The sequence below is a fragment of the Mauremys mutica genome, chromosome 9, assembly GCF_020497125.1.
Source record: "Mauremys mutica isolate MM-2020 ecotype Southern chromosome 9, ASM2049712v1, whole genome shotgun sequence".
In the NCBI taxonomy this organism is placed as follows: domain Eukaryota; kingdom Metazoa; phylum Chordata; order Testudines; family Geoemydidae; genus Mauremys; species Mauremys mutica.
Genome location: NC_059080.1, coordinates 80496127 through 80618022, shown reverse-complemented (window position 1 = coordinate 80618022; position 121896 = coordinate 80496127). Strand labels below are relative to the sequence as shown.

General features: G+C 41.7%; 2 protein-coding genes and 1 pseudogene across 3 annotated transcripts; 1 reads left to right on the top strand and 2 right to left on the bottom strand.

Annotated features, from left to right (window-relative positions):
• The first annotated feature begins 4507 nt into the window (after window positions 1-4507).
• STRIT1 (small transmembrane regulator of ion transport 1) lies at window positions 4508-9781 on the top strand. Its single transcript, XM_045029191.1, has 3 exons — window positions 4508-4587; window positions 9180-9279; window positions 9370-9781. Exons 1-2 carry the CDS (start codon window positions 4575-4577, stop codon window positions 9272-9274), a joined length of 108 nt encoding a protein of 35 aa, XP_044885126.1. The 5' UTR covers window positions 4508-4574; the 3' UTR covers window positions 9275-9279; window positions 9370-9781.
• A 25849-nt stretch (window positions 9782-35630) lies between these two features.
• Window positions 35631-97118, bottom strand: MME (membrane metalloendopeptidase). 2 transcript variants are annotated; one of them, XM_045029153.1, is made up of 23 exons: window positions 96474-97118; window positions 92271-92440; window positions 91183-91218; window positions 86089-86250; window positions 84848-84928; window positions 83746-83841; window positions 83518-83636; window positions 82300-82365; window positions 77817-77951; window positions 76441-76542; window positions 72371-72507; window positions 72176-72269; window positions 69220-69348; window positions 67935-68033; window positions 63396-63476; window positions 62155-62258; window positions 55990-56048; window positions 49572-49691; window positions 48692-48825; window positions 45573-45638; window positions 42146-42241; window positions 41692-41768; window positions 35631-37068 (listed from the first exon to the last, which is right to left on the bottom strand). In XM_045029153.1, the coding sequence occupies exons 2-23, from the start codon at window positions 92428-92430 to the stop codon at window positions 36969-36971; spliced, it is 2253 nt and encodes a 750-aa protein (XP_044885088.1). In that variant the 5' UTR covers window positions 92431-92440; window positions 96474-97118; the 3' UTR covers window positions 35631-36968. The 2 variants fall into 2 exon arrangements, with proteins under 2 accessions (XP_044885088.1, XP_044885087.1); XM_045029152.1 differs by lacking the exon at window positions 96474-97118 and adding an exon at window positions 92718-92740.
• Window positions 97119-116120: 19002 nt separating this feature from the next.
• LOC123378123 lies at window positions 116121-116221 on the bottom strand (annotated as a pseudogene).
• Window positions 116222-121896: the final 5675 nt, after the last annotated feature.

The following is a 121896-nucleotide window of genomic DNA, read 5'->3' as shown; positions in this document are numbered from 1 at the left end:
TATAATAACCAGAATAGTTAGATTTATGAGAGCAAAACCGTACAGTCAGACTGACCCACTGCCTATAAAAGCCAGTGGGGGTCTTTCCATCCTCTTCAGTGTTCATAGGATCAGACCCTTCATGTTCTTTGAGGAGACCAGAGGATCCTTCATTGAAAAGTAGATGGCACATTTCTTCAGGTGCTGGAAGTTCTGCAGAATCCTGCAGGAAATCAGCCTCATGGTTCTACTGAGCAGGAGCTTGCAGATTCTACAGGCCTTATCCTGCCCTCAGGTAAATCAGGAGTAACTTCATTGATGTCACCAGACACACTGGTGTAAAATTGATGTAGGCGATAGCAGAATCAGGCTTTCTGTCTCCATGGTACCTGTAGCAATGGAAACTCCACCACAGAACGCAATCACCCAGAGACCTGGGTGCCCCTGACATACATTTAAAAACACAAGAATGTAGGAGAGCTAAGCACAAATTGACCGAAGCAGCTGTGCTTCAGTGATGGGCTCAATTTTTCTGTAAATTTTAAAAAAATCTTTCAGGTATCCAGAGAAAATAATGTAATCTCTGATTTCTTTAGAGAATGTAGAGGACTATGGCCATTACACAGGGAATAAAACTGCTCTCCATTCTGAATACAATGCAGCTAACAGAACAGAAGGTTAGCTGTGGCACACTGAGGTTTTCTGCAGAGGTTATGAAGAAAAAAACTACTTTAACAGAAAGGGGTTGAAACAGAAGCATATACATGGAAAAGAAAATAGTTGGATGACTATCAGACAGGAATGAGAGTGTGTGTGTGTGGAATCAGGATAAGGGCCCTTTTCTCCACTCCATTGCACTGCACGGAGGAAAGCAAACCACACCACAGATTCCAGCCAAATGGGATGAGTAGAGTGAAACCTCCATGGCATCTCTGCAACCCTGCTGAGCAAGTGGCAGCCCATTTAAACATTGCACGTAATTTTGGATATTGTGGCTGAAGGGGAGCAACAGTTGAGGAGCAGCCAGTCTAGGAACATATATTCCCCAGGGAAAACCCTTATAAGTAGCAGATGTCAGTAGCAGTTTTACTTTGCAATCCGTACCTTCATCCACCATTTGAAAAGGGTGGCAAGGAATGCAGCCATGGACAGATGGGCCAATAATAGTATGACCATTGGGTTGGCCAGTCTGCTTGAAGAGAGTTATGGCCCAGGAGTTATGTGGAAGGAGTGGCAATCCACATAGAAGTCCCAAATTCCATTGGCTTGGAGATAGAATTCCATATGATTTAAAGGCTGCATTGTGTAGTACTTCCTTATGAGAGCTAACCCTTCCCCGAAGGGGAATTGTAGGGATGCTCAAAGATTTTCCATCAAAATGGCTTTTTATGGGAAAATTGGGTTTTTGACTAAATGAATATTTTTTGTGAAAAGTGCTTGCCTTTCCACAGAAATTTTTGATGTTTTGTCAAAAAACTAAACATCTGAAAACCAATGGGTTTGGGTCAATAACTGAAAACTTTCAGCTAAACCCAAAGATTTTGATTCAGAAATGCCACAGTAGTGCCTCATGAGAGTTATAGTTAAGGGGTCTCATACTTCCATTCTTCTCTGGATCCCCAGCGGGACATCTCCCATGATGAACCAGGGCCATGCAACTTCCATGATGCACTCTGGCTGATCAGCAAGAGAATAGATTGTAGTCCAATCAGCTATGGAGATGAATGGGGCTTGAGACACCCAAACAACTACTCTCATGAGGCATCCCAACAACATTTTCAAATAAAAAAATTTCATTTTGGTTTTGGCTGAAATGTTGACATTTTCTGCAGGGGAAAAAAAATTTCCCACATGTTTCATAGAATATCAGAGTTGGAAGGAACCTCAGGAGGTCATCTAGTCCAACCCTCTGCTCAAAGCAGGACCAATCCCCAAACAGATTTTTGCCCCAAATCCCTAAATGACCCCCTCAAGGATTGAACTCACAACCCAGGGTTTAGCAGGCCAATCCTCAAACCACTGCGTTTCTAGAATTTGTGGTTTTTCCCCCACACCATTAATATTGGATATAATTTTTCCACTTTTTATGGCATGCTTTGACCCAAATAATTTAAAATGAATAAAAGAGAAGTTAGGAAAAAGCAAAGTAGGAAAGCTAACAGTTGGCACCCATGGAGAATGGTTTAAGGTAAATACAGGAAAAAATACCTACCTAACCAGGACAGCATGAGCCTGATGCACCCAAGTCAGGTCCCCTTTACACTGCTCTGGCTCTTTTTAAAGTATTACTCCTGTTTTATGTCCATGTAATTTCTCCTTAAGATAATGTAAAGCAGCAGTGAATCAGTCAAACACAGAGTGGCAGAAAGAGACATCAGAAAACTAGTCAGACATTTGATACTGGAGACTGGTGGGAACTTCAGTGGGTGACGTTTGATTTCATTGTTTTTCTGTGGTCATCAACTTAGAAACCATGCTGAAGTAAACAGGCATGGAAACAAGGATTGTTGACAGCAAGATGGGAAATAGATACATAATACCTTAAATTCATCCTCTCTATTGACTTCAATAAAGTTATACTTGAGATGAGTGCAGCTAAGTCACTTTGTGTGTCCTAGTGTGGTTTCTAAGACACTGACTGTAAAAGTCGAAATCATTCCATTTCAATTATCTCATTGTCACCCACTTTTCTTGTTCATCCCAGATGAGATTATTTTGCACATAGATACCAAATATACACAGTATGGGGCCCATAGTTTCCACTGTTACAGGAAAAAGAGCTCTTACCCCGTATACAATGGTGAGCACATTTTTGACTGCCTTTTACGTGGGAATTTATTTTCTAAGTTATGGCAGTCTTTCCTGTCCCTATGGGCTGCAGTTCTGCCCAGAATCTCCATATCTGGCATGCCTCCTACACAGGGCTTGTGAGAGTCCTTGGAAAGTAGGCGTATGGTTGTCTCCCACATTGCCTGTGCCAGGGAAACCCTCACCCCGCAGGAGCCTGGCCTTTTAGGTTTCATTTACACCACTCCACCCCTTTTAAAAGAGCAAGTGCATGTGCTGTAGGTGGGTTTTAGAACCATTTAGCTCACAATGGCTTCATGAGTTGTTGCCTATCTCTGGTGGGATACCATCTTGTGCTCCAATATTTAAACTTTCAGAATCTGTGGTCAGTCTGATACAGTTGCTTTAAGAAAGGTGTGAGTGCCCCATCCATCTTAGTAAGGAGTTAATGCTGAAGCACAATGAGAACATTTTAAAGGTCAACAATGTTAATTATTTCACTGCTGATTAAAACACATATGAAAAGGGAAAATTATGTTCTGAAGATCTGCATAATATGCTGTGAGCACCATTTCGTTTTGATGTCACATGAAGGTAGAGCGAGGGCAGAGCTTTGGGACAGTACAATCAGTTCTTCTAAATTACTTCCAGTGCAAACATCTGGATCAGACAATCTGCAAAACATCCAGTAAAGCTTGTTATAGGTGATGACTTTTGAACAACACTATCATTTTGCGACATTTCAAAACCACAGGGAGGACTCTTCACTTTGTTGACATTTAGGCACAGCTCTCAAATGGGATTGCATATCAAATTAATTTTTCTGGAGGACATAATCTTGCTGAAAATTAAATAATGTCATCCGAACCCTGAAGCAAAATAGAGAAAAACATCCTGTTTAGTGTTTATTGATAATGTACAATTGAACCTGCACATATAACAATCTCCAATCTTCTGTGGAATAATCTGTATTTAATACTGGATTCCATGTAGCTAATGATCTCTAAACAGATCCCTAATGAATCAGTCAAAAAGCTATGGCCAGGAACATTTCCTAATCATCTGTATGTGGATTTCCCCCTTCATACAACTCATACAACCCATACAGTTCAGCTTTTTGGCACACAGCTGGCAACAATTCCTATATTTTCCCCCTGCATTATTAGAGATTGCAGTTTGTAACCATTTTTATTAAATTACCTATTTATATGTTATATTTATGGCCAAATACTGCTTACTTCATTCATGTGAGTGTCTCCACTGAATGTACTTACTCACATGAGTAAGAGAAACAGGATTATAGATTGTAAACTCTTAGGGTTAGGGACTATGTCTACTTTTCTCTCCTGTCCTGTGCAGTGCCAAGCTCAAAGTAACACAAATGTATAGGCAACTGTACTGTTGCTTGTCTTCTTATCAGGGAATGGAATTAAGGAGGATTGGGAATTCAAGGGCAAATTGGATCCCAGTCTTGCTCTAACTAAAGTGATGTTCATGACTCAGTAAAATGCTGAAACTAAGCTAAGACACCCTGAACTTCAGCCCTCATTTCATTGTCCATGCAAAAATTAACCTCTGTTTATCTTTCTTTAAAACAGTCCTGTAAATTAACAAGAACTGCACGTTGTAAACTTTAAGACCCTGAACTCTTTTCAAACAATTGAATGCATATAGCAGAAAATTGGCATCAGTGAAAAAGCAGCTGCAGTACATTCCAAATATTGCTCTATTTAAAGCATCCCAAAGCTCACAGTAACAACTGCAGAGGCAAACCTTAAAAGTTGTCAATAAATCTAGTGGCGGGAGGAATGGCAGAACTAGGTAAGATGCACAGATAAATAATGTATTAATGTATGTTTAAAATGCATAAGTGTGTTTAAAATGCATAAAGATAGCAGTATAGTGCAAAGATATTATGCTACTTGTAAGCTACTAATTCCTAGCTGATGTATTGTATATTTTACTTTTCAGTAAAGGAATAGAGTCAATTTGAAATCCAATCTGCTAAAAAAATATAGGGTTAAAAGAATTTTGAAGTCTCCTGCTTCTGAATCTCACTGACAGTTTTTGTGCTTTTACAATCACATTTTCCTGTTTTTTTTTAAATTCTGTCCCCATGAAAGACTAACAGTAAGGGAAAGTGACTGACTTTATAGGTTAAACACTGAAAATGACTATATGCAAAGTATTGTCAAATACACCAACACACTGAAAACTAGAGAACGCTTTTTTCTCTGATCTCTTTCAGCAGTAGTCATCTCAGTTGTTTTTTTAACAATAGTATTTAGTTGCAGTCTGTTCAGCCAGACATGTACTTTTTAAGTTGACAGGAGTCTCTAATTTACCTAAACTATTATGAATATTTTGATTTGTGTTTAACAATATATTCAGTGCATGTTTATGTATAGTGTGTGTGTGTGTGTGCGCACACATATAAATAATAATGTTTGTGTGGCTACAATCTGAGGATATGGAAAAGTAAGAAAGATAAGACCCTTTTGTTTTTATATGAGCTAGGTTGTGGTTCCGCAGTTCCCAAATAGCAGGGCAAAGTGAAATCACGATGAGTGATTTTTGCCTTGATTGCCCATAACAAATGACAATAAAAAAGTGAATTTTACACATACTGACGCTGCTGTATTTACATCATTTTCATGAGGAGTGGATGGAAAGCAACTATAGGTGTAACCGTGTTGGCGGTTGATACATATAGTTATTCAAGTTGTTTACTTGTAGAAATAATGTTCTGTTTGATTTATTATTTGTAGTATTATGTGTTTGTATGTTATAAATCTGTAGATGGTAAAAGCCAGTGAGAACAATCGGCCACCTACACTGTCACCACTGGTATCTTCTAAGTATGGGGAAAACTGTGCTAATCTCAGATTCAGCTGTGTGATAACTGTTGGTGAATGCTGACTTTTTAATTTCAACCACTATGCAAAATAAATAATATTTAGTATTTATATAGCTGTTTTATAGATAGATATCAAAGTACTTTACATCAGTAGGGTATGTCTCAGCGTTCCCATTTTACAAATAGATAAAGGCAGACACAAATGATTTGGCCTAGATTTTACAGTAAAACAGTGGTAGAGTCAGGGCTAGAACTCAGGTCTCCTGACGCTCAGCCTGGTGCCCTCTCAACTAGTGTTACTGTCTCCTATATAGCTATATCTTTAACCAAGGTCATGTGTACTCAGCTGTACACTGGATCAAAATTCTCCATTAAGGTCCCTGGATCTTGCACTACTTCAGTGCAGCAGACAGGCAATTTATGAGGCAACCTCACTTAACTGAAAAATAAAAGGATTTTTATTATTTAAATATTAAAATTGCTAAAACAATCAGTACCAGAGCTCTTCTTTTATTAATTTTGTTATTAAAATGAATTTTCAGTGTGTCAGATTCTGTGTTGACAATACATAATTGCATTGAAGTTGTCAGAGGAGTTTGGCAGGTGGGCAGTAGACATCTGGGGCTTCTAACATCTAGGAAGATGTAGTATGCAGGTTATCATCAAATACACATTTTTAAAAGGCAGGATTGACAGGTTTATTTTATCATTTCTAATCCATGCATACAAGTATACATGAATGTCTGGTTATTAACTATTTCATCATATTATTGACACTTTGGGATATTGATTCCTCAAACCAGCACCTCTTTAACCTGAGCTGACTATCCCAGGGGATGGATTGATTTGTTTAATTGGAATTATCACTTTATAAAAAGTGCTGCTCTTCTTTAGAAAAAGATTTTTTTGACTGCACATTCATTTTAGAATGTTGTAACTTTCTGCTCCAGTCAGCAATTCTCTTTGTAATATTATTTTCCTGTAAGAATGACATTCCCTTATTGCTCTTTAGAGAGATGTTACAAATAAAAAAATAATAAATTCCATATTTTATAAAAGCAGCAACATATTCCATGCTGTGTAATTGTAAACAATGTATACATCTTAGATACTGAATCTAAAATCAACAAAAGCTCCTGAGTTATTTATAGATTCTTATAACCAGATCCCATACTAGTCCTTTCTTTAGAGTTTGTTGGAATAAGTCTCCTTATCCCAGGGAAATAATAGAATCTTAGAAAAATCTTTAAACATATTTGTATGGTTTCTATTCTGTACCATAAAGCATGTGTGTCTCTAGATATGTAAATGGACACACATATGCAGCATCTGCCATATTGTGGCAAGCATTTACAAGGATACAAGGGGAATAGACATAGACAGTGGCACATAATGACCCCTCCCTCAGTGCACCCCATACGCATATAGCACACCAGAGAGGACAGCGAGGCAGAGTTATAGCCTGTCTCCATCTGTACCAGCCCTCAGAGCAGGCTCGCAGCACAGGGTGGTGCAGCATACACCGTCTCCTTTGCATGGGGTTGCAATCCCTCCACAAGCAGTGTGGCTCCACACTACTCCATATTCAGACTATTGGCTAAATGGTAGTTTAGGGTGTGTTTGTGTATGTGTGTACACACTGTATAGAATATAAAAAAAATCTATTAAGTGAAATCTGCTGAGATATTTGGGGGCTAAGTGGCATGGGAGGTGTAAGATCAAGATTTGTAAACCTGTGCAAGGAGCAAATTGGCTTGAGCACTGGCTTAAAGACCAAAGGATGTGGTTTTTACTCCCCACTGTAAACCCACTCCAGCCCTATGCCAGATCAGATATCCCAAGTGCAATAGGAGTTCATTGAGACCCTGGGCACAATCCGGTTCATGTTAGGGGGAGTTTTACCTGACTAAAGACTGAAAAGCTGAGTCCTTACACAGTTCTAAATAAAAAGGAGGAAGCTGAGTGAGGAATGGAGAGACTGGCTGCTTAGTGTCCATTTCCAATTACATAGTGATGCACTTAGCCAGTACACCCTCATTCATGCAAATATCCTATACTAGTGAAATCCTTGACTTCATAAGGATTACTCATGGGAGTGAGGGTTGCAGGATTAGGCTCTTTGCACTCGATCTTGCAAGCTACTGAAGTGCAGAGATCCAGAACACTCAGTTTGCTCCTTTCCTGTGCAGAGGAGAGTCCGTGGAGTGTGCAAAAAAGAACAGGGTGAACAGCAATCTGAACAAATCCCTTGCTCTGAGATGCACACAACTGAGGAAGAGGAAAAACTAGGGCGATGGGGAGAAAGAGAGCATGGCAGTAGCATAGGCACTGACTGGCAAATACGGGGCATTGTAGGATTTCAGTAACTCCTGCTGTCAACCAGGTCTCTGATCCAAAGTCTCTTGAAGTCAGTAGACCTTTCCATTGACTGCATTGGACTTTGGATCAGGTCCCAGGAGCAGTGGCTTGTGCTTGTGAGCAGTGCTTAGGACTGCCCCTCCACTAACATAAATGCTTCCAATGGTTCCTATGAAACAGTATGCCACAGAGCCAGCTGCTCAGTGCCTTATGATTTATGCTGGGCATAGTGTTCTTGCTGACCCATTTGTAGTGCCTGCTCCTCATATCTTACTTCATCCAATTGGCTCTCAAGTAACAAAGCACCATACTCAGCAGCCCTGCTGTTAATTTAGCAACTGTTCTGTAAAAACTGTCTGCTGCCACCCTGCAGGATACAGCCCTTCATTTGTAATGTGACCTTTAGGAAATATTACAGCCAGACTCCCAATAGAAGTATCAGCTACATAAGTGTCTCAAAAAGAAAGAGTAGTTTGGAATTTCCTTGTGGCTCCATGTCACCAGAATCCTACAATGGAGTTTATCTTTGTGTTGTGTGGTTGCTTATCTGTGCTGTATTTTAAATAAAAGTCTATGCAGTTCTTGTGTGTAGAGGTGCTGTATGTTGTTTAGTGGTATGGCATGCTCTGTGTATTTTAGCTTTTGTAATGTAGCAGGCAAAACACTGAGCTGTTGATTGCCCCACCAAGACCGCCAATGTGATCCAGTCACCTCAGTGTGGTGCATGGTCTTACGCTATCAAAACACTTCCAATATTTTTCATTGCAGGAGGACTTACTTTGAAATGTTTTTTTAAAAGGGAACTAAAGTGGACTCATCCTGACCTCAAAGTATTTCTGTGGATCCCATTCTTAGTAGTTAGCTGGTGGGCAGTACAAATTTGCTATTTGCTGGAAGCAGTTAAATTTTTTTTCTTGAAATAATGTTGTAGGACAGAAACTGATGTTCCTAAAACTTGATTTCTATTTTCTAAATCACCGTGCTAAATAAGAGTCTTTTCATGTACAAACATCATTTTACATGGTAATTAAAAATCCCTTAGGCTTTCAATATTATCTATTATTGGTTGTCTCAGTTCGCTGGTCTTTTTTTAAGATTATCAGAGTTTTCACGTTTTACTCAACAGATTTAGAGTTAGTGTAACGTGACCTATCTGTCATGCGCTTTCTGAATAAAAATCTATATTCTCTCCCTTTAGGGGATATCCCATACTCACGTCTTGTTGTACCCGCACTTCTTGTGGTTGGCTGGATTGTGGGTTGTGTGTTAATGGTTTACATAGTCTTCTCTTGATAAAGGTAAGTTATTTGTACAGTATACATATTCAGTCAATACTTACTACAATTTGCAGTGCTACCTTTTTACTAAGGGAATTTTTTGTCCTGCAGGAAAGAAGATTTCACAATGACCTTGATTGGAAGAACCCAAATGGAAATGTCTAGTCCTTAAAATAGGCACTGTACAAGTTGTGTTTTAATACCACAATGTAGGCATGATATATACTTTCTATCTACAACATAGATATGAGGTTGGTTCAGATACTTCTGAATTGAGTGGTATTTGGAGTCCAGTGGTAGGTCAGGTATTTGCCTACTCTCCAAACCATCTTGAAATTCAGCCTCCTTGGAAGTAAAATGTCCAGAATCCTTATTTTTGGTGGTGACAAACAGTGCCAAATGGAGTTGGTGACCTAGATACAGAAGTAAACTAAGTGGGATGCAAGATACCTCTAACCAGTACATGGATCATCTTTAATGTCTTGCGGTAGAAAGGAAATACTAAATTAAAAAATAAATTGTGGAAAAAAAACCCTAACTCTGGAATAATGTTTACTCTCTAAATAAATTTTCCAAAAAAATGTCTCTTTTCTCATTTAAAATGCAATCACACAAACATACCTATGTATAAATCCATAGGGCCCTTTGGAGAATGAAAGGGAGCTAGAAAAATCTGCTATATTTACGTGGCAAGAATGCTATATGTAGTTTGTAATATAAGCATGACTTAGGCTTTATAAGGCCTGAAACCTTATTGTCTAATAAACATGTAGATAGGTGTCAACTTAACTCTTGATCTTTGGTGTTTAAATCCAATTCTAGGGACAGATTCTGGTCTCCTCACTCAGAATCCAATCTAGTTCCCATCAGAGTAATTGGGACTTGACTTCAATCGAAGTTGGATTGGGCCTTACCACAAGTAATCCCATTAAATTCAATAGGACTGCCTGTATAAGGAGAGAAGAAATTGACTCCTTGATGGCAGATGAAAATCATTTTCTCATATTAGTGTCTGTAACAGGGTGCTGGCTAGGAGATCCAACCCAGGACCCTGTTAGCCCAGCTTCACTTAAAAGGGGGATTAGTTTGGAGTGGCCGGGGAGGCCACGCACTAATCACCTGAGGGGTTGCACCTCCGGGCCTGAGTGGCCAACCTGCTATATAAAGCTGTCTGGGAGGAAGCAAGGGGGGAGAGACAGGAAAGGGAGGAGCAAGAAGCTCTAGATCAGGGGTCCCCAATGTGGCGCCCGCGGGGGCATCTTAATGCGCCCACGTCCTGGACCCCGGGAGAGCACCCGCCAAAATGCCGGCGGTGACGCCTCTTGCTGACGGTGCTTGTCGCCGACAAGTGATGTCATCGAGAGGCGCTGCCGCCAAATTTCGGCAGCGGCGCCTCTCGATGACGTCACTTGTTGACGGCAAGCGGCGTCAGCGAGAGGCGTTGCCGCCGGCATTTCGGCGGGTGCTCCACCGCTGCAGCGGTCCTTCCTCTGGCGGGCGCCAGAGGAAAAGGTTGGGGACCACTGCTCTAGATCCTCCAGGAGAAGCTAGCAGTCTCCCAGAGTGTTGGTCTGTAAGCTATGTAAATAGTAGGTGGGGATAGGCACGAACAATAAAAGAGCATTGGTGCATGTACTTTGGAGCGGTCTCCGATTGAGTTTGTGGAGGGGCCGGGAGCAGGCACCGCTACAGTGTCCATTTGTGCACATTATCAAATCAATAACAAATTTGGTACAGGTGGCATGGCTGGAAAAAAAACAACCTCTGTGTGTAGAATAGCAGGGGAGATGTGGTTCAGGAGTGAGGGACATAGGGAGAGCTGTCTGGAGAAGCTTACACAATAACTACAGCAGTGATACTAATCACTGACTTTATTGGGAACTAATAATTCACTCACAGTGGAAGACAAGAATACCTATGTGATGGTTTGGTGAATGAATTAAAAACATATCACAGGATAATGGTCTCATTGCCTAGTTACGGGCACCAGCCCACAAAGGAGTGAGTGCCTCAACTCAATATTTCCTGAGAACCTTCCGGATGGCTGCTAAGCTGCTAAGGTGAGGAAGACACTGAAACCCTGCACTTGAAGCCAGCGTTTATGTGATGGATAGAAGAATCTGTGAGCAGATTTGCTAACACATCCTGGTATTCCCAGTTTATGTGCAGCAACAGGTTATACATTGCTTCCAGGGCCACATGTCACTCTTCTCCAGTCACATGGTAAGGAGAGTGACCAAGGAACGCAAGTGCATCTATGTGTTAGAGAGTGGCATGTGAGTAAAGCTGTTCGATCATTTCATTGCATCACTGTTAATATTTTGAGGGGGTCCTTTTCTGCTGTACCATTATTGGGGGCCCTGGCCTTTGTAATATCCCTATAATAGCATCCTCCCACCCTCCTCCTCAAGGGATTTTTGGCGATCTCCAACAGTTTACGGTGAATTTCTTTTTCTTCATTCTGATGAAAGGGAGCTCTTGGCCAAGCTATTCCTTTCCTCTGTCCTATTCTCCTGTCCTCTCAGGGGAGAGATTCTTGAAGACTTCCCCAGGTCAGCTCCTCTGGTCATTATGGGGAAGCCTGGCAGATCACAGGAGCACCAGCTTGGAAGCTGTTTACCTCCAAGGACCAGCTGGAGACATTCACCTTCCTGTGCCACACACTTCCAAGACAGACAGATAGATGGTTCATGGGACAAGATGCTAAACACTTGGCACTCCAATAGTGAACTGAAACTGGTGATGTTCCCTTAACTTTGGATAAAGAAATAGACATGTAAGGAGGGGGGATGGAGAGGGCACAAGTGAAGGCTGAAGGAGCAAGAATTGGGGTGAGAAGGATACCTTGTGATGGGGGAGGCACAGCAGAGGTCACAGGGTCCAAGTGTGAGTGGACACCTCAGGGGTTCCTAGGTACCCAACGAGGGAATTATCATTTGCTTTACCTAGGGTTCAGCAAGGATTGGTTAAATGTTGTTTGTTTTCTGTTACTATGGATAAGTGTTTATTTTGAACAAAGATCCCATGGAAGGCAATGGAATTACTCAAAATTTATGCAGCTGTAATTGAGAGTAGAATTTGGCCCAATGGGCTTTTTTGTCAGGTAAAGATTTTAGGACTGGGCTATTAATTTGCTGCACCCAGCTTGTATAACAAAAGTGATTTATGTATACAGATGTTACTAAACATACAGCTGTGGAGTTTAAGGCCATAAGACACAACCAGATCATCTAGGCCAGGGGTCGGCAACCTGCGGCTCCCGGCTCGCCAGGGTAAGCACCCTGGCGGGCCGGCCCGGTTTGTTTATCTGCCGCGTCGGCAACTTCGGCCGATCGCGGCTCCCACTGGCCGTGGTTCGTGGTCCCAGGCCAATGCGGGAGGCAGGAAGCCGCGGCCAGAACATCCCTCGGCTCGCGCCGCTTCCTGCCTCCCGCATTGGCCTGGGACCGCGAACCGCGGCAAGTGGGAGCCGCGATCGGCCGAAGTTGCCGACGCGGCAGATAAACAAACCGGGCCGGCCCGCCAGGGTGCTTACCCTGGCGAGCCGGGAGCCACCGGTTGCCGACCCCTGATCTAGGCTGACCTAGACTAGACATACTTTCAACATCAGGTTTTCTTTTAAACCTTCAGTTCCCCTTGGATTCCTAATACACTAATGGCCCTAATATTCCACAATCTAGTCTAGGAATAGCTGCATATGACACTTATGGTTTTTGTTTTCTTATGAATTGAACCTTGTTGTAGGCCTGGCAGCAGAGTTCTTTAAAACATATATTACAATGATCCCCAAAAGAGAGTGATTGAAAAGCCTTGGGGAAGGCCTCATAAGACAACAGTGCATACTTGCTTGAAAAAGCGGATGATATAATGCAGCGAGATAGTACTTCTGAAATATTAGAGTGTTCCAGATTTGTAGGAATGGCTTTGATATATTGTTTTTTCCACTCGTTTCACATGTGGTCTCATTTACATGGAATTGAAAGGGTAAAACAAAATCAGATGTATACAGTAATACCAGAAAATATTCATAGAATCTAAATGCCAAAAGGCTAGCTTGATAAATATTCAAACAGCTGTCTCGACTCAGTGTCACTGTCCATATCAGATGTGTTGAAGCAGCTGTTTCAAGTGGATTTAAGGTTAGTTCGATTAACATTGAAATAGATTAGGATGTTAGTGCATTTCTTTGAATTGTTTTCTGAAAGGAAGCCCAGTAAAGTAAATAGAATTTGCAAATACATATTTATCAGATTAGAGATGGTTTTCTGACCCTGTCCTTGAGTTCAGATTGTAGGGTTTTTTTGGATTTTATGCCAAGTAAATAAAAACTCACTGTTTTCATCTTCTGCCCATTGACAAATCAAGGCAATAAATAGAACATACATTAATTGTATTCAGGTCTGCCTCCAGTAAATTTGGGTTCCATTGAGAAATTATTCAATTTCATTCCTAAGATTTGGTGAACAAACTTTTCTCCTGAATACCTTACCTGTCCAGGACCCCTATACTGTGTAAAGTACAGAGATTAAGTGCCTCAGAAGGAAGGAATGATAGGTAATGAGTCTGAACTGGTGTTTGTGTTTTGTGGAAGCAGTTCGGGGAATGGAGATTTTCTATAAAACAGGGGAGACATGGTAACATGTGATATGCTCCAGCCAAGGACATGTCAAAGTGGGAGATGATTTCATTTCACAGAGGGCTCACAGAAGTCTAAGTCAACACCTCATGCTTCATCCCATGCAACATTTGTCCCTGATATTGCAACTTCATCTGTCTGGATGGACGCTTGCCTCCGCATGGAGACACAGTCTCTGATTTGGGCCTCTCTGTGTTTGTGCAGTGCCTCGCACAATGGGCCACCATCCTGTTCGGGGCTTTTGGGCACTACCCTAATATAAATATTAAATAATAATAAGATCAGTAAGTATGGTAACCATTTCACTAGCCTCGGTGGGTCACCATAATTAGGAGTTTCTCTTGTAGCTGCAGGGTTGGCAGCACTGGCTGAATCGGTCCTGGTATTGTGCTCTTCTTGCACCTCTGTATAAAAACATGGCTGCAAATCGGGCACTGGTAAATATCCAAAACTCCCCAATAACTGCTTCCATCTGATGATCTCAAAGCACTATATAGACATTCATGACTTAACCCACTCAATGCCCTTTCAATGATTTTAATGAAGTACTGTAGCCTAGTAGATAGAACACTGAAATTCAGACGACCGCTACTCTATTCCTTGCTCTGCTTGGTGGTCTTGGACTAGTCACTTCACTTTAGTGTACCCCTGTGCCTGTTTACCCAGAAAGTGGGGATAATTATATCTTATTCATAAAGCACTTTGAGACCTACTGATGAAAAGCATTATATAAGAGCTAGGTATCATTGTATTATTTAATAGGAGCGAGGCAATCAGTTCCTAAGAGAGTTGATCGTAGCTCCACAGAAAGGGGGACATTTTCAGAAGCACCCAGCTCCCACTGAAAATCATCTTTGTGCCTTTGAATATATCCTTCCATGCCTGTGCTGAGCCAAGGACTGATCTAAGTTCAATTAACTTCCAGTTCTATGTTTTTTTCAATAAGACCATTTGTCCTCCTGCAATTGGATAGAGCAAATATTTAAGTTTTTTTACCAGACGACGTCACAGCTGTATCTGTTTTGCATTACACTAACTCTATTACATAAAGCAAATTAAGTGACAGAGCTTACTTTGTAGACTTAATTATCTCTTTAATTTTTGCAACATTTGCTGCAACCTCCTTCTTTGTGATGCTACATATTTTAGCCATTATTTTTCAGAGCGGTTTATCTCACATGCACCCACCAGATGGCACTCTCTTTGCAGCTATAGTATTTGAGAAAAGCAGAGCTGCAGCTGCAAATGTGATCTGGTGTTTCATTTTTCCAAGCTGAAGCACGTTTGTCAAGAAAGTGACCAAAATATATTGGACTCTTTCTTTAAGCTGGAAATTGCTGCACTTAAGCCAAAATGTACATTTATAGGAGATCGCTGAAAATCAAACAGACTCTTTTGATGTTTGTTTAATATGATACAAGGCTGAATGCTATGGGGAACTGAACTTTTTTTTTTTTTTAAATTAAAAAGTAAAATCTAGATAAACAATGAAAATAAGCTTTAGACTTATCTTATTTTTTAAGGGAGGGCAGGTGTGACTTGGAAAAGGCAAAGAAACAGTCATTTGCTCTTGTATGCTGTGTGGCTGTAGCCATGTTGCTCTCAGAATATTAGCGAGACAAGGTAGGTGAGGTTATACTCTTATTGGACCAACTTCTGCTGGTGACAGACATAGAAGTTGGTCCAATAAAAATATCTCACCCACCTTGTATCTTTCCCCTTGTAGTCATTCTCCTCAGATTATATCCTTCTTAGCTAGTTTCTTGTCTCTGCCCTCTTTCTTTTACAGCAGAATCCACAATAGCCCTCTTTCTTTTACAGCAGAATCCACAATATAAATGAATTGAAGATACTATTTTTTTAAAAAAGGACAGTGAAACGAAAAATATTTCACTGATGGTTCCCGTGCTACTACTGTTGGGTCCTGTTGTGATAAAGAAAGGCAGCTGTGGCCAGTTTTATAGAAGAAAAGGGAGAATTAGTTCAACAAAATATACACCCCACCCACAGTTTAAACTGCATTGACCATTTGTCAGAATGATTTTTTTTGTAATTGTTACAAACCATCCAGCTCCATTCTCTGAGCAGCCCACACATGTTCCTTTTAATTACAAAAAAAAACCCCCAAAACATATTATGCTGGCACCTCCCGCACTTGCAGGGGGTGGACTTTATCTAATAGGTCATTTCTGTCTCTGTGATCTTGCCCCATTTGGCAGGAGCACTTAGCGTTCAGCCACTTGTAGCATTTCTCAAGGAGACTTTGGCTGGCTGACTTCCACCAGAGGGAGGGCTGTGTTGCAATTAAATTGAGGCAATAGTTTTATCTTTCTGTCTCTGTGCCATTGAGTGAGTGGTCGGTGTACAGTGTGTCAGCATTTGTATAGGACTACCCTCAGGATTTTGGGCAGAGGTGATTCATTCACTACCACCCCTAAAACCCAAAGTGGTGGTGTTTAGCTAGCAGAATCTTTGAGCCCCACCAGCCCCCTTTGCTGCTGGAGAAGTGGAGCCCACTGGCTTGTGCTGGGATCTCTGCATAGTTTCCCCAAAATTGTTTCAAGGGACAACTATCCAAATAAGCCAGGGCCTGGGGGCTGCTAGGGGTCCCATCTGTCACAGGGTGTTGTGTGCTGCTTTCTGGTACATGATATTACCTTCTCTGTCTTTTGCTTACAGTGTTTAGCTATTTTATCCAGAGTAGCTAGCAATATTCATACAACATTAGTACACAAAATAGACACTCTCCACCAAATATACAGATAGTATGCTGGCACTTGTCCCCTACAATGAGACGAGGAACATAAAGTAATTGAATTACATTCATTCGCCTAAAAGATGCCCTTTCTTGCTTTTCTCTCTTTCGCCATCTGACTTTCTTTTCTCCTTTCCTTCTTTGATCTGTTCTACTCACCTCAGTTCCACTTTCTTTTCGTTCTCTCATTTTATTGATTGCTTTCTCTTTTTCATTGTCTCCTTTCACCTCTTCCTTTGAAAAAGCACACTGACTCTTTCCTTCTCATATTCTTACCATTCTCTGCCATATGGGATTTGCTTTTTCCTGTGTTATCTTGTTTCTTCCTCTTGTTCCCTGGCTTCTGTTTACTCTGCCTCCTTTCTCCCCACACTCTCATTGCATGAGCAAGGAGATCAGAGAAACGTCCTGTGCACCCACAACTACCATTGATCTCAATGGAAGTTAAGGAGTGTTTAAGGGGGTTTGAAGGTGCTTAGTAGCATGCAGGAAGGCCCTCATCCTTCAGCAAATTCCACTTGGCTTGCACAGAACCCCACAGAAGTCACTGGGGCTTTGCACAGATGGACCCGCCTGCATCTGCGTGGAGCCCCTTTGACGTCAGTAGCGCTCCACAGTGGTCTGCCCTCTCAGATTTCCCTTCTGAAGGTGCTCAGTGTCATGCAGGACTAGGCCTGTGAAAAGCAAGGCACTGATCCTGCAATAAGGTCCACATGGGCAGACCCCCATTTCAGGACTAGGGTGGAAGATGTGTGTAGCTCATTCCAGGACCAGGGCCCACGTCATCATTACATGGAACTTCTGACCCCTGGCCACTGTTCCATTTATAAACATCTGTTAATTTATTAAAACAGGGTAACAGGTATGGCAGCGCCTTTCCAAGTACACATTGAGACTCATTAGTTTACTCCCGCCCTTGTATTTCTGTCTTTTGATTCGTAGTATTCTAAATTAACAAAAAACTTGGCCCTATGTTATGCTATTGTCAGGTAAAATTAGATTACGTCATTCAAATGGTTAATGTAAACCAGACCTCTTTGTATGACTTATTAATGTAGCTAATCAACAAATGTAAATAACCTTTAGGGCATATTTATTTGAACTTGACATGTTTAAAATACCATCGTACGCTGAAAGTTCCAGAGAATGAGGTTTGTATATATATTTAGCAGAATAAAAAACATTAACTTCATTAAAATTCAGTTTTCTTCGCTGTTGGTTACAGGCTTGCTTTTGATCAAAGCAGGCTTACTTATTGTGCAAGACGGAAAGGTGCTATAATTTTGTTCACAGTGATGTGTAAGAAAGAAGCTGTTGCTACTCCTGGACTGTATCTTACCCTCATATGCCAATCTGAGAGTTAGGCTCAAACATGGTCACTCACTCCTAGACTGCAGGAGTTGGGTGTTCTGAATAAGGAGCATTTCCAGCCCTGAGAAGAGGAAGGGATGGGGAGTGGGAGTGAAGTTAGAAATTCCTCTAATGACTTTGGGGCTGATATTTCAAGATTCTGAACACCTCTGTCAAAGTGCTGAGCTTCCTTAGTTCCTATTGACTAAAACTGGAGCTGAGGGCACTCAGCAGCATGCAGGATCAACAGCATTGGTGGGCTTCTGGAAGCTGTGCACACAAGCATTACAGGGCTACCTCATTTAAAATTGTCGTTATTATTTAATATTTGTATAGAAGTAGCACTAGAGGCAATCCAGATTAGGGCCCCATGGTGCGAGGCAGGGTAGAAACAGTCAGTCAGTGACTGACCGCTCCCAAAGTGCTTGCAATCTGAGAGACGATGGAATAGGTGAATGAGATAAACAAGTGGGGTGCAGTTAGGATGACAGAAGTGACCTGGGGAAGTGATTTGTTCTTGACAGCAGAAGACTCAGGGGACCTGATTCTGTGCTCACTTACGCTCCATTTATACCACTGTAACTCCATTGATAGGATTTACATGGTTGCAAGTGAGCAGAGAGTGACAGCCATAGTGTTTGGGGGTATATGCTTTAAAACTCTGAATATTCAGAGATTGTGTGTCTGTTCTCTGTATGAGTTATCCTGTTCTGGATTATAAAGAGAGGGGATTGTTTGGTCCTTTCAGCTAGTTTAAAACTCCATACAGTTAAAATCTTTGCAAAGGAAAGAATTTTTTAAAGGAATAAAAAGATCCATTTATGAGGTTTCCCACATTGTGGATTGTCACGATCTATGTTAGAGTTTTCTATAAGGCCCAACACTGTAGTATCTGAATGCTGATTTGGCCCGGAGATTGATGTAATATGGATAGTGTATCTTTGGGGACACCAGATGACATCGTGAATCAAGCAACTTCTTATGAGGGCTATAGGGTGAGAAAATTTGTAGCCGCTGTCATAGAACGGCCTATGTAAAATAGAACATGTGAATGTTTATAGGGAGTGAGTGCTCTGAATATCTGCAAATCACTGCTTCTGCTAGGGGGTCAAAAAGATTTGAAGTTTTGTCCAGAATATGTAATTTACAGACTCTATTATATTAAGGAGAATCTTACCTAGCTCCTTAACAGAAATGGACCCCAAAGCCCTTTAAAGACTGTACAGATTGCAGTGTGGGTTGCAATGGGTGTAGATCATTGCAGAGACTGGCTTTCCACTGCTCACTTTGAGAAATACATCAGAACCCAGCTTCATTGCACAACAGATTATTAAAGTAAATGGAGAATACTATATCCAGTGGAAGATGGCTATAGTTGTCCCATATACCCCAGGGTTTACTTTTTATTATACACACAATTGCCATCTTCTTTTGTTTTCCAAACTGACATATTTCTGTATTGTGAAACATTTCTCCAACAGAGTGAAACTGATTACATTGTCATTCCAAATTGCACTACACTCCTCTTGTAAACTGACATGATATGTATCTTGTTTTTCTGGAAAGAAAAATAACTAAACAGTACATGGATCTCATGCTAAAATAGTTTAGGTGGACTTTCTTAAGTGTTTTGTTCAGGCACCCAACGCCCCCTGGACCTACAATGGTGTAGGCGTGGACTCCCCACCCATGAGGCACTAGGGCTCTTTTCTGAGCCCCTTCCAATTTTTCAAAATTTTGTTTAAAGCGTTAGCACCAGAACTGGACACAGTATTCCAATACCGGTCTGCCTAATGCCATATGGATAGGTTATGCCATGTCCTTATTCCTACTTGATATTCCCTGTTCAGGTATATTTATTCATCTTATATGTTTTTAAAATGGCTGTCACCATAATGTCTAGGCCAGGGGTTGGCAACCTTTCAGAAGTGCTGTGCCAAGTCTTCATTTATTCACTCTGATTTAAGGTTTCGCATGCCAGTAATACATTTTAACGTTTTTAGAAGGTCTCTTTCTATAAGTCTATAATATATAACTAAACTATTGTTGTATGTAAAGTAAATAAGGTTTTTAAAATGTTTAAGAAGCTTCATTTAAAACTACATTAAAATGCAGAGCCCACCAGACCGATGGCCAGGACCCAGGCAGTGTGAGTGCCACTGAAAATCAGCTTGCGTGCCACCTTTGGCATGCATGCCATAGGTTGCCTACCCTTGGTCTAGGCCCTCTGTAAGTTTACGATACATAGCGAGACAGTGATTTCAGATATCCACATCATCTTGATGATGTTTTGCATTATATTGTTCCATCTGATTCAACATGATGCTGTGGAAGCTCATGCACTGAGCAATAAGCCTTACTGGAATTACTCAGTAACCTCTTCTAATACTTATGGCTTTTAAATGTATGATTTCCCTCATGAAACTTTAGTGTGTGTATGATGGCTAATTTATTTTGTTTTTTGCTTTGTTGCTATGCTATGGTTGTGACCAAGAAGTTATGAAAGAGGTTGAGAAACCTCAAGGCGTTTACATTTTTGTTTAAAAACCATTCTTGGAATTAATATAATTGACTTTTGCTCAAGTTTATGAAATTGTTGGATGCAGAAAAGCAAGAAACTTACTGTATGTAGGAAAATATACAAGAGTTGATTGGAAAGAAATACTTACTTCACACAAACCTTGTCCATACTAGGGAATTGAACCCAGCTTACCACCACTAGCTGTCATCTCCATTCACATTCTGTATTGCACTGGAAAGGCTTGGGTTTGGTGATTCCACAAAATTTTACTGTCACCAATTTCTATAATCATTAGGAACCTGATAGTTGCCACCATCATTACCAGTCTGTTCAGATATCCAGTCCCCATAATCTGTAAGCTTTTCCTAGAGACCTAATACCCGGAGTGACAAAATCAAGAGGAGTTGAGGGAGCTCAGCATGTCACAAAAATGGTCCATAAGACCCAGGTTTTTAAAGGTATTAGACATCACTGTGCTCAGCATTGCAACGCCTGAATCTCATTTTTGAAAGTGATATGGGCGCTTGCCTAAATACCTTAAGAAATCCAGGCTTAAGAACCTGATTTTGTTTCCACTGGAGTCAGTGGAACTTTTGCCACTGACTTTAGTGGGAGCAGGTTTGGGGTCCAAGTTTCTTTGCAGCTGCAACAAAACCTATAAGTTAAAATCTTTTCAGCTCCAATATTACCTAGGAACAGTGCCATATTTTGGGTATATTTTTAATATGTCACACACAAGCTAAGTGTGTGTATTTTCTGTTTCACTAAAGTTTCAGCAGCCTACTGCTACAGTAGGTCAATCTTCAAATCAGTCAAGAAGTACACCTGTACCCCGATATAACACTGTCCTCAGGAGCCAAAAAATCTTACCGTGTTATAGGTGAAAACGCGTTATATCGAACTTGCTTTGATCTGCTGGAGTGCGCAGCCCCACCCCCCCCGGAGCACTGCTTTACCACGTTATATCCGAATTTGTGTTATATCGGGTCACGTTATATCGAGGTAGAGGTGCTGCTTTGCTGCATTATATCCGAATTCGTGTTGTATCGGGTTGCGTTATATCAAGGTAGAAGTGTATCTTTATAAGTACACCTCTACCTCGATATAACGTGACCCAATATAACACGAATTTGGATATAACGCGGTAAAGCAGTGCTCCAGGGGCGGGGCAGGGCTGCACACACCGGTGGATCAAAGCAAGTTCGATATAACATGGTTTCACCTATAACGTGGTAAGATTTTTTGGCTCCTGCGGACAGTGTTATATCGAGGTAGAGGTGTATCTTTAAAAGCAATGGTGACTGGTTCTAATGTTTGAGAGAGAATGACAGGAGAGTAGTACTGTAAGTTGTGCTTTATGTTGAATTGGGTGGCTTTTTTCCAAAGTTTATAAAAAGTATAGCCATTTGCCTGTAGGAATATGTTGTATTTCTGTTACTCTCTTGCCTTGTGCTACTTATCTCCCTTCAAACAGAAGAGAAATTTAAAAACCAGCCCCCTAAACTTATCCCTTATAGATCTTTTTCCATCTTCCTCACATAAGTTCTATTCCAATTCATGCAGTGTCTACTCTAATGTCAAGTGAAAAACTAGATCTATCTGCCACATGAGCCTAGCTAGCCCTTACTCACAGCAAGAATAATCTGAGAGCAAAACATTCCCGTCTATAATGGTGTTTACACTGGTAGAGTTGTTTTCAAAATACTACAGCATCTTACCATGTTAGTGATTTGTAGTTCTGCTGAGCATAAAGATATATAACTGTGAACCTTGTCCCATTCATTACGAAACAACCCCCTAGGTCAATATACAACTACTACAGCACATCTTATCCAATAGAAAGCAAGGCTCAAAGAGTGTTATGATCATCATCACAGCTAGAGATGCTGCTTCCACAATCTTTGCAAGTTCTCCAGTGCAATGCTGTGACCAAAAGGGCTATTACAATCCTTGGATGCATAAACCGCGGTATGTTGAGTAGGAGTAGAGAGGTTATTTTATCTTTGTATTTGGCACTGGTGCAACCACTGGTGGAATACTATGTCCAATTCTGGTGCCCACAGTGAAAGAAGGATGTCAATAAATTGGAGAGGGTTCAGAGAAGAGCCACGAGAATGACTGAAGGATTAGAAAATATGCCTTATAGTGTTAGACTCAAGTAGCTCAATCTATTTCACTTAACAAAGAGAAGGTTAAGGGGTGACTTGATTACAATCTATAAGCACCTACATGGAGAACAAATATTGATAATGAGCTCTTCAGTCTAGCAGAGGAAGATATAACACGATCCAATGGCGGGAAGTGAAAGCTGTACAAATTCTGATTGGAAATAAGGCATACATTTAGTGGTGAGAATAACTAACCACAGGAACAACTTAAGGGTTGTGGAGGATTCTCCATCACTGACAATTTTTAATCCAGGTTGGATGTTTTTCTGAAAGGTGTGTCCCTAGGAATTACTTTGAGGAAGTTCTGTGGCTTGCGTTATACACGAGGTCAGGCTAGAGGATCACAATGGTCCCTTCTGGTCTTGGAATCTATTAATCTTGGCAGCTTAATTCCAGATAGTGTTAAAATGCTGTGACTATTTCCCCATCTGCTGCTTCACCTATGATTGCAGAACTCTCCAGCAAAGGAACTTCCAGATGAATAGCATACGAAGGGCCCAGTTCTCCTCTGGTTTTTTTCTAGTGCAAATCCATTGATTTCATTGAGTTACTCCTGATCTAAACTGATGCAAGAGCAAATTTAATCAGGCTCAAATCATTTGGACTGGAGGTGAGAGAAACTAGCATACTAGCTTTGCAAGTACAGTATTCACATCCTTGAATTGTTGTATTCTCAGCTATTTGCAAGTCTCCTTGTTTGTCAACTAATACAGCTTTTTGTGATGAAAATGTCAAAGTTCCAAATTTAGGTGACTTTGCTCACTCTAAGGCTTGTGGTAGCTACTACAGAGTCATCCTGGTTCACAGAAGTTAGTAAGGATGAACTTCAGTCACAACGTTCAGACATAGGTCTCAGACTTCAGGGACATTGGTTTCATGCCAACCTCTCTTAGTCTGACACGGAAAAGATTAATAGGTGAGTGTGATACGTTGAGTCTCTACCAGGCCCCTGTTTGTGCATTTTCAGAGTCTCTTTCTCTTCTAAAGGCCTTTCCCCCTTTGGGAACCCTACTCCGGTCTTTCCAGATTCACAGGTACAGGGATCTGCCAATTAAGTGGATGTTCAAGCTCTGGATTTTCCATCAGGAGAATCTATAGATGCCTGGCTTGTTTATGGTAGCTAGGTACAGCTAAACCCCAGGTCAGAGTTAGTTTATCTCTAAACCTCCCTTTTGACAATCATCTTGTATCTGGTCTGGTTAGTCCTTGTGAGTGGCAGAGATTTACAAGCTGTCTTCCTCCGAACAACTTTGTTACAAGTGCCCACTATCGCTGAGGCACAGCAGTTTTCCTACTCGTTACTGTCCCGTCCTGTGGTGAGTTCTCCCTTTTAAGCTTGCTTCCTCCAAGTAGAGCAGGCTCTGCAGGTGGGCCTATTTAGTACCCATTGAGCCAAAGGAGCTTGTTAACCTTCTGCTGATTGGGATGGGGAATGCCCCATCACAGCCAGATAGTCTCTCTTCAATGGATAGTATAGCAAGAAAAAATGCTGAAAATAAGTATGTATTCCTGGGTGTATCAGCTTGCAGAAATAAGTGTTGAATATTTCATGCTATACACATCTTTACATTTAACTATGGGGTTCAAATACAATTTTTTGGCATAGTCAATTACACATTATGGCCTCACATGTTGGATTCAGAAGAAACTAGCCTAAACCCATCTGTGATAATGAATAGTTGCACCATTAACATTCACTATTCAGTTGTTAAAATTACCTCCAATAGCATCCAGTTTTACCCCAGGTTCTTGTTGTCTTTTCTCTATTTGCCATCCCTTTTGGAATATTGTGCAACACATTTTATGTTATAAAGAAGGTGGTCACAGTACCGTCCTATCAATGGTCTGGAAATCTAATGAGAGCTTCTTCCCTCCTTCTATAAGGAGTTGAAATGGACAGATCAGAAGTTCAAGTTTGGAGTTTTGGCCACAGATTTCAGTGAACTTGAACCCTACTCAAACCTAATGTGCTTTTATTTGCTTTGTGATATATTCCATTGCAGTGCCGGCTTTAGGAGATAGCTAGTTCAGGATGTAGTCCTACAGAGCTCAGGGAGAATGAGCGAGCTAAATGTCTCCCCTTGCAATGCTGCAATGCCACAGTTGCATGACCAAACTTGGATATGTACAGCAGATTCACACAGGCTAATTTCACAAGGATCTGAATGTTTTCCCATGAACCATTCATCCTACTCTAATAAGTAGCCTCAAGCTGTATGCTGGAAATGTTCAGGTTGATTGAGATAATACATTTTTAGATTCACATGGAAATTTACTCCCTCGGAACCAAAAACTTAAAGAAGAAACAACACCAAAAACCCTCTAGCACATAAATTGGTCAATTGTTTGCTGAAAAGGCAATAATCTGTGATAACCATTTTTTCAAAAAAGTTTATTTTTTTATTACTGCTCTGAAGAAAGGCAAAGGGTCATTGCTCTTGCTTTTCCTCCCAGGAAAGTATTAAACAGCAATAGGGAAAGGGTTCCTGAAAGAGCAGAAGTTAAGTGGTATAAATGGACTAACACACTCATGATTCCATATAGGCCCAAGTTCACATTTTGCTTTAATCATAAGCGAAATAAGGTTAGGGATCTCAATCTAGTGTCTAAACAGAAATTCATCCTTAGCATAAAACCCTCAATTAACTTGCACCAACTGAGAGTCTGTGCTTTAGGGACACCATTTGCTATAATAATAGGAGTAGACAGAAGCACTGGGGGATCATGATTAAATTCAATGGCAGAACTAGGTTGAGTAGTATGAACAAAGCTGTCAAATGTTGCCACCTCTTTATGGCCTATAAAGATCCATTTCTAGAGCTGCGCCGCAAAAAGCTTACATAACGCTCAGACCCCACACAAAGTCACACCGTGAGGCCAGTTGCAGATTATGTAATCTCCAATTGCTTTGAAAGACTAAAACACAACATGCAAATGAAAAGGGGCTATTTTATTTAATTCATTTATATATTTTATTACTTTTTTTTCATTTACAGTACTTGGAAAATGAAGTTGACAGATGTAACCAAATATTTTAATTACATTAATTGCTTGCACAATAAACACTTGCAGCATGGTAAATCATCTTGAATTAAACATAGTACTCAGTCAGATACATGATTTTTTGAACGCAGGACAGTCTGCAAATAATAGATAAAATAGATATTGACAGATTTTCACATTAGTCATAAAGCCTTTCCAAACTGAGTTTAGCTAATACATTAACGCTTTATGAATGCTGTCATAAAACTGCTAAAGAGAAAGAAATAAAGAACTTCTACATCTCCCTCTGGAAGATTAGATTTATAATGTAACTTTTTGCTAAATACTAAAGTGCTGAATGAATAAATAGCCACTGGAAACAGGAAAACTAGGCCAATTTAATTGCACAAAAGTATTCACTGGAATAGAAAAAGTCTGTTGCAAAACAACACCTCTCACATCTCTGTCCATTTTGGGGGATACATTGTATCTCCAGGCCATATAGGGACACATTCAGCTTGCTTTTATCACATGAGCAGTATTTGGGCTATTATGCACAAACAGTTGTTAGCATTAGCAAATAGCAGTACCAGATGGGAAACTTGTGTGGCTGTGCTCTTTCCCTGCTAGATAAATTCGTTTTTCAGAGAACAGCACTGTTCATGTACATAGGGCCCATTTCACCTTTGCTTACATGTCTGTAGTTGGCACGAAGTTTTGTGTTGGAAGTATTGTCACAAGTACTGGAGGCCAGCTGGGATTCTCCAGGTCACAGTCCCACAATTTGAGCTGTTCTCAGGAAAGGGGTTCCCAACTCAAGGATGTAGTTCTTACCTGTCTTGGTCCAGCAGAGCCCAAGCTGCTTGACATAACTCCTGTGGGAATTCTGCACCACTGTATATGTGCAGAATTTATGTCCCCCACTGATTTCTTTGTGTCCCTGCAGAAAAATGACTTTCTGAAAGGGAAGAAAAGGGAAGCCACAAGAGCAGTCATGTGACCCTCCCCAGCAGTATGTTTTGGGTGCCCAGGGATTAGGTCCCTGAGGCAGAGAGAAGGTAAATCATGGTGGGGCAAGGGGCAGGACTGGGGAAGACCAGGCTGGTGGCTCCTACCCTGTGCTGGGCTCAGCTGCTAGTCCCAGCTGAGCTGGGAAGGACAGGATTCCTCTTCCCCTGAATGGCATCCGGGGCTGGGTCAGACCCACCTCCATTTCTCCCCCAACTGCAGGAAAGCTCTGCAAACTCCACCCCCACTTCCTGCACCCATTGTCCCTCAGCTGAAGGGGGATGGATCCCTTTACAGAGGGCTGTTCCCCCATCCGCCCAAACCCCAGGCATCCAGACTCTCGCATACCCAGATCCTCTGGCCAAGCCTCACCCTCCCATACTCAGAACACCCCCGACCAGCCCCACTCCCCCTGCACCTGGACTACCCTAACAAGCCACCTGCATCCAGCTCCCCACCCCACCGAGCCCCACTTCCCCAGCATCTGGACCCCTCACTAAACCCTCCACACCCAGAGCCCCCTGTCGAGCTCTATCATCCCCCCACCACAGATCTCCTCCCGCTGAGCCCCAACCACCTTCACCTGGACCCCTCTGCAGAGTCCAATTACCATTGTACCCAGAACCCCCCAACAAGCCCCTGTGCATCCAGATCCCCCCTGCACCCAGATCCCTCACTGAGCTGCCTGTACCCAGATTGCCCCACACAGAACCCTCTCAACCCACACCTGAATCCCCCTGCACTAAGCCCTTCCACACTTGGATTCTGTCTTGCTGAGCCTGCCTGCCCACACCTGGTGCACCTGGCATGGAGGGACAGGGCTGGGTCTTGTGCAGTATCAGGGTTGGGTGCAGCCTCACCACTCAGTCTGTGTCCTGGGGGGGGAAGCTGCACAGTGATCCCTCACTTCTGTGCAGCCAGTGGTCTGTGCTCCCCAATGCCATGCTGGAGGCTCCAGATTTATTTGACAGACAAAATGTGCAGAATTTTGCAGAATTTTAAAATATTGTGCGCTGAATTTTTATTTTTTTGGTGCAGAATGCCCTCAGGAGGCTAGCATTCAGGACACATTACAAATCCTGTCTTTTTCCCCAGGTCTTTTTCTGATGGGGTGAGTTGAATATGGAGAGAAGTAGGTTGAGGATGGGAAGCTTTAGTTTTTAGGCTGGATGGGGTTTGGGAGTGATTAGTGCATTGGTCTGTGCCTGTGGAATCACTCCCCTTGTGCTCCATACTGAAGGTATAAGAGGCCCGGTGGACTAACACTTCTCCAGTTCCTTCTTACAGCTGCATGGCATGAGTTGGAATCCTCTGTGTATTTTTAGTGTTTGTGTTTTTTAGTCTAGTTAGTATAGTTTAGTTTCTCTCTGCCTTAGGGACCCTCTCCCTGGGGAGAAGGACTATGCCTAGAGTCCCGGGATTTAAGACTGTCCCGGGGTTTAACTGTGTCACCTGCCTCCGTTCCTTCTTGGTCAGTGACAAACATCAGCACTGCCTTTAATGCCTGGGGGAGGCTCATATCTCTGCCAAGTGCAGCATTTGCTACTTCTTCCCTCCCTGAACCAAGGAGGGATGAGAACTTCGACTGAGGAAGTACCTCAGGGAGAAGACCATGAGACTCTCCTCCCACTTTATACATTGGCTTTGGCCTGCAATGAATTGGAAAGGAGATGACCAATGGAAATAAGATGTTCACAGAAGATGGAAGCCAAGGATGGAACCTTCAGGCAAGGTGGAGGGGTTTAGCAAGAGAAGAAATTCACATTTGACATTTACCAATAAGGAGAAATTGAAATGCTCAGAGATTAGCATATTTGTCTTTCATGTAACCCCTGTTACGGTCAGTGTGAGAATCTCTTTTGCTAAGAGAATTGAGGAAGAAACAGTCAATACATGCTTTATGGGGCATCAGTTTCCCCCCACCCCCGGATATTACTATTTCATGATGTCTCTGTTAATGCCAATTTCATTCTACATGCATTTTTCATTCACCCAAACCAAACCCCAGATTTTCATTGCTGACATTATAGCATTAGGAGGCATGTACATTATATGGAAAATACAGACACTTGGTAGCACGTTGTTTCCACCATTGGTACCTTGTTTACTCATCATGGTTAAGGCTACGATTTTGTCACAGAGATCACGGTGATCATGGAAATCGTGAATTGTTGGTAGTTGCTGTAAAAACTGAATGGTGTTGCGACCTAGTGCACAGGGTTGCAATGTCACTCAAGCTTGGCCTGTCTACCTCTGCCTCCATCTACAGAGGGGCAGATGGACCAAACATGAGTGGCATTGCAACCCCATGTGCCAGGTTGCAAAGCCTGGAGCAGGGAGCCAGGCCCAGTTCTGTGGCAGAGGAGCTGTGTGGGGTGGTTACAGGGTGAATGTGGGGTGGGCTTGCACTCCAGTCTTCCCCCTGAATTATTGTTTTTTCTCCCACACCTCTGCCGGGAAATTTACTAAACATTTCTGTGCCAAAGTTGTGGACTTTATCATGGTTATAACTTCAACTTGTAAATACGACAGTTTATTGTACAGTGAGCTCTACAGAGATCCAGTGCAGTCACCCACAAGTTGAATTCCTGCTGTGAAATCTTCAGGGCATTTAAATGTTTGATTGAGGAAGCACTAAAATATAAATGTAGGAGTCAGTGACATTTCCTTGGCCTGATGTTGTTTTTAAGGCCTTTGGTAAACACTTCCTATCTTATATGTTTTACAGGGCATCTCTATAAATATTTCCCTGACATATTCATTCTTAGAGAAGGAAAAGCTTCATTGTGGTTAATTAGTTTGCATGCTGTGATGAAAGGTATGTTCTGATCTTCAGTGCTTGTTAAATGTCAAATATCTTACCTCTGAATGAGGAGTGTTATGAATTTGGTTTTTTTTTAAGAAGACCAAGATTTTGCCTTTGCTTGAGTGAAAGAATCATAATCACTGACTCATGGCTGAGTAATGAGGCTGCTTCTAAAACAAAATATTTTGTTTCAATTACTAGACCTGCTTATTAAAAACAAGTGAGAGTACAGCATGCACATTAATAGCACTTCTGCTTTAAAACTTGAGGCCAGAATTTTCAAAAACATCTCGTTGCCTAAATCACCAGCTTGGTGCCTAATTGAGCAGCCGAATGAAAGGTGTGTGGGGGGGGGGCGGGGGGGAGATAAGTGATTTTCAAAAGGATTTTCAGAGGCACAGGTAGGAGTTCTTCCTTCGAGGCAGCCCATACCCAGTTTAAGAAACCCACATGAGTGCTTATTCCTTTATACTCCCTATCTTCCAGTCATGGTCATATGGAAAACTCCTCCCATTGGTTATTCCAGTGTATTTTCAAAAGTGACTTAGGAACCTAAATCAATGTCATGCAGGCTCCCTGGTGCCTAAACATTTTTTTGAAAATGGGAGTTAGGCTCTTAATTCATTTAGGCACTTTTGAAAATTTTACCCTTACATCCTTGCACGGGCACCTCATCCAAGCTCTAAATAAGTAATATGTGGTTATTTCTTGGAAGCTCTGTGTAGGCACACTGAACTTCGATATCATTTGCCCACATCAGAAAGATCTGCCACATTCACCGAGCACACAATTAACACCAAACCAATGAAACTGTCATTTCATTTTTTCACACATTTTCTTTTATATTGTGTATCTCACTGGAATTTAACACACTTCCTTCCCCGCAGCTCATTGTCACAAACGAATGGACTGTAATATAAAACAAAACAAAAACTCCACTCACCACACAAAGGGCCAGCTTCCTCCAGGACAGAACTGCCTTCCTCCACAAATTCTGCAACATTAACAACCTCCCTCAGAAAACTGTCCTTGCCACCTGACACCAACATCCCTCACTGTGATGGTGTAGCTGCCTGCCTCACATATTTACAAGACAATGGACAACCCTCAGATATCCACCCCAAACACATGGCCAAACTTGTCCATTTCATCCTCACCCATAACAATTTTACATTCAACAACAAAAACTTTGTCCAAACCATGGGAACAGCTATGGGTACTAGGATGCCCCCCAAAAGTACCAAACTCTTCTTGGGCCACCTTGAAGAAGAATTTCTGGACAAGTGCACTATGAAACTAATGATATACCTGAGATACTTCAATGATATTTTCATCCTCTGGACAGATGACTTAAACTCCATCATAGATTTTTACCACAACTTCAACAACCACCACCCGTCCATTATTCTCTCTCTGGAACACTCCCACACTAGCATCAACTTCCTGGACACAACAATCAGCTTCAACAATGGAGCCATATAGACATCTATATACAAGAAACCCACATATCACCACACCTACCTTCATAGATCTAGTAACAACCCCAAACACACCAAGAAGTCTGTTATTTACAGCCAGACACTCATACCACAGAATATGCTCTGAGGAAAAAGTCTGGGATATACACCTTAACACACTCAAAACTGCCTTCAGCAAACAAGGATACTTCACCAGAGAAGTAGATTGCATCATGAAATAGGACACCGAAATAGCCCAAGAGAACCTGCTTCAGTACAGAAATAAACCCACCTCTGACCACACACCCCTTGTTGTCACCTACCACCCCACCCTGGACCCCATATCGGGTACCATCAAACAACTACAATCCATACTCAAGGCGGATCCCATCCTAAAATCTTTCCTGACCCCCACCCCCACTTCTGACCTTCAACCAAGCCCCCAACCTCTCCATGCTCATTATCAGAAGCAACCTCCCCAGACCAGGACACACCAACTCAAAGTGGCACCAGACCCTGCCAGAACAACAGATGCAAAACCTGCAGACATATCTCTACTTCTACATTGATGAACACCCCCCACAACCCACCTTTCAAGATCCCTGGGTTCTACACATGCTTATCACATGTGGTGTACCTCACCAGTGCACTAAATGCCCCTATAACAACTATATGGGTGAAACTAGATAATCACTATGCTGTCAAATGAACTCACACAGGAAAATGATAAAAGACAAAACCATCCTATCACCTGTGGGTGAACACTTTTCACACAGCGATCACTCTATATCTGACCTATCAATCCTCTTCCTCAAAGGGAACCTGCACAACACTTTCAAAAGATGAACGTGGGCGCTTAAATTCATAACTGGATTGATGGCTTATTACAACAATCTGTACTCCACTAACCCCTTTTTTTGTCCTATACCTAAAAGGGCGTTAACCAGCCACTTCACCTGGAATGTTCCCTTAGCACATATTCTAACTACATATGCTAAACTGCGTTCAATCTTTTATTTAGCTGTGACACTCTGAGTACCTTTCTCATACCTGAGGAAGAGCTCTGTGTAGCTTGAAAGCTTGTCTCTCACCAACAGAAGTTGGTCCAATAAAAGATATTACCTCACCCACCTGGTCTCTCTAATAAGAAAAAAAAGAGGCAGACAATGAAACATAGGGGAAAAATCACAAAAGAAAAAGCTGGCCTCAGCAAGTCATCTGGTCCAACTGTGATGGGGTAGAGGTTCTGCTTCATCCAACAATTTCTGCTGCTGCTGTGGCCAGTGTTTTTTTGGTACTTTCCATAAGATGAGTAGCTTCTTATTGCCAGTCTGAGAGAAACAACTGTACTACTGAGCAACATTATTGGCCATGGATTTTCCTCTCCTTCTCCACTAAGTTAGCTGTCTTCTCAAGCTAAAACAGAGCTTCTAATCTTCCCCAACCAAGCCTCCCTACTACTTCCTTTCTTGGTTACTATGGAAAATAACACCATCCTTACCTGCTTCTCATCTTCAACTTGGACCTCTCTCTAGGTCTTCACCCCCAGGCTATGTCTAAATTTTGCCAATTCTTTATGTAGATCATCTGTAAGAGAGAGCCTTTCCTGTCCATCCAGCTAAAACTTGTGAAAGCTCTCATCATTGCATGTCTTGATTACTGCAACATCCTTCTTTATTTCATTGACAAATGCAATCTTGCCCGTCTCATATCCATTCAGAATGCTGAAGCAAAGATCATTTCCCTAGCCCAGGGGTCGGAAACCTTTCAGAAGTGGTGTGCCGAGTCTTCTTTTATTCACTCTAATTTAAGGTTTCATGTGCCAGTAATACATTTTAATGTTTGTAAAGGTCTCTTTCCATAAGTCTATAATATATAACTAAACTATTGTTGTATGTAAAGTAAATAAGGTTTTTAAAATGTTTAAGAAGCTTCATTTAAAATTAAATTAAAATGCAGAGCTCCCTGGACTGGTGGCCAGGAACCGGGCAGTGTGAGTGCCACTGAAAATCAGCTCTCGGGCTGCCTTTGGCACACGTGCCATAGGTTGCCTACCCCTGCCCTAGCCTGTGGCTTTGACCATGTCACTTCCTCTTCGCATTCCCCATTGTCTCCCCCTTCTCTACTGCATGAAACATAAGCTGCTTGTCTTCACTTTCTAGGCCCTTCACGCTCTATCCTCATGCTACCGATCCTCTCTTATTTGTTACCAAGTTGTTGACACAAGCCTCCAATGCACATTTGTTAAACTTTCCAACAAGCACCTTTGTGCTTTCTCATGCTGTCCCTCTGCTAGGGAAAGAAAAGGCTAAAGAATATTTAGGTAAGTTAGATGTATTCAGGTCAGCAGAGCCTAATGAAATTAATTCTATGGTGCTTCAGCTAGTTCCTGAAGTACATCTTGGAACCATTAGCGATTATCTTTGAGAAGTCATGGAGGATGGTTGAGGCCCCAGAGGACTGGAGGAAGGGAAACAAAGTACCTATCTTTAAAAAGAAAAAGGACTTGGAGAATTATAGACCACTCAGCCTAACGTTAACTGGAAAGACACTTGAACAAATTATTAAACAATACATTTGTAAGCACCTAGAGCATAATAGGGTTAAGAACAAATCATGTCGAAACTACTTTATTTTTTTTCTTTGAAAGGGTTACTACCTTGAGGGGTGGGGGTGGGAAGCACTAGACTTATGTATCTTGATTTTAGTAAGGCTTTTCACATAGTCCCACATGACATTTTCATAAACAAACTAGGGAAATGTGAAACACATCAGATTCTGAAGCATTCAGACAATACAATAATGGGGGCCATATAAGTACCTAAGATAATAGATAGAGTGGGGTGAGAGAGGGATCCAGTAGAGAAAGAAACACAATACAAGGTTGTCTTTTTTTTTTCTTGTTATTCCTCTTCTGTAATCTTTCTTTGGGGCCATTGTGTGACACTTTAGGCTCGTAAGGTGTTCCGTCACTGCCTGCCCTGTAACCACGGGTACCTCTCTGCTGTGCAGCTTTGGCTCAGAGCCCTGATGCCAACAGCATGCCCACAGCACGGTAGCCTCACCTTGGCTTCCATCATCCTGGTTACTCATTGTAGGGTGACACCAACAGTCCTTCTGGTCCTGAGTCTCCCTAAAACTATCTCCTCTGTAGTGTCCAGTCCCTCTCACTGGGCCCTCACAGAAGATATTAAGTTTGCTGCCTCCAAAGAGACACCATATGTCCCAGCCTGCTAGTTTAGCTGAAGGCCTGCCCACATGTGGTTGAAACACACAGCATTCAGATGGTTTGTGGTAAAACCTAAAACTAAGCTCATTAACCAAAAATTTAGGATTAAGTGGGTTTCTAGTACAAATGAAAGAGATATGAAAAGTTACAAACTATACATGCTTTCTAGTGACTACATTTAACTTCAGGAAGTCTGAATATAAGGAGGTTTCTCATTTATCTTCAGTTTCCAGAGACTTTCAGCCTACTTGGTTGAAAATCTCTATTTGTTTTTCCTCAGATATACAAGACCCTTGGCCACTAATGGATACCAAAATGGCTCTCTATCTTTGCTTATCTCTTCCAAAGTTCAATAACCTTATCTCAGGAGGCAAGGAGGTTTCTTGGAGTTGCATCTTCCATCATCCATTGTTAAGAGGCCATGCCCCACACTGGTTTGCCTGATGACTTTGTCTACTTTGCGTGTAAATGTAATTCCGTTGTCTCTCCTTGCTCAATTTACATTGGAAACACATTCAAGCAGGCAGAACCACATACCTTTGTCTAAGGTGGGGATGGTCTTAAATCCTGTTTGCCAAACACATGTTAAGAAAATATTTCCAGCACATATTTATAATTATTCATATATCAGCTGTACATACACCACACACTAATATTAATGATCAACATGTCACCAGTTTACGTATAATATCTTCCAGGGCACCTTTTAGGTACAGATTATGACAATAGCGAGTTGGAGCAAGGAGAGTGCAGGCCTGATATGAGTTATATTATGGCGTGCCCTCTGCCAGCTGGCACTGAAGGGCTCCCTAGGTCACACATTGCTATCCCCTTTGCTGTGGCTACAGGGGGACCCAGATGGAGTGGGATTAGAGTTGTCTTGTGCAAGGTATTGGGAGGTAGAATTTGGAAAGCCAGCTCAGGGGTCTACACTGGGAATACATTGCAGAGCCAAGTTGTGTGTGGCTCTGTCAGGATCTCTGTACAATGGCTTTGGCAGTGCAGAGCTCGCAGATGGCCTGGGGGCTGCCACTATGCAGAGCCACTGCTGTTGTCCTTTGTAGAGTGGCAATGCAGTGGCTGGTGAGCTGCAGTAGCATCCACAGAGTATTTTTTCCTCTTGCTCTTGCACTAAGCCTGACTACTTGGGCAGGGTGCAGGAAGAGGACTTGGTGCTCTATGTTTTGATGTATTTTGTTTGTCAGCCTGCTGTGATGAACGCACGTGAGACAAAGACTAGCATAGTCCATTTTGGTGTAATTTCCCTAGGTTCCAAATTATCCATTTCTTTTTTTAAACTATCACCAAATAATTTGAGTTCTCATGTTAATCATATCAGGCACCCCGGGAGTTTGGAATTTCTGTACCTCTACGGCAGACAACACATCTTTGTTATTGCACATCTCCTACAGAAAACACACACACACTGCAGTCATTGTAGACAACAATGAGCAGTTGGCTCATACTTTCAATTTATTATCAAAAGGTTTTCCCCAGATGACAAACTCAGAAAGCTAAAATGAACATAGTTTTTTAATTACAGTATACCCATTATAGAAGTCATTGGAGGTATGTGGTGTTTATTTTTGGAAGTCTTAACTGGCTTTGATACAAGAAGCAGTAAGTTCCTTGGCAACCTGCACGAGGGCATTTCATATATATCATAGTGTATTTAAAGCCTTTTGCCAGTACCGATTAAGGGTCCAATCTTGCAAACACTTATATAACTCTAATGACATAACCAGTCTCATTGACTTCAAATGGACTACTCACATCAACAAAGTCAAAGTATTTCCTGGATCAGGCCCTAAAAATTGAAAAAGTGAGTCTGAAAAGTTGTTTTTTTGTGCATCCCTTTAGAGATCTGTTTTATAGACTTTGTCATATTATATCAGACTATGTGTAACTAAAATTTCTCAATTATGTTGCCACTGATCAAATATATAACAATAACTTCAAGTCATAAGTGTAGCTCAGAATTAAATATAAAAACTATGATTTATATATTACTACAAATCTTTTAAAAAGACCAAGTTTAGAGAGAACAAGAAAACCCTTAGAAAACTGTGAACGGGTCTTAGATCACAACATTACTGATTATAAACTCAAAAATTAATAAATTAGCTACATTTTCATTTTGGCTGGAAAGTAGTAAATAAAACCAAGTAAATAGTGAATTCAGCCTTTAAGCATTGGAATAATTACTGAGAAATTATTTAAGTGAATTACAACAGGTCTTTGGACTTTTCTAATATAAATCATTTCAAGTAAAAATGAAAACAAACATTTGGTAGAACACATTTATCATGACAGAAGAGGGCACGGAGTCCGACATTTTTTATATGAACTGTTGTCTCATTATATTTTGGTGTCCAAGATAGTGTGTTACTTAATATCTTCTTCCTCCATCTGATCAGAAATATTAGCATACATTCTCAAAGGAGTAGATGATTAAGTGTTCCTCAGTGAGAATAAAAAAATCTGTAGACCAAATGGGAAACAGAATTAAACTATAACAACAATGTTGTTTAAAAGTGAAGCAATAGGTACACAATTAAGTGATTTATATTTTGCAAAGTTTGGTCATAAAAAAGCAGCTTATATATTTGTTGCCTTGGCTATAAACCTTAATTTGAAGAATCGATTGTTTTGAATCTCTGATCTCACAGATATTGTTGGGGTTTTTTTGTCCGCTAACAAATGACTTTTGTCATTTCCTTCCCCCAGTCCTCCCAGTAAGTTCCAAATTTCTGTTTGCCTGGGAAGTTTGTCCTTGGGCTGCCTGGTTTATAGCTCTGTCACCAAACACGGCACTTTTTTGCAGGGTCCATGTACTCTGTCGTGGTGCATGAAAAGGCTTCGGTAAACTCTGCAGAGTTCTGCAATGATCCTATGACCCTTTAAAACAAAAACAAAAAGAAGTTGGCACCACTGATTCTCTTTAAGACCCAACTTAAAATAAAAGCTAACTGTTATTTTCTGCATCTCAAAATATTTCAAGAAACATCCATAATTCTAAGCTTTTTCAGGTTATCCCCCTTTCTCCTCTAAAATTGTAGTGGCCTAACTAAATTTTTATTTTTCCAGTTTGCATATTCCCTATCACATACAAAAGAAGATGACCCGTAGAAACACAGGCCTGATATTATTTCCATTGATGTCTATTGGAGTCAAACTCTCATTGACATAATAGGAACAGGGTAATGGCCTTTCGTTAGTTTTGGTGAAAAATTTTCAGACAGCTCCACTTGTGCTTTAAGTCCTCTGTAAAAAGTAGGTAAAACCTAGAGCTGGAGGAATATTGAAGAAGTTTTTTGTTAGGATTCATTGCATTTGACTATAGTCATGCCCCTCTTTCTGGTCACTGTCCACAAATATTCTAGTGAACAAGTTTTCTGGAAGAAATGTTGATATAAACAGTAGATTTTAAGTGAATTTTGGGAAATGCTAGTAAAAAGCAATTTTCAGATTTGTATTGTGAAACCTGATTCTAAGAATTACACCCCTCCCATGGCAGAAATATACCCTGTGACCTATACATCTAGTCAAAACAACTCCAGTATTTAATGTCAAATATCAAATAGTGGCACTGAATTGATTGTGAAACAAGAACTATTTGCAGAAATCATTTTCTGAATAATTTCAATAACAATTAGATTCAATATAATCAAGACCTGTCTGTGGAAATTGTGAGCAGTAATAGAGGTGAAGCAGTTTATCAGATTACATTTGTTATGAATTACTGGATCAGCCCTGTAAAATCAAAAGGGGAATATTTGGTAAGTATTGTCAGGAGCCATCAGCAGCACATGGGACCAAATAGAAGACAGAAAAGAAAACAAAGATGGCTTTCTAGTAAGTGATCCAGCAAAGCCTTGACCAACCCCAGGGCTGGAGTCACTGAAGTGGGATTTTGCCAAAAACATAGCCAAAGATATTCTGTGTGTAATAAAATCTGACTTACAGCTGGCATTATTTTTGATCTATTGGCAGTGGAGAACAAATCCTGCTTTTTTTAGTTATGTCATTAGTACCATAAGGTGAGTCACATGAGCAGGATTTGACTTGTATCTGTTGTTATATCTGATTTGTTTTAACATGGAATAACAATCAAATGCAAATTAGCTGAAAAATTACTTCATTTATTTTTCCTCCGTTAGTGACACCTAAATCTAAGGCTTCCTTTCACATTTATTTTATTGTGGTTAGATATTGTATTCTATTGCTACATTTATTCAAATTTTAACAAATGTAATCTGATCAACAACTTCAGGATTCTACAAGCTTCTGTTATTCCCCATCCAGTGCTCAAAACACCCAATCCATACATTAAAAACATATAATGCAAATAACAGAGCAATATAAAGAACTGCCCATCCCACCTTGACAGAGAAATAAATCAGCTCCAGCAAATGCAATAGGCATAAAATAAACCTATACATTTTGAGTCCATATGACTTTTTGATACAAAGTCATTAATATACTGGTAGTTTTATATATTTAAATTAAATATATTGTAGTTTTAGATATGATTCTAATATGTACAAAGATGCTTTATATTTTAGAGTTTTATGTTGGGCCTGATCCTGGAAATCATTACATTAATATCAATGAGATTTCTCATGTAAGATGACTTGTGTGAGTAAAAGTCTGCAGGATTAGGCACATGTCTTGTTTGTAGCCACCTATATAGATATAAAATAGTAGTGAGATTTAATGTATGACATTGAAGCAAAGTGCATCCAAATATAAATGCATAAAGACATCAAGCCGATTAATTTACAAGAACTAATGAACTGTACAAATTAATAACACAAATATGAGGCAAAGCTATAAAGAACTGCCGCAGACCCACATTAACATTGTGCCTAGATTCAGCGGATTGCCGGAGTTTTAAATATAATTGCCTTGGGGAGAGGTTTGCAGATTACACAGAAACGCCCACACCAAAATGCCAGTTTAATGACAACCGCAGGAACAGTCACTGCTTTCACCAAATATTTGAATATGTGGGATAAGCAATAATTCTCTGGTAAAGAGCAGGGGTTAAGAAAGAAAGCCCTTTGGAAGTGATATGATGAACTGTAGCAGAAGATAATGTGATCAGCGGGAGTGCAAGTGCTGTAGGGTTCACAATGATTTTTGTGGCTAGCACAGTTATTGTGGCATCCACCAATTGGATTTATAAGAACAAACACCGTGTTTTTATGTTGCTCAAACTGAATGTTGTGCTGGTTTAGGTTAAAATGTAAGAGTCCTAATCAGCCCACACTGTCTGCAGCATCTCGGCACCTAAACCTCATAAGTAGGGCCAGGGGCGCCTCTAGACATTTTGCCGCCCCAAGCACGGCGGCATGCCGCGGGGGGCGCTCTGCCGGTCGCCGGTCCCGTGGCTCCGATGGACCTCCCGCAGGCATGCCTGCGGAGGGTCTGCTGGTCCCGCGGCTTCGATGGAGCCGCGGGACCAGCGGACCCTCTGCAGGCACGCCTGCGGGAGGTCCACCGGAGCCGCCTGCCGCCCTCCCGGCGACCGGCAGAGCGCCCCACGCGGCATGCCGCCCCAAGCACGCGCTTGGCATGCTGGGGCCTGGAGCCGCCCCTGAGTAGGGCCCTACCAAATTCAGAGTCCATTTTGGTCAGTTTCATGACCAGGGTTTTTTTAAATTAGTCAATTTCACATTTTGAGACGTTTACGTCTGAAATTTCAAGGTGTGGTAACCATGGGGGTCCCAGCCCAAAAGTGGAGGGTTGCAAGGCTATTGTAGGGGGGCCATGGGATTGCCACCCTCACTTCTGCCCTGGTGCTGGCAGGGGTGCTGCCTTCAGAGCTGGGCAGCCAGAGAAGAAGGCTGCTGATTGGGTGCCCGGCTCCAAAGCCACTGCCAGCAGCACACAGAAGTGAGGGTAGCAGGATATGGGAGCGTGGGTTACCATCTCTGTGGTTTTCCCAGCAGTCTTCTACCCGAGTGGGGGGCTGACAGCTGGAGCTGCAGCCTCCGTGTGGGGGAGGAGGGGTGACATCTGGAGCAGCCTCTCTGAGTGGGGAGGACACAGCTGGAGCCGTGGAGCTTACTGCAGCTGGGGGAGATTCCGGAGGTGGGTCTGACCTGCCCTGGGAGCAGCCCCTGCAGGGGAAAAGGAAGTCAGGCAGCCTAGCTGACTCTTTAGACTGTCAGGAGTACTGAGCAAGTGCAGCTGCAGGGCCTTCCTCCTGACACCCCCTCAGACACGGAGTCAGCTTTCTCTAAAATTGGTCGGCTTGTCAGGGGGAAGGCCTGCAGCTGCACCTGCTTGGTAATCCTGAGAGCCCAACAAGTCAGCTAGGCTGGCTGACGGACTGCCCTGCCTGACTGGCTGAGGAAGCTAGCAGGCCGGTTCTCAAGCTCAGCAGGAGCAGTAGGTTGCCGGTTGCTCAATGCACATGTCCACAGATCTGCTTCCCTGTGCTTGTCTCTCTCTCCAAGCTCTTCTCCACCACTGCTCCAGCCTAGACCCCTCCCAGTCCTGTCCCAGCTTTGCTTTTGCCTCTGACCAGCCCTACTGCTGCCTTCCCTGACTCCTGGTAATGCAGTTCTGACCCTTGGTTCTGATTCCTGGCTCCCACCCTATCTTGCCCCTTGGCTCTGGCATTTGGACTCCTACCACCTATGACTCTACTCTCCATCACGCCACAGTGCATGGGTCTGTTGTTGCTCAAGGGATGGAGAATCTCTGTCACCAGCCTTTTTTTCTTCCCTCTTGTTAGCGATAGGGAGGGAACAGGGACCTTGTTTCCCTTGTTTGTGTACAGTGCCCAGTACAATGTTGCCCGAGTCCTGTTTGTGGCCCTGCCTCAGTATAATTAAATAATAATAATGTAGGTCTAGGGATACAGTCACACTGTCTGTGCAATACCAGTGAAGGAAAAGACCCAATTCAGACAATAAAAAACAAAACAAAAACACCCCTGGAGTTCTGGAGGGTGCTCCTGCTTCTGATTTGGTGTGATGCCTGCATATCTTTACGCAACAGAGCTCCCACCATAGAGAGAGGCCCATCCTCCTCCCTTTCATTATCCCTATTTGTGGAGAGACCATTTGATTTCTTCATCTTTCCCTGACTGAGCCCTCTCCCCTTAAAGCTGTCAAGAGAGACATACAAAGTGAAATCCTTGCCCCGATGAAATCAGTGGGAGTTTTGCCATTGACTTCAGCAGAGCCAGGATTTCAATCCTAGCCTTCAGGCCATGCAGCCCCTTAAGTCACTTCCCTGTCTGTCTTTCAGCCATCGTGGGGAGCACCTTAGCAGAGGCTAGCGCTAACTTAAATGAACATGATCATAGGAGGCAACATGGAAAGGACACAGGCCTGGAAGTCTGCAATCCAATCCCGGCTCTGTCACTGACCTGCTGTCTGACCTTGAGATAGTCATGTCACTTCTTTGTGTCACATCCATAAAATGATACTTGCCCTGCTTTGTAGAGTGCTCTGATATCTACAATGAAAAGCTACCTTACAGCCGAGGATGATTATAAACACTGACCTGAATTTGCCTGGGCTATGCGAATCAGTTTTAATGGAGTTGACAGCATATTCTGGACGGTATGTTCCACACCATATCTAGAAACATATCAGAAAGAAAGTGATCTGTTGTGAATAAGATTTTTCAAGAAAAGTGCTGCTTTAGTTTTATTACGAAACATTTAATGCTGGAGAACACATTTCAAATTGGACCACAGTGAAAATATGTGGATTCTATAAAACCCCACATACTGTAGTGCATTTTCACAGGCATTTGAGCCTAGCAGACTTACTCCTGCATGAATTCAAGTGTGTAGCTAGGATTAACATCCTGTCTGCTTTGCTATGGCCACTGCTCAATTTAACAATCCTGCCAGCTCTTGTTAGAATGAGAAAAGTCAGACTGCTGTTCCAGCTTACAGTGAAATTGTAACTCAAAATGATTGTCAAACCTTCAGTCAAGAAGGATACAATACCTGTGCAAAGTTCAGGAAGAACAGCTGCTTATGGTTCATGTCAAGCCCGGGAAGCAGTTTTTCTTTTCCATTTTTTTTGACAAAGTTTTCATAGGCCTGCAAAACAAATGGAGCAGAAATGTTATGATTTCCTATTTCCCTTATCAAAATGGCACTATAATGAGAAGGAACATGGATTATTTGACATACTACAGCAAGACTATCTTAGGTATCCTCTCTGGCTGAATACCACCGATGTGCAGCATAGGAAAGAAATGCAATGGCCTGATTGACCCAGGGCCTGATTCTCCTCTCAGATCAGTTTTACAGTGGTGTAGCTCCACCGAGTTCAGGCAGTTACTCCTGATTTATACTGGGGTAAGTGAGGGGAGGCTTAGGCCCAAGGAATGCAATTTACTGACAGAAAAGGAAACACAGCGATAGCATTGTCTCAGTAGGAAAGGTGTGATAGCTGGTAATATGTCATGCCCTCGGCATCCAGATGTCATGCACTTTTTTATAGGAAAGATAATTTACAGGAGAAGAATTGTGCTTGTATGACAATAACAATATAGACTGTAGGCAATAACTCTAGACAATAACCTCCCCACTTCAGCAAGCTTTACATTAGTTAATATTTTATCAGATCCCATTTAACTGTCATGTACTTGCGCTGCATTTCCCAGCATTACTAATTACCTAGGGCTAGATTGTCCCCCACCGTGGTAAAAACCATGGCAGGGGGCTTCTGGGAGATTCCCTCATATCCAAGGTTTACATCCTTATAGAGTATTTCCTGGAGTCCTCCTCCCCATCCCTCTCCCCAAATCCTATAAAGACTCTAGGGGGGGTTGAAAAATGTTTACCAGAGCTCTGCTCCAGACAGCACCAGCTGAATTTAAGCCCTGCTCATATCATCTCCTTGTGGACGGGGGGATTGAACTTCCACAGACAAGAGTGAGGGGCCAACTTCCAAATCTGGCAGGCCCCAGAGAGCCAATCACATGGAGGCCCTGACCCTCAGTCACTCTAACAGGGACTACCCCACCGTGGCCCCCAGAGCCTGGGGCTATGTAGAAAAGTTAATGCAGCCTGATGCTGTGCTGTCTTCCTAAAGTACAGTGCCTGAGACCAGAATAAGGAGACGATGTGCATCTCACCCACCCACTCTTCCTCTCAGACCACCTGGACGCTGCACTATGCAGAGTGAGCTCTGCTGCCTAGGTGAAGGGACAGCAGTGGGAGTGGACTGAGCAGCTTCTGCGCATGAAGGATCCCTCTGTGCCTGGGCTCAAGGGGGCACAATCTGTCTCCAAGATGATTAGTGTATAAACAGAGGCTTTATTCTGCTGTTTAATCAGCTAACATTTCTAGCCTGATCCTTTCTATGATATTACAGTTAGAGCTGTGGGGTTACAAGTTTCAGTTGCAGCAAAAATCATCATCTTCTCCAATTTCACACAATACACACATGTTATTCTGTTCCCAAATTCTTTGTTTTCTCCATGACTGTAAGTAATTTCAAATTATTTAATTAAATTAAATCCATAGGCTATTACCACAGGAATTACGACAATGCTTCAGTTATAAGATCTATTAGATCAGAATCTGGTCTGACTCATGTGGTGTGAATGTGGAGTAACTTCATTCCTCTTACTCCATATTTACACAGTAGGCAATCAGAATCTGATTCATACCCACTTCTGGTGTAAAACTGATTTTGCGGTGACAAATGCAACATTTCTTGATGAAAAAGAAAATTTCCCCATGGCTTCTTTTATGAAAATGCAGGCCATTTTCAGGCTGTAATTAAGTTGATTTGTTAGTCTGTAGGTTCTTTTTATTTTGAAAAGAAGAAAAAGTGTTCATTGGCAGAAATGGTGAAACTTTTCCCTGAAATAAATTCTTGTAAAATCTTGCAAAAAATCTGTTGTCATCAAGTGAAACTTGCTCCTCTCACATGTTCATAATACAGCCCATATCTGTGATATCACAGTAACTCTGAAGACCCAGTTCCTTCGTGGTAGTACTGCTGACTTGCGAGTATTCCCTATACTAGTTTTGCTCTGGCTCCCATTGACTTGAGTCAGGATAATGTCCTGTGTATTTGTGCTGTCTTGTTTAAATGCTAAATAGTCCACTAAACCAGGGCTTGGATTGAGCTTTTAGGTAGCAGTATGACATACCAGCTCCTCTTTCTGGCTGCTGCCTCGTTCTCCAGAATCTAAGCTTTCCAGGAACTCTCTAGTGAACTGAGCGTAACTGATGCAGTGATTCCCGTGTTTGCAGAACCTGAAACAATAGCTCTGAGAGGTCCGAGCTGCCCCATTTGTTCCAGGGGTGCTCTGGTGTGGAGTGATAATTCATTAAGTGTCAAAATTGTGAAATATTTCACTCTGATTAAAGTGGAAAAGGGGAGGGCTGGTCATATTATGAGGATCTACATCATCTGCTGTTATGGACAGCTCACTGTGATGCCACAAGAGTGGAACTGGGAAAGTACTGCCATTTTCCCATCCCAAACCTAAGAAGCCTAGAAGAGCCTAGCAAGGCATCTGGGCCTCTAGGATTGGCCTGGAGTCTCCCGGAATCGGCATTGATCTCCTGGTGACTATTGAAAGCAATCCAGGAGATTTTAATAGGATATTTTAAGAAAATGACATTATGTTGGGAAAAAAAAATCTCCCGGAATAGCTTCAGTCAAAGTGGGAACCCTATTTGGGTTCCCACTAGGGTGACCAGATGTCCTGATTTCATAGGGACAGTCCCGATTTTTGGGTCATTTTCTTATATAGGCTCCTATTACCCCCCCCATCCTGATTTTTCACATTTGCTGTCTGGTCACCCTAGCCCCCACCCAGGGGCAGCCTAGCACAAGGAGCCCACAGAGCTGATGGGTGTATTTGGACCTCAGTAAGGGGGAACTAAGCCCTGAAAGCAAGCAGGATCACATTTTGAACATCTGAGCAATCTACTGTGAATGGCGTTCCATGTGGGCGGAGACTGTTTTGTGGGTGGAGCTTGGAAGACTACCGTTACCTTTCCCTGCCATTCATAAACAGAATGCTGGTGAACAGACAGAGACAACAGGTCAATATGATAATTCAGTCAGATTAAAGTTTGTGTGCCATTGATTCACTAAGTGTTTTCATTCTACAAATTCTTTATGCCCAATGAGTAATAGCGAGAGAGACCTATAATGGGCAATAATAAACGAAAGAACACTAGGAATAGAGAATCCCTTCCCTAAAGTGAGTAATATACTGAACAAAAGGTAACAAGGTTTCCGTTGTTTTCGAAGCTGACTCGGTGACAGAGAATTACAGTAAAGTGTCATTCTGTCTTTGCCACATAAAAACTGCTTCCCTCCACCAAGGCACTTTAATAAATTTGTTTCAACAGTAATAATCTCAACTGTGAGGACAGAGAGAAAATGGATCTTTCTCACCTTATAAGCTTGTCTAACACCTCCATTATCAGCAATGTTTTCTCCCAGCGTATTGATTCCACTCAGCTGCAAAAAGAGAAATGAAAAAGTTGCAGGTTTTCTGGCAGGAAAAGCTTCTCTATCCTGGGAATTACAGTGCTAAACTTCTGAATATCTCCTGTTTATTTACCCACTTTGGCCTTGACTAGAGGTCTCAGGTTCCAAAGCAGAGATGAGTGAATGGCAAAAATTTCAAGCAAGCCCCCCCAAATTTGAATGTTTAACAGAAGATTTATGTTAACGCATCTGAACATTGTCTGCCTCTCTTGTCTCCAAACCCTAATTCCCTCCCTCTTGATACAATAAGCATTTTATGGCTGTCATATCTTTCTTGCCCAGACTTTCTGATGTCTGCTGATTAATTCACTTTCTTGTTCTTTGTGTCCTTAACATCCAGCTTCTTATCTTTCTCAAACCCATCCTCCTTACTTTTGCTATAATCTCAACAGTGGGTCTGGCTGATTCGGTGTGGTTTTATCATCATTGCTCAAGGTCTCCAGGCCAATGGTGGCCAGAATACACTGGAAACCCATGAAGCAGGGAAGACCCAGACTTCATGATGTTGGAAGACATCAGTTAACAGAACCAAGACTGGCAAATCTGCTGGATCCTTACTAGGAATTTTGCTGAATATCAGGCAAGGTGGGTGCCTGATACCTTAACTTCATGGTCTAATCAACACACTGAGACAGATCCTCAGTGGGTGTAAATCAGCATATTAACACTAAAGATAATGGAGCTATGCTAGTGGAGAACCTGGCTCTTTATTTTTATTGAAAAACTTGGCCAGTCCTTAATCCAAAGCTGCATGTCATCTGAAGTCATAAAACTGCAACTCATCATTAGATTCAATTCTGAGGGTGGATAAATATCAGAACAAAAACCTGCACTGTTATTTCCTTGAAATTATTTTAAAAGGATTCTGGTGATCTTATTGGTATAGCTATTAGATTGAAAACTCCTCAGGATGGGAGTTTGTCTTTGCATGTTCTGTATGGCAACGAACAGACTTGTCAGCTGTCAACAAAGAGACAATAAGAGTCAAAGTTACAGCTGGGAGCAACCCCTCGTTCATCACTTGCAGCAGGAGGTTCCATCCCATTGAAACTCTGCTCTTTATACAAATAGCTTTCAGCACTGCTGAACACTGCATGTGGTTACCGGAGAAGTCCAAAATAAACAAGATAGATGTTGTAAGAACTGGCCTTTCACAATGGAATTGGGTGCTATTGTTAACACCTTCCTCCCATTTACTATCTAACAGTGTTTCAGGGGCTCATGCTCATTTGCTGTGTGACCTCCTCTGTGAAAGAAACAGCAACGCAAACTGGAAAGCACATTAGTGCAGTACAAGCCTTTACAAGCTGTCCACAGAGAATGCAGGCAGCTCAGCAGAGACTTCAGGTGAAAGAGCATTGAAACCCAGTCTTTGAAATGTGAGAAATGCAAGTTTGGAACGGCAAAGACACTCAAAGTCTGCTTTACTTCTGCCTAGTTCTATCCGCCTTTCTCAACTAGCCTAGATTATTAGGGCTCTTTCTGTGTCAACATTTCTTTGCGCTGTTTGGTTAGGAGGATGCTTTTTTTCAGTGCATTTTTAGTTTGAAGGAGGTTCACTGGGATAAGTTCCGTGGGACAAGTCACAGGATATGGCTGGTGTTCTAGTGAACCACCAAACTTTGTACAAACCCATGCAAATGTATGCATTCCAAACCATGGATTGTAGATACATGAGATTTAACAGTTATTTATCGGCTTTTCTGTGGTGATATTTGAGTGCCTCACATACATTAATGAATTCATTCTCACAACATCCTGATGAAGTAGGGAAGTGATGTTATCCCAGTTTTACAGATGGGGACTGGGGACAAAGAGAGCTTATATGATTTGCCCAAGATCACACAAGGAAATCAGCAAATCCAAGATTAGAACCCACATAACCTTAAATCCTAATCCAGGTCTTTAACTGTAAGACCCTTCCTCTATGAGAGAGCCACAGTTGTTTGAATGCCAACTTTGCTTAACTTCACAGCCTGTGAATATATGCAAAATGGTTCTGACAAATTCATGAAGCTGTTCAAATTGAACTTTGAAGGGTTCACAGCTCTGCTTAGACTCTAAGCAAATACCAGACCAAAGGAGTAGAGGAGACTGCAGCAATGGAAGGAAAATGTGCTAATATAGGTGTCTGTTTATAAGAGAAATAGAAATACACTGATATGACTGAGTATCCTTCAATACTTCTTCAACTGAAAATTTTGCCATTTGAGTTAAATGGTCTGGACCCATATTCAGTTTAAAAAAAAGAAGACAGATGTTATTGTCACCTGCTTTTATGAGTTAATGGAATGTTAAACATGCACAAACAGACTAAGGGCCTGAACCTGCAAGCCTCTACTTATTCAGGACTCAAGATACTATAGTGATGAATACCATAGCTCTCTCCAGATGCACCGGAGGCCTGTCTCTATGGTTTGGGTTCCGTGCTGCTGACAATGCAGGGGGAGAGACTGAGTGGGCCAGGGAAAGTCGCAGGTAGGGATGAGTTTAGACTGGGAGATACACTATCCCCACCTCCAGCTCCAAGGAAATGAAGCCAAAAATATAGCAGATTATCTTTCCTGTTCTACCAGGAAGTTGAAGGGGGAGGGGTGGGCTTTCAGGGCCCAATGCTGGTGCAGATTTGCAGTCACAACCATGGTCTTACAAAGGGAGGTAAAACCTGGCCCCTGCTGGGACAGACAATGTGTATGTGATCTTCTTGGAGATGTCATCCACCAAAGTCTCCTTCCATAGGTTTTTCTGAGGGGGGCTAATCTGGGCCATACACCACAATGGCACTACTCTCATGAATAAGAGTTTGTGGGATTGGGCCTTAAATGTCCATCTTACTTCATTTAAAATGACATTGTAGAGACATGCATCCGACGAAGTGGGTATTCACCCACGAAAGCTCATGCTCCAAAACGTCTGTTAGTCTATAAGGTGCCACAGGACTCTTTGCTGCTTTTTCAGATCCAGACTATCACGGCTACCCCTCTGATACTTGATTGTAGAGACAGAAATTATGAATGACCTACATGTTTTCCACCTGCTAGGTCCCATGAAAAGTTTCCATACTGGTATACCATACACTGGGACTGATCCTTAAAATGTTGTGCTGATTCTTGCGTCCACCAGTCTATGAGGTCCCCATTTTCATTAAAATTTCTACCTGTAATGATATGTGCACAGAATGATGTATGTACGAAACAAGCTGATGATGTAGTAATGAAGGGCAATAAAAGTTACTTTCTCAGTTAGAAGAAAATATATTACAGTATAATTATCCATACAAATAGGTGTTTCTATAATGAAGCAATCACAGAAATGATGCCCTTTTCTTCTTTCAAAACAAGCCTGTGTTCTAGCCAGGAAGGACAGGTACTGTTGCCTACAACATACGGCTCTCTCCACAAGAGCATACAAGGGGCTTTGGGAATAGCCTGGGGGAAAAGCAGAAGATCCACTAGTCAAAAAACCATGATGGAGGGAGAGCATCTGCTGTGCTACTGCTCAGGAGTGACGGAAGCTTCTTAAAAGTGTGTGTGTGGGGGGAACAGTGCCTGAACCATGGTCCCGCCTCCTGTGGTGCCTCTTCCCCTTCAGGCCCCACCTTCATGCTGCCTCTTCTCCCCAAGACCCCGCCTCCTTCTTGCTCCTCACTTTTAAAAGTGGTGGGGTCATGGCCCTCTGGACCTCCCAGTTCCGGAGCCCCTGCTATTGCTGCAGCCCTGAGGCTAAGCTACTGCCTCTGTAGTGCTTTGGCTGTTGCTCTCAGAGAATACCAGTGCAAATCACACGGAAATACGATTGAGTCCTAGAAGCACCATCTTTTTATCTTCTACCTTGAATGACTAGATTGCAAAGTATGCAGTCAATAATGTAATATCTACAAAAAATAAAAATCCTGACCCTTACCATTGTCATCAAATCCATGAGTGATTTCGTGGCCAATGACCATTCCAATGCCACCATAATTCAGTGATTTGGATTGAGAGGCACTGAAGAAAGGTGGTTGCAAAATGCCTGCAGGGAAGACTGCAAAGGAAGAAAACACAATAAGATGCCGATTCATTATTTCATGCACTCGACTTTAATAAGTAATTCATTCGTATGGGATCTCTTACAAGAAATGTATTTTATTACAGAATCATTTACATAGATTTCAGTGAGGAAGTCAAGCTGTTTGCCCTCAAATAGAATATCAAGGATAAATATATTTACATATGAAGGCTCTCTGAGAAGCCAAGAGAAATGAGCAAATAAATAAATAAATATATCAGACATGGGGCAAACGGAAACATCCCTTCACACATTTGCTCAGCACCTCACAACTGGCTTTTACATTGGATCTTTGCTGTTATGTGCAGCACAAAGAAGTAATGGTACGTAGCTATTATACAGCTTTTGGCACCCCCAAACCACTATAGCAATGCTAATTAATCCTCACGACACCCAGTGAGGTCAGAGACCATAACAGGAAAGCGAATAAATTGTTTGATCAAAGCCCCACAGGGAGTCACTGTCAGAGATAAGACCTTATTCTCCCAGCAATGGATATGAATTGATTCCATGAGAACCAATATGAGCAAGTTATATGCAGTAGGGGAAGATTTGGGCCACAGGGGTTCCTTTCACCCAGTTCTGTGATCATTTCTTTAGGCCATTAACAGAAAATCAGAAAAACAGACACAAATAAATAAATCAATTAAATCGATTAAATTAAATGCATGTTTCAATTGTGTAAAGATGAAGAATTAAAAAAATCTTTAAAAACTTGTTTCCCTCAAACATAAATTAGAGAATTCTGTTCTATTTTGTACTCTATGCAGGTTCTTGTTCTACACTCATTACTGGGGGTTCCCCAGAAAACAAGGGATTAATTCCCATTGTGAATGGTATGATTGTGGAACTACAATATAACTGGAGTGAGGAATTAGTGGACAATTTTTCCATAAGGAGAATAGAGAAAATAGATATATGTATTCAGTATTTTGCTATAAATCCTAGTTTGGTTCAAGTCCTTCCTCAAAATATTTTTTTTTTTTTTAAAGGAAGATATACCAATCTCCTAGAACTGGAAGGGACCTTGAAAGGTCATCGAGTCCAGCCCCCTGCCTTCACTAGCAGGACCAATTTTTGCCCCAGATCCCTAAGTGGCCTCCTCAAGGATTGAACTCACAACCCTGGGTTTAGCAGGCCAATGCTCAAACCACTGAGCTATCCCACTGAGGGAGGGGGAATAGGAAAATATTAAAAAGGCAAAATAAAACGCCACAGTAATTGTCCATGCATTCTGCCTGCTGAGAATAATCAGCAGATTGATTAATCACCACAATTTGTACTGTAGAACTAATGTCCAAATGCTTTGATGTTAAATATTTTCAGGAAATGCAATAGAAATGAAAAGAAATGAATGACATTGCAGCTACTTTGTGACAACTTAACTATTGGCAAAACTGGGCAATATCAAACAAAGCATCAGCTGTTTATATTCCTATGGAGGTGTGACAGAAGGCACTCCTCTATTCACACCCTGTACCAGTGGTGGGCAACCTGTGGCCCATCAGGGTAATCCACAGGTGGGCCACAAGACAGTTTGTTTACATTTGCACGGCTGCCCGCAGCTCCCAGTGGCTGTGGTTTGCCATTCCCGGCCAATGAGAGCTGTGGGAAGCTGGCGTGCTGGCCACTACTTCCCGGAGCTCCCATTGGCCGGGAACGGCAAACCGCGGCCACTGGGAGCTGTGGGCGGCCGTGCGAATGTAAACAAATTGTCTGGCGGCCGGCCAGCGGATTACCCAGATGTGCTGCGTGCAGCCCACAGGTTGCCCACCACTGCCCTATACACTACTGTAATAATATTTGTACAAAGTATGCCTTGTGAGGTATCATCTGAAAACGTATAACTTGCTGATCAGTAATATCATGGTAAAATGTGTGTAGCAGCAGTATGTGTAAAGTTATAAATTTCCCCCTTTATGATATTAAAAATATATGTTCAGACTCACATTACATCAAACAGATCTGTCTTGAACAAAGGAGTGTCTGTTTGCATTAATTTGCATTTAAGCTGTAAACAGAATCATCAAGCAGAGAAGGGGAAGGGAGGAAACAAAACGAAACCTGCATGTGAGCATACAGTTGAAAGCAACTCAGCAGGGAACATTCTTCCACACAGACTCTTTGGTTCCTGGTTCTCAGCTAGAAATGCTTTTCAAGAGGGGGACTGAAACTCTACAAAGGAGGGGCAAATACCCCAAAGGTACCTCTCTTTTCTCTCCCTGTCTATCTCACTCTTTGCACCTGAGAAGACAAAAGAAGCAGCCGTTGGACTCCGGGGAAGAGTCCTGACCTAGACATTGGTCAGTAATACTTCTGGAAGCATGTGGTGAGAAACTTTACTTGGATCTAATATAGATTGAAATGTCTGGGTAATTCCATTTAAGGTGTATAGTTGTTGTATAGTATTCCCTTAAAGGAATAAGGGACTCTAAATACAAGAAAAATGTATCGAACAAACATGAATCTGTCCAGTGTTTTCATTGATCTCACAAAAGCATTTGATACAGTCAGTAGAGGAGGATTATGGATGATCCTCAGCAAACTTGGTTGCCCACCAAAACTGGTAAAGACCATTTATTTCATGAGGAGATGCAAGGGCAGGTACTTGGTAATGCAGATCTCACTGACTCTTCACAGTTCAAATGGAGTCAAACAAGGCTGTGTCCTTGCCCCTGTACGGTTCAACCTCTTCTTCACCCAGGTTCTCAACCATGCTACAGATGGGCTCAACAGCGGTATATTCATCAGATACAGACACAACCGCTCAGTCTTCAATCTTACAAGGCTTAAAGCAAAAACAAAAGTAACAGAACTACTAATAAGAGAAGCACTTTTTGCGGATGATTGTGCCCTCCTAGCTCACACAGAGTGAGATCTCCAGTGCCTTGTAGATCACTTTGCTGAAGCATCAAAATTGTTTGGCCTCACAGACAGCCTGTAAAAACCTGTGGTGTTGCACCAGTCATCTTCACCGCTCCATGCAATATCTCCTAGCATATACATTACAGGAATCCAACTAAAGCAAGTTGGCAGTTTTATCTCTCTCGGCAGCAACATCTCCACAGATGGATCTCTTGACAAAGGGATCATGAACAGGATAGAGAAAGCTTCTCAGTCATTAGGAAAGCTATGTAGCAAAGTCCTGAATCCCAGAACATAACCCTCTCAACAAAAATAAAACTTTGCAATGCTTTTGTGCTCACATCTCTTCTCTATGGCTGTGCGACCTGGACACCATACAAATGGAGCATCAAACAGCTAGAGGCCTCCCATATGTGGTCTCTGCACATCATTATGGGGATCCGCTGGCAGGACGAAATTACCAACCTGGAGGTTCTCCAAAAGTCAAAGACCACAAGCATCAAGGCTATGCTCATAAAAGCCCAACTACGCTGGGTTGGACACATCATTAGGATGCCTGAATATCGACTTCCCAGAAAAATTTTCTATGGATAATTGGCACAAAAACACGGGAATCAAGGCTGCCCCAGAAAGCGCCACAAGGACAGCATCAAGAACAGCACACACTTTGGTGCAATAAAACCAGATGATGTTGAGAAGACTGCATTAAATAGAGCAGCATGGCAACACACAGCACTCAGAGCTTCCCAAGCCTTTGAAGAGGACAGAAATAACTGATTGTTTGCTGCAAGGGAAAAGCATCATACTACTGCTGTAGCACCAAGATGCTCACCAATGACTTTGTCTGCCCGATCTGCTCACGAGCATGCGTGTCACGCTTTGGACTTCAGAGTCACTCCAGAATACACAAATGAAAGAGCATGAAAATGTCATCATCGAACATACAAACAGACACACGAAGGCTGGACAGTGAAGACATCCTGTCAGGACTCATGGGTTTTTACCCACGCTCCTATAAGAGCATTGATTCCATGACTCCTGTTACATAACAAAATCCTGACTTAACTAGAGTTACCTGAGGCACTATAAAGTTATGAGGTACATTCAGAGTGGAAATTTTAAAAGAGACCATGTGCAACTCCTGCTGAGCATCAAGAGCCTGAGTGTGCCCTGCTGCTCTGTGGACTCTTAGGCACCTCACCACACCAGCCCTGTGCACACCTGCACAACACAGCTCTGGTTCCTGAAGCGCAAAACCTGCTTCCTCTAGGCACTCCTAAGATGCAAGATACCCCAAAGACGACAGGAACATGGGTCCACCTCCTCCTTCCCATATACCTGCCAACAGAGACAGCTGGCTGCATGGGGGAATCTATGGTGCACCTTCTGAAGGTCTCTAGCAGTGGGCTATTCCCATCATTCCCCTTGCACGCCCAACAGCTTAGGGAGAATTCTCTTTGAGGCAGAGTGCCTCCCAGAGGTCCTACTGGATCCATACCACCCCTGCCCTCGGCTGTACTGAAGCACCAGGACAGAGCCCTAAATTCCCTAAGCACTGTGCTGAAAGCTCTGCTTTAGAAGAAATCTTCTTAAGTGTGTTACTAAGCTATCCAAGCATCAACTGTAAAGATCATTCTGCTTTACTTATAAAGTGACACGCCACAGCTCAAAGATGAGATAAGAATTTATGGCTCATATTTACTATCAGTCATTAGCTTCAAGCTTCCAAATTATGACTCCTGTTCAACTGATTACTAAGCAAAAGCTATTTTAAACAAAGCTCTGTGAGCAGATTTTTATGCTGCATGTTGTTCCTGCTGCGGGAGGTGGAGTGCCGCGGCTGGGAGCTGGTGGAGTGGAGCGGGCTGGGATCGGGCTGCTCTGCTTCCACTGCTGCCAGTGAGTGCCGGGGGGATCCCTTCCCCCAAACCCCTTCCCCAAGGGGTTTGGCAGGGGCCGGGGCGAGGGAAGCAGAGCCGTCTGATCCTGGCCCCCCGCTAATCCCCAAGGCCACTCTGGGACTGCGGGCCCCCCAAAAATGCCTTCCTCCTCAGCCCCTGTCTCCCAGACTCTGGGGGGGTAAGCCCATGACCCTCCCTGAGACCCTCTGCCCCTTATCCAACTCCTTGGCCCCGGCCCAGCACCCTTAACACGCTGCTCAGAGCACCGTGTCAGAGCTTTACCACGTTGTATGTGAACCCGCGTTATATCGGGTCACGTTATATTGGGGTAGAGGTGTATTTCCAAATTATGTATAATCAAAGGTGGGCCTGATAGGCTGATATTACAAGTTTTCTAGCTATACCCAAAAGCATTGCTAAAGCTATTTGATTGTTATTGTGTCTTCTTCTCTTCTTTAAGCTGTTTTTGTGCTTTAAGCTGTTTTTGTGCTGAGTTTAATCTACCAGGTTGACATTTTTTTTCCCAGTACAAAGGAAACCAGAATTAAAGAGAGATGAAACACGTGACAGACCAGAAGTTTCAGGTCATCTGACAGATGACAAATGCTTAGCAGAAATAGGAACCAGGGAGCCCCTAGTCTCAACAAGATTTTACAGAGCTGTACTTTAGAGAATGTGCCTTGTGATTGTAGGTTTAAGATAAAAAAATGACAATGCCAGCTGAGCCTATTGCAGTGTAAACATATCTCCTTACAGGCTAAAGCGAGTTACACTCATATTTCAAGATGATTTAACATAGGGCCATCTTCTGTTACCTTGCCAAAAGGACATTTCTCTGAGAGTAGCCCCATTGATTTAGATGAGAATACTCCCAGGGAAACGTACCTCTCCATGTATGTAAGGGCAGGAGATTTATGGCCTATAAGGAAGACATGAAAAGAGATGTTAAGGGATTGTAAGGAATACGTTCAGTAAGTTCATGCTCCCATTATTCAACTGGATGAAATTCACTGTCCCGACTAAAGCTAGAGTAAATAGGCTTTGTGTGAAGGAACTATGGAAGAGTTGTAAGGAACAGAATCCACCTCTAATCTACAGACAGAGCCCTGGGCAGCTCAGGCCACTGCTTCCTCTCTCAGGCTGGTACAGTTACTGCAACTCCTGGGCATCCCCTAGGCAAGGGTTGTGGTCACTGGACCTATGTAATCTTTGACCCACTGGCCACATCTCTTTCCCTTCCACAGCTGAACTCCAAGCTCTTTTCCTTGCTGGCCTATGCAGAGATGGCCCACTTCCCTGTTCTTCCATGTACAGAAGATGTGGAGTCCCCATCCACGTGTGAGAGCCCCACAATTACCTACTCCCCAAGTAATGAAACCTCTGTGGGTCTGCTAGACTGAGGGCCTTCTGCAGTCCATATGCTACTGGGTTCATATCACTTTCAAGGCTTACAAACAAATAACCAGGCCATTAAAGAATTGTACCTTCAGTATGTTAGTAAACCTTACCTATCTGATTCCTGCTTGCAGAATAAAAGGCATTGACGACAGCAGCCCCACTTATCCACCTGCAGAAAATACATAAGAAGTCTAGTTAGAAATACAATTTTTAACAGCAAGCTCAAATGGGCCTGGGAGCAGACCAGGAAAGTGACCCTCTTCTTCACCTGTTACTGAAAATATTTAGATTTCCTTTTACTGGCACTAGAAGATTTCACTGGCAAAATTTCAAACACAAAAAAATCATCATGAATCCAGATTGCATATCTTCAAGTAGTGATAAACACCAGCATAGATTAGTATGATTTCAAAGTATTTATGATTCATTTAAAATTGTGTTTACAGTCTTGTATGTCAATGTTTTCAGGATCCATCATCATCTATAAGTCCAGAAATCTAGATAGTGACTTGATCCTGTGGTCATTATGCAGGGATGTAAGGCCTATACAGGTCTAGAATCCAGTTCTATAGAGCTACTAATATATAATAAGGAGATATACCTATCTCTTAGAACTGGAAGAGACCTTAAAAGGTCATTGGGTCCAGCCCCCTGCCTTCACTAGCAGGACCAAGTACTAATTTTTTGCCCCAAATCCCTAAGTGGCCCCCTCAAGGATTGAACTCTCAACCCTGGGTTTAGCAGGCCAATGCTCAAACCACTGAGCTATCCCTCCCCCCTAAGGCAGCTAGCTACCCCAGGCTGCTACCCAGCAGCAGCTATAACTGATTTGTGCTCCATTTCCCATGACCCATTGTGGACACAGACCATGGAAAGTTTTGCCTCAAGTGTTTGACAGACAGCAGCCCCGTGGCTCCTGATTGGCTTCCTGACCTATATAAACCTAAGGGGCATTCCAGGGAGTGCCTAGGCAACACTGTGGTTATTCTGTGGCTGCCATGACTGGTCCTGCTCCTTGCTGTTGAATTCCTGGCTTGACCTCAGCTTGATTTGGACTTCACTGCCTGATTCAGCCTTTGACCCGTGATATTAACCCTGGTCTGGATCTGACTATGAACTCCCCTGCCACTGCCAGCCTTGAGTTTGCCCCTGCTCGGACCCTTGGCCCTGATTGACCTTGCTGGAATCCTGACAGGGCAAATCTTCCAGTCCAACTGATGAGAATTATACCTCCATAAGACCGCAGCACTGAGCCCTTATTTACTATAAAAAACATTCCTATCTAAAAGGGGTTGAGTCTGCAGAGTACTAAGCACCTTGAATTCCTTTAAACTGGAGTTTATAGGTGCTCAGCATACAATTTGCTTTATAAGCATTTCAGTGTTGTTCATCACGGTATCTTGGGGCCTCACAAATAAATTATGAGGTAGGAAACTATTACTCCCTTTAACAGAAGAGAAAACCCAGTCACAGGGTCAAATAGGAGGGCTGTCACCGAGCCAGGTCTTCTTGGCTTTCAATCCTGTGCCTTAACCAAAAGACAACCTCTCCTCCCCTTGTAGGGTCAAGCCTACCGTCTGGAAAATACTTGAAAAGTCTTGGCCGTTTTTAGCATCAGACATTTTTTACTGCTTTTCACTGGTACTCAGTTTAAGATGCTTTCCTAAGCAGACACCTAGGACTAGACCTTCTGTGAAGAAGCTTCAGCAGCATCGGTACTGCACACGTTCAACTTGCAGTATTGGAGCTAAGGGCGACATTTCAAACCTGTACAGAGGGCCAGAATGAGGCCTATGCATCAGCTAAGTCTTACTTAAGATCCAAGACACGAGGAACGTACGTGGTGCTTGTGACTTCTGCTGGCCCACTGCATAGGGGTTTATTTCACCCTCAGTGATTAATTTAGAAAAATACCTCAGAAGATACCTTTGCCCCAGTAATCTCTTGATGATAAAGACCCAATGGGGGATATTTGGGAGGGGCGGGGCACGGCTAAGTGCTCATTGGAGAAAGGTGATACAATTGGCAGAAATGGTCTGTCTACTGTCAACTTGATATTTATATTATATGACGTGAAAGTCATGAAAAGGTCAGCCAACTTTGTGATTTCACTGACTATAAAAGTTTAATTTATAGAATCAACATAAAAGCAAAAAACACACACACAAAGGATTTTTGAATTGTTAGTAAGAATGGTTTCTTGTGCCTATCTTTCACATACCCATAAACCAATGTGTTGTGTTGTTCATTTATGTTCTGTTCTCAAATACAGTCCTGATGTAACACCACTGACTTCACTGAAGCTGAGCCTGCTTACACTAATGCTGAATTTGGCTCTGGAGTCCTGATTCTGTGTCTCACTGGTACACTTCAGGAATATATCGATTTGAAGTCAATGGAGTTATATTAAGGTGAGAAAGGTCAGAATCAAGCCCTGTATCTTCCATAGCACTCAGCAATGTATAGGATCTGGCCCAATGTTCTGGCTTATGATAAGAGGATAGGTTTTTGCTTCACATCAATAAAAGCTGAGCCCATATATTCCAAGCCGGAATATAACCCTAATTGTTTTATTAGGCTTAATAAATATTAATATTTATTAGGCTTTAATATTCTACTTGAAGTTTTCCAAGCAGACTTTGGACTAGTAGGATGATATTGTAAATGGTCTATTGGATAATTTATTGCCTATAAGTAATAAGTTACTGTGCTAGAGTCCATCATTTAAATGACAATAAACAAGTGGACTGTGTGAAAGATCAGCTACTCTTGCATGGCTCATACCTGATATAAAGTAAAATGAATATTAAGAATGAATAACGAGTCATATATAATAAATCATTTGGGCCTGATTCTCCTCTCACTTACTCAAGTTTTATACCATGGAACTCTACTGACTTCGGTGGAGTTACTCCTGCCTAGCACGCTGGTGTAAGGCTATGGCTTCATTAGAAATGCTGCAGCCACACTGCTGTATCGCTTCACTGCAGACACTCACTACAGCGACAGGAGGGACTGTTAATCTACCTCCCCAAGTGGCAGTAGCTAGGTCGACGGAAGAATTCTTCTAGGTCGGCTTAACTGTATCGCTCCAGGGTGTGGATTTTTCACACTATAGGTGGGCTGACCTGGCCTAAGGGTATGAATACACTACAAGCGCTACAGCAGCACAGCTAAAGCTACACCACTGTAGCATAGACACCTGCTACAGTGACAGAAAGGGTTTTCCACCGCCGTAGTAAATCTACCTTTGAGAGGCAGTAGCTGGGCAGATGGAAGAATTCGCCCATCCACCTAGAAGTCTACACCAGGGCGTAGGTTGGCTTAAATATGTCTCTCAGAGGTGTGAATTTTTCACACCCTTAAGCGACCTACCTAGCTTGACCTAAGTTTTAGGTGTAGACCAGGCCTTCATGAGAGCATAGAGACAGACCAAACTTGATCCAGCCTAACAATTCTAGCCTGGACAACTAACATGAGAAAGCCTGGTAGTGAAGACAGAACAGAGACTAGGCAGCCATTGCAGTGGGGAATATATCTTTAGGGTAATAAGATGTGAAAAAAGAACAGGAAAATCAGTAACTACAATTGTTTATCTAACACGAGGAATGCAGTTCTGAATTGATAGGAGATACAGACAATAGACTGGACAAGAGAGGCACTGACAAGAGGAACACCACAAGAGTGAGATAAGCAAGGTACTGCAAAAAATACCCTGAAAGCATCAGAGGACTATGAGTTAGATAAAAGAAAGCAAAGACACAAGACAGAGTGGTGAGGGGGTCTCTGACAGGCTGACTTGATGGGTAGTGAGAAGGGAAAAAAGAGAATGTATTCTTTGGGGATGTCTTCATTTCTCCCATTGTAACTAACCTAAGAGGTACCTCTCTAAGTTAACGCTTACTGAATACAAGGATACATGTGTCATGCAGGCTGCTGCTTTTGTATTAGTATGATTTTTTTCTCTTCTAAACAGATTGAGTTTTTAATTCTGCTTGAGTCTTACTTCGCTTGGGAGTTTCCTGCTGACTATCCCAGAGACATAAAACAACCTTCAACCTTTAACAAGATGTAGTCAAAGAAGGGTGCCTGGAGCCTACTCTGCCCAGGATTCTTGGTCAAAGGGGCACAGACTAAAGTCCCCTCCAAGAAGGTGTATCCCGTGCAAAGCTGCAGTCCAGTGGGTGCATAGGGAATACCTAGTGACCATAGACAAAAACCAAGTGTAAGGCAGTAAGGTGACAGGCTGAAAAAGATTACCTATAATCCTTTGGACTCTGCCAAAACAGAGCTAAAAACTATAAACCAGCTATAAGGATAAACTGAACAAACTCACTTCTGCAGGTCTTACTTATGAGAATAGTCCTGTTTTTGTGGTGATTCATGCTGGCCATAATCCCCTCTGCTTGGGTCCTACAAGTGGCTAAAGTAGCTAAAAAAGTGGGCAGCGCTGGCAGGGGAGGGATGTGGCCAGGACAACCAGGAACTGGGCAGATACAACACATGCCTGTTTCAGCCTTCGAGTGGAAAGAAAAGCTGCCCTCCCCCATGGACACTAGCCACCCTCTTCAAGTGATGAATCCTCACCCCATTTTGCCATGGGTTTTGGTGGAACAGTCCTTGTATGCCAGCAGGGGGCAGATCCGGTCAAATAGCCACAAAGTATATTATCTCACAACAGGTGAGAAAACAGAGAATTTGTTGATGCATTAAGGCAGTTTCTCTAAATCAGAAACCACAAAGTAAAATTTACAAAGATCTTGAGAAACTGTGCTCTGGTCCGAAACAAAAAGAAGCATCAGCCAGTGAATCACAGCCTTTGAACCCATCCACAACAGTTAAGTTCTTTCCATTCTGGTACTGGTCAATCCTGAACATTTTCTCAAAAGATGGACAAAGAAAGTTTTTAAAAAGCTAAAGGCTGAAAAATGAAATTGTAGCTTCGAGATACGCTAGTGAAAGCAGAGTTTAGCTGAGCCCAGACAAGAGAACTGGGTAATAGGGCAATGTATTGTAAAAGTAGAGTGTAAATGAAACTATAACAAGAGAAGTAGGTAAGAGAGCACTGCAAGGGAGCCAGCTGGAGAGAGGGATGTGCACAAATTTAGTAGTTAGCTGCACTCATACAGTTGCACAGATGTACATGCTTAGATCAGTTGCTTTCAGTCTGTAAGAGTTACATGCTGTGTCACTAAATTAAATGACCTAAGTGAAGTATCATAGTAATATTTCAGGTTGGAAGGAGGTTCCCATGACAATTTAGGGCCACCTATTGTTTAGCTTTTTTATATTAGCTTCTCTACCTCTAAGGGTATGTCTACACTACAAACACGACAGTGGGACAGCAGCAGCGCTGCAGCTACACCACACTGTAGTGTAGACACTTTATTGTAGAGATGGAAGCGGTTTTTCCATCGCTGTAGCAAATCCAGCCCCTTGAGAGATGGTAGTTAAGCATCACTGGAAGAATTCTTTCTTTGACCTAGTGATGTCTACACTGGGGCTTAGGAACGCTTCACTACATCTCTCAGGGGCGTTAATTTTTCACACCCCGTGAGCAACGTAGCTAGGGCAACCTAAGTTTTAAGTGTAGACCAGAGCTAAAGTGTTTGTCTAACTCCTTTTTGTGACTTATCTTATAAGATTTGCACAGAATGTGTATAGTAATTAAGAGCCATTTCCTGCATAGCTAGGTAGACAAACCTCCCATTGATTTCACTGTGCCTCACAGCCGGATAGTATTTATAAGATAAATGTATACATGAAGGATTGCATTTGTAATATAACTGCATTATGTTTCAGTGCCTCTAAGCTGTTATTCTGGTATCATTCTCAACTCAGTACCTCACAAGGTCAAGCTCCCAAAAAACTCACCAATATACATGCTGCATTCTTTTATATTACTGAAATAAATGTTATCACCTTTCTTGTTTTGATAAACACTCAGGCACCCGATCTTTCCTGAATTCAGATCTATCTTCAAACACCAATTAATGAGAGAACATCTGGAGAACGTAGATCCCTGGTAACATCTGTGCTGACTTAGGGTGAACAAGCAAGTCAAAGTGCTAATGCTCAGCTTGGCACTGCTCACATAGTGTGGAGAAATGTGCACAGTGCTCAGTAAACTTCTTGGCCACATGGAACTGAGCCCTGGTGAAAAGGGGAGTGCTGGGGATGAGTGTGGCTAATCCTAGGCGCTTACCTGAAAGCCAGTTTTATGTCTTACTTTAAGCACACTTGATAAACACCACACGGATATTTAAAATACATACTGTTCCTTGTCCACCTTTTCTCTGAGCTTCTTCAGCCGCTTCCTTTGGCTAAATAGCAAACTTTGAATGATGTTCTCAAAGTATTCCTCCTCTTTGTAGTTCAGCTTAAAAAAGGAGAAATAAAAGAAAAATGATATTGCAGTTTTGTTACTTGACTGCTACTGAAGAGGGACTGGGTTTAAAAAGTTCATTTTGAGCATGGTGCTCAGAGTGATAAATTTCCTATGAAAATTTCTAAACTGCAAAAGCAGATCTTGGGTTTGCAGTGCTCTGTAACATCATTCATTGGGTATCACAGCTACATCAGCACCAGGACATATGCTAATGTAATGTAGCGGTGCAGTGTATCCCAAAGGATCATTATTTGCCACCACTATTTCCTGTTTGTAGATTTAGGGCTGGATTCTGCCATCATTACTTGGAGTGAGTAGTACCTTATTCTGGGAATCACCTAATTCACATCAACGGTGCTACCTGCCTGGTAAGGTGCTGCTCCCCAGGAGTATGTATGTCAGAATCAGGCCCATAGGTTATTTTAAGAAGATATTCTGATTTTTTTTATGACTCTCCATTCTTTTTTAGCTTTAAAAATATTAACAGCACTTTGCACTCCTACACCACCTTCTATCTGAGGATCTCAACATGCTTTACATACTTTAATGAAAGTAACTCACGATATCCCTGCAAGGCAGGAGAGAATTATGAGCAACACTTTGCAGATGCACAAACTGAGATATAGTTTACACTAGGTGACTTGCAGAAGGTCACAAATGAAGGGCCAAATTCAACCCTGATGTAAATGGGCACAACTTCATTGACTTCCATGAAACTGCAGTCACTTAAATAGGGCTGTTTAATTCACACACAGTCAGTGGAAATACTGAGCCTGATTCTCCATTGCACTACTCCAATTCTATGCTGATATAAAGCCATTGGAATCTACACTTATATGCCCCATCCCCTGGGCATGTCTCGGCCTATACCAGCAGCAAATTACACCACTACCCATGCTGGATCAGTCATCTGTGCCACATTGCATGTGGGGGAAGGAGGGCAGAAGTGCAGAGCCTAAACTCCACCCACTACCTGACTCCTGCACCCCAAACTCGATATCCATGTAGCCCATGTGGAGGTGAAATCTTATGCCTTATATCCCTGCATAGGCATGTAATACAATCACAGTCTAGTTCTTAAGAGCCTTTGCTAATAATTGTTTGCATGATGACTTTATGAATACTTACATCTTGGTATTCGTTATTCAGTTTACTGTTATCCGTTATGATATCATCTGGATAGCCGATCCTCTCTGTAATTGCTGTAGCCTAAAGGACATAATAATATTTAAATTGGTTCACTATTACATGCCAATCCAAATACAGCTATACCTTTGAGATGATCAGATACTAGTAATATACCAGATGTTTACAGGCACCAATTTGGAAATACCTGTGTAGGAGCCTTCAATCTCATTTATATCGTTTTTGTTGAGGTGTTTTTTTTCTTTTCTTTTATGGATTTTAAGGATTGTAAAGTCCTATGATTAATTACTTTATGACTCTAAAAGAATTCAGAAAATGTGTCCCATTCAACAGAAATACTATCATATGCTTTGTTCGATAAAACTGTATGCTATAGCCAGACCCCACATCTCAGCAGCAGTTTCAAATGAAATATTTATTTCAGTGAATGGAAGGTTTTCCCAATGTATCTGATATTTCTACAAGACAGAAATTAAATTAATAATTATAATTTGTGTAACTTCAACACAAGGCAGGCAAAATGGTCCTGTTAATATCTGCGGGGATAGGTACATTATATGGAGAGATGGGATCAAATTGAAACCCTGAATCTGAACATATCCCAGCTTTCGAAGACAAGAATCTTCAGAATCTGAATCTGGATCCAAATTTCAAAGCAGGCTCCTACATCTACCATTGACTGAACCCAACTCTTGGATTTGAATACCCCTGTACATTGAAGTGTTTGTTTGAAATCCAGATCCAAGCTTTTCAGTCCAGACCCATTCAATGTCCATTACTTTGTGTAATTGATCAGTCTTTTTTATTTGATGATGCTGCCAGAAGTTATAAAAAGCCTCATGATAGTAACGGCCTCCTTGGCAATCCTTTCTGACATTTTCAATATACAAATGCCAGAATGAATGTAACTGTTAAACCAATTTAACTGAAATGTCTGTAAGTAATGCTCTGACTGGCTATGCACACAAATAAGCAATATAAGTAACTCATCTCAGTACATTTAGGTATCTTAGAGCTTGTCTACACTTACCGGGGGATTGACGAGCGGCGATCAATGCATTGGCGGTCGATTTAGCGGGTCTAGTGAATACCTGCTAAATCAACCACAGATTGCTCTCCCATCGACTCCTGTACTCCACCAGCTCGAGAAGAGTAGAGGGAGTCGATGGGAGCGCGTCTCCCGTCGACATAGCATAGTGTTGACCCTGTGGTAAGTAGGTCTAAGCTACGTCAATTTGAGTTACGCTATTCACGTAACTCAAATTGTGTAGCTTAGATCGAATTTCCTCTGTAGTATAGACAAGGCCTAATACTAATGAGTTTGAAATGTAATGATTTTAGTCAAAGGCTCATCCATGTGAATCTGCATAGTCTTGCAAATGTTTCTTAGGTTGGAGAGGCTGAGCATATATAACATCCAGAACTAATTACAGTACAGAGTGTACTATGGGTGCTCAATACACTACCCTACTTAAAATACCATTCTTGGACCCAACCTACTGCATTGTTGAACTGTTGATATAGATTGTTCTCTATGACCATGGATGTACATAAATATAATATGGTATTATTGCATCTAAATTGCATAAGCATGTAATGAAAGACACTAACGTAAAGCAAAATGTGCAGGGGAGCATGGTTCTACTCATTGGGGAACACCAGGGCTGGCTCTACTGTTTTTGCCGCTCCAAGCAGCGGGCCGAATTGCCACCGCGGATGGCGGGGGCAGTCTGTGTGCCGTTAAGGCGGCATACGCGTTTCCGTGATGGCAGCAATTCGGCGGCAGCTTCTGTCTTCAGCCGGAAGCCAAAAGCTGCGCCGCCGCAGACAGCTGAACATAGAAGCTGCCACCGAATTGCTGCTGCGTCGGAAACGCGCGTGCTGCCCTAACGGCACATGGACTGCTCCCGCCATCCGTGGCGGCAATTTGGTGCGCTGCTTGGGGGAAAAAACACACAGACTGCTGCCTCTTTCAGATTGCCGCCCCAAGCACCTGCTTGGAATGCTGGTGCCTGGAGCCGGCCCTGGGGAACACTAACTTTGAACTTCCTGACTGTAATGTTGCAATAATAGTGTTATTTTATATGTTGCAGAATCTAGAGTCTGTTGAAAAAACAGTAATACATTTCACAGGAATTTTTCAAAAACAAATTAATGGTTTTTTCCAAATTTTGAAAAAATACATTTGTCAAAAAAATTGACCAGCTCGATAGTAGGTAGAAAAATCCCATTTTCAGGGTTTTCTTTTTTAAAAAATTGGAGACAGAAATTGATGAAAAATGTCATTAAAATACTCAAAATTGGGAAAATTTCAACCAGCTCTAGAATATTGTTGGTACATGCAAAGTAATGCACATACTCCCAACTATGCATACAAAATGATGGGGTCTAAATTAGCTGTTACCACTCAAAGAGATTTTGGAGTTACTCTGAGTAGTTCTCTGAAAACACCTGCTCAATGTGGAGCAGCAGTCAAACATGCTAACAGAATGGTAGGAACCATTAGGAAAGAGATAGATAAGGAAGAAAATATCAGAACACCACTGTATAAATCCATGGTACACCCACACTTTGAATACAGTGTGCAGTTCTGGTCAGCCCATTTCAAAATAGATATATTAGAATTAGAAAAGGTGCAGAGAAGGGCAACAAAAATGATTGGGGGTATTCAACAGCTTCCATCTAAGGAGAGATTAAAAACACTGGGACTGTTCAGCTTAGAAAAGAGATGACTAAGGGGGAATATGATAGAAATCTATAAAATCATGACTTGTGTGGAGAAAATGAATAGGGAAGTGTTATTTACCCCTTCACATAACACAAGAACCAGACTCACTCAAGGAAATTAATAGGCAGCATATCTAAAACCAACATAAGTGTCAGGAATTAGGGACTGCAGCAGAGCTAGTCTCTAAGCAGGCTCATCAGTACAGCTGACCAGCAGAAGGCTGCCTAATTAGCGACACCACCTGATTGGCTGTTGAGGCCAGAAGGCTGGCTTTGAAGTCAGCAGCAGCAGCTTACTGGCTTCTCAGTGATCATACTGTTCTCCTCTCCTCCCTCATATGCCTGCTCCTGCCTTTCACCTAGCCGCTCTTCTGTCCTGACTGTGCCTTGAACCCCTCCTTGCCTGCTACCCTGCTGGATCCAGTTCCTGACCTCCTCTGACCCTCAGCTCTGGCTCCTGACTATGGACTCCAGCTTGACCCTTGTATCTGGTACTCAGTTTCTGCCTTCTGGTTTGACCCTGGGCTCCCAATGACTGACTATGGCTCTGACTCTGGCCACTAGGCTAGACTGCCCTCATCTCGATCAGCCGACAATAAGGAAGTACTTTTTCACACAATGCACAGTCAACCTGTGGAACTTGTTGCCAGGAGATGTTGTGAAGGCCAAAAGTATAACTGGGCTCAAAAAAGAATTACCTAAGTTCATGGAGGATCGGTCCATCAATGGGTATTAGCCAAGATAGTCAGGGATGCAACACAATGCTCTAGGTGACTCTAAATATTGGGCTGCCAGAAGCTGGGACTGGACAACAAGGGATGGATCACTCTGAAGCATCTGGCACCAGCCACTGTTGGAAGACAGGATACTGGGCTAGGTGGACCACTGGTCTGACCACTATGGCCATTCTTATGTTCTTATTAGAAATCATTCCATTTGGTTATCTCCCCTGCAAAAGAAGGATGATCTCCTACAGTATGTTGTCTAGTGTTTAATTCAGCCTAGTTTTAAATGTCTAAAGCAATAGGACTTTATCTCTGCCCTTAGAAGACTGTTCTACAGATCTCGCTGTCCAGGAGTTTTTCACAATATTCAGTCTAAATGTTTCCCTTCTTAATTCCATCCCATTACTCCTACAGTCATTTTAGCTCAGTGAATTACCTTAAATCATTCCTTTCCATCTTGGTCTTTATAACTGTCTACAAATATTGTATTTGAAAGGGTATCTACTCCTTTTGTCCCTGCTCAGCCCAGTGATTCTCAACGTTTTCTGTACAGGGATCTCCTGTTCCATGCCAGGATCCTCCAATGTAACCAGGACTTAACTGAGACTCCCTTCTATTCAGTAATATGGGAAAGGCAGAGTGGTTGTGACTCCTCGCCCCTAGTTAAAAGCCCATGGAGTAGTCAAACTATGCATATTTATCTTTTTTAACCTTTCCTCATCAATCATTCTCAGTCAATCTGAAAACTGCTAATGTAGCATGTGGAGCTTTAAAAACTATGATTATATGTGTTTTAAGATCTGGAAAAATTCTATGTGGTAGAGTCTGAGTCTTATCAGTTGTAGCTGTGTTGACTGGAAACTGACCCTCAGAATGAAATGGGATTGGATATATAATTTGTAAACAAGGGATCTCCATATTGTACTAACTTGATCGCTGTTATTCTGATCTAACTAAAGTAATAGTAGATAAATGCAATGGTATGACTGATTAAATTATTTAGTCAATTTAAGTTAACACTCTTTACAACAGGGTAACAAAACAAATCAAAACTTGTTTTTTCACTTACTTTTTGTTCTGCTTTCTTTTTGGTTTCTGCATCCATCCAGGTGAGTTCATTTAACGTTGTTATAAAAACCTCACGGATTTGTGTAATCATTTCTTGCACCTGGGAAAAGCCATCAGAATACAGTAAGACCATCCAGTCATTTTTTTCCTAAATCTTAATCTGTTTTGTACATTCTTGTTGTTATTCAAATGGCATATTAATTGAGCAACAAATACACAAAATCTTAAGGCCAATCTTATCAGAAAGCAAAGTTTCCAGGTGGAAAGTGTTAATTATAACAATTACCTTTGTTATTTAAAGAATCAAAAGTTAAAAGTGGCTATTACTTATTGCAGCAATAATTATTTGGGAAGATGTTATGGTCAGTGATACTAAAGAATTTATGATTAGACAATAACCCTGTAATAACCACAAAGGAAAAATTGTGTATTTTCACATCATTAGCCATAATAAAATACTGTTTTAAATAACTAAATCACCCTCCTTTCACTGAGAAAATATACCTTACATATTTAATTCATCAATTTATTTTAATTAAGTTGATTTAAAAGAGTTTGTTTTCAGAAAAGGTAATCAAATTCAGTGCCGTGCTCTGTAATCTTCTCTGCTTTATGATATTGCCAGCTGTAGTTTGCAATGGCTTCTCCTAATCTTCACTGACATCCATTCTTAGCATCATTTGCTAATTGCTTGTTTTAGTGTCCTGGAAAAGGTACATAATCCCATCACCACAGACTGCTGACATGGGTGCTTCCCAACATATTGCTGAGTAGCATTTTCTTCCCTGTTCTTAATCCAACCTTAACATCTGAATGTGGGAAATAACATTTTATGCTTTGGCAATTAGTGTTCCCTCTGTAGTGGATGAGGGAACTAAATATATTTGCTTGGAAACATTAGCAGATTAGTACTGCATGATGATATACTGTGTAATGTTTGTCAGATAACTCAAAGATTCTCTTGAATTGATAAGCTTGCTTTTCCTTTTTCTGATCCAGCCCCTGGTAGCCATTAGCATAGGAATGAAACAAAGCTATTATACTTTCAAGGAACAAATTCTGACACTGGATGAATGAGTGGTGCAGCTCCCATTTATGTCAGTTGGAGCAGCTGCAAGCATCCCAAGACAGAATTTGCCCTGGGCATCTGCAGTGGAATGAAATGAATGACATCAGCAATAATTGGGTTTCTACAACTCTAATATGAAGCCAATTTCTATTAAATCATCATCTAGTAAACTTAACAACTTGGATGGTGCACAAGTTAAGTGAATTGAAAACGTTACCACATGTTTACTGTCTCCAGAAAATGCTTCCTCTACATACAGCCGTCCCACTGCATTCTCCATATTGCCGTTGACATAGTTAGCACAGCGCCGCCAAACAGCCGTTTCTGATGTTGTGCCATAAAGTGCCTGTTAAACATTAGATAAAGGAATGACATCTGGGTCAACATAAACAGAAGGAGAATGGTGGCTGATTGCCAGACTATGAGTTTTGGAGGAGTCTAATCTACCCTCACTGACTGCATTTAATTCTCATTAGAGTTAGTGGGGATGAGGGGTACTCTCTAAATTGAACACCCATCTGAGGAAACATACGGGAGTCACTGGCAACATTCCCAATACCCCCAGCAGCCATGGAAGGGGAGAGGGGTGGAAGAAATACACCCCTAATAGCTACAAAAGGGAGAGATAAGGAAGGTGTTGCTGCACATCGCTGCCTCTGGTGCCTGGATTTGAACTGCAACCCCTTGCTCCACTAAGGACCACTGTGACCAGATGGCAGATTTACACCCAGAGGAGGACGGTGGAGCTATCCACCACAGCCCTGCCAGCAGCTCCATAAGAGTGCCACTGGTGGTATCTGAGCAGGGGATCCCCCTAGTCAGTGCCCCAGATACACAGGCTACACCACCTTTCCAGCGAGAGCCACACATTTTTGGGGCAGCCCTGACTGCTTGAAGGGAGGCTGTTGGTATCTTGTACTATCAATGTACATGTTGCAAAGATTTTGTCATGATATTTCATTAATAATGATGCAGAGATGTTGATGTGATGGTGTGACATCATAACAAAACGATTACAATGTTAGGGAGTCGCGCTGTGATTATCTGGTGGCTCTCTGGAGCCCCGTTCAGCGAGGAAACAGTTATCCTTCTCTTCAAGATTGTAGATTGGGGACTTCATGTATTAAGAGCTCCATAATTCCTGCACCTTGCACTGAATTAATGTTTGTGAAAAGGAAAACTGCTGATACTTCCTTTCACCCCAACAAATATATAAAGAATTAGGAGGAGAGGAAAGGTCTTCTGAAAATGTTATCAGCGGCACACAGTATAGAACTGTTTACAACAGGCTTCCCTGAAGACCTTGCATTGTTGCAGCTTTTCCATGACTCTTACGTGATTCAACACTGCCACTGACTAGAATAGAAATTCCCCTATTTCTAATTTTGCTTCCTTTTTCACACACAGACACAGACACACACATATACCCTACATCAGGGGAAATAGGCATGTAATACAATACTGGCACAGTATGCTGGGGCTGATTCACTTTTAACCACAAAAAGCAGCAGACATAGCAAAAATAAATGCAAAAAAAATTACACTGTCATGTTATGGTAGAGATTTTATACCCCCAAATCAGGGGGTCAGCCAAGCTGTGCTCAGCACAAGTCCAATGGGAGACCATGAAAGTGTCCTCAGTGCTTCTCAATCTTACACCAGCTGCCCACAAACCAAAAGGGGGGGGGGTTGTTGCTGCAGCTGTTTCTCAGGTGCTCCCTTATACCTGGCCACACCCCACATACATGGGTTAGAATAGCCAGGAGAGATTACAGTGCTCTTTGTTGCTCAGGGATTCTCCTTCACCTGTGGAATCCTCAGGAAGCTGCTTTTAAGTCTGTTTTGCCTCACCAGCGTGGCACCATGAACTGGTGAATCTGGCCCTGGAAATCCAAAATTATGCTTCCTACAACAATGGAAACTCATCTGCTCTGCATGTGATTATCAATGGTGCTAAACTACAATGCATTAATATAGAGTCATATGTGTAATGTGACCATTATGGTTCCATTAGAAACCATACCACTAACTTTCATTACTGTATTGTGCATAAACTCTCAATTACAGTGTTGCAATAATATAGCTTTTAACATTTAATTTCTGTTTTTAAATAATAATAATAGAAAAAGGAAGGTGCCAGTGCCTTTCTTTAAAGGAAATAACTATATCCACAGTTGTACAGTCACTTCAATTCCAAGTGCTATGCGTCACCATACTAATGTGCATGCCATTTTCACTGCCTTTCCAAGTCTGTCAATAATAGATCTGCTGGAGGGGCAGCAACTATGATGGTGCAACCTAACAGTTTGGCCTCAGGGAACAGAATGGAACTCCAGTGAGCTAGGGTCATAGTCTTGCCTTTGTAACAGATGGAGGCTTATTTGAATATGCAGTCTAGCAATCTGTCAGGCTTCTTCTGCTGAGATTCAAAAAAGTGGTGGCAACAGGTTTGATGGCCTTTTTGCTAGGGCCCTGGCATCTTCACCTGTGAATTTCAAGCATTCTGTGCTCCAGCTCCAGACCATGTGAAATTTTAAATTAACAACTGTCCAAATGGTCTAACCTTCAGAGAAACATGCTAGGGACAAATCAGGGGAAAGGATCTTAACGTGGTTATGTTAGGAAGGTAGATTAACTACAGTGATGGGAGAACCCCTCCCGTCACCGTGATGAGTGTTTACACTGATGTGCTACAGCATTTTAAGTGTAGACACAGTCAGTACTTGGCATCTTACAGGATTGTGCCATTAATGACAGCAATATTGGGCCCATAATGTTTGGCTATGGGTCATGATACTATAAGGTGCTCAGAAGCTTGAGCTTGCAGCAAGTCAATAGGAGTTGAGGAAGCATAGTTATTTGCATTAAAATATTACTGTACTGCCACAAAACTGATCATGCATTCACTTGATTGACTCAAATTCAGAATAACACAGAGACAGATCTTAGAACAATATCTTTCCAACCCACTTTCCAAGTATCAAGAATACATCATATAAATTATAAACACACTCCAGCAGGAGCATCAGCAAACATCTACAGCTTTGTGTGTTGCAAAGTTCAAAATGTATTTAAAAATGTATATGGTGTAGCTGGCTCTCGGAAAACATTTATCTTTGGTGGGTGTTAAAAAGTCATATTTAAAATTTTAAAAGAGAGAGGAATTTCTGCACCTTACGAAAAGCATTCCTTGTGTCCTTGTAGTTACGGCTTAGACTGTTTACAAGATCCATTACGTATCGCCAAATCATGTAATTTTGAATGTCTCTGTGTAATAAAACAACAATAATAAGCTGGTGATGTTTCTAGACTTTTGGAACTTATTGGCAATAAAATGCAAATTTTAAAAACATACCTGACATACCTACCTGGAAGTATATTTATTAAGAATAGGCTTTAGTTTGGTTAGATAGTCTGGAGCATAAACAACCACATCTTCTGCATTCTCAACATTAATTTTCACAGTTGACATTATATTATTTATGAATTCTGACCAGTTGAATTGCTGGAAAAAACATGCATTTTAAGGATAAGTAGTAAATAAGATATAAAATAATGTGAGTGTTACCCATTTCTTTTTGGGATTCAACTATGTTTGAGTGAAACAAATGTTTCAGCTAATCTTTAGTTTTTCTAATATCGACACTACTGTAACTGGAGCTATAATGGTAATACTTGATTTTGGAGGACTTGAAATTATATTACCCCAGGCATTAGTGTGCAGGATATAGATTTTTTTTAAAGTACAGTGATTTAAATGGTTATGGTACTGTAAAATAAATCTGGAAAAGTGGAAATGATACTTTAGGCAGTTTCAGGGGCTCTTTTCTTTTCTAATTTCTAGTCAAAAGTTTTTAAAATAATAATTCACTGAGAACCTTATTTTCAGTTACTCTAAGACCCCTCTTTACTGCTCTGGGAGTGTAATAGGGCCTTAGTATGTATGATAATCTGGTCCTGAGACTTTCATATGCATTAAGGGCCTGATACACAGCACAATGAAATCAATAAGATGCAGTTAAATCTCAGACCAAGGTTAATGCTTGTCTTTGGAGACCACATTATAATATCAGTAAATTAAACAATGCCTTTGTATTTATACTGAGAGTGTACAATGAGATCAATAAAAAAAAAAAAGAGCCATTGTGAATGGCAGGTACACACCTGCATAAAAGCAAACAGTTTGGACACATCTCTGGATGAGCACCCTAGAACATGGGCATCCCACATTCTGGCTTGTGCAAAATGTTTCCTCTCAGAATTCCATGTCATTCACATGTGAACAAGGTACACAGTCTGAAACAGATCACGTCTATGGCTTATGTGGGTGAGTTACACTCTAACATTACAGTAAGGTGTCTTTTCTCCTCCTCTTCTGTCCTCCAACCCCAAATTCCTTTGTGCTGCTGTTCATTATTACATGGTCTTCAGAGCTTGGGCCAACAGCTATCAACGCAATTTTCTATTAAGCAAATTCTAATTGAGTAATGCCTATGCAGTCTGCACAGTGTGTTATTTTAAAATGTGAACATGTTAAATTTGAAACTGTGTGAAGGTATAAGAGATATCATTCCTCAGGGGTCAGAAGCCTGCAGCTGGCTGGCTGATTAGCCTCACCAGTTGCACCTGGGGAAAAAGAGCTGGCACTGAATTGGTTCATCCTCATAAAAAAAGGTAGCAGAAAATGGAGGGAGGAGTTAGTAGTACCTTCCAGAAAACTGATAGGCTAGTGGCTGTTTGCAATAGACTGCTGCTGGACCAATTATGTTACTAAGGCTGTGAGGTAAGAGTCATGAAATTTTGGGTTGATGAACTTACTGGTGTGAGGAGCAGACTTGGGGAAGGGACTACTCAGCCTGCACAGATATTAAGTCTGTGAGGTTTTGTTTTCTTGTGTTAGAAGGCTTGAAATAAAAAAACAACTAACTGTGTGGAAAACTGCTTCCCTGGATTCTATGAGAGACCATCAGACAGAATTACCCTAGGGAATGAGCTGGCTCAGCAAGAGCAAAACCTGGCCTGGTAGGAGGAAGGTGCTGTAAGATAGGCCCCCAATCTTTTATGCTCTGTAATTGTGAACAACCTTTGACTAAGAAATATCATTGCTTGCCATTATGTTTTCTGTTTAATAGCACTTTGCTCAAGGAACTAGATGGATGAAAGTAGAGTGACCAGATGTCCTGTTTTTAAAGGGACAGTCCTGTTTTTTGGGACTTTTTCTTATATAGGTGCCTATTACCCACCACCCTCTGTCCTGTTTTTTCACAGTTGCTATCTGGTCACCCTAGATGAAAGGATTGGTAAGAGGTTATAGAACCTTTCATTGAACACTGAATTTGTCTCGCATACAGGCAGTAGTTATTAAAAATTGTTGACAGCTGGAGACCATTTTGTGGATTATGAGGAATGAGTTACTGGTCTCACTCTATTATGTAGTGGGACAGTATTTGTACTATAAACCCCATCAGCAACATGGCATCTTTGTTCATAGTTTCAACAAAGAACAAGATCTGAGTAAAAATGGAGAATATACTTCTACAACCTATACATGCTCCTTCTAGGTCAGTACTGAAGCATATTGGCAGAGTAATGGCCTTTTCCACAGACAATTATATTGACAGCACTGGAAAATGTGATACTTTTCATATGCATTACACTCCTATTGGCCTTATCCTGTGTGGATCTGAAGACTACATGGAAGATGCTTAACTCCTTCAACTACCAGAAACCTCAATGGAAGTTGCAGGATGAAAAAACAAAAAAATACATTGCAGGATGAAAATACAAAACCCTTCTCATTCATCACTTTACCAAATGAGCTTCCACTGTGGGTAGATGATATGGCAGTTTCCATTAGGAAAACCGTGAATATACACTGCTTTGTGTAGAAGTTCACATGATCTGTTAAAATCTCCATATTAGCCTGTAACTCCCCTGTTCTGTTGTACTGGTATTCAAGATGAAAAGAGGGCTGCAGAGCCTCTGTGGGCCAATGTGAAGACTGAGGGGGTGGAAATTAGAGAAGAAGATGGTTGTCATTGGAGACAATAATTGAGCTACTCAGTATTTCCCCCCTGTTCAGTTAAATCTGCTCTTTAAATAGTTGAGGAAAGTTACTGTATCTAGCACAAGCACCCTTGTCCTTTGACACCTGAGGAAGTTTGTCACTCAAAATGGTCTGCCTCTTATTTTGAAAAGTGGTTTGGTCTTGATTTGTACCTTTTGAGGCATTCTTGGACAGACTTTCAGGACAGAGGTGGCTGTTTATTTTTAATTCATGGGGAAATTAACAGAGTAGTAATATTTTATGAGCAAACTAAATAAATTCCTGATACCATGGTTTATGTATAGTAATTGTTTTACTGAGATCTGTGGGTGTATATGACTCGTATGAAATCAGAAGTACGATAAGCTTAGCTAAATTAAATTATTATTTAGGTTGGGAAATTTAAGGTCATTGACAGTCTTTGAGATTAAGAAGGATATGTAACAGGCAGTGGCAGGAGGTGTATTTCAAAGTACATTACTTGGGCTGAAACACTTAATAATAATAATTAATAATACACTCCTGCCTATCATTCCAAGTTCTCTTCCAGTGACTATTAGCTAAGACTGTATTTCCAGAAGTTGCAAGTTTCACCCTCCTGCCCTGCCAAGAGTAAATCAAACCCACAGAATTTGTTTTTAATGAGAATTTTCTCTCATCTTCTCTAACCTTTCCGTGGGGTGGGTGGGGGGTGACAGGGGCAAGGGCAGCCATAATCTGGCTCAGAATAATGTCTTTAGCTGTCAAATGTAGAGACATGTGGATAACTTTATTTTTCATGCTGCTGGCTGTTCTGAAAAATAAAAAACAACTTGCTTTGGGTCAACAAAACATTTTGTTTAAGCTGTAATGGAACAATTCATCTTGATTTCTGGATTTATTTTTATTTTTTTTACTCTTTGTTTTGAAATGTCCTTCAATTTTTATTTTAAAAATGTAATTTTTGAATCATAAAAATGAAAGGTTTCATTTAGAAAATGTTGAAACAAAACCTTCTGTATTGGGGGTTTATTTTTTCAATTTAAACCATTTGGTGAATTCAACATATGCACAAAACATTTTGGTTTATCAAGTCTGCATTTTTTGGTTGTTCCCCCTTCTTTTATTCCCCCCCCCCAAAAAAATTATGTTGAAAAATTTTGACCATCTCTAGTCAATGCTCTTCCAGCAATCCTGAGTATTGGCTTTAAAAGAGCACCTCCTTGTTTTCAATTTAGTGGCATCAAATCAGCCAGTAATACCCTATCATCTTCAAGCACTTCATGTACATAGTTCAACTTTAAAATCTCAGTTCTAGATATAAAAGCTTTATTTCAAAAAGAATTCTAATATTACAGTTTCTTGTATCAGGCACTAATAGGACTTGAAAATATTGGGATATTAACCACTCACCTTATGATTGATCTCCAAAGAGAAGTTATTTTGGAGTTCTGTTAACGTCATTTTATTGTACAGCAGAACTGGATCGCTTCTGTCTTCAGGTTTAGTTGTGGCCTACACATGTTAATTACAGAAGAAGACTATATAAGTTGAGGAAATTTATAGCAATACCAGGAAAAAGAAGTGAAAATGATGAAAGAAATGAAGTTCTTACGGCTTGATACATGTCTACTGTATATGGGCAGTACATAATATTGCTCAATGTCTTGCAGGTACATGTTGTAGGCTTGAGTCAAAAGAGAGGACAAAATTACACTGACAAAACCTCTGTTAATAGAGAGCCAATATCACTGACTTTCCAAAAGGCTCTCTTGCTTTGCTAAAAGACTTTCAACCCATAGGATATACTCTTACTCTTTTCTCATGCACCATGGATATCCCCAGTTAAGTTGCTTAAACAGCCATCTGGCACATGTTCTCTTGTCCTCAAAGATCCACCCTTCATTCCTGGGTTTCCATCTTTCCTTTCCAATGTACAGCATCTGCCCCTGAGCCAGATCTGCCCAAAGGGTAGGAGAGAAGCAAGCACTTGCATGATGCAGCACTGAGCAGGGAAATACTGCTCCTTGGACTTTTTGCCCTGGGGGTGCCGTGCTGCTGCTTCCCCTTTATCTCCTCCCATTGCAGCTTGTCTGACTAGAGAGGGGGAGCAAGTATCACCTGGTGGCATATCATCCTTGTGTCCCTTCTTACCTTGGCTCCTATGATGGTGAGTTGAGAACGCAAAACAATAAGGATCCAAGTGATTTCTCAAAGGAAGGTGGTCTATCCAAGGCAGAATCTCCTGCCTCTGTTGGCACAGCCAATTCTGCTGGTGTAGGGGTAGCAAACTTTGGCCACTCCATTCATTTTTAACTTAGAAATTCTCTCCCCAGCTCCAGTCCTTTTTAAGACTTCCTTTAGATTTATTTTTTTCATTCCCTCTTCCCTGTTCCATTATTCCTCACTCAGCTTCATCATATATTTTTCTCTGCACTCCTTTTCCTACAGGCTTCTCTAAGCAGAATGCAGATTCCACATCCCTTACAGCTCAAACTGGAGCTGAACTTTCAAATTTAGGTCAAATGGGTTTAAAATTAGGCAACGGCAGCTTGCCCATCACTAAGCATGGCATTTGCCAATAGCGAGTGCTATAGAGAAGTGTCAGATGTGATTTCCTTTCTAACTTGCCTTTTCAATCCCTCAAATCTTTATCCAATAAACTTCTTTTGGTTGAAAGTAACTTCATAACTGTTTATAATGTTCTTTCCTAAGTGTTCCTACTGGTTATCTCTTTTAACCTACAATAAAGTCAGTTATGTAAAACCCACAAAGAAAAGTTTCCTTACATTGGCAATCTCTATCTCCAGATCCATAACTCTTTCCATTTCTTTAGAAATCTGGCTTTCATTGATAGTGAGATTTTTTTCTTGGAGAATTAGCTTAGCCACAGAAATCATGAAAGACACATAGGCTGAACATGCCTGCAAAAAAGAATCAAACAATTTTAAGACAAACCTTTTCAAAGTACTGTGTATCAGACATATCTTAGACTAACTTTGATTTTTGTGAATTATTGTTCTTGGCACTTCTTAGCTACATTTCTAAAGAACAAAATGTAGTACTACATTCTGAAATGCTGCATTATAACGTGGAAATTAACTTTAAAATTTCGTCATGGCAAATTGCTATACGGTTGTAGCACTAATCAAGGCTAAACATTGCGATCTGTTGTGCCATGCACTCATTTAAAATTAAGATGTTTCCTAGTCCATACTTAAATCCCACCCCTCGTGTTTGTCTGGGAATTGCCCTAAATTTCCTAATCATTTTACTTAAATTATAATTTCTGAAAATAGTGCCTCCAGGCAGCAGAAGCAGAAACATTAAATGAGGGACATGCTGATGGGATAGTGCTGAATTAGCATTTGGGAAACATCACTCCCAGAAACAATGATTCTTTTTTAGTCAAGTAACTACTATATCTTTCTTGTGAGTCTATAGGAACCTCTGTGCTGGGCAGTTTCCTCAGTCTACAGCGATACGTACTTTCTATCAGAACATCCTGAGGTCTCACTAATGGCCGTGCACTCCTTAGGCCATCAAAGGCTAGGGAAAACATGTTCTGTATACAGCTTTTTATAAATTGTGTTGGCTAAATAGTCTGTATCAGGGACATTTCTGCAGCTCCTGTAGAATTTAACAGACAACAATAACCTTTCTATAGGCTTTCAGATCATCCTATTCAATCTAATGAAAAATAATATCCCCGCTATGGATATCTATAGGGTGGTTCACATATAGTACGGATATAATTTTATAAGATTGAACTTCTATAGAACCCTCTTGGTGTCATCTGTTCAATTCTATCGGACTTTTCCATAAAGGAAAGTAGGGCAGGAATTTCATTACAATGCCTCTTTATAATTCCCATTCATTTTGCTTTACCTTCTCCCTGATAGGAATCCTGCTTTCAACATGCTCCCTGAATGCAAATATAAATAAATTAAACTAAATAGAAAAACAATATAATTTTTTAAAGTATATGTGCATTTAAGGAACTATATTGGGATGTTTTGACGTCTGCTCACAAGCTGACAGAATGTGTCCTGAAATGAGACATTCAGATGGACATTTTAGTGACTACCACCAATGCCATTCATCTGCAGTTAGCCTCTCGTATGTGTGTTAAAAGGCAGTGCTGGTTACAGTCTGTATGCACTTGGGGCTTCAACCTGTGATGCACTGGGCACCTCCTGAAAATGACGTTGACTTCATTGGGAGTCTGTGGGTCACTGCACCTCACAGGATTGGGCCCTCAGTGGTACTTGTCATGAGTTAGAAAAGAACACTTTAACAGGGAGGAAATGGCATGAAGATCCTGGCAGCTAAAATGACAAATTGTACCATGGGGCGTGCTCGTCAAGCCCAGAAACACCATTTACGAGTACGCAGATATGTACACAAATCTTAAGCTTTCTATGGGCCTATTCCAAAGCTCACTGAAGTTAATGGTAGTCCTTTAATTGCCTTCAATGAACTGTGGATCAGGCCTAACCTGGAGACCATTGTTCCCAGGTGCCATGCAATCAGAACAGCCAAGAAGACAATTCAGCTGATCTCTAGCTACAGTTGTAAACAGGTGCTAATATACTGCAATCTTAAAGGGCATTCAGGGTCAAAAATAACTGTCAGCAGTAGTGTGAAATGGTTTCTGAGGCACCATTAGTTTAAAAAAAACTCTCATACAGATTCCACATGTAGTTTTGGGGTGAGAAACACTCCTGATAAAGCTGAAAATGCTTAGGTTAAAGAACAGGAGATGGACCATCTGTCTGTTCGCCACATACAGCTCAAGGATAAAAGCAGAATGACACAGCGGGAACCAGAGCCAAGAAAAGGCTGCTGGCAGAGTGCAGGTGGCTACTCTGTTGGGAAGAGACTTTTCTCATTCTCTTGAAGTCTTCGGGGTGGTGGGAATATTTAGAATCTGCCTGCCTAGTGCTTACTCTTGGCATTGCTAAGAGGTTGTGTTTTTTTTGGTTTGTTTTTGGGTGCTCCTCCCCCAAACATTTGTCCATACTTTCTTCATTATTTAGTGGTGGAATGTTTGAGGTTTTGATGGTAACTAATCTTTCAGGTCACAATGTAACACCATCTAAGTTGTTCACTAAATTCGGTATCAAAACAAATACTAAAACCAAGTATCTTGCCTTTAGAAGTCCCAACAAATAGCTATTGTTACAGCCCAGATACATCCTTAAGGTGGATGGAATTTGGATTAAAATTTGAATGGGATGCCAGCACTTCATGTTAAACATTGCACAGATTTGTATATCTGAGAACTCAGTGGCCTGATTCCCCTCTCACTTAAGCTTGAGTAAATCACAATCTGCTCCACTGAAGTCATTAGTGCTATACTTCGTAAAAACTATTGTAAGATCAAAATCAGGCCCATAGTCAGACCAAATGAAAATACCAGCAAGAATCACAGTTCACACAATTTATATAAATTTCCTCATGACCTACTTTCTGGTAGGCTGTAAGCTCTTTGGGGCAGGGGCCATCTTTTTGTTCTGTGTTTGTACAGCACCTAGCACAGTGGGGTACTCGTCTGTGACAGGGGCTCCTAGGAACTATGGTAATATGAATAATTAGTGGTTATCTTTATTAGTAAGTAAACTCTAACTAAACATAACTAGTATAAATTGTAACATTAAGTATCATATGTTAGCAAAAATCAACAAAACACAATCATGCATTTCCCACCACTTCTGCCTTTAATTATATGATGGGAAAACTGGATAATTAAAGGCACAGTTTTAGCACTTAGATGACTTCAGTAAATATATATTTATTTATTTAACTCCTTGGGGGTTAAGGTGCACCCATTGTTGGCAATGGGGGAATATACAATTCTAGTATCAAGGAGTTAATGAAAATATGCATGCATGGTAAGTAAATATGAATTAAAGAAGATCAGCTAGAACTATAAACAGCTTTAGTAATTCTAATGGCATGATGGGATGTAGGTGCTAGGCTCTTTGCTTACCTTCAGGCTTGAGATACACTTAGACCTTTTCTGCTAAACCATGCAATACAATAGTTCTGACTGGAGGCTCCTTTTTGACTGTAGGCTTCCTATTCTCTTTGTCCCATTAAACATACCAGTGACAACTAATATTTAACAATTTTTTTCAAAATGATCAAATCATAGAAGCTAACATCAATCATAGAATATCAGGGTTGGAAGGGGCCTCAGGAGGTTTCTAGTCCAACCCCCTGCTCAAAGTAGGACCAATCCCCAGACAGATATTTGCCCCAGATCCCTAAATGCCCCCCAGATTGAACTCACAACCCTGGGTTTAACAAGCCAATGCTCAAACCACTGAGCTATCCCTCCCCAAATGTCATTGCCATTCTTAATCTTGTTTTCAAAAGTCAATGAATCCACTAACTCTAACTCTGGTCTATAAGCTCCCAGGACAAGAACCTCAAGAAGATGGCAGCAAATCTGTAAAGCCTGGCCTCCACTGACACTCTAGACTCTTTCCAGTCTGGCTTCATCCAATATGTACAGAAGTGGCCTTGGCTAAACTGATGAGACAACTTCCTCATGATGATGGAACACCAGGGCTGAGACCAAAGCTTCCATATTAAATGCTTTTAACACTGCCAGTTTGAACTATCCTGGCTTGTTTTTTGTGTCCATTTTGGGGAACGACTGCTGCTCTGTAAGAGCTTCAACTTGCATGCTCACACAAGGCTCAGCCTCATCATTGCTCTTCTTTGACATCTATGTGCAGCCACTAGGGATGACCATGAGGCAACATGAGCTATGTGCATCCTTCTCATCCAGCACAGAATATTCCCACTATCTCAGTGCATATGTGGAACTTGATTTTGGATAGAGAACAGCTGGCTCAGAGTGCACTCAGGAAAACTGAACCAAGTCCCTACCTTTACTGAATCATATTCACAGCAGCACCTCAGCCCTACAGGCTCTTGTCCCCTTCCACTACTCTCATTTGTATCTCCTTGCCTTCTCACTTGCTACTCATTCATATTCAATGTTTCCTTTTCCTGTACCTGATTTTTGTGCCTTTCATGTTCCTTCCTCCCTCTTCTCTCTGCTAAGCACACTCTCCTTGCTATCAAATCAATCTCTTCTTAAAACTCATTATACCCATGAACCTCTCTGTTCCCCCCCACCAGTGAGGTTTCCATGGGAGTTAGATTGCAGGCTCTTTGGGCCAGGGACGGTTCTCCTTTCAGTATTGCCTGTGCACATGGGGAGAGAATGTGCACCCCTACTTGTTAGCCATGGCTTACCTCCTTATATGCACCAGTACATTCATAGTAGTCACGAGAAGGCAGACCAAGCCCAGGTTGATCAATCTACAAAAACAATTAAAAAAAATAGCTTACAGACAAAATTGTCCCACCCTGTAGCAAACCAAAATTTTGGAAATGATGAAAGTATTGCTCTCTGATTTCATTCTTGCCTTAATATTGCAAATCCACAGGCTGACTGAGGTGGAACGCTCTCTCTCTCTTTTCCTACCTTCCTCTCCCTCCCCCCTCTTCTTTATCCTCTCTTTTTTTCCTTCCTATTACTGGAAAACTTTACATCAAGACTGAATGCTTCCCTAAAAGCCATGCTGTAATTCAAACACTGACATTGGACTTGAGGGATTAATACTGGAAAGTCCTCTAGCCTGTGTCCTGCAGGATGTCAGATTAGATAATCACAGTGGAACCTTCTGGCCTTAAAATTTATGAATCATCTCCTCTTAGCTCTTTCCCTCTGCTGCCCTATGAACAATACAGTCCATTGTGGCATTGTCTTCAGAGGTAAGCAGACAACGCAACTGGTGGCAAGGAATACACAGACAAATCTACCGGTGGGCACCATGGCTCTTGCATACTCTATATAATGTGTAAAACAGACTAGATTCACCATTGCTAAGGGTTGCATGAGAAAGGTGGATTGCAGATGGATTCACTAGTGCACTTCCCCAGATATTCTGCTATGGGAGACTATTTTAAATTATGGCCAGGGTAGGCTGCACAGCAGCTGCCTGGAAAATGCGCTATTTAATCAACAAATAAACTGGTCACTCTGGCCACATCCCTTTCAGAGCTCTGCTCAGCAGATCCTGCAGTGGAGTAAGGGGTATGACTGTCTTCTATACCTGCAACTCCCTTCTTGGTGGGTTTTCTGCCTTAGGGTCTTGGAATCCTGAGTTATGCTGGCTGAGCATAGTCCAGCGAATACAAGAAAATACGCTGCATGTATACTGTTTTCATACATATACAGATATTTGTCACAGTCCTATTAAGTGTAATTAAAAACCCTCAGTAACTGAGATTCTCTGTACCAGACAGATAAAAGCTTTAAATACAAAGGTACAAACATTCATAAGATTTGCTATTGCTTAACTGCCAAAATTCAAATCAGTAAATTTTTCCTTCTGACTTCTTATAGCTAATAGAGTGAAATGTGTATGGCTCAGGATTATTTAGCCAATGTCATCCTAGCAGACTTACATGAATGATATGCGCTGTGGAGTTCTTATCATCTGTGCCAACAAAAAAATTAATAAGGACCCTTTTCCCATATTGTGAATTCAGTTGTGCAATAGCTGTTTCAGCAGTCCAACTGGCACCTAAGGAAATGATAGATGCATTTAGTCTCAGTATTTTTGGAAAATAAAGAAAAAATACAATCATTTAGAGATTTCTAACAGAAAAATAAACAGACGAAAGTTGTCCTACCATATGCAGAGTCCCAGTTATCTGTTGCTACAGGCCATTCAGACACTCGTGGCAATATATTGATCAAAGGTTTTCCACCTCTACTATCAATAATAGCTTTTGGAAACAAGAAAATTAATACAGTATGAGTTATATGCCCAGATATTTTAAAACATCCAAATACTATATTGACTTGTATAAAAGGTTCTCCATATTCCAGGATTCTGCAGCTGAAAAACTTTCCCACAGAACACACCCACCAGCAGCATCGCAGATTTGTGCTCCAAAATCTGAGATTTCTTTTTTAAAAAATCCTCTCATGGATGAAAAACAAACCAACCAAATAAAAAACTTCAAAATGTAAGCCAGAGTAAACTGAAGTACAGTCTGCTGCAATCACCTTCAAACAATAGCTCTGAAAAGTTTCAGAGCTAACGTTTCACTCTGACACCTAACAATGATAATTCAAAGGGCTACATTGTTAGCTATTTTACTGCTGATCATTTTAGTAGAAACATCTGGCTAACGTTCTTATCCCTAAAATCCAAAACTGTCTCCCTATGCCTTTCCTGATGTCAGAAGTCCCAAATGACTGCTACCCAGCACTCAATCTCCATCTTACCCCTCAAGAATTTCTACAGTGCAGTTCTAAGTTGCTGACAAAAGGCAGCAGCACAGAGAATACTGAAAATGCATGGGAAGAGTAATCTAAACTGATATCAAAATTAATAACATGGGCTACTGTACTGATATTGATATTTAATTAAATAAAAATCTACATAAGAACAGCCATACTGGGTCAGACCAAAGGTCCATCTAGCCCAATATCCTGTCTTCTGACAGTGGCCAATGCTAGGTGCCCCAGGGAGAATGAACAGAACAGGTAATCATCAAGTGATCCATCCCCTGTTGCCCATTCCCAACTTCTGGCAAACAGAGTCTAGGGACACCTAATTTAGTTTACATGAAGTTGGGTCAGAATTTCCAGTTTGCTTCCCGAGATGGCTCCAGAAGCTGGGAGTCTTGTAACATTTAGGTATAGCTCCCATGCACTGCGCAGTATATGGATTATGCCCATATTTATATAGAAATCTTATGTACAGTAATTTGTGGAGAAACTTACTTTCATTTATACATGATCTGTACAGAGTTTTTGCTTTTTGCACTGCCACTATGTCATTGCTGTTGTCCCTGTCAAGGACGTCTGAAACAAAGAACACATACATGGACAAATATTACAGCATCTCATCTGCAATGGGAGGAGCCTGGAGAAAAACATGATGGAAACCAACTGGGAGCACAAGTATGGGGGATCAATAACTCTTCGGCATGCTCCCTGTTCAAAGCAAATCCCATAGAAGCCTCTCCACTCCAAGTCTGAGAGGACAGGGCCCTGGAGGTGGCATGGCTGGGTGAGGAGTGGTGAGACTCTTGAGACAGCTACTCTCCATGGTATCACCTCTAGTCTACAGATGTTTCCCAGTAATGTTTGCCAGGTAAACCTTCTATGGAGTCCCCCTCTGTAGAATGAAAATTCCCTGACCCGGGCAGGAGAGTTTGCAGATGGTGGGGAAGCTCTGTGAGTAGAGGGAGCTGTGTTGCCATGCAAGAGGTGAAGCCTAGGAAACAGTACAAGAATATTGGGTTTCCTTGCAAAGGCCTATTACCACCGGGGATGCTCTGAGTTTTGCAGGTTGTGTCCCCAAAATGATCTCCTGGGGGTAGCTGGGAAGGGTGCTAGCTTCCCACCCCCTGGAATGGAATGATTAGAAGAATACCCTATGTGTGGAAACTCAAGGGAGGGATTATATAGGCCACAATCCTGAATTTGGTCTTAATACCTTGTGACATCTTGATATGCCTTGACCTTAACATTTAGAAAGGGGTCAGCCTGTTTGGCTGCAGCTGAAGGACTACTGACATGCAGAATGTAAAGCTGGCACAGAGCAACTTCCAGCATGTGGAGCAGTGCTCCAAGGGGTCACATAGAGTGAAAGTCCTTTCTTCCCCTCACTGGAACAGCTGTCACTTATAGGTCATGAGGGTAATGAATTGGGTTTCAGCTGTTGTAATAGGCGGATAAGTGCACAGAATTCAGTCCTCACAGAGGTCAGTTCTGGACAAGTCTGCTTCAGTGGTCAGCTATTATTTTTCAGAAACAACAGCATAACCACCAAAGCTCAAATTACTAGCCAAGCAAATAGTCTGGCTTGACTTATGCTGAACTGAATACAGAAGAATCTTGACTATTCTATCATGTATAAACCTTTATTAGATAACGTGTTTTTGTTCTGATTACACATAAGCCAAAGAGGAAACTTTTATATGGTCCAGCTTTCTAGTACATGGACAAACTCCACTGACCTTTCAAAACAACTTCTAGTTCGTCTCTTAAAATGTCAAAGTTGCTGTAACGGGAGCTGGTCTCTGGAATGACATTCTTCTTTAACCATCCTCCACAGGCATATTGGTAAAAATCTTTACAAGGTTCTGCAGTAGTGTCCATAGTCTCAATGATTCGGGCTGCTGTAATATGAGACAGATCAACATGTAGAAACCTTAGAGAAAATAAATAAATCTGGATTCTGAGGTGGAAAGGGACTAATATAATTCCTGAGTTTAGGATATCCTGGCTTCCCCCTTCCCATCTCCAAAACACCTACACAATCTTCTTAAGTTAAATTAAAGGATTTTTTTTCTAAACTAGCCAGTAAATTTTAATATCTTTAAAGCCCTATATAGACAATGACGAATTCATCCTCATGACAGCCCTGCGGGTTGGGTGGGTATTATCTCCATGTTACTAATGGGAACACTGAGACAGTAAGGTAAAGTAACTTACCCAAGGCAGAGTCAGTGTGAGAACCAGGATTAGAACTTAGAATCACCTGACTCTCAACCATGTGCTCATTCTTCCAGACCACACCACCTTTCTAATTCATACTATAATATGATAAATACTAAATTGATATCTGATATTGTTCACTGAAAGCTCTTCATCCTCAAAGGGCAGTAGAGCTGGACCCACATGTAGTGGTCAGTAAGCAGCCTTAAAGCAAAACTCCAGTGATTTGTTTATCTAAAAGGTATTTTAAAAAAAACATTTTTGTGCATATTCCTACTCAGTATGCAATTAAAAATGTCAAAGCATCTTTTAAAAATCCTAGTTGCTTATTTAGGATCAAATGCTGAAGTACTTTCTTAATTTAATCCTTACTCAGGTAAATCTGCCATTGATTTTAATGTGCCTAGATGTGGAGCTACTACTACTACTACTACTACTAAACATTCCACAAAATGCAACACGTACAACCATTTTTTTTTAGTAACTAGTTTTTTTTTCTAATTGTATTTGGCATCATAAAATTTTCAAGATAATCAGTCATGGGGTCATCATTTGTTTTTTAATTATATACAAGGTACTTATGTTTCCTTTACTCATTTACACGTCTTTGTAATAAAATGTGGCTAGAATAGCATTTAAATTACACAGAGAGGGAGACATTTTCAGAGGAGATTGGAGTCTGGGGAATGAAGGAAACTAGGGATTGGAGGTGAGTGTTAGGAGTTAAGTTTCCTAGAAAGGGTAGTGCTCAGTCTACAGAATTAAAATTATATTTTGGCGGAGTTGGAGATTTGAGGGCCTGCTTGTGCACAGATTCTACCATTTGAGCTAAAAGAATAACCATTAAGTGAAAGCAATGGTAAGCTGTTAGCCTCTATGTAAACTAGCCACCAGAGCAGGACAGTTTTCAAGCACACTTCACTTGCAGTAGTGGTAGTTTGGCTCCTGGGAGCCTTTCTAGAAGGAATGAAAGACAGAGCCTACAGTAGAAGAAATCAAGCACAGGGCTGTCAGCAGAAGGAAAAGACTTCTGGGATTTTGAGTAGAGATGAAGATTTAAGGTTCTGGAATAAAGATTAAGTGAGTGTGTGTTGAAAATGTGTGGAAAAGAAGACAAATAGATGCTTGAAGCAGAAAGAGAGACAAAACCCTGTAAATGAAAAGTCAAAGCACATCACCAAGAAATTCTAAAAAGTTTGGTAAAAAGTTACCAAAACACATCATTACTCTATTCCTGTATTGTTCCATAAAAATCTATATTTTTAGTAAATAAAGTTTAAAAATTGTATACCACTAGCATTTTATACATAATACATAGTGTGGTCTGCTGCCAATTATTTTTTTAAAAAACCCTATTTTGTATATTTCTTCACATGAGGCAAACCGTACACTCACAATGGAGAGAATGTTAAATTATTTTTATTAATTTTTTTGGGATGAACAATATGCTCTGAAAATCCTACGGGGAGTCACTGCAGCTTGAATGATGAATTTGTGTCTCAGTTAAATTTGAACTTTATCACTTTCCCCAAGGCACTACTGATCTTGTTTTCCTTTATTTGTCCATGCTGCAGCTCTTGGTTTTATTGGGCCTGCTCCTGCTCTCATTGAGATCAGTAGCTAAACTCCTATTAACTACAGTAAGAGCAGACCCACAGAGCTCAATCAATTGGCATCTATAATGCAAGACCTTCATTTTAACCCTTTTCAGGGGCTTGTACATACTGCAAAGTTTTTGAAAATGAACACACAAAACTGTCCCAGTACATCGTTCATACCTGTAAGTTTAAGGCTTTACCAGTTTATTTAATTTCTATCCCTAATAAAATTGTCCTGATTCAATTTCTTTTGTGACCTCTGTATAATTTCCTTGGGTTAGTAATTTGATCACATACTTTCCATGTGTGAACCGCTGCCATAGTACTACTGAAAGTAACCTGAGCAGCTTATCCTACTTGGCCTTGATACCAAAGTCCAAACAGATATTCAATGGACACCAACTATTGATTTAAATACTGAACTCAGAGTCACAGTTTATCACAGTGGAAACATTAATAATACATGATAACTAATATAGATTGACAACTATTTCTCTGGTTTAAGGGATTTTTTTATTATACCAGTCTTTCGCAACAGAAGCAGCAAAGAATCCTGTGGCACCTTATAGACTAACAGAAGTTTTGCAGCATGAGCTTTCGTGGGTGAATACCCACTTCTTCGGATGCAACAGAGTGAATTTTATCATGCCATTGAATCACTTCATAATGGTGCAAAACTCATGAAAACCACTATATTACCAAATCTTTTGAACTGCTGGGTGCCTTGAACTCCCACCAACTAGCCATTACAGAACACTGGCTTAGGGCTGGAGTTTGGAGACCCCATTTGCAGTAGCGAGCATTTAAACCCAGGAGTAGTCGTGTGGGTGAATGAGTATGTGCTCACAGACATTGTCATAGGTCTCACCCCCACTTAGAGCTGTTGGGTTCCAAAATGGGGACCTGCACTGGTTTCCCTCTAAACTAAAAATCCTAGTTTAGATCTGGTAAAAGCTGCCACCACCCAATCAGGTACGTGGATTGGGACACAGTCCTTCCCCAAAATCCCTGGGGATCCCAAGAGCCCCAAATCTATGGAGTTCTTACACCCAGGAGAAATAAACCATTCCCCCCTGCTTCCTCCCCCCTCCCTTTTCCTAGGAGAGATACCGGGATCCACTACAGAGGGATGCTTCCCTCCTCCCCTTTCCCTGAGAATCCACCCAAGGAAAGATCAACCAAGTTCTTAACAGAAAAGATTTATTAAAGAATAAAAAGAAAGTAACTTGTCTCTGTAATCCAAGATGGAACAATACACAGGGTCTAAACTTATTAATCTCTGGAGAGAATCCCCCCCTCCTTTCTTTCTCAGTAAAAGCAAAGTAACAGCAAACAGGAATAAAGAATTTCCTTCAGCAAACACACAATTGCAAGTGTAGAAATCAAATTATAAGACTAATCCGCCTTTCTAATTAAATACTCACTATTGAATAGTAGGAACTATTCCAGGAGAACTTGGAGACATGTCTGGCCTCTCTTAGATCCAAAAAGAGAACTCTCTAACAAAGAACACAGACAAAGGCTTCCCTCCACAGAGATTTGAAATTATCTTGTCTCTGATTGGTCCTCTGGTCAGGTGGTCATCAGGTACTGCATGTTAACCCTTTACAGGTAAAAGAGACCTTAACCCTTAACTATCTGTTTATGACAGACATGAACAAGGACTCCACAATCTGGCCCTTAGGTCATGTGCCATATTTGTAGGTCTGACTTCCTACATAAAATAGGCCACAGGACTTCCCTGGAAGAAGAAGAAGAATGCAGAATACATGATGGGTTATACGGTTTAAGGGTTTTATGGGTGCTTGTTTGGAATGAGCTGTGTTATTCACAAGGCTTATCTCAAATTCATACTAATAATTTTATCTATGATTATTTGTTCACATAGAGCATATAGAACAAATGGAATGTTCTCTGGGTCTCTGCCCAAAGGAATTTACAGTCTAACTCTCATAAATATGATATATGGAGAACAGTTTGAAGATGAGTAGATGCAGAGAACTGTATTTTTGTATCCCAATGAAAACCAAGTAAAGGCGAGACTGTGGCTGTAAGCTGCTGGACTGAGTTGGTGATGTCTCCCAGTGACATTGGAGTCAGTGGCAAAACTCCCATTGACTTCAGCTGGGCCAGTATTTCACTCATTGTGCCTGAGGCAATACAATGTTTCCTGAAGCACTGGGTGAGTGCCCACAGCAAGGGCATCTGCTACTACCATAATGCAGTATGTGCTTCCCTCTTTCCCGTGGCAGCCAGTGATGAAGGAATGATGAAGGAAATTCTATTGCTCCTCTTAGCAGTATAGTCCCTCAGTCCTTTTACTCTAAAGGGCCAATGACTGGCTGTGCTTAGAGAAGTTAAGTGGGGTACAAGGTTCCTTGCTTCCTCTTCACCTCAGCCTCTTTCATATGCCCATGCAGGGCAGTGCACAATTTAGAAGATGGAGGATGAAATCTGGAAGATACAGGGTAAAATCCTGCCCCACTGGAATCAATAGGAGTTTTGCAATCGACTTCAATGAGGCCAGGATTTCACCCATAAAAGATAAATCACTACCCTTGATTTTACCCTTGAAGGCTTGATCCTGATCTCAGCCATGCAGAGAAGCTGATTTTTACAAGACAGTCAACAATGAAGGCCTGTGTTTTGAGATCAGGACTGAGGTTTTAATATGCTTTAAAAAAGTAAGTGAACCATTGCTGCTATATTTCATGAATTAAAAGTATGATATACAATTAAATAAATTAATTTTACCAAACATTTTAATTAAACTTAAATAAAACTATTATAAAACTCCCACAAAAGTATCTACTACAAACACGTAAAGACCATATGAAATCAGTACTCTTTCAGTGCCGTTGCTTTCCTGAAACAGCTAAAGTGTTACTAAATAAATGAGAGATTTGTGAAGAGGGGAATATTTAAGGTAAGCAGGGTGACAATGTATAATGGATTTCATAAAGTACTTATACAGGCAAAAGTATTAGAATCAGTTGAAAAGCTATATATCCTTACCTGATTTTATACAGTCTGAAGACTTGCAAACACCATCTGAAAAAAGTTATGGGACAAAAATTCAAATCCTTAATTTCCAGTTGAAAGTCTCCTTAATGTACACTACTCTAAATTTTAATTTCAGTGCTACCGTCATTTCAGAATTGAATTTAAAGGCAATGCAGAGACTAAACACTACCTAAAATTTTAATTCATTAAGGGCCTGATCCCTGCAAACACTTATACAATTGAATATAATGCTAACTACTATGTCCTATTGGCATCAGTGGATCCTCACAATAGTTAGTGCTTCAACTGGTAAGTAAGTGTTTTCAGGATCAGGCCCTAAGATTGCTAACATCTTCATTTAGTTAAGGTCATGCACTGCTTTTGATCCTTCTGATGAAATTTCGATTGACAACAATGGGAGCCGTACTGCAAATCAAGAGCCTTAGTTAGGAAGAATGGAGTTTTCATGCTGGGTACAGTAAGAATGTACAGAAAGCTTTTCCATTTCATTTATCTTTTCACCAGCATATTGTATACTCTGTGCTTCACTGTGTAATTATAGACTGTAAACTACAGAATTAGTATATTGGAACAAACAGGTATTTTTTTTAAATATAGCATTTGCCACATTCTGTTTCTTGAAGTAAAAATTGTTGGATAAGGACTGTTCATAGTAAATCGGAACTTTAAATGAAATATTAAATTTGGATGAATTTTTAAATTTCAGTTGACCATTTAATGCTGTCTAATGACTCTTTTATCGTCAGCTGCCAATAAATGGCAGCTGTTAATCAGCTCATTTTATACACAATACTTTGTATGATTATAAAAAGTATAATATAGTAGTGACAGGCAATTAAATTCTTGGCTGAGCCCCTCTAGGTCAAACATAAAATGTTTTTTTCTTTTATTTGCTAAATAATTGAGTTAGCAATATATATGCACTCAAACATACTGAAACTTTAACGTCGCATTTGAGCCTATGTCACTTGAGTGCTATTACCTTATTCTACCAGGTTCATTCTATTCTTGAAGACTTTTTTTTGCAGAATATTAACAACTTTAACATTCAAATTGCAATCAGATGAACATCCACTTACCATCATATGTTGCATACAGAGCTATCATTGTGATAGATATAATAGTTAGGAGAATCACTACAACAACCAGCCCTATTTCGAGGGCGCTCCATCGCAGTTTTTTCTTTGGTTTTGGAGTGTTCATTTCAGTTATATCCATCTGGCTTTCCGACTTGCCCATAACCCAAATTCTGCGAAGGAAAAAGCCAAATTCACTGAGAGCCTAATTGAATCATATTTCCCAAATACATCTAGCCACTTAGCTCATCAGCTACTAGGATGTTTTCCGTGGTGAGCTAGGAAAAAAGATTGGCTTGTTTACACATCTGAGTAGCATGTTAGTCATGAAATTAAAGTGACTATAACCACACAGTTGTTTTGCCACTCACAGTTCACAGGACAGTTCTTCTTTCACATATACAACCCACCGAAAAGGAAAGAACACAAACCCAAGGTTTTAACACTTACCCTTGTGATTTAATCATACATCTTGGTACAAGAGTTCACAGACAAGCAAAAGGCAACTATTACTGTCTGAATAAAAATTAACTTAACATTCCAATCTTTGATCCAATGCCAAAGGTCAAATGTTGTTTTTTGCCTCAGTGGCATTTTTTTAAATCATTTCAGCAATTAAAGATTGTAGTGTTGAGGCTATGACTAAATAGAAGCAAGAAAAATGCTTTGTTCTGGCTCAAACCCACTCACACTGAAGTTAGTGGGAGTCTTTATGTTAATTTTAATGGGAGTAGGATCAAGACCACTGATCTAACTTTAGATGGGTGTAAATTAGGAATAACTCCAAGAAAGCCAGATAAAACTAGTGGAAGTGAGGTCAGGGAATGTGCAGGTAGTAGGATATGGTTGTGGTGACAGTCCTTTTTGTTTGTATTTCTTTAAAGGCAGTTTTTGGTTTGCCTCTTACAGTACTGCTGATCTTATATCCACTCCTTGCATCCTCATTTGAATACTGCCATTCAAATGGGGCTCGTTCATTCCCTCTTCTTCTGCAATATTGGGTCAGATTCTCCTTGATGCAAGGTAAATCTCCCCGCCACAGAATGGGGACTCTGACAGTGTCAACTCAGAGTTTCCTTGAGATTCTTTTATCCCTGCCCTTTCTACTCTACAGGGAAGAATATTGGATTTCTACCAGCAGGAATTGTGGAACTCCTCAAACTCTCTGGGCTTGGTCCCCAAAGTAACAAACCAAGGGCACAGCAACAAGTCAGGGCCTTTGAGTCCTCCTGCCTCCATCATATCCAGAGGAATCCACCTGGGGCATCTGGCCCAGTGGCCCTCCTTGCCATCATCCAATAAGGAACAACAGCTGGTGGTGACCTTCTTGGGAATCTTGACATCAAAACTCAATCAGCTCTGAGGCTTGTTTTCTCTCTCTCTCTCTATTATTTGCTGTATTGCTATTGGTGGCTGGTTCTGCTTCATCCCTATTCTCTCCTACCACCATAGCCATTAAACTGCCCAACCTTATTTCCTTCCCCATACAGATTGTGAGTCTCACTCATTCGCACCCTTTTATACCTATGACCTCTTCCTCCCCTCCTTTCAATTTCAAGATCTCTGCACCCCTTCCCCCCAAAAAAGTAGCCCTCTATAACTAGTATTTGTAAATTAATAAATACAATATGTAAAAGAATTCAACAGTCTGGAGCTAACTTTCCACCTGTCCCATCACCCCGATCACTTTGTGTGAATGTTCCCCAACTCTTCCTCTTTTTTAGACTCTAGGCTCTCCTGGGCAGGGCTGGTGTATGTTTGTCCAGCATCAAGCTGAATGGAGTCTGCGGCCCTGAGCCTGACTGGTGCCTTTGGAGGACTATGGGAACAATAATAACAAGAGTAAATAAATGAATAGGATGATATGCCCTCCCATTGTCTCCAAGTTCTACTTGCAGTCCCCAGGTGTCACAGTGCTTACAGGCTCTCCTGACTCACAGCTGCTCACTTAAGGGATAGTTCTGGAACCACAGAGCAAGGAGGCACAGGAGGTCCCTAGGAGATTGGAATCCTGCATAGCTTGTCTAGCCCCTCTCTTTTCAAACATATAGCGACCACCAGAGCCCTACCTTCCTTCCAGTCCACATGGGCCCCTGTTTTGCTGTGAATTACAGGCTTTTCATCAAATAAGTTACAGCGTGCCACACATAAGAATGGAATCCCATAGAAAATGGATACAGAAGAGCGAGAACTTCCCATGTTTGGGAGAACTGGGGCCTATATTAACCTGTGAAATCTAAATTCACAGATAAAAATGTATAACTTTTTTAAATTGCTTTTATCTTTTCACCTCCACACACAGCAAGCAATAAGAATTGCTCTTTATTTATATTAAGAGCTGACCAATGCTCAAAATGTTACAAACACTCTCCTCCAAAATTAGAATATAGTACACTCTTCTGATTTTGGAAGTGTTTTTAGTGCCCTGGAAAGGCAGCTTTTCAGAGCTACAAGAATTGTATCTTTCATGCGCAAATGTGCTTGCAGTCAGCAACTTTTTCCAAGTGAACTAGTCTTTCTGCTGCTGCAGGAGTGTTCCTCTTATTTAAAGGTATCCCACTGATTCATTCTTACTTTTAGTTCTTTGTAAAACCTATAAAGTCTGCATTAAAGAACACCTAGTAAAAGCCTTTTTATGTGTTAATTGCAGACACAACAAAAGCCTAGGAGTAATTTAAGCAGATATGACCTTAGGTATTATAGTTTCATTATGTTTCTCTCAGTGCTCCTGTGATCCTCTACGAGCTGCCCACTAAGGCTTAGACAAAACAGACATCCATAATTATTTTGACTGACTGGCCTAGGTGGTAGAGTGAGTTAATGCATTAGCTTTTCACTTCTGGATGTATATGTTTAAAACTGACTTCTGAGATGAGCCATGTGTTCTCAATCAAATCTCTAAAGAAATGTATGTGTCCCAAAAGTACCACACACTTCCACATGAGTTAAAACTTATGTCCTGAGGAACTGAGGAGTAGACATACCTGGTGTGTTACAGTAAGAGTAGGAAAGGATTGACAGAGATGACTAACGAATGCCTTCAGCCATCACTCAGATAAGCATGAACTCTTGGGCTAGGGCCACTGTTTCTTCTACATTTTATCAGACATGTGAATGTGATCTTGGAGTAACTATATATACCTGCAACAACCTTTGCCATTTACAAATATAATTAATTTTAATTAAAAAGTGAACACAGAGTATTTGTTACAGCCATACCACTTTGTGCTATGATTTTGTCAGCTCCTACAAGCTAAGTAGTGGCCTGGATCAAGAAAAGGGGTATCAGAATCCTATTGACACTACTGATTATTCAGTAGGTAGCAATTTGGTTATGGCATCCATTGTTCATCCTTTGGAGGAGATGTAAAACCAAAGTTACCAAAGGTGTAAGACCAGAGTCACGATCATTTCAGTAGGATGACTTCCATAAGTAAAGGGTGCAGGATGTGGCCCCTAGAACACTAAGCTGGATCTTGCAGGGTACTTAGCTAGGAGCTGGATGTGCTCAGCATCTCACTGGTGGCACTAAGTTTCTTGCAGGTTCAAAACCATAGTGATTTAATAAGTTTTATGAAATGTGTAATATCAACTTTTATGTAAAAGACAATGTGAAAAAATAACCAAATGCCCTCAAAGCATAATCATTATCACTGTAAATTACATTTGAGTCCAGTGGAGGAAAACAGGGTACTTGAAAATAAGGTATGTATGGCTTCATGATGACAAAAGTAGCAGAAGACCGAAACAACATAAATCTAGATAGTGTTAACTATATGCTGTATATAATTAAAAATCACAGTCCAATGAAGGCTTGGCCACCATAACATCAATATCCATAACATTAAGAGGAGACTCCGCTGCATGTTCCAGGGCACGTTTGTTGAAGAGGACAGCCAAGTAACTGTGTACAGGGAGGTGTGATAGTCACAGAGAGAAAGCAGTTTTCTAAACTATCTCCATAGCTCTCCAGTTGCATCTTCTCCCTGTCCTCCTCTTCCTCCCTCACTTCCAGAACCTCTCCCTGTCCGACCCCACTCTCATTCTCTTCCCCTTTTCCAGTCTCCTTCTCTCCACTTCAAATCTCCCTCCCCCCTTCTCCAGTCCATATGCCCTCGCCCTGTCCTCTCCCCGCTGCCCTGACTCCTCTCGCTACCCCTCTCCCCCTGCCAGTCCCGCTGCCCGGTCTCCTCTCCCGGGACTCACCAGCTGATGTTCGGAGAAGTTCGGTGCGGATGTAAATAGACACATCACCGACCAATGAAAAAGCGAAGGCAGCCTTGGGTGTCCCCGGCTGAGCAGTCGCCGGGAGCCGGCGGGACAGCGGCTGGGCTGGGCTGAGCGGGGCACAGACTCTGCTCCTGGGGCGCTGGGCTCAGACTCCGGCTGCAGCACGGCCAGGGGCGAGGAGCTGCGGCATCTCCAAGACATCAAAGCCCAGCAGAGCGCTGCCTGCTTCCCGCACCGGCTGCGGTGGGAGTTTGGCGGCGGCTGCTGCAGAGCCAGGCTTGGCTGGCGGCAAGAAACCAGCCCTTGTCTCCCGGCTGGGCAGTTCCCTGCGGGGAGCCGAAGGCTTCCCCGGGCGGTCGGACAGTGGGATGGGGGCAGGAGGATGAGCCCCTCGTCACCTCGCTGCCCACACCGGGCGGGGGAGGAGGGGGGTTGGCCAGGCGCTCGGGGATGGCCAGGGAAGGAGGCGCCTGCTGGTGGCCCTCAGCGCCGGGGAGCACTGGTCCGATGGAGGTGCCCCATTTCCTGACTCGGGACTGGAGGCTTGGGGCAGACTTTCGCCTGCCGCGCGCTCTCGCGTGTGTGAAACACGCACACAGGCCGTATGCAAAGTGACAGCCGAGCTGCAGCGGGAGCTCAGACTGCACCTTCCTTCCCGGGGTTTTCGTGTCTCCCCAGGCTCAGCCCGAGGAGCGGGGGGGTGGGGGAGGTTAGCAGTGGAAGTTCTGCCGTGCACAATGCAGGCGCGTTGCCTTTGTCACATGCATGCGGCCCCATCGCTTCTCTGCAAGCTTCCTTTCCCCACGCGCACTCCATGATTTCTGAAGAGGGAGAGACAGACAGGAGAGACTTTTTGCATTCAGAAGGGGGCTGGGTATAGAAATGGCCCTGAACTGCACTTTTCTCAAGCTCCTCTGGCAAACTAGATAGGCATGTGCACCTTTGGCGCCATAATAGTAGAAATCTATCTACATAGTTAACAAAGGCAGTAGTTGGACTTCTGTCACTAACGTGCCAAGCAGGCAACTGATAGATTTTTATTACCATTCCCCACACCCACTTTCCTAGAAACCCATATTGTGTTTCAGGGTAGCAAGTGCCAACTGAAATTTCTCAACTCTGATATTACCAGCTCCGCAAACTAAAATATCTGCCACCCTCAGAGATGCAACCTTTCTTTAACGGAGAAGGGTGAACACTGAGAACTAATTTCCTTTCTGAGCTGCACAGCAAATGGTCCCAACCACCCATCAGTAAGAGGAGGAGGCTGTGCAGCCTATAGTTAAGTAGGAAGCCTATTAAAGGAATAAAAAGGAACATAAGTTTTTAGACTGAGCAGAAAGGCAGAGAAGCATCCAATGAAGGCAAGAAAAGGGCACATTCAAAAAGTTATCAGAACAGAGATACCCCATTTTCTTCCAGTGTAAATCTAAATGCAAAGTAATAACCACCCTACTCTAATCTTTTCTAGAGACTCATTAATTAAAACGTCTCAATTTCAACCTTTCATGCATTAGTCTTTCATTCCTGCCACTTCAGTTATTACAGCAAGCCATCTGCTTCCAGGACTATCCATCTTTCTGCTGCCTTAAAATCACTCTTTACACAGTCATAATTCCAACCCTTCAACCCATTATCCTTCTTACAAATGGTGATGGCAGATAAGTCATTTAAAAACATTTTAAAATGAGTCTAATTATGTGAGGGTAGTAGGTTTCCCCCAACCGCCTGATATTTAAAGTACAGTAAAGTTCCAGAAGTAGAGGCAAATTGGAGTGGTCTGAGATAAAATGAGCCTCACAGTTTCATTTTTCAAAATGTTCTGAGGTGAACAAAAGAAGTGCCAATACTTTGGGGCCTATTGCAGAGGGAGGAAGGAGGGAAAGTAACATTAAAATCTGTTCAAAGGGGACTAAAATGCCTGAGTCTGCATCCCTTATTTGTCCTGTTGTTTTTAGAGCCCCTAGTTTGGAGGGGGTAGGGAGGAGAGAAGATATTACAAGCTAGCACATATGGGGCTAATCAGTTGTATAATCTGTGGATCAAATTCTGAAGTTCTTCCTCAGTCTTTATTCAGGCAAAAATCCCATATAAATGTATCCTGTTTAAGAGGTGAGTGACCAGGTAACAGTTTGGGCTCAATGGGCCTCTTCTTCAGCTAGTGTCAATTTGCACAGCTCCCTTTACTTCGGTAGGGCAATGCCCATTTTCACCAGTTGAAGATCTGGCCAGTGCAGTAAAGGGTACTAATATGAAAGGATCATAGAATCATAGAATATCAGGGTTGGAAGGGACCTCAGGAGGTTATTGAGTCCAACCCCCTGCTCAAAGCAGGACTGATCCCCAACTAAATCAATACACTTGTCTGCGTATCCACTAAGACACAATAGCTAAGAAGACTTCAGAACTATATTCTCTAATCTTTTTATGTACTGCCTTTTTTAGAGATAACAAAAAGGTCATTCCATTCATAGAAATATTAAATATATTTATTAGATATTCCTCTACTGCCATGATGAACCAAAGAAATGACAATATAATGCTTTAACTCATGTGATGTTCTCTCAAAATATTTGTGTGCACGATCAGATTCCTTACTGTAATTCAATTTGCTCATTTGTTCATGTTATTTAAAAAACAAACAAAGAAAAAAAACCCAGAAACAAGTTCTCTCTAAATTTTAAAATAGTTAATAATAGTTTATAATCCCAGGCATTTTGGTGTTATAATAAATGTCCGGTCCTCTCAAATTGTACTCACATAAGTAACACTTACTCCACTGAGTAGTCATATTGGTTTCAGTGAGAATAACCACAGGAGTAAGGGTTCATAGGATCAGGCACTATGTTGTAACTTTAATGGGATCTCGGGTTACTCCCTGATAACTTTCTGTACTTCTAACAGATGACTACTAAATTGAAGCTGATACATTAAAAAGTGGTAATTTGGTAGTCAAAGAGAATACAGCATGCCACTTACAGAATCAGAGACTGGAAATAGTATTAATAGAATGTCTCTTGCTTGAAACATACAGGTTTCTGTGCCAGCTATTTGTCTAAGGGAGCTCTGATGGCAGTCCTTCATACTAATGACATGATCTCTTCAAAAGAAGAGGTTAAAGAAATCTGCTTCTCCTGAAACTTTACTTCCAGGTACTTTCCCCCACAGCCCCATGCATCACAAGTCATTATCCACATTGTTCAGCCATCTAACTGCTGCATCATCGAGAGTAGTAAGGTGTTGCAGTCCACCATCCAGTCTTCTAATTGTGCACTCCACCACGTTTGATTGTCTGCGTCACTGCTCTGCAGTCACACTGTGAAGACTGGGCTAAGCCAAATTTTTGCATTGTGGGACCCACTATGTCCATTCTAGTTAGTAGCCTATTAAGCCTAGTTCAGGATATGCATCCTAGATTGTAAACTAGGGCTTCTGAAGTTTATTGGCATGCCTGTTTCTCTATCTCAGAGTTGCTGCCACTCCATAAAGTCATAGCTGCTGCCCCTGATATGTTGTTTATTTGAGATAGGCACTGGATCGGCAGCACTGGACATGAATGCACGAATGGCCACCTCAAAAGGATATTGCAAAGTCAATTGTGGAAAGTCATCAGGAACTATAGGGGTATGTGTTTTCTTCTGAGTTGCTTATTTGCACGTATTGGAACCATTGTCAGGCATTGTGTGCAGCAGGTGGTTTCATCTATCCTATCCCGCATGCAGTTTTAAGGGTGATGGCATCTCATCAAAGTTTTGGGGGAGCTATGTGAGCCAACAAATATAAATTAGATGTTAATGTGTGGCTAAGGCAGCCACTAATGATACGGTGACTGTGTTCAGCTCCAAATCAATGAGATGCTGTGCCATCTTTTGCCCCACACTGCTGCACTGTATTCCTCTGAAGCGAACACCAGTGCCAGAACTGAGGTTTTATAGAATATTTGCCTCTGCTTCCCAGGAGGTTCCTGCTAACTTTTGGATCAACACAGTGTAGGAGATAATCTTTTTCTTTGTGTTCTACATGGGACCGTTAAGATAGACTACAGTCCAATTTGACTCCTAAATTAGTGGCAACTAACTAAAAAGGGAGTGAGCAATCCTCAGCAGAGACTGGTAAGCAGTAGATTGGTTATAATAGGTGAACAGTTGGGCTGTTTTGAGGGAACTCTTGGTAAACCCAGGAGGGGGAAATAGTTGAGCTATTGTGGGGGTATTTAACTTCTGTTTTCAGGGTAACAAGTGGAGTCTAAGACAGTGGCCACAATCTTCCATCTAAATGATCGCCTGGCCAATCTGTTCTCCTCAGGTACGGGTCTCCAGGGTGTCTAAAGAATTTCTAGAGGCTATGGATACAGCCCTCTGATAAATGATTGACACAAGCAGTGTTCCAAAACAAAGCACCCTTTATTGGTGCAAACACAAATAACACAAATCCCTAACACAATAACAACCTAACAACACCCCTTATTGATGCTATAAAGTGCAAATCCCTCACAACAAGCTAGAGAGCACCCCAAACTCCATTACCATACAGTTTGAAGTGATACTAAATGGCTGTGCCTTGCTTCAGATGGCCAGTCTTCCACAGGTTGCTGACAGCTGCTGGTAACAGTCTTTCAATGTCTTTCACGTTAAATTTAATCTCTCATTGGATCCTTCTCTGGTTTCTGCTCCAACTTCTACATGCACTCTCAGACTCTGTCTCTCTGCACAGTCTCTACACTCCTTGCACCTTCTCTTCTGCTATCTGTATCTCTGACACTCTCTTTATATACTATGCTGACAGGCTTGATAGACAGTTGTTTTGGTTACTTTTGCTAATATTTTCCTGTCAGAGTTCTACAGAGCACATAGCACATCACAATATTTTTAATGTACACAACTTCATGATCAACAACTGCCTCACCTCTGCTTTTGCTGCCAATTTCTCTCCTGCCAATTTCAGTGCTAAGTGACCTACAGCTTTCATCTAATGTGACTCTTGCTCACCCATGGAGTGACTCTTGCTCATTCAAAATAGATGCTAGGGATATAAGATGGAGTCTGGGGACTTCAAAATGACAAAGGTAAGTGGCCAGAGCATTTGTGTCTTGGCAGAGTAACCCTTCAATATTGTGTATGTAACCCTTCTGCCCATCTGAGTTGGCAGCAACAGGGGTCAGGTTCTGTTTCAATAACACAATGCAAAACCAGCTTGAGCCCCCACCCAGTGACCTGGGACAATTACATACCACTCCCCAGGTGCCTCTGAGAGGCAATACTTCCCCTCTCGCAAGCATGAAGTCCGAGTGTAGCAAAATCCTTTTAATAAAGGAGGGAAACAATGTGGCATTATGTTGGGGAAACACCACAAACACGGTTCATAACACAAACCATGAGCAAAAGACCCACCCTCAAGTAAGTTTGGCAGTATCCTTTTCCCCTCAGGGTCTTAAGTCCAGCCACCCAAAAATCACCCAAAAGTCCAACAACCCAAAAGTCTCTGTCCCTGGTCAGTGCAGCCCCAGAGTTCAAAAGTTTATCTGCAGAGTTTTACCTCCCAGCCTGGGGGAGAAGGGGGACACAGCAGTGTTAAGGGGCACCTTACATGGTCCAAGACCAACTGCCCCGCCTCTCCATGGGGTTCTGCTGCAGCCTTCACAGCGAGCCACTACGCCAGCCGCTCCACTCCACCAGCCGTCCTGTAAGCTGCTCCAGCCATTCTGCAAACTGCTCCACTCCACCAGCTGCTCCGCTAGCTGTTCCGTGAGCCACTCCAGCTGTCCCACAAACTGCTCTGCTCCGCCAGCTGCTCAGCAACATATCTTCACCCCCCCCGCCCCCGGCACTCAGTAATTTTAGCTCTTCAGTGATTTCAGCTTGTAGTAGGGGAGCCTCAGTGCAGGTGCACCATTGGCCCAAAGTGCATTCAGCTCAGCAGTCTGTAACTAGACTCCTAATGGGATTTAAATTAGCTCTGATATTCCACAGTAGAGAGAGGAGGAGGTGCAATTGGTATTTCAGGCCCTCAAAAGGGGCCCATATCATCAGATACAAATGTCCATCCCCAGCCTCTCTCAATTCACTGGGTTTTGGAACCCATGTCCCTTATCTAGCGAGTGCTACTTAGTTGAGGGCGAGTCCCTCTGTCATAAAACAGTTCCATTGTCCTTGATTCACATAGTCCGGGTAACAACACTTTATTCTTCCTGCCCCAATAACAGAGAAACTGGGGGTCCCACAGCAGCCAAAGTGACCACTTGGGGGTGCTGTGGACTCATGCTAGGCAGAGTGGGTGTGCCTATGCAAACAAGATCAGCCCCTGAAGTTCTTTTCCACAACTCGGCACAATTCACCACCAGATGTCAGGGTAGAGCTCATCCTGACTCTGCTTACATGTAGAATGTTACCCACATCAGTGGGATGGATGTGATCGGTATATACATACTAATTAGCTTAGGTGTTGGTAGTTTCTAAGTATATATGTTGAAAAAGAGAGGAGCTAGAATGGATCGTTGTGGAAGTCTGTAACAGAGATGCCTAAGGCAACAGACTTTGTCTCCTGCTTGCAAGATGAAGCATCAATTCATTATGATTTCCATGATGAACCGTACCATGGGCTTGCAGTCTGGAACAACTTGGGGGTCAGACAGTGTTATATGTATGCTATATGTTATATGTATGCAGACAGTGTTATATGAAACTAACATGGATGGAACCAACTTTCTTGCCCTTCTCAAAGGCATCTTCAATATCTTGTATTAAGCAAATGACTTGATCTTAGGTACACCATCCTCATTTGAAGGCAGTTGTGGTTTGATAACCTCATTGATGGACATTAGAATCTGTCTCTCCATAAGCTTGCATAGGCACAAAGGAGAAGAATGGTTTGATAGCTCTTGGGATCTGCCACCAGTTTTTCTGGTTTCAGAATGGGTACAATTTTTGCCCTGCACCAGATTTTTAAATGCAGTTGTCCTGGAAACGTAGGATGAAAAACCAAAGCAGCCAGATTTTGGCTGTCAGGCTTCTGTGAAGTAGGAACTCTATATGGATATAATCCAGGCCTTTCCTGTTTTCATAAGCTTTATGGCCAGGTCCAGCTCTTTGTCTGAAAAAGGCGCCATCAGGTTTGAATCTGCACTCAGAGCCTGCCACCTCTTTGTAACCTCAGCTTTGATCACACAGATGAAAGGTTTATCCAAGTTCAGTGTACGGCTGGGTTGTGATAGAATTTGTGGAGACTGGAAACTCCATTTTGCTGAGTCTGGAATCTCCAGAATGTCTTTTGATGGTCTGCTAGGCTTTCTGGCTAGAATGAGTAATATCCATCTTTGTGACTGTTTCTCTCCATCTATTGCACCTACTTTGATCCAGCAGTTGAATGAGCTCCCTGTTCTTATTAACAACTTTACCTTTATTATCAGCAGATTGAATTCCTGTTAGACCTTAATTGCATCTGACAACCACTCAGGGATATACCGTCAGCAATAGCCTCTAGGGATTGATGTCTTTGCAGCTAGCTGAACTAATTCACAGAAAATTTGTTAGGAATCATTTATATTGGTTGGCTATATCAAATCCAACTCAGCCAGTTCACTGAAAGACCTCCCATAAGCTTTCCAGAAATTTCACTGGGCTTTCTGTAAGCTGTTTTTTATTGATATCCACAGACCCAGGTGATCAAAGTTGGCTGATGTTGAGACTTTGGCAAAGCTTCAAGCACCTTCTGCTTTATGGCAGCAGTTGCCCAGAAGATGAAAAGATAATGTTGGGTGAAGAGCCTGCTGTCCATTTGCTACTATGAAAGCTTAATATTTGCTTTGGTTTGTAGAGGAGTTGTAGGTCAGCGATTAATGCCCACTCCATTAGAATCTCTCCATCTCCATTGCTGTCAGGGTATCCCCAATTGACATGGTAGGAAGTGAAGTCGCCACAGTAGATGGAAGCATCTGGAAAGCTGACTATGAGATAATGCTGAGAAAAGTTGATATGTTGCCTTTGAAAGCTGGTCATTTTGATGAGATCTAATGTCCACCCTTAATATATAAATTATATTACAAAACACTACATTAAAAGAAATTAGGTTGAAAAGTCAAGCTTTTGAAAGTTAGGAAAGGCCAGAATTAGGGTTGCCTGGACTACCTCCTCTCAGGTCCTGCATGCAGTGCCAGAGCGATCCACATCAGCCAGAAACAGCTATTGCAAGGAAAGTCCTGCTCAGCCCTTGCATTCCCAAGAGGGAGCATGCTCAGTGCAGATGGACTCTTCAGAGAATGTAACTGCTAATCGCCAACAAATCTCTATTGAGCATGAGCAAACAGATTTTTCAGAGGCTTATAGCTTGTCCAAATGTGTGGGAATTTTCATGGAGACTGCACAACCCTGGCACCATGTCAACTCCTCCCACCCACCACTGGCCAAATTACAAGTCTTTGCTCTAAAGTATGGAGGTAATAGAAATTCTCAACAAAACAGTTGTAAGAAATTTTAACCTGGGAAAAACAACATATTTTTCCTAACTTTGTTCTGAGAAATTGCTGAACTAGTTTAGCTGAAATTTGAATAAAATAAAATAAAGTCAACCTGATGCAGCCACCTGGCATGGAAAATTTCAGCTGAAATGATTAAAGTTGGGCAAAGTTATAAACTACTGAAAATAGGGTCTCATAATGGAAATTGTGAAGCAACTATAGGCATTGCTGGCTGTGCTGCCTATAGTAATAAAAATTTCCCGCACTCATGAAGCATTTTCCACTTGAACCTCTCAAAACATTTTGTGAATTTTAATAAATTAATCTTCTCAGTGAGGTACGTTATTATTATTACAATATTATCTCCATTTTACAGATTTGGAAACTGAGACACAGGTTAGATTACCTCACTAGCAAGTGAGCGGGAATTGAAGTTTCATCTCCTGACTTTCCATATCCTGTTTTTTATCTACTAAACCATACATCCTAAATTATTACTCTCCACACCCAAATTTAGGGACCCAATTTCTCAGTAAGAAGCTGTCAGCTCAGTCAGATAGTTCTTCCTTGCTGTCCCCAGCACTGCAGCTTGTTTTGATTGAGGTTGATATATTTATTTATTTCTAGAATTTTTGTCTTCTTTCCCAGACTTTAATTCAACTCCTGGCTAGCAATGTGGCATTCTCCTATAATATTATATAACTGTAATGTCTCGTCTACTGTATCTAAACAAGTCTGTGGCCTGACTATTTTGCTTTGTAAATTATTCATTTAAGAAGACGGTTTCCTCCAATTGATTCAGTGTAGAGTAAAGCAAGGCAGGTTTAACATTGTCTATTTCGGTATGAGGGCCTTGATTAAATCTGTCAGCTTCCTCATGCTTCAGCAGCATAGGAATCATCCAGGAGGTTGACGGACCAGATGATGGTTGCCGTAAAACAGATTGTGAATTCATGGCTCCAGGTTCATCATATACAAGATTCAGAATTCCTTTCTTTGTGTTTCATATGATTGCAGACTAATTGGATTATAATCCCTGGATTCCAAAGGGATCACAGCTCTCAAACGATTTCTAAACGATTCAGATGTTAGTAGTAGAGTACTGTAAACCCCTCTAGGGCTGGCATGAGCAGGTTGATATGTTTTATATCATACCTGATTCAGATGAGTTTGCAATCCTTGACATTTGAAAAGGTTTGGCTGCAAACACATCTGGTTTGCCATATGTTTGAATCTCACTGCAAACCCACAGGCAAAGTTTAAGTTAACATGGGTTCACTGGCTCACTGGGACCAGAAACTGGACTAATGACCATGTTGGAAAATATGATCGTAAGTGTTTATTAGAAGACAACACAAAGGCTTTTTCTTTTATGAGAGGGGGGAGCAAATTAACTAGAGATAATAAGTGACACACACACTTTATACATGGGGAAGAGGGGACACCACATTGGATGAGCATAATATAAATGCAGTAAGAAAGAGAGAAGGAGAAAGCAAGCATTTTGGGAGATTGTGGTAATAAGGGCAGTAGGCAGATGGAGTGATAACATGGGAGGCAGGTGCTGTCTGCTGGTGATCAGATTAGAGTGTGGTCTATCTTTGGGGACCATTTTCCTACAGGAGATACCAATCAGATTGTCACTCACAATCAGTGCTGCAAAGCGGTGAACTGTGGTCTGGAAGGAACATAGGAACTATAGTTATGTGGGAGGATAAATAAATATATGAATATGTTACAAGGGTAGTGTGATTATAACAGTGATCTTGGGGTGACAGAGCAACACTGTGGCTGAGGGAAGACGCATGTATGTGCACCTGCTGGGTAGCCAGAGCAGACAGCTGGAGCTGTAGAAAAGTTGGACCTGGTTGGCACAGGATGTAGTGGCATTAGCTGAACCAGGATTTTGAGTCAGAGAACTTTTCTCTTGCAAAGCTATACAAGTAATACATATAATTAGGCTAAATAATAATAATTTAGTTTTCCACTAACTGATGGAATGAAGGCTAGTAACATACGGGCCTAGACTACTGCCCCAGGCTGAGTTGAAATGTTTATTTTCTCTGACTTTTCTGTCTGGATAAGTGACATTAACTTAACCACAGCCTAAGAAACAAAATGATATAGTTTCTGCCTTCCCTTCTTATTGCTCACAGTAGGCACCACTAGTCAAGGACACTGGGGAAGTGCTATGTAACTTGTCTCAGTTCAGAACTGAAATGCACAATAGCCTCAAAGTGTCCGTGAACTGGGATAGAGTAAAGAAACTCCTAACCTGCTTTGATAGAGCATTCACAGACTCAAGCAAATTTGTGTGAATCATTGCTAGTTTCTGAATGCAGGCTGGATTTGTGTTAAGGTTCAAACTGAATGTGTTGCATAGCTCTGCTTTTTAGTAGGCACTAGTTGGTGAGTTTAAGAAAGAAACCAGACAACTATATATGGAGATATACCTATCTCATAGAACTGGAAAGGACCCTGAAAGGTCATTGAGTCCAGCCCCCTGCCTTCACTAGCAGGACCAAGTACTGATTTTGCCCCAGATCCCTAAGTGGCCCCCTCAAGGGTTGAGCTCACAATGCTGGGTTTAGCTGGCCAATGCTCAAACCACTGAGCTATCCCTCCCCCCCCAATCAAGTGAGGGAGATTACAGTGAGGATGGGCCCTCCTACTTTTAGAATGGGAGTTGAGGGATCTGGGCATGAATCACTGGAAATATTTTAGATATACAGTAGTTATGTCCGGGGTAATTTGGGATTATAACTCTTCTTGTGGTTGGGGGTTGATTTTTAGAGATTGTGAAGTGTGATATGCAGTCAGAGGGAATGGCAAATCCATGAAATGAGACTTTATTCAAGTGTGTAAACTGCAGACTCTGTCAGCTCCTTGCATACTGTATGCTGACTTAATGTCTGCAAATTCAATTATTCAGGGAATCAGGGAAACATTTCACGAGATTATCCAGATCAGTGAAAAGCAATTCCAGGTCACATTTACTATGTACCTATTCGACATGAAAATCAGTTGATAATAAAACATACAAAAATCAGTTCCATCTTGATCTTAGTTCCATTTAGGGTGACCAGACAGCAAGTGTGAAAAATCGGGACAGGGGGTTGGAGGTAATAGGAGTCTATATAAGAAAAAGACCCAAAAATTGGGACTTTCCCTATAAAATTGGGACATCTGGTCACCCTACTTCCACTAACCTAGTTGAGAAGGAAAAAGTTGATGTTTCCAAAGGCATTTTCTACTGAGGAGTTACAGTACTGCCTGGTAAATGAAGCTAAAATTGTGTATAATGAAAAAACTGCTTGTTAAGGGAACATTATTTCTGCAAAATGCTAGAATTAAGTTCTAGAAGGTACCTTAACTCAGGCATGGAGGACTTGCATGGTTAGACTTTATAATGTGCAGCATCGCATGGTATATGTTTGAATGAGGAGAGTAGTTTTATGTGATTTTTCATTAATATTTTTGGTTTAGCTGCTTGGTATTCACAGGCATGTACTTAGTATTTTTCTGTGCCTGTACTGTGGTATTATACATTGTTTGTATGAAAAATTAACAGCACTTCAATATTGTATTTGACCTTGGTTTGAACTGTTTTCTTTTGTTTTATTATCACTACCTTTTAAACTTTAATATTTGCCTGTACACTAGCAAACCTGGAGCAATGGCAATATCTTTTTTTGTTAACAGTTTCTGGCATATGAACATTGCAGGGAGGGAGGGAGATTGTTGTGAACTCTCTTTTATAGTAACTGGCTTTTAAATGCTTATCTGCTGTATACTAGCTTAGAGATACATGCAGTGCTTCACTTTGTGTTTACAGTGCTTGGCATATTAAAGTTAGAGTCATAGCGTTTAAGGCCAGCTCACCTAACTTCACCTGCTGTATATCACAGGCCACCAACACCAACCCCCACACTAAACCCAACAAACAAAATGAGACCAATGTATTATAGTCTACAGGAGACTAAACTATTATGTTCACAGGGAGGGAATAGGAGGGATCGGGGTGCACCAGTGCCCAAGGCCCCCAGAATGGCAGGGTAATTATTAAATGAGATATGCCCAGATAATCCTCACAAGTGACCGACACCCACATGGTGCATATGAAGAGAAATCCCTCCCCCAAGATTACTGCCAATCTGACTAGGAGGAAAATTCTTTTCCGAACCCATATATGATGATCATATGCATTTGTTCCTTCCTAGTTATGCAATGGTTGACTGAATTTTTATATTGTCTTCCTGCTCCTCTCCTCCTTGCAATCAGAGACCACTGTTATTTTGCATTTGGATTCTATTCTTAACTGAAAGGGGCAGATCTGCTTCTGCTTGCTACATCTTGAATCCGACAGTCCGACTACCAATGAACAACAACATCAACAAAATCTGGGGGCGATAATAAGCTACCCTATTGCTGCCTTCTTAAATGGTGCACCTGGAAAAATGCCTTTTATTTTTTTTAACACAGGGATGTGGCAATAATTCATTTGGGCTATAATGTTGTAGAAAAGAAGTACTTTCTTGTGCTGCATTGGATGGCTGAATAACTGAATTCAAAGAACAAGCTCGGCAAATTCAGTTTGGCTCAAAATAAAGTCTGGCACAAGTACATTCTGCACTTTATTACACCAAAATAACTGGTTTGGGGAATAGGGGAAATGTAGTGGACATAATATACGTGGACTTCAGCAAGGCTTTTGACACAGTCCCACATGACATTCTGGTAAGTAAGCTGGAGAAATGCGGGCTTGGTGGAACTACCATTCAGTGGATACATAATTGGTTAAACAACTGCGAACAAAGAATAACTATTAATGGAATGATGTCAGATTGGAGAGAGGTCTCAAGTGGGGTTCCACGGGGATCTGTTCTTGGTACTAAGTTGATTAACGTCTTTATTAATGACCTGGATGACGGGATAGAGAGCAGATGACACAAAACTAGAGGGGATTGCCAATACATTGGATGATAGAGGCAAGATTCAGAGAAAAGATTCCTGATGAATTGAAGAATTGAGCTATAGACAACAAAATGAAATTACACAAAGACAAATGTCAGGTGCTACACTTAGGGAAGAAAAAACAAATACAAAAATACAGAATGGGGGATAACTGGCTTGGCAGCAGCACTGCTGAGAAGGATCTGGGAGTTGTGGTGGATCACAACCTCGAAATGAGTAAGCAATGTGATGCTGTTGCAAAAAAAGCAAATGCTATTTTAGGTTGCATTAACAGAAGCATAGTGTGCAAGTCACAGGAAGTGATAGTACTGCACTTCTCGGCACTGGTTAGGCCTCAGTACTGTGTCCAGATTTGGTTATCACCATATGGAAAGGATGTAGAAAGACTGGAAAGGATCCATATGAGCCACATGAGCAAAGGCTGAAGGAACTGGGTATGTTTAGTTTGGAAAAGAGACGACTGAGGGGGGACATGATAGCAGTCTTCCAATACTTTAAAGGCTGCAATAAAAAGATGGAGAAAAGTTGTTCTCTCACAGAAGGCAGGACAAGAGGAAATGGGTTCAAACTACCGTGTAGTAGATTTAATCTAAATCTCAAGAAAATCTTCCTAACTGTAAGAACAGTTTCCCCAGTTGTGAAAAGGAACTTGGGTGGTAACCATTTCTCTCCACAACTCTACATTCCCTCTTCTAAGTAGGGCACAGAGAACCCCAATAGTAGCTTACTTGTATCCCTCAATCCCCATACCTGAGAAAGGAATGAATAAGTCCAGCAAAGACAGTAGGAGGCCAATGGCATCTTCTTCCTCTACCTAATAACTATATCATGAGACAAGGGCAGGAAAATCCCCTGGCTTCCCATTCCTCCAACCTGAAACCCGAGTTGGGAAACTCAGCAGCTCATTTCTCTTCTTCCGATCTCCTGTTGGACAGAGGTTGGGAAAACTTAGGGGCTAGGTGCTGCAGGGTTCTACCAGTTATAAGTACGACTTTTGGGGGAGAGGATGGGTCCCTTTACAGCGCCCCCTGCCCTTCCCTCTCTCTCTTCCACTGCACCTAATCACAGGAGGTAAATATACTGATAAGCTGGCTGTTTCTACTAAAATGGGCAGCAGTGAAATAGTTAACATTAGCTTTTAAATTGTAATCACTGAGTTTCAGCACTAACACCAGGTGAGATTAACGGAAAAGTTTATCTCTCGTATTGTGTTTTTAGGGACTCAGTAGGCAGCAGCAGAGGCTCATATTTGAAGCTCATATTTGACTAAAAGAGCCAGGAACTTAGGCCAAAATTTTCAAATGTCTGAAGTTAGGCAGTTAAATCCCCTACCTGAGGACCTAAGCAAGTGGCTGGATTTTTAGAGCGGTAGGTCAGACCACTTAGGCCTGCACCTTGAAAGTCAATGGGAGATTTGCCATGGACTTCAAAGAAGGTAGGATCAAGCCCTTATTTAGATGCTTCGCTATGCATTTGGTTGTCTATTTTTAGGCACTGTATGCATATTTTGGCCTTTAAGGTTTTTTTTAAGAAACTGCAGAAACTAATGTGGACTGTTCAGAATGGCCATTCTTTCCCTCTCCCCAGATCTATTGCTGGAAGTAATGTAAGAAACATGATTTGGATTTGATTACATGAGAATTCTCACTGTGGTCTGACAGCCAGGACACCCAAAGGGACAGGGATTTCCTTTCTCTTTTTTTCCATTTTTCTACAGGCTTTATGCTGTACAACATTCTCCCAAATGGCTGCACTTATGTGAAAGCATCCAAGTAGCAGCTGATGCAGGCAACATCAGAAACATATATCACGGGATCAAGAAAGTCTTGGGTCCAACTTCAAAGAAGACAGTCTCATTGAAATCAACAACAGGGGAAACTATCAACAACCACATCAAGCAGATGGATTGCTGGGTAGAACTCTACTCTGAGCTTTACTCTAATGAAAATATTGCTACGGACGCAGTCATCAACACCATCATAAGTCAGCCTGTTATGAACCAACTCGATGATGAACTGAATGTTGAGGAGCTTAGCCTTGCCATAGATGGCCTCCCCAATAGAAAGGCCCCTGGAAAAGACTGCATACTGTCCAAAGTCATAAAATGTGTAAAACCTATTCTACTGCAACATCTTCATGAATTGCTCTGCTTGTGCTGGAAAGAAGTACCACAAGAAATAAGAGACACCAACATCAGCGCTCTCTATAAAAACAAGGGTGACGAGCAACTGTAACAACTATCATGGCATTTCCTTTCTTAGTATTATGGGAAAAGCCTTTGCCCGAGTTGTCCTGAACAGACTTCAGAACCCTGCAGACAGAATCTATCCTAATCACAGTGCGGCTTCAGAGCTGAAAGGTCTATCATCAATATGATCTTATCGCTGAGACAACTACAAGAGAAATACAGAGAACAAAAAAAGCCCCTCTATATAGCCTCTGTCAGCCTTGCAAAGGCTTTTGACTTTCTCAGTAGAAGTGAACTATTCTCGCTTCTAGAAAAGATTGGCTGTCCCCCCAAGCTCTTAAGCATGATTCGATCCTTCCATGAAAACATGTACGGCACAGTCCAATATGATGGCTCAGTGTCTGAGACTTTCCAGAGTTGTTGTGGAGTTAAGTTAGGTTGTGTACTTTCCCCAACTCTGTTTGGGATCTTCTTCTCCCTGCTACTGAAACAAGCTTTTGGTTCCTCAACTGAAGGAATCTACTTGCACACAAGATCTGATGGAAAGCTGTTCTATCTTGCAAGACTCAGATCTAAAACCAAGACTTGGGAGGCCCTTATCCAACACCACCTCTTCGCTGACGATGCAGCAGTGACAACCCACACAGAAACCCATTTCCAAAACCTTATGGACAGTTTTTTCCAAAGCCTGCCAAGACTTCAGGCTTACTATAAGCCTAAAAAAAGATGAACATAATGAGCCAAGGAGTTGAGGAAGCACCCTCCATCAAGATCAACAACTATGAGCTTGAAGTGGTGAACAAGTTCACATATCTGGGGTACACTATTGCAGTCAACCTTTCATTGAAATAGAACTCAGCCTCTGCATTGGAACAATATCTAGACTGAACAAGAGGTTATGGCAAAACAACAAACTGACAGAACACACAAAGATCTGTGTGTATCATGAATGTGTTATCAGCACACTTTTGTATGGGAGCGAGACATGGACCTTGTACTCTCATCAGGAAAAGAGGCTCAACAGCTTTCATATGTGTTGCCTTCGTTTAATCTTTGGAATCTCCTGGAGGGACAGAGTCACCAACACTGAGGTGCTCAAACAGGCCAGCATACCCAGCATCCAAACACTGCTCAAACAGAGACACCTCCGCTGGCTTGGGCATGTGTGCCAAATGAATGACAGGCCCATCCCAAAGGGCACTGTCTACGGCAAATTGATATCTGGAAAAAGACCCAAAGGACATCCAAAATTGCATTTCAAGGATGTGTGCAAGCGAGACCTCAAAGAAATGGACATGGATGTGGACAAATGGGAAGATCACACTCAAGACTGCAGCCTTTGGAAACAAGAGCTTAACAAAGGTCTCCGGAGTTCCGAGAGGAAGCTGTCCAGCTAAGCAGAGGAGAAAAGAGAAGGCAGAAGGTAGAGCCCAAAGGGTCGAAACATCACCTTTAAATGTGACGGATGCAGCAGAAATTGTCTCTCTTGAGTGGGTCTCTTCAGCCATGTTTGTAGCTGCCATAAAACCAACTGAGTAAATTCTTTACCTCTTGGGGACACATATCCATGGTCTCTTGAGAGTGATGGATGCCTACTAATTATGCTGTGCAAGCCTTGTATTTTGTCATCTGGGATAAAAAGACCCAAAAAAGACACTTAAATAATGGGTTTTGCTCAAATTATCTCATTGTGCAGGGACATAGAGCCAGCTAATCTGTGACATGGAACTAGAACTTGTTTTTCTTTCAGGCTATTTGCTTACATCATTGGGAAGGGGAAATGAGACTACAATATAAGTTTTAAACACAGTGTGAAGGATGTGGGTTGAAACTCTATAGTTGCATTGATTTGTTGCTGCAGTGGATGAAGTGCTGTGGTTTGTAATTTTGTAAGGTTGTGAAATATTTGTCTGGTGCTCTAGATGTTACTTTGAAACAATTTATATATTTTTTTCTTCCTACGTTTAGACCAGATTCTGCCCCCATTACTCACATCAAGCAGTGCCTTGCTTCCTGAGTAATACCATTGATTACAATGGTACTCAACAGGAGTAAGAATGGCACAGTGTAGCCCTTTGTATTTAGCACATATATAAGTGTACAATCCATCTTCCATCCATGGCTCGTTGTATTATAACAAGGAAAACTGTACCCAGTATTCTTAGATTCTGTATAAGGCTATGTCTACACTTATCACAGCATGTACAATACATACACGCTCTCCAGCAGGAGCATATATAGCAATATATACAGTGAGGCACTGCTTATGCCAGTAGAGTAATGAGACGACAGATCCTTAGGGTCCTGCAAAGTCCTCTGCATGCAGAGAAAGGCTCTGACGGGGGAGGCAGCAAAGCATTGGTAACTATTCTTAGAGTAGGGTCTTTCAAACTTTGACAATCTGCCCCTCTTTGCAGCAGTCAGTAAGAAAAATCTGTCTTTTTTTCCCCTCTTCTCAATTTCTGTCATATATCTCATTTTCTTTTAAAGATTAATATTCAGAGCATATTATATACATGAATTTACTGCAGTTATGCATCCATACTACTGAACTACTACACTATCCCTTATAATGGGTTAGATCCTGATCCTTAGACAGTGATCAACTTCTTTTGAATTACCAAAATCATAACTCACACTCTGTGTTTATTTTTGTTTTCACTGAGATCCGTGTTAGATTATCCTGATATATATAATCTATCACTATTACTATCTTTATTAGAAGCCATTCTGTAAACTCTACTAAGTAGGACAATTAAATCTGTACTGTAGATTCCAAAGTGTTTTTAACAATAAGTTGGAAAGATAGTTTGTGAATACAAGTGGCTAATAATTTGATTACACCAGAATAATTTAGGAGTATTTCTAGTAATGTGAATGATTTACTTTAGATTTATTTTCATAAAATCATAAGGTTAGAAGGGACCGCAAGAGTTATCTAGTCTAACCCCCTGCCAAGATTCAGGATTTGTTGTGTCTAAACTATCTAAACTGTCTAAACTATTCAAGACAGATAGCTATCCAGCCTCCTTTTGTAAACCTCCAGGAAAGGAGCTTCCATTATGCCCCTAGGCAGTCTGTTACATTGTGTGGGCTCTGATGGTGGCAACATACTTTCCTGTCCTATCTCTTTTCTCCACTTCCTATGTGGACACCCAACTGAAGTGAGAATTAGGGATGGCTGAACCTTGTGGAGTTTGAGATTTGGCAAACTGCTTGAAGTACTCTTTCAGGTTAGCAGAGTTCACAAAACTTGCTCTACTACAGAGGTGGGCAAACTACGGCCTGCGGGCCACATCCGGCCCGCTGGACCGGCCTGCCTGGCCCCTGAGCTCCCGGCTGGGGAGGCTAGCCCCTGGCCTTGCCCCCGCTGTCCCCTCCCCCACAGCCATGCTGCCGTGCGGGCAGCGCTCTGGGAGGCAGGGTTGCATGCTCCTGCCAAGCAGTGTGGCAGCGTGTCTGGCTCTGGCCGGGCGGCGCGGCTGCCAGACATGCTGCTCTGAGTGGCATGGTAAGGAGGCGGAGAGCGGGGGGTTGGATAAGGGGCAGGGAGTCCTGACAGGGGACAGGGAGCAGGGGGCGGTTGGATGGGGTGGAGGTTCTTGGGAGTGGATGGGGTGGGGAGTTGGATAAGCGTGGGAGTCCCAGGGGGGCCTTTCAGGGGCCGGGGGTGTGGATGGGATCAGGGGAAGGGGAACGGGGGGTTGGATAGGGGGTGGGGTCCTGGGGGCAGTTATGGGCGTGGGGTCCCGGGAGGGGGCGGTTAGGGGACAAGGAGCAGGGGTGGGTTGGATGGGTCAGGGATTCTGAGGGGGGTAATCATGTCAGGGGGCGGGAAGTGGGAGGGGTCAGATAGAGGGCAGGGGCCAGGCTGTTTGGGGAGGCACAGCCTTCCCTACCCAGCCCTCCACACAGTTTTGCAATCCCAATGTGGCCCTCGGGCCAAAAAGTTTGCCCACCCCTGGCCTAGTATATGAACCTTTTATTTCTGTAATTTAAATCCTTTAAAAAATAAAAGGAATGCTTTGCAAATATTCATGTCATGCTTGTGCAGAGGCCATGCTAATTGTATCTGCATTGTTCCAGCATCTTTATGGTGCCAATCGAGCAGGGTTATTTCCCAAGGGTGATTCAATTTAAAAAAGTTATTCTAACTGAAAGAGAGCCTGTGCAATGTCTGAAAGCAAGCTAGAATCCCTCCCTCCACTCCCACATAAAGATACGATATGACAAATGGGTACTCACTGTTGTAGATTGTTCATTTTGTAATTAGAATTTGTTCACTCCCAACCCCCAGACTTTCAGGGGGGTTCAACCTTACCCTTGTGTTTTCAGTCTGCCCACACTCTGCTCCAATTTCCACTTTGTTCTCACCCTCTCTTCTTCCCTTTTTGACAGCATCTCCAAAGTACAAAGTGAACCAAATATTGTTCAAGGTTAAACCAAACCCTTGAACTCACAATGTTTAAATAGGTTTGTAATTAGCCCACCCACCCCTACTGAGAAAAGGACAGCCTTGGAATTTGCCTGGATTTTCAGGGGGATTTAGTAGTCTGCTTACAGGCCTCTTAAATGCCCCTCAGCTCAGCTGAGCATAAGGCATTCCAAAGACACCACACACTGAGACCAGAGAGGATTTTGAATGAAGCTACCTCAGCCTACATACAAAAGCCTAAAGGAATAAAGAAAATTATTTTTTTAGAAAAATAATTTAAGAAAATAAAAGTGAGAGAGTTTTAAAGTTTTTTTTCATCTAAAATGGAAAATAGCATTTTAAAACTTTGTAAAAGTGATAGGGGCCTTTCAAAAATCAACTGGGCAAAACTTTGCTGGTTTGGTTCCAAATGGTATGATTTTCCTGTTAATATTTGAGTCGGCATACAAATAAATATGTGCATGTTAAAAGGTATGCCTGCCAGACACTGCATCTCACACTATCGGTCCACTAAAACACAGTGTTTGTGAACAAGGAATTTCACAAATTCCCTTTTCCCTGGTGACGGTTTGAAATGGGTCTCAGTGTTTGTTGAACTCAGGAAGAGACCTGCTCCCCAAACCTTCACCTTCCTAGATCCTCAGATGCAAGGTGTCTGTTAAGCATCAAGTTTTATTGCTGTGTTCGTATTATGAAAATATGAACATATGAATGACCATACTGGTTAAGAACAATGGTCCATCTCACCCAGTTTCTTGTCTTCTGACTGTGGCCAGTTCCAGATGCTTCAGAATGAATGAACAGAACAGGGCAACTATTGAATGATCCATCCTCAGACGTCCATTCCCAGCTTCTGGCAGTTGGAGGTTTCAAGACACCTGGAACATGGGGTTGTGTCCCTGACCACTCAGCTACTAGCCATTGATGGAACTATGCTCCATGAATTTACCTAATTCTTTTGAATCTACCTAAATCTGTGCTCATTTTGAATCAAGTTGTACTTTTGACCTTCACAATATCCCCTGGCAACAAGTTCCTGCCCTTAGTTGTCTCTCCTTTCTAAAATGAATAGTCCCAGTCTTTTTAATCTCTCCTTGCATGGTAGCTGCTCCATACCCTGAAACATTTTTGTTGCCCTTCTCTGTACCTTTTCCAATTCTAATATATATATTTTTGGGATGGGACTACCAGAACTACACGCAGTATTCAAGGTGTGGGTGCAACATGGATTTATATAGTGGCACTTACATATTTTCTGTCTTATTATCTATCCTTTTCTAATGGTTCCTAACATTCTGTTAGCATTTTTGACTGCTGCTGCACATTGAGTGGATGTTTTCAGAGAAATATCAACAGTGACTCCAAGATCTTGTTAATACCAGTAAAGAGTAATTAGCCCACTCCCATTCTTCCTGACTACAAGGGCAGACCTCCACTGTAGCTTTCCTGGCCAGGAAGAGAGTGCAAACCAAATTCTTTAACTGGGATCTAAGTGAGTAGCCCACTTTTCAGTGCTGCTAGTTGAAAATAGCAGTGTATGTGTGTTAGAATAAAGGGATAGAAGTAGAGCAAATCGTTGTTTTTGAGGCAACATGACATTGCTTTTTCTTCCAGTTTGGGCATGGTCCAAACTGCAAATGGGCTGTTCCTCTTTCACTTCCAGTCAATACCCAGTTAAAAGACCAAAGTCACAGAAATAAGAGATGGAGAATTTATACATCAAAGAAACTATATCAGAGTGTGACTTAGGTTTGGACTGTCCAAATCTGTGTTCTGATTAGATATGGGCTTGAGCTGTAAAATTTGGCTCCAGATCCAAACCCAAACTTTCCCAAAGTCCAATGGGGAGCGGGATCTGGGGTTCTGACTTGGGCCTATCTCTAGTTTTATTGTCCAGCCAGACCTTCTTGCCAACATAAGATCTCTCCATTTCGTTCCCACTGAATTCACAGCTCAGCCCTCATAAATGAAATGGAATGGATGTAAATGAATGAGAAATCATTACGTTTTGCTTCAACTACTAGCAGTGCTTCAATCCACCCTGTGCCTGAGTCATCTAAGATGGCTTTGCATCCAAAAAGAGTGTATTTAAGAGCTAATAACTCATCTGTTACAGTGGCCACTCAGTGTCTCCCTCAGCTTCTCCATTACTGGTCTGGTGACATCTGTAGTGCTGAAAGTGAATGCCTAATAGTATTAATATACAGATTTAATGCTCTATTGTGCCTGATATTGGGGTATATAGGAAAACATTAGGGGTTTTCACTTGGTTTTTGGCCTATGCCTTGTATGCATGAGGCTGAAGACATAGATCCAAAATCTGTGCTCATTTACATAGGTAAACCTCCAGAGTTCCTCTATTACCTGCAACTGAAGATATTCCATTGCAGTCCTTAGAGTTATATTGGATTTACACTCACAATCATATAACTGGGAGTATAGTTTGGCCCTTATTATTTAAATAAGGGTAGTAGCAGCAGCAGCAAATAGTTCATTGTGTCACACTGTGAATTCCCAAAATGTAGCCTGAACTATAAATCTGAAGAGTTTCTGGAAAATAAAATTGCTGTTTGAACATCAAGCACACACTGTCCCTTCCTCTTCCTTGACTGAATTAGCTTTTAAAAGGCCAAGAGCTGCTGCAGAGATAACAAGGACTAAAGAATTTACAGCAGGTGGTACCAACTGTGCAAGTATAACTCCAAGCCAAAATAATATGACACCCAGCTGTGTAGAAGCCTTGGGGATCTGAGAGTGACTAGTTTGGCGGAAGTGAGAGTAGAGGATCTGGTCGAGCCCCCGGCCTTCCAGAAGTGTGTTACTATTCTCTCTTACTCTGTGAGATAACCTGGAGGGAATACGATGTTACAATTAAAATAACCTCCTGGCTAGGCAGCAAGCAGATACAGTCAAGAATACTTGTGGACCAGTTAGACAATCTCCATCCCTATACACAGAGGAATTGCAGAACAAAGCTATGAAACATTGTGTCAAACAGTGGTGCTCCCAGTATAGTTTGAGAAGTAGAAGTTCATAAACATTATAAAATCATGCCATTCCATACAGGATGCTAAAAACAGTCATAAATCAGTATAAAATATGTTACAGGGAGCCAGTAAACTCCTCCTGAGTTTGAATCTGCCTCTGCCACTGATTAGCTATGTGGATTTGAGTAAGTCATAGTGTTATCATCCAGTGGACAGAAATAGCTGTGAGGAGGTTTCTGCTCTATACCTGGCTCTGCCACTGAATCACAATATAGTCTTGGATATATCACTTAACTGCTCTGTGCTTTGGTTTTCTCATCTGTAAAATGAGTCTGATGGTACTTTTACTGTATCCACCTCTACAAAGCACTTTCAGTTCTTAGGGGGAAAAGTGCTAAGTGTTAACAGTAAGAAGAAACAATGGTATTTTTATATTATAAAAACCTCTCTGTGTTTCAGTTTTTCCTCCTGTAAATTGGGGATTGTAATACTTATCCACGTAGGGCGTGCAAAGATAATTCTCACCTTTTGTGGAACCATAGAAAATTCACATTTTTAAACCCCAGGAAATAGCTGCTTTATGTGAAAAGTGTGAAATTCACACGCATTTTATGTGGATTTTACTGGCAATTGCTGTCAATTTTGTGAAAATTAACACACAGTACTGTGTTGGCCTAAGTTCCTTATATTTTCACAAGCATTTACCTTTCTGCATGATTAAAATATCGTTATTCTCACCATTTGACATTGGCTCCAATGGGATTACTTGAGAAGAAGGGCAGGTGAATCAGTGGGATAAAGGGAAATGGATAGACTCTTCCAGATACAGTAGCTGGTTGCATGACAGCCAAAGACTTTACTTTTCAAAATCTTGTCTTACAGCATTTTGGGGTGTTTCTCAGAGGACGGTTGTAGAAGTGGGTGCAAGACTATGATTCCAATCTAGTTTCCAAGGGCATCAGATATGGGAGCTTGATTCTGCTTTCATGCTGGTTCTATGCCCATGTAACTCTTTTGACTTCAGTGAAGTTGCTCCTAAGGTAAACGTGTACTTCTCTCTGATGGTTGCAAAATAATATTGCATATGCCTTAACTACTAAAGAGTTACACTTTATTGTCCTTTTACTATTCCTTATTCCAGGGGTATGCTTTTTCAGTATTGTAACTCTTTCCACAATTTTCAAAGTAGTCTTCTTTCTAGCAACTTTTCTTTTTTTTATTTTTGCATGGGGATGATATGTCTCTCCAGCAGTTCTTTCCTTCTCTGAGTGATCCAAAATGTGTACAGATATTGAAAGCATCTGCTTGAAGATATCCAGTAGAATGCTCACCCTCAGGAAAATCCTACATAAGCTGTGCCAGACAGCTGAGAAAGCAAAGCTCGTATGTGAGTTTGTTATTGCACAATGAGCTTACAACATTGTCAGTGATGATAAAACTGGGGGAAGACTTTGAGCAGTATGCCCCATGTTTGTTTAGTCTTTCAGAGCAGATGGTACAGTTGTGCTGAGGTTTGTGTGATCTTGTTATAACCAGAGGTGCACAGTGCAGCTTTCACTTGAAAGTCAATTCCAGTGGTCGAAACAGATACTATGTAGAATGACACCGTAATGAGCTCAGACACTCATAGAGTTGTTTGTCTGTCTGTCTATATAGCTATTTATGCTACATTCAGCCTAAGACCAGATATGTAGGGGAGAGAGCTAGTTTGGACTAAGTTGCCTTTATGTTCTTCTTATTCTGGGCCTGTCCTCACTACTTAACCCAACACGGTTCTGAATGAGGTGTATCTATATGGACAACTAACCCGTTCTGCAGATTATTTTCCCATCTCAAACAGCTCGTATCAATCTTTGCTAAATAAAAGCTGGTCACATTATTTGCTGCAATTAATTTTTCAGAGATTTTAGCCCAGAGGCGACATGTGGCGGGAGTCACGTGGAGTCACATGTCCCTTCAGGGTGGGAGTTTAGACTCAGAGCAGCTTAGCGGGATGTGCCTCGGAAAGGCACTGACACCTAGTGCTCCTGCCTAGCCCTGCTAGGAGGCACCCGGAGCAGAGAAGAGAAACCAGAATGGCAGCACCGCTCTGCCAGATGGGGTGCAGAGAAACCCACTGAGTCCCATCCCTTCCTCGCCTGGACCTGCAGTTACCTGCTTGACAGCCCGCTCCAGCCTGCACCATGCCTGTAGTGGGAAGGTGATGGAAGCAGTGGGGAAGGAGCTCTGAGAGGAGCCAGGGCAAGGTAGTGCTGGCTTGGAGCGGTGTGGGAGGTACAGGGTGAGTGGGAAAGGGCCATGAGGCAATGCGTGGGGCGGTCACATGTCCCCCAACCTTTAATTGTGCCTCCCACCATCAGGTT

Coding starts and splice junctions, on each gene's coding strand:
- MME (XM_045029152.1), bottom strand. Junction 86,251..91,182: donor TTCAGACTGTATAAAATCAG/GTAAGGATATAT, acceptor CTCATATTACAG/CAGCCCGAATCATTGAGACT. Junction 48,826..49,571: donor TCATGGATTTGATGACAATG/GTAAGGGTCAGG, acceptor ATATCATTACAG/GTAGAAATTTTAATGAAAAT.